We start from the raw sequence: 144,179 nt of genomic DNA, 5'->3' as shown, positions 1-144,179 counted from the left end.
AGCAGACTCCTCCCTCTTCTTGGTTAAGTCTACAGGCCAAGTACCTGTGTCACCTAGGTAACCGACACACTTGGAAGCAGCCATCTCCCCTCCCCGGAGATCACACTGCATCCGGTATGCCCATACCTTCTTCCGCCCCTGGCCTTGATAAGTCAGGCCTGGCTGTGGTTCGACCCTTTCCTTTTTGTTCCTGCTGTGTGGGCTTCCAGCTTGACCAGAGACAGCTTGCAAATAAACCTTACGGTTGCTTGAATACCACATGATGCTCTCTTTCTTCAGCTACCAATTTAATTAACCCAACAATGGGAGATGACATTTCTTAAGGATATGACTCTCTTTTCAACTGATCACACACACACACACACACACACACACACACACACACACACACACACACACACACACACACACAGAATCTATTTGAGTCCAGTGTCCTGCATCTTTTATTTTTATTTTATTTTTTATTGTGAAAATACCGTACAGAGGGGTTATAATTACATGGGCAAGATAATGAGTACATTTCTTATCAAGCATTGTTGCCTCCTCCTTTGTTTCCCCTTCCCATCCCTTCCCATTCTCCCCTCCACCCAATCCTCCCCCCCCCCCCCCACCAAAGTTATAAAGTTCGTTTTTAGACAGAACGATTTGTACATCTCATTGTTGCAATGGGTCCACCTGTATCCCTAGTTAAACTATTTGTTTTTTTCCCTTCCCTTCCACAAATTATTCCAGTACAACTATATATATTGCAGCATTATTTACCATACCTAAGATATGGAACCAACCCAGATGCCCCTCACTAGATGAATGGATCAAGAAAATGTGGTATATATACACAATGGAATTCTATGCCTCCATCAGAAAGAATGACATTGCCCCATTTGTTAGGAAATGGAAAGACTTGGAAAAAATTATATTAAGTGAAGTAAGCCAGGACCAAAGAAACATAGGTCCCATGGTTTCCCTTATTTGCAATAACTAGTATATGTCTGAATCTAGCAGAAAAGGACAGATAAGTTGATGTTAGAGAAATGAATCCTAAGGTAAGTATTCAAATGTTTTTTCTTTCATGAGATTGTTTCTAACATATTTATAAGATTTTTTCTTTGTTGCTTTGTATGTCCCTCCCCCACGGTATAACCCCTGCATCTTGTATATACATTTTTCTAATTTGGGGAGGGGAAGGGAATTAACAAAAAGCTGAAATAAGGATACAGGTTGACCCATTGTAACAATGAGATGTGTAAGACACTATGTTGAAAATGAACTTTATAGTTAGGAGTGGGAGGAGGGAGGAGTTGGGGAGGTGGGGAGAGAAGGGATGGTAAGGGAAAAAACAAAGGAAAGGGTAACAATGCTCTATAGGAAATATACTCATTACCTTACTCATGTAACTGTAACCCCTCTGTACAGTATCTTTACAATAAAAATATATATTAAAATAATGTAGTTGATCTGTCTTTAGTCTTTATAGTAAGGCTTACTGGTTTTGATTTATGCCATGGAAGAAAAGGCTAGTTTCAAGCAGTAGACAGGGATATACACTTTTCTACTTACTCTCAGTGATCCAAAATCTGGATGAAAATGGATGATACTGTAAATTTGTTAAGACCGAGAGCAATACTGTGATTGGGAGCAAAACAATTGCATACATCTTTACTCTTGTTTTGCATATACAGAGATTAGTATACTTGTATAGTGTAGGCCTCAAAAAACAGATTCATTAAATTATTAGTGCCAAGTACTCAGGTAGACAATTTGTTTGAATTATTCCTTCAGTTGTAAGGTATCTGGTAAATTATTACAATGTTATAGATTGAATCATTACAGGATTGTTGTGTGGGTTAGGAAGAGAAATAGTATCTGGCACATTGAATTCTTACAATGAACTTGTAAGTTTGGGCAAGGTTAAAGCAACCCAGCCACTGTCACACAGTAAGTAGACAGAAGTGCCTCAAAGCCCTTCATCTCACTGTCACTGAGGGACTGTGATAGGTAATTACTCACTACAGAGGTGACAGGAGAGACCAGACATTCTAAGTAAAAGTGTATAATTGTTAAAATGTATTCTGAGAACAATTTAGTTACTGAGAGGAGCTGCAGTTTTGCATTACTTCTATTCTTGAGGTACAATACTGTACACACTGCTTAATTTCCTCTTTCCAAGCCAAATGCTGCAGCCAGCTATTTCCCTCCTCTGACAAGATATTCGCCAAAGTCATATATAAAGGCTACATTCAAGGAAAACTGATGTCATACACTTTGGAGTAAGGCAATGGACACTTTTATGATCCTTTGGTGATAGTTTAATTCCTCTAAGGCTTCACAGGTGGAGTCCTTATCTAATCTGTTGATGAGACTCAATGGCATGTTACCCATGTGGAAATGTGATAGAATAGTATTAATAAATATGTCAGGTTTGTATTTTTTTATTTAAAAAAATTTGTGCCATTACTGGCACTGAAACTCAGGGCTGGAGTGCTGTTTCCATATTTTTTTTTGCTCGATGCTGGCTCGCTTGCATTTCAGCCATATCTCTGCTTTTTGCTGGTTTACTGTAGATAAGAATCTCATAGGCTTTTCTGCCCAGGCTGGCTTTGAACCTCAATCCTCAAATTTCAGCTTTTTGTGTAGCTAGGATTAGAGGTGTGAGCCATCAGCATCCATCAAGGCTATGAGTTTTTGCCCCAATCTGTATTAATTGTACTTTTAATTACAGGGATGTGCACAAATATGAGGAGAAATTATAAAGAGTTTAAGAATGAATGTATAGGCTAAATGGCAGAATGTGAAGGGGTCAAACTCTTGTGAAGTTGTGATAGGAAGCATTTTTATCAGAGGAACAGAATATTAAAGGGCCAACAAATACACATCAGAATAGAAACAATCCTATTTTCTTAAATCTTCTCAATGAAAAAAAATATTATTGGTGTTTATACTACCCAGAGGAAAGAAATTCTAAAACTGAGCAAAGATAATCTTCATAATTCTTCCAGTGATTCAGAAGGAAACAATGCTTAGGGTGTTTAACTCTTATGTTAGTATCATGCTAAACTTTAAAGACAAATTTTTAAAAATGTGTATGTGTGTGTGTGAAAGAGAAGGAGAGAGAGAATGTGTATGTGTGTGACAGGTGAGGAGAAAATGGATTAACATCCTGTTTTTGAGAGTGAGCCATCAGACAGTTTCTCTTCATCAGCCTTCTGGTTTAGGCGGTGCCAGTATTAATATAATGCTGCCATCACTTCTTTGCTTACCACTTACCTGTGCCCATGCTTAAGACCTTCTGCCAAAGTTGCTTCTTTGTATAGGACCTTAAATTCTTTATACTACATTTTTCCTTAAAATATAATATCAGATATAGTTAATAAAAACACGTAGGAAAAGGACATAAAAGGGTAAAGAAAGGAAGAGTAATAAGTCAACTAATCTCCCCAGTTTTCTACTTTCATATTATAAATATACGGCACTGCCTTATATTTGTAAATGAAAACAAAATGAAAAATTGCTAGCATTTATACTTTAATTACTTTTATGTTAATGTATTTTACTTAACTTTTAACTTTTTTATTACCCTAAAGTAGTTGTACAAAAGGATTTCAATTCATCATGTCAGTTTATGAGTACAATTTATTGTACCCATTCTATCATTCTCTATCATCTTTCTCAAACCCACTCATTCCCTCAAGTTACCTGGTTCTGTTTTCATATATGTACACGGACTATTATGACTATATTTACCCTCATTTCCTCTTTTATGGCATAAGGATGAGAAATAAAGAGGAGCCTTAAATGAATTCAAGAGGGAAAAATAATCTCTTGTTTCTAGGAAAAGGATTTAAAAGATTATTAATGTACTTTGTGATAGTTTATAAAATGCCTCTATGGCCATCAAGTGTCTCATAAAAACAAAAATTTTAATTATTTGTGTATAAAAATCAGAAACACATGAACAAAATTTCATATAAATATAAATGCATGATTTGAAAAATCATTAAATTAAAATAGTACGTGGTAAAACTTTGGATAAAACACAAAACGTGTTTTGGATTTGGTAGAACCACCACAGATACTTGAAAAATATTTTGCAATAGTCACCACAGCCAATGTGTTCCTAAGTTAGCTCTTTCCAAAGAAGCTTTTTTTTTTTTTTTGATGATGGCTGATGATTGATCACTTGTTTTCTTTTACTAAAGAAAATACAACTTATGGCAATTTCAAGGAAGGTCAAATTTTCTTTTTCTAGTGAATTACTATAATTTGGAAACCCAATAATTTAACAGGCATGTTGTTTACTTGTTTTTAAATGTCCACAGCAGGACTACAATTACAGTTGAGTTCTGATGTTCAGAAATTGGCCTCTCTCCATTCTTCACTCACAGTTCAACCTCTTCAACCTCTGAAAGGTTGAAGAGAATCGAAGAGTTCATCTCTTCTTCTCTACCTTTTGGTCTTTCTCATCTTTCGCTTGCTCTTCTTTCCTTATCATCTTCTGTGTTTCATTCTTTTCTTTGATCATACCTCAATAATGGAATTTTGGTTGCCTGTTGGACTTGATGATCAGGCAAATGTCAGCATTTCCTCACCATTTCCTCCTTCTTCCTCCTCGGATCATCCTTAGCTTCTCTTTTGGTAGCTAGTGTGCTGTAGCTACCCTTGTTCTTTGCAGCCTTTCCACATGATCTCTTTAAATCTGCCTGTGAAACCCTCAAAACATCTCATCAAAGTTTACCTGTGGCTATCCAGTATGATGTTGGGGGAGAGGAGTATTGAAAATGTCTTGAATTGTTTAAATATAGTTGCATGTATTGCCTTTTTGTTGGAGAAAAATGGAATTAGATTTTAGAGAGTTGTTAGAAAAAAATCCTAAGACTTTTTTGGTTCAGGTGATAGAATTCAATTGAATTAAGTGAAGGCAGAAAGAGATTGCAGGGACATCTCAGCATATCCAAGGACATGATATTTCTGCAGTTAGATTTAGAACCAGGTCTACAGTACCATCAGGCTCTTTCTATATTTCAGTTACTCTGGAGGAGAACATGTCATTTGTCTTTCTTGATGTTAGCTTTTGGAAGAACATAGCTAAATACACTTTCTGAATTTTCTTGTAACAAGTTCAGCTGCCAGAAAAGAGATTAAATTCTTGTTTTGTTCTAACTTCATACCAAGTTTACGAAGGCATTCGCTTTTAGACTAGTTGGTTGTGGATACTCTAATGACTAATAATGACTACTCAGTTTATATCTGCATGTAAAACAGGGCTGTTTGGGGGAGAGAAGTCAGTGAGAAGAGGAAAAGTGAAAAAAGAAGGTGGTGGGTCATGAATGTTGAAGTATTTTATATGTATATGAAAATGGAATAATGAAACCCATTAAAATTGGTTTACAAAGTAGGGGGCAAGAAAGAGCAAGAAAGGAGGTGAATTCAGTATAAGCATGTATAGCAAGGAATCTTCTTTATGCAGTTAATATATGCTCTTAAAAATAACATGAAAAGATAGAGGAGTTTAAGGTTGAAATAATTATTGTAAGCAGTTCATTAATTCAGATAACTGAAAAATGTGTTAGTAAATAGAAGCCAACTAAGGTACCATTTGGTTAAAGAATGATTAGTTTGTATTATTTGTATGGGAATTAAATAGATCCGTGGTGTTTTTAAATATTTATATAGTGATTGCCTATTATTTCTCTCTCTGTCTCCCTTGCCAATTGTAAGCCTTTTGTAGATTAGGATTATGTCAACTTTGTCCTCCCAATGTATGCTCAGTGATGGCTCAAGCTGAGTATAATCTTAGTGTACTCAGTAAATACTTGAAAAATAAAAGTGTGAATTCTCCATAAAGTGAGTAATAACAGGATATACTTACCTAAACAGGTAATGCCAGGTGCTGAGTGCTTTAAATGGATTAATTGATGTGATATAGAGTCCACTACTGATCTTGTTTTAATTTATAACCAGTGAAAACAGACACCAAGAAGTTTAGTAGCCCATCCAAGTCATACATCAAAATAGATAGTGGAATCTGCCCTATCTAGTACTTCTGCATCTAGAGAAACTCTATCAGTTTCCATGCTATTTTTTTTGTTTGTGTTTTGGTCGGTTGTGGGGCCTGGACTCTGGGCCTGAGCACTATCCCTCACTCTTCAGCTCAAGGCTAGCGCTCTACCACTTGAGACATAAAGCCACGTCCAGCCTTTTCTGTTTATGTGGTGCTGAGGAATCGAACCCAGGGCCTCATGCATGCAAGGCAAGCGCTCTACCACTGAGTCACCTTCCCAGCCCCTATTTCACCCTGATTTATGAGTTGTATTATCATTCTTTGATAAAGAATCTTTAGAAAATCTTTGTTCAGAATTTTTTTCTCAGGTGGTGAAGTATTGAACTTGTTCTGCAATGAGCAATATTCTTGTGTACTCTGCATTGTTTTCTTAAGGATAAACGGATTTGCTTAACTCTGACATGGCTGAACTTCAGTGTTACTCAACTGTTTTTAAAATTGAGCTTCATTTTTTTGTTACTAGTTTTTCTAAATCTTCCTGTCTTCATTAGTATCAATGTATTATCATTGTAAAGTTTCCTTTTATATTTGGGTTTATTTTTTGTAGGTTCCTCTTGAATTGATGAAGTACTGTAAAAGAAAAATTTCTATGTACAGTCTTTTGACTTTCCAAAGTCGTTAAACAAGTTTACACTCCCCCCAACAATGCAGGAAGGTTCCCTTCTGTCCACATCCCTTCCAGCATCTGTTGTTACTGGAGTTCTTGATTATAGCTATTCTAACTGGGATGAGGTGGTATCTCAATGTTTTTTTTTTAATTTATTTATTTTTTAAAATTTTTTATTGTAAAGATACTATACAGAGGGTTACAGTTACATGAGTAAGGTAATGAGTACACTTCCTATTGAGCATTGTTACCCCCTCCATTGTTTTCCCCCTACTATCCCTTCCCTCCCTACCTTCCCTGAGGTTCTCTTTTTTTTTTATTTGTGATTAAGTGATTACATAATTTCCCAATTTTCACAGTATTGTGGAATAATGATGCTCATTTAAAGTCACAAGTTCATTCTAACTTTCCTGGAGCAAATTGTCTATCACGGTCTACAACATATAACAGTGTGCACATATACACCATACATGTGATCAGCAGCATGGGGATATTTAGTAGTGGTTCGACCAGATGAGTGGAAGTTCTTTGTTTCTTAAGTCCTGTTAATTTTGTTGTATCACCTAACATTTTGAATTTAACTTCCACTTATCAGGGAGACCATGTACTGTTTGTCTCTTTGCTCTTGGCTTACCTTGCTCAACACGATTCCTTCTAGCTCCATCGATTTCCTTGCAAATGCCATTATTTTGTCATTTCTAATGGCTGCATAATATTCCATTGTGTATAGATACCACAATTTTTGGATCCATTCATCTGTGGTGGGACATCTGTGTTGTTTCCATATCCTAGCTATTGTGAACAGTGCTGCAATAAACATGGAGGTGCACGTGTCCTTGTATATTGGTTCCTGTTGTTCAGGGTAGATGCCTAGAAGTGGTATGACTGGGTCGTAAGGGAGGTCAATCTTTAGCTTTCTCAGGAGCCTCCAGACTGCTTTCCAAAGTGGTTGTATAAGTGTACATTCCCACCAGCAGTGTAATAGGGTTCCTCTTTCTCCACATCCCCTCCAGCATTTGTCGTTGGCTGATTTGTGGATGTGGGACATTCTGACCGGGGTAAGGTGGTATCTCAGGGTTGTCTTTATTTGCATTTCCTTCACCACCAGGGATGATGAACATTTCCTCATGTGTTTCTTTGTTATTTTTTATTTCTTCATCTGAAAAGTCCCTCTTTAGTTCCCTTGCCCATTTAGTAATTGGTTTGTTAGGTTTGGAAGGGATTAGTTTCTTGAGTTCCCTGTATATACTGGATGTTAACCCCTTGTCTGATATATTGCTGGTAAATATTTTTTCCCAATTAATTAGTTGTCTTTCTAGCTTGGTTGCGATAGATTTAGCTGTGCAGGAGCTTTTTTATTTTAAGGTAGTCCCATTTGTCGAGTCTCTCTCCAATTTGTTGTGACCCTGGGACTCTGTTCAGGAAGTTGAACTGTGCCTATTTGTTCAAGTGTCTCTCCTGCTCTGTCCTGAAATAGTTTCAGAGATTCAGGTTTAATGTTAAGGTCTTTAATCCATTTTGAGTTGATGTTAGTACATGGTGATAGGCTGGGGTCCACTTTTAGTTTTCTGCATGTGGCCGCCCAGTTTTCCCAGCACCAGTGGTTGAAGAGGCTGTGTTTCTTCCATTGTATGTCTTTGGCTCCTTTGTCGAATATCAGCTGGCTGTAGGCCTGTAGATTTATTTCTGGATCTTCTATTCTATTCCATTGGTCTTCGGGTCTGTTTTTGTGCCAGTACCAGGCTGTCTTTGTCAATGTTGTTTTGATTTGTATTTCTTTTATGGCTAGAGAGATTGAGCATTTCTTCATGTGTCTATTGGCCATCTTTCTTTCCTCTTCAGAGAAGTTTCTCTTTAAATCTTTAGCCCACTTATTTATTGGGCAGTTGGTTTTTGAGGATTTGTTGTTGGGGGATTTAATTTTTTGAGTTCCAGGAATATTTTAGATATGAGACCCTTGTCTGTTGTATGGGTAGTGAAGCTCTTTTTCCAATCCGTGGGCTTTCTATTGCTCTTGCTAGCTATGTCCTTTGCCATGCAGAAGCTCTGCAGCTCCATGCAATCCCATTTGTCCAACCTTTCTTTGATTTGTTGTGATTCTGGGTCTCTTTTAAGAAAATTTTTGCCTGTGCCAAGGAAATCTAGGGTTTCTCCTATTCCATCCTGTAATGTTTTCAGAGTGTCTGCTTTGACTCTGAGATTTTGGATCCATGGAGTTGATGTTGGTGCAGGGTGATATATAAGGATCTAGCTTTAGTTTTCTACGAATGATTAACCAATTTTGCCAGCACCATTTACTGAAGAGGCTGTCTTTCTTCAATTCTATTTTTTAGCTCCCATATCGAAGATTAGATGGCTATAGGTCTGTAGGTGCATTTCTGGGTTTTCAATTCTGTACCCTTATGACCCAGCAATCCCACTTTTGAGCATTTATCCAAATGATCACAAACAAGACCATACTAAAGCTACCAGCATAACTGTGTTTATTGCCGCTTATTTACCATAGCTAAGATATGGAACCAACCCAGATGCCCTTCAGTAGATGAATGGATCAAGAAAATGTGGTATATATACTCAATGGAATTCTATGCCTCCATCAGAAGAGTGACATTGCCCCATTTGTTAGGAAATGAAAAGACTTGGAAAAATTATATTAAGTGGAGTAAGCCAGGCCCAAAGAAACATAGGTCCCATGGTTTCCCTTATTTGCAATAACTAGTATATGTCTGAGACAAGCAGAAATGGTCAGATAAGTTGATGTTAGGTTAAATGAACCCCAAGATAAGGATTCAAATGTTTTATTCTTTCTTGCAATTGTTTCTAACATAGTTATAAGATGATTTCTTTGTTGCTTTGTATGTTCCTCCCCGGTGGTATAATCCCTGTTTTCACTGTATTTGATGTTGATATACTTTGTGGAGGGGAAGGGAAAAAACAAATGGTTTAAATAGGGATACAGGTGGACCTATTGCCACAATGAGATGTACAAGACGTTATGTCAAAAAACAAACTTTACAACTTTGGTGGAGGGTGGGGAGGTGGGGGAACGCAAGAACGGTGGGAGATGGGAAAGCATGGGAAGGGGAAACGAAGGAGGAGGCTACAATGCTTGATAAGAAATGTACTCATTACCTTGCTCATGTAATTGTAACCCCTCTGTATGGTATTTTCACAACAAAAAATTGAAAAAAAGAGAAAAATTTCTGAAGCACATACACAGTCCATTAATGTACATGAAATAGTCACTGTTCTTAGATGTCTCTACTAGTCTATGAAGGCTTTGAAACAACGGATGTGTGTTTTACAGACCTGTCTCTCCACTGCAGGTGTCTAAAATACAATGTTTGATAATTAAATAGATGAACCATTGTTTCTTTTGTAAGTGCAACTCCTTTAAAGCATTACTTAGATCCTATCTTCCCTATCAAATATTGTTCTATATCTAGTATGCTAACGAACTGCTGAAATGGATATGATGTTTTTATTCTGTCAATATTCACAGGTGATTACATAAATTTTCTCACACACAACTTAATGTTATTAAAAACAAGTTTATTTCCCTTACACTCCAGATATATGGCATTGGACAGATACTTTCTTGGACACATTATTGGATCAAGTATTATTATACTGGCTCAGTCTCAGAATGAATTTAGGTAATTGAGTTGTTACACAACTCAGAGACATGGATCCTAAGCAACATGTAACATCACATTATATTCTTGAGAAAGGTTGCTCATGATGATAAGCAATCTACTTATAGTAATCACATTCTTTAAAGACTGAAATTAATTTTACAGAAATCTATGGTTATTTCATTTATTTTGCCTATTGGTCAGTCCACGTGGTCTATAGGTCAGTAATGTGATTTCACCAGTTCATGTGGCTTGCTTCCTGGAGCTCTAGCAGCAGGATTAACATTCAGAAAAAAACTTCAGCAGCTCACATACCATCTCTATGTTTAACCTGACGTATGACTCAAGAGATGAGCTTTTCTTCTAAGATAATGCAAGGACAATGGTCAAATCATTACTCTGATTCTGACAAAGAAGTGCTAATGGGGTGAAGTCTGTTTGTGAAAGCTGATTAGAGAAAAAACAGGTCCATTGCATTGCACATATTGCTCCAAGCCGGATGGATGTAGCTAAGCTCAGTGTGGAAGCCTTTACAGGCTTCCGCTGTGAGCAAGAATACTACACTGTAATTGATAATCTACCTGTTGTTTTTATTATTGTATTTCTTTCAGTTTGAAACTAGTCTGTGGTTAGAACTGTGTCTACCACTTTCTACAAATGAGAGGGTTTTCTGCATACTCAGGGAACCAGTACAAATCTATACCACACAAAGAAATTATGTACAGGCCAGAGAGAAAATGAAGGGAAAAATGCAGAGAACCAGACTGGATATCTTGAAGACTTCTGAAGAATTATTATTTATTTTGGAATGAACTTATCTTTTATGTTGACTTAATGAAAGTAGTAAGGATATTAGATTATAGCCAAGTGTGAGGACAAAATTTCAAACAACCGGAACTCTTCCTGGTGGTCTTAACACCATTTCACAGAAACGTCTCAGTACAGAATGGAAGAGCATACTAGGAAACTCACTATTCAATGTGATTGATAAAACTAGGATTTGTAACTGGGTGAGGTAAGTTACAGTTCCATTTATTTAATCTTGTCTCCAATGTTGTAGATTTACAAAGAAAAAAAAGATTAAGAAAAAAAGTACAAATCACCCATCATCTTTCTAAGCAGGGAGAAACACTGATAATATTTTGATATACATGATCAAGCTGCAGTTTGCTCAAAAGTAACCAACAAAGGGAATATATACATACATATATGTACATCATATATATGTATGCATATATGTTAAAATTTGGATTTTGAATGCCTTCCAAACACCCATAATTTGAAGTCTTGGTGATATTAGGAGATGGTGAGATCGTTAGGAGGTAGGGCATAGTGTTAGACAGATAGGTCATGGAGGCATGGATGTTAGAATGTCAGTCTCTTTCTCTCTCTTGCTTTTTGTTTCCTGGCTGTGAAGAGCTGAGCGTTGTGCTCAGGATTGTCATGTGCTTCCACTATGTCTGCACTTCTTAGCATGGATCCAAGGCAATGGCGCCAAGAAAACGTTGACTACATCTTAAATAACCTTTACTTTTCTCATGTTGATTTATCCTAAGTATTTGTTTAGTGACAAAGAGCTAATAATTGTTTGTGCAAAGCAGAGATCACACAGCACACACTGTTTTGTAAACTATATTTCTTTTATCACCTTGCAAATACTTTCTTGTATGGTCTCATAATTTTTAAGACCACCATAAATAGGTGGATGCATGATAATTTACTAATGTTTTCTGACCTTGTTAATGTTAATCTGAAAGTGTGAAATGAACATGATTGTGTGTATATTTTTTGACAGTTCGTACAGTTTATTAAGAAAAGAAAATACCAAAGGAATTTTGTAATAGCAATAATCAGAAGTTATATTCAAGTGGGACAATCAAATTTAGTTTTCTGAAATGGATATGAGTAATTGTGGTATAATTATAAAGCTCTTTGAGCCATATTAGGTGACAATATTTTTCTTGTAATCCTGAGTCAAATACATCTTGTAGGAGGATATGCAGCTAATTATGAGACAAGTTATTTCTTCATGTATTACTCAGTGGCATTAGATTCATACAATTCTTTATAATAATAGGGAATTCAGTAACAAAGGAAATGTACATTTCCTGAAATCATGAAATCATGATATGAGATGAGAGGAAATATTAAATATTTTTTTTTTTGGGTCCTGTGCCACTTCCGGTTTTCTAGTGGTTAATTGGAGTCTCATGTACTCCTTCCCGGGCTGGCTTTGAACCACAATCTTCAGATCTCAGCCTCCTGAGTAGCTAAAATTACAGCTGTGAGCCACCAACACCCAGCCAGAGTTCAGATCTTTTAAGTAAACAACTCAGGTTTCTGCTTGGAATGTGGAACTTTTGCTTGAGTGACTCCATTTTGGGTCTGCTATAGCTTCTTTGCCTTTTTTTTTGCCAGTCGTGGGGCCTGAACTCTGGGCCTGGGCGCTGTCCCTCAGCTCTTCAGCTCAAGGCTAGCTCTCTACCACTTGAGCCACAGCGCCACTTCCGGCTTTTTTCTTTTTGTTCATGTGGAACTGAGGAATCGAACCCAGGGCCTCATGCATGCAAGGCAAGTGCTCTCTACCACTGAGCCACCTTCCCAGCCCAAAATATTAAATAATTTATATATTTTTGTTGATTTCATTCCTCTCATCTTTATTCACTCTGAATAAATCTGTCTGAAGAAACCATGAGCTCATTGAGGGTAGATGCCAATTTATATAGTCTCTTCTATATCTCACAATCTACCTAAGCTACTGTGATTTTTAATTTTTAGTTGATTATTTTAAGTTCAGGTTTTCCATGTAGACAAGGATAACATTTATAAAGTGTTATATTGTTTAGCAATATACTTATTTTGTTTATAGGGTTATAAACATTATTATTTCTTCTTTTTCAATATTTATATTAACTTTTATTGCATTGACTATAAATACAATACAATGCTGAATTGTAGTTGTTTAGTGGGAACCCTCATTTGTTAGTAACTGTAGTGCAGATGCCTTTTGTACTATGGTGTGAGCTTATCCAGACTTAACTGTGAACACTTGTTCCCAGAGAGGACAAAGGATTCAGTAGACAGAAAGGCTATAACTTTTTTCCAGGATAGTCAGAGAACAGACATCTTAGTATACTAAAGACTCAGAGAAATCCCCTAGCACAAATGAACTCTGATTAATTTATTTAGGTATTCAATTTATTTGCTCTTGGGGAAAATTCACATTTTTGAAACATACCTGAGGACAGCTCTTTCCTTAATACGAGAGAAAAAAACCCTACTCACGTGTTCACTATTCAGCAAGATGTTTGCTGTTGGCGTTTGAGAAGCACTTAAATCAGTCAAGTAAAGCAAGCTGAGTACTTTTTTAAATTTAGACATAGATACTAAAATTTGTCAGATGTCAGTTCCAATTTAGTGGAGTAAACATAAAACTTTTTTTCATTTCCTCTTGAAAATAATGTTTTGTCAATAATAGATCATTCCTGCCTATAACATAAAGGTTAAGAAATGAGTTTTATGGTTACTTTATAGACTATTCCAATACTGGCTTGCCGTTTACTAGCTGGGTGAAAGTTGACAAAGTAACTTTGCCTGTCTCGGTTTCCTTGTTCATAAAATGGAGTGAGGTAGTCATTACTGAGGAAGTAAATACCTGGCAGAGTTTTAGAAAGAATTCAGTGCAGTGCTTGGTGAGTAGCAGGCGCCCAATAAAGGAAAACTGAATATTCTTTAAGAGAACATTCTTTAATCCGAATCATTCATTTGATATTTTCTTTTTATTTTTCCTCTTCTTCAGAGTTAAATTTGTGTGTATTATTGATCCTAGAATATATTTATAGTCTAGTTTATTGTTTTTCTGCTGTTATTTCTATACTTAGTGAATCTTATTAACTCCTTTGGAAAAATACTAAGCAAATCAAAGTGTGGCATTTCTTATTTTTCAGTTAAGCATTTAAATTGCATATCTCTTGACTTTATCTTGCCTTTCATAATATCATCGCCTTTCATTTTAAAATTATACAACTTTAGGCATTGATTTCCCAAATTATTTAGAAGAGGGTTATTAAGGATGGAAGTGGGTAGATAGACGGTGGGATGTCTAGGATGAATATTATTATGATCTGGTTTTATTTTTGTATGCTCAGTGAAGATTGTTTACAATATTTACTCTTGTGAATCTACTATTATTTCTTTTGTAGTTTATTACATCATTTACTTTTTTGTTTTTTAAAAAGTTAATTTTATTGTAAGGGTGATGTCAGAGGGGTTACAGTTACATAAGTATGGTAATGAGTACATTTCTTGTCAAACATTATTGTTACCTCTCCCTTTCCCTTGTTTTCTCCCACTTTCCCTCTTCACCCCACAACTCTCCTCTCCCCCAAGTTGTAAAGTTCATTTCCAACATAGTGCCTTGTGAGTATTACCATTGCATTGGTTCACTCTTTGTCCTTTGTCTCACCATTTTGTTATTCCCCTTCCCTTCCCCAAAGCAGATAAACATATATACAAAATACAGGGTACCAAAATAAAAAACAGTGACAACAGAGGATAAACAAAACAAAAAAAAAAGAAAAAAAATGAAGGAAAAAAGAAATAACTTCACACAGTACATTAAAAATAAACAAAAACAAAAACACCTCTTGTTTCCATATGTTGGAGCTCATTTTGATTAACATCATTTTATATGGTTATATGTACATAGCTATTGAACTATTGTGATCCTCTGCTAGGACATATATCATTTACTTTTAAAAAACAATCCTATGGTTTTTTTTTAAAGAATGGACATTTGTTAGGTATAAAATATTACACGTTAATAAATCAAACTTATTAAGATATTTAAATTGATTAGCTTGTCTCAACTTGATGAGACAAATATTCTTGGGTTATCATTCTTTTTCTCAGAACTATTTTTTCCTGGTACCTAGGTGGTTTATTCCTTTCTCAATCTTTTAATATTATAGTCTACATCATGCAGAAGTATGATCACCATAAAGAGGGGCTGGATTTCTTTGAAGAGTGTTGGACATCATTGATGCATATTAAGTAGGACAGTAACATTAATAAGATTTGTATTTAAATAAATCATTCTGCTTGTTACAAGGAACATTGAAGATAGACAAAAGTAGAAGCTAGGAAACTTGCACTGGAACTATTATAATCCTTCTAGGTGAGATTTATACTGTGACTTAGATTATGAGGGGTTGAAAAATCAAAGGGATAGCTTAAAATTTATACTCTAAATGACTTATAAATCATACTCTAAATTTGTACTTAAATATACCATTTATACTTTCAACAGGGCCAACTGTGTTCACAAATAGGCTACATGTAAGAGATTGAGAAGTAAAAGAATTAAAGAAAAGAAAGATTAAGTTGTTAGGATGGTGGAAGAGTAATACATAACTGTGCAGAATGGATTAAAACGTTCCTAGCACTGTCATTGTTATTATTGTCACAATGCTATAACCTTGTGTGTGACAGGTTGTATGCTAGGAACTGATGACGTAAAGATGACTGAGATGCTTTACCAGCCCCTGATGGGGTTGTAGGATTATCCTTTGTTTGCTGAACAAGGTGTTTGTATGCCAAAGGAGCCATGCCAGAGGCCTTTGGCATTCATGAATCGCATATCCAACCATAGCAAAGCTAAGTTGCTGATCAACCAGTTGAAGAAGTTTGGCAGCATCTCCCTATCATGGAAGACACCAAAGTCTGGCTGCATGCTCAGACAACATTCTGGCTGGATGTAATGGGTCCTATAATCTAGAGCTCAGAAGGCTAAGATAGGAGGATCAAAAATTTAAGACCAAACAGAGGTATGTAGTTTGATATCATGTCAGAGAAAACAAACACAAACAACAAAATGAACAAGCTTTGACAAAATAACAAAAACAAATAAATGTAATAAACCAAGATTAAGCCAAACCACTCAAACCCCCTAAATAAAAGGAAAAAAGGCAATGTCGTATTTAATGTAGGAGAACCAGGTTCTCTGCTTTGTAAATGATATTTAGCCCATGAAAACGCTAAATCTCTTATTTGTATATGATAAGTATTTTTAGAAAATAAAAAGCAGTCAACTGTTAGTAGAATATATTCTAATACAATAGTCTATAATGTATACTAAATACACTAACCTAAATATGTGTATATATTTCTATTTATTAGTAGAGCATATACATACATACATGTATCAGTAAATTTAGCAATTACCAATAAAACAAAGTTAATAATTATTGGCAAAGCTAAGTGGGTATATATGTATATATATACACATATTTACATACTCACACATACCATATATAAACATACATACATGCATGCATACATACATACATACATACATACATACATACATACATACATACATATTCCATATTAACTCTCTTATGTGCAAGATTTATTTGTGCATATAAATCCTCAGAAGAGGGGCTGGGAAGGTGGCTCAGTGGTAGAGCGCTTGCCTTGCATGCATGAGGCCCTGGGTTCGATTCCTCAGCACCACATGAGCAAAAAGAAAAAAGCCGGAAGTGGCACTGTGGCTCTAGTGGTAGAGTGCTAGCCTTGAGCTGAAGAGCTGAGGGACAGCGCCCAGGCCCAGAGTTCAGGCCCCACGACCGGACCCAAAAAAAAATAAAAAAAAAAAAAAAAAAAAAAAAAAATAAATCCTCAGAAGATATTTGTGCTTTTCAGCCCAAGAGTAAATCACTCTTGTAGACTTTGGGAAGCAATACAGTACAAACACTAAACACAAATCTTAGGAATTTAGTTGGGATAGATTCATGGAAAACTTCTGTGATAAAATTAAAAAGCCTGGAAAAACATTAGAACAATTCAAGGAAGAATGCTAAACTGTTCAGATTTTTTTAATGATGTTGATTGATGTAGAAAGAGGACATTGTAGTGTCAATATCCCTGGAACAGCCAGAAGCTGAAGGCCGCTCTTCTGAAGAACGTAGGAATGGAAATAGACACTCATTTGGATACCTCTGGAAATTCAAATTGAAATGTCAAGACATATGAATCATTGTGCTTTAAAAATACAGTAGTACAAAAATATTTTATACCCACGTCTCATAAGGTGTTTGTACATAATTGTGATATGTTAAGTAATTGAATAAATGAAGAAAAATAAACATTGTCATATTCACATTTCACTCCATTTAAGGCAGTCTGAAAAATAAAGTAGATTTGAGTACTGAAAGTAGGTTTTTGTGTGTGTGAGTACTGGTCCTGGGTTGAAACTCAGGGCCAGGGCACATTCCTGAGAGCTTTTGCTCAAGGGTAGTACTCTACAACATAAGCCACAGCTCCAATTCCAGTTTTTTGGTGGATAATTGGAGAGAAGGGTCTCACAAACTTTTCTGCCTGAGCTGGCTTCAAATCACTATCCTTAGATCTCAGTTTCCTGAGTAGGTTAAGATTACAGGTGTGAGCCACCAGTGCCTGGCTTTATAATAGGTTTATAATAATCATACAGTTATTTTTTTTCCTACTGTCCCACATGGAAATATTAACTGGCACTGCCTAGATGGTTCTAAGGGTCCATGATTAAGCTGATTATTTTGGTCAATGTAATGGCCAGGTGGACTGTTGAGAATGGAAAGAATTTCCATACTTGATACTATCTTAACACTGTGCTAAATAAATAGAAAACTATCAGAGCATTTTTCATGGCATTTTTCAGAGCATTAACATTATGGAACTCTATTTTGAACATCATATTAAGTTTTTAGGCAATTAAACTTTTTTATTTTAGATAGACAGCTCTGAGTTTTTCATCTATATGTTGAGCAAAGTAGATAGTGAATGGCAAAAATGGTTTTTATCATGTGCTACATAGGTTGTCTTATCAAAGTCAGCAAAAAGAGTGTTTTTTAAATAAGTTTTTTATTATGAAAATACTGTACAGAGGGGTTAAAGTTACATGAGCAAGGTAATGAGTACATTTCTTATCAAGCATTGTTGCCTCCTCCTTTGTTTTTCCCCTACCATCCCTGTCCCACCACCTCCACAACTACCCCCACCCCTGCCCCACCAAAGTTGTAAAGTTCATTTTCGACATACTGTCTTGTACATCTCATTGTTACAATGGGTCAACCTGTATCCCTATTTAAACATTTTGTTTTTTCCCTTCCTCTCCCTGAATTAAAAAGGTGTATATACAAGATGCAAGGCATCGACATCAAATACAGTGAAAACAGGGGTTATATCATGGGAGAGGAACATATAAAGAAACAAAAAAAAATCACATGGTACATTATAAATATGTTAGAAACAATAGCAAGCAAGAAAAAATATATGTGTCCCTATCCTGGGGTTTATTTCACTTAACATCATCTTATATGGTTATATGTACATAGCTTTTGCCTTTTCTGCTTGTCCTACACATGTACTAGTTATTGCAAATAAGGGAAACCATGGGGCCTATGTTTCTTTGGGCCTGGCTTACTTCACTTAATATAATTTTTTTCCAAGTCTTTCCATTTCCTAACAAATGGAGTGATGTCATTCTTTCTGATGGAGGCATAGAATTCCATTGTACATATGTGTACCACATTTTCTTGATCCATTCATCTACTGAGGGGCATCTGGGTTGATTCCGTATCTTAGCTATGGTAAATAATGCTGTGATAAACATAGGTGTGCTGGTAGCCTTAGTATGGTCTTGTTTGTGATCGTTTGGGTAAATGCCCCAAAGTGGGATTGCTGGGTTATAGGGGAGCTCTATGTGGAGTCTTTTGAGGAACCTCCATACTGCTTTCCAAAGTGGTTGAACAAGTTTACCCACCAAAAATGCAGTAGGGTTCTATTGGGACTTTTTGGTGGTTCCATTCAAATTAGGATTATTTTTTAGTTTTGTAAAAAATAATATTACGTATTAAATCTGTAGGTCACTTTGAGTAGGCATGGGAATTACAAAAATCTTTTGGTTAGTGGTGGTACTGAGGCTTGAATTCAGGGCCTCTATGTTCTTGCTTGACCTTTTGCTCAAGGCTGGTATTCTACCATTTGGGCCACCACTGCACTTCTAGCCTTTTGCTGGTTAATTTGAAACGAGAATCCCATGTAATTTTCTGCTTGGGCTTTCTTTGAATCTCAATCCTGAGTAATTAGAATTATAGGCACAAGCCACCAGCACTTGATTAGTAAAATAATCTTAATTATATTAATTCTTCAGATCCATGAACATCTTTCCATTTTTTATTGTCCTCTTCAATTTTTATATCAATAGTTTTTTCATAGAGTGCATTCATATTTTTAATTAAATTTATTCCTATGTATTTGTGTAGCTATTGAAAGTAGAATTAGAATGGGAACACACATTTGAGTTGGCCACATTATGATGCAGAGATGATTTACCACACTGCCGGACAGTCCAAGCCACCACTCAAAACCACAAGTATTAACATCACAGTTTCTCACCATGACTGAACTCTAATCCTACATTTAACAGTCTTAACATATGACCCTCGATAAGCAAATTTAACAGAATATCAGATCATCAACTGCTAATCAACCAAGAACACAAGAGAGCAACAGAGTCACTCACAAAACATTACATTGGAAATAAATTTTACAACTTGGTGGGGAGAGGAGTGGGGGAGGGGGTGAGGGGTATAGGGTGAAGGGAGGGGAGTATGCAGGGAGGGAAAGTGGGAGAAAATGAGGGAGGGGGTAACAATGGTTGACTCATTATCCTATTTATATAACTGTAATCCTTCTGTGCATCACCTTTACAATAAAATAAAATTTAAAAAATAATATATCTTAGTGTTGGAGTTGTATGAATTAAATTTGACTGATAACCTTTGACTTTCCTATATCTTCTGTAGGCTTGGGAAATTATATTATATTAATAAATTAAGTATATATACAAGTTTATTATATTTTTCTATTTTATGGATTAAATCCATACTTAATGAATGAATGAACAAACAAATCAATAAATGAAGGAAGGAAGAAGGCCTTGCCTGTGCTAGTAGAATGATTTACACCTGACCTATAACCCCTGTCCTTTCATTGAAAAAGCTTTCTAAGTCTTTGGTGTCTCTGATCCTACTCAAACTCCTATAACTGGGTTATTTCATTTTTTAATGCTGTCTCAAATTTTTCACATGGTCTTTTTCAAAACCATTTGTCATTCTTTTAGTTTTCTTCCAACATATTTCCTTCCTTCCTTCCTTCCTTCCTTTTTCTTCTTTCTTTTTTTCTTTCCTTTCCTTCCTTCCTTCCTTCCCTTCCTTCCTTCCTTCCTTCCCTTCCTTCCTTCCTTCCTTCCTTCCTTCCTTCCTTCCTTCCTTCCTTCCTTCCTTCCTTTTTCTTCTTTCTTTCCTTCTTTCCTTTCCTTCCTTCCTTCCTTCCCTTCCTTCCTTCCTTTCCTTCCTTCCTTCCTTCCTTCCTTCCTTCCTTCCTTCCTTCCTTCCTTCCTTCCTTCCTTCCTTCCTTCCTTCCTTCCTTCCTTCTTTCTTTCTTTCTTTCTTTCTGTCTGTCCTTTTTTTCTTTCTGTTGGCAGTAGAGGGGTTTGAACTCAGAGCCTTTTGCATGCTTGACTTGCTTGGCTGAGGCTCAATCACTGGATCTGTGCCTCTAGCCTTGTTTTCAGATGATTATCTTGGAGATGGAGTCTATTCAGCTTTTCTGTCTGAAGGGGCTTTGAACTAAAAATCTTCATGTCTTAATTTTTTGACTACGCAGGATTGCAGGAATGGTCTTCCAGTGTCAGGCACTTCTGACTGTATTTTCAAGAAGCTCATCTTTGAGTCCAGTTAGCCTTATTCTGTTTGATCTATTCTACTATTAGTGCCTTGAATCTTATTTTTAATTTCGTTTAGTGTACTTTTCAGCTCAAGGATTTCTTTTTGATCTAAAAGAACTATTTTAATCTTTCTTTTAGTTTTTTTTTCTGTACAGTCCTGAATTATTTCTCTGTGTTTCCTTAAAGTTTTTTGAGTTTTCCTTAGATCTTTTTGTTTGTTTATTTTTAAATTTGTTTTGAGAAAAGGTCTTTTTGTGTAGCAAAGGATAGCCTTGGCTTTGTGATCTTCTTGCCTGCTCTTTTCAAGTGCTAGGATTACAGGAATGTCCTACCATGCCCAATTAAAATAGCTCTTTTGAATTCTCTGAGAGTTACATGTCTGTTGTTATTGACTCAGTTTCTGGTTCCTTATTTTATCTGTTTCATGAGGTCATGGTTCCTTCATCCTAACCCTAACTTGTTGGTATGAGAAGTTGTTTACACATTGAAGAATTAGGCATGTGTTCTTGCCTTCCTGATTTGGCTTTTTTTTTTAATTCTAGAAATTGTGAGCAGATTATTTTCTCCAAGTCTATGGCTATGTTTGTCGTTTTAGTTATAGACAGTGCCTTAAGAAAGTTTGCCACGTGTTTGTAGATGTTGTTAGTGTTTCAACACGGGAGGAAGTATTAAACAGATTGTCTCAAATCTGCAGTTGGGCAAAATAAACTCAGGGAGTGCCTAACGGGATAGCCTATACCTGCTTCTAATCGCCCCCTAAGGACAGTGTAGCCTAGATGCGTCATCTACATTGGTGTTGAGATACCACTGCAGACTCTGGGCCTTATTGGAAAGACCAGCCTAAGGTTCTTATGGTATGACTTGGCAAGTAACTCCCGTTCCTTCCCTCTGCTGTTACTCCTTGGTGTGGGAGAAGGATGGTGGGAGGAGTCTCATGGTTGCAGAGACATGCGCAGTCTTGGGTGTGTGTCCTAGATCCATTCTACTACTGGAAAGAACATGTGACCTTACCACTGGGGCACAAGCCTGGTAGCCGGGAAGGTCCAAAGGCCTTGTCCAGGAGCAGTATGCATATGTTCCAGTCCAACATATTTGATTATAGATTTATAGTTACATCCTATCAATCACAAATAAAGGAAATTATGCAACCTTTGTTTCTCTGGGTCTGACTTACTTTACTTAATATATTTTTCCAAATCTTTTCATTCCCTTATGAATGATGCAATATCATTCTTATTAATAGATGAGCAAAATACAACATTTTCTTCATCAATTTGTCCATTGGGGGCATCTGGGTTGTTCCATATCTTGACTATGGTGAATAATGCTGCAATGAACATGACTGTGCTGATAATTTGTTGTAAGCTTGCTTGTGTCCTATTGGATAAGTGCCCAGGAGTGGGATTGCTGTATCATAGGTTATTCTACATTTTGTTTTTGGAGGACCATCCATACTGTTTTCCAGAGTAGTTGAACAAAACAATACTCCCACCAACAGTGTGCTACAGTTTAGTTCCCCTTTGGCTACATCCTTGCATGCATTTGTCATTGTTTGCTTCTTGATGATGGCCATTCTAACGGGGGTGAGGTGGAATCTCAGTGTTGTTTTGATTTGCATTTTGTTTATGAGCAGTTCTATTATGATGTTAACATCAGGTACTGACAGCTCTCAAGTGGTTTCCTTAGCCCTCTTGAAGATAATCTAGTGCATTAATAACTGTTTAAATTGATAATGGTAGAATCTTCCTTAGCTGCTTACTGGCTTTGCCCTTGTAATTAGTGTGAACTTTCACTTTTTCTCTTTTGCCATTGATAAACTGTGTTTTACTTAAAAGTGAAAAGAACATTTAATTGCTTTCAGTTCAAATGAACCCCCATTACACAGACTATTTTTCAAAGGGAGACTTTTAATTTCTTCCCTTTTTAAATAGGGAGAGTGATAGTGAGGTTCTAATATTTACTTGGAATCTCATACTGAGTCAATGTTGAATAGTTTAACATTCATTTCTTCCCTATAGGACCATATATGGTGAGATTTCTGTCCACACATATGTCTACTTGTAACTGATGTATGGTTCCTCTTAAAGCTTTGGATTTTAGCTTCCTTTCCTGCTTTACATTATGTCTTTTGCCTTTCCTGGACCTTAGAATTATGCTGTCAGGTAGCTAGCATTAAAATTTCATATTAAAATTTTTCTGGAAGATAGTTATAGAATCTAGGTTCCAGTTTACTTAAAGTTACCTCAAGCCACATAAAAAATGCTAAGAATTAATTTTTAGAATGTCAAATCATGAAATCTGTCTTTTAAGGCTTGCAGAAAATGAGTATTGTTAGGACCAAGCAATAGCACATTTACAGTAAACAGTAGTTAAAATCTTTTTCTCAGTCATTACTTGGTTTTACAAAAAGAATGAATTTGAGCCAGGCTGATTAACAAAGGGCCAGTTTCAGCTTACTCTGCACATGATGCATACATGTATACTCACATGAGTGTAACGTCTGGGTTTAGACATAGGACTATTAAGAGAAACAAAAAGGCTATAGTCTATAGTTTTCCCCATGGTTTTAGAATGAAATGTTTTTAATGACTGATATATAGAATTCAGATTTTTCTTTAAACAAATATGCAATATAATAATTTCAAAACTTATCCAGACTACTATTTTGAAACTTTGCTTTTCCTTTTCCAATACAACTAAATAGAGTTTTCTGTTTAATCACATTCTTATTGAACACTAAAGGAAAGACTTCTTAAAAGAAACATTAGTTATGTTTAAAAGCTCGTATTTTGCTGAGGGAGAAAGACTCTAACTGTGTCTATATATAGCAGCATTATTTACTTTTAGATAAATTCTCATCCTCTTCAGTTCAATAATTCTACAAGCACTATTTGTTTCACATTATTAATAAGTATATTTAGGAATAGAGGTTTCTCATATATTTTACTGATTAACCTTCACTACTCTGAAAAGCACTGCTTTTTCATGCAAATAGCTTTAGAAAACCATGTTGCATGATGACTACTTTAGGAACAGTATATTTAAGTAGTGTGTGTTTTAGTTGATAAATATAAGTGATTATTGCTGTTGACCAAAGTTGCAAAACGTATCTGCTGTACATTTACTTTCTATGGGAAATGTATTTTCTCCTTCTAAGAACCCTTTGTGGCAGGCAGAAATGAAATTCAAGGCATTTCAAATCCCCAATGTATGTATTCTGGCCCATAAGAATAGATTCTTGGATTCTGGCCACAGAGCCAGAGTAGGGTTCTGAGGTCCCTGTTCTTCAAAGCCTCAGTATTTTAACTATAGCCCAAGGGAATACAGGCCACTGAGAGGGAGAGGCTGTATGGCTTCTACGTGTGTGAGGGGACAGAGTACTTGAGTAGGCAACTATTAATCCATTGGCACAAAGACCTTTCAGTATGTTAAAAACCCGATCTTCCATATTGACTTCTGTTGAACTATACAGCACTAGAGGTAGTACTTCATTATACTCCAAATTATAATTAGCAAAATCTAGGCACAGAGAAATCATACAATTTGCCAATGTACAATGCAGTTTTATAGAGAGATATATTCTACTTGAATGGTGCAAAGATTGAGTGGAAAGGAGATTCTAGCCAGATGGCTGTTCTTTTGTCTATTCCAGATGACATTGTAAGTAGTCTACTTGTTGAAGTGGCTTTTCATGAACTATGAGTTGCAATGGGACCTCTCTGGAGACTATGTACATATATATAATGTGTCTATATATTATAATGTATATATCAATTATATGACATATTATATGATATATTATATATGCATATGTACATTATAATGTATATAGACACATTATATATATATACTTGTGTATATATACATATGTGTATATACATATGTAAGTATATATGCACATTATATACATATATATATTATATATGTATGGATATATATTTACCAAAGTATAAAAGGTTAGATATTTATGTATTTAGTATGACTTAAAAGGAATCAAAAAAAGATTGTAAAAGTAGTTAATAAAATTTTAATGTAAGAAGTGTTAATAAATGTTGATAGAATAAATGAGACATGTCTTGTGTCAGTTTCAAAATCACAAATGATCTTTGAAATAAATGAAACATATTTCACAAGAATAAATAATCCCAATATTGATTCTATCTATCTGTGAACATGAAAGATCTTTCTATTTTCTCATGTCTTCTTTGATTTCTTTCTTCAGATTTTTATAGTTTTCACTTTTAGGTCTTTGGTTAGGTTTATTCCTAGGTGAGGCTATTGCAATTGCAGTTGTTTTCCTGATTTCCCTTTCAACTTGTACATTGTTGGCATACAGAAAGGCTACTGATTTTTGTGGGATAATTTTGTATCCTGATACTTTGTCCAAATGGTTGATCACTTCTAGAAGCTTGGGGATGAAGTCTTTTGGGTCCTTTAGTTATAAGATCATGTCATCTGAAAATAGGGATAGTTTGACTCTTTTTTCCCTATGGAAATCCCTTTTATGTTTTTTTCTTGCCTTATTGCTTTGACTAGGAATTCAAGAACCATGTTGAAGTGGAGGATTGAGAGTGAACATCCTTGTCTTGTTCCTGATTTTTAGGGAAATGGTTTTAGTTTTTCACCTTTCAGTATGATGTTGGCTGTTGGTCTGTCATATACAGCCTTTATTATTCTAAGGAAAGTTCCTAGCTTCTCCAAAGCTTTTAACATGAATGGATGTAGTCTTTTGCTAAAGGCTTTTTTTTGCATCTATTCAGATAATCATGTGGTTCTTATCTTTGGCTCTGTGGTGAATTACATTTTTTGATTTATATATGTTAAGGTAGCCTTGCAGCTGTGGGATGAAACCTACTTGATCATAATGTATGATTTTAAAAAATTAGTTTCTGGATTCTGCTGACTAGTATTTTATTGAAGACTTTTGCATTGTGTTCATCAGAGAAATTGGTCTATAATTTTCTCTTTTTTTGTTGGATAGTTACCTGGTTCTGGGATGAGTGTATCTTCATAGAATGGGTTTGGAATTGCTCTTTCTTTTTCTGTTTCATGGACAATTGTGAGAAGTATTTGAGAAGTATTGGTATTAGTTCATATTTAATAGTCTTACAGAATTCAGTCATGAATCCATAGGGATCTGGGCTTTTTCTTGTTGGAAGACTTCTGATTACTTCCTTAATCTTTTTTCATGTTATGTGCCTGTGGTAATTGGTTTATATCTTCTTAGTTCAGCTTATGCAGTTTGTCTCTAGAAATTTGTCCGTTTCTACTAAGTTTTCCATTTTATTCGAGTATAGGTTTTGAAAGTAATCATTTATGTTTGTGTGGATTTCATGGATGTTTGTTGTAATATTTCCTTTGACATCTCTGGTTTTATTGTTTTGAATCTCTTCTCTTCTTCATCAATCTGTCAATGGTCATACTGACAAAAATTATGTACAAATTCAATGCAATGCCCATCAAAATCCCAATGATGTTCTTTACTGAGCTAGAGAAAGCAATACAAAAGTTCATATGGAATAACAAAAGACCTAGAATAGCCAAAGCAATTCTAGGCACAAAAAATAATGTGAGTGGTTTTACAAAACCAGACCTCAAACTCTACTACAGAGCTGTAATAGCAAAAGAACTTGGTATTGGCACAAAAATAGATGCAAAGATCAACAGAACAGATTAGAAGAACCAGAAATAAAACCATACAATTACAGTTATCTGATATTTGATAAGGGAGCCAAAGATATATAGAGGGAAAAAATAGTCTCTACAACAAAAACTGAGAATCCATATGCAGAAAACTAAAAAGTGGATCCCTGTTTGCCATCATGCATTCATATCAATTCAAAGTGGATCAAAAACATCAACATCAGACAAAATTTTGAAACTATTGCAAGAAAGAGTAAGAGAAACATTAGAAATTATATATATAGGCAGAAACTTTTTGAAAAAAGTCCCAGGGGTACACTAGATAGGAGAGAGGCTTGACAAATGGTACATCAAAATTAAAATGTTTTTGAGACCTAAGGACATAGTTACTAAGACAATGGACTGCCGAAGATATTCATGGGCAATATATCAGGCAAAGGCCTAATATCCAACATATACAAGGAGCTCAAGGAACTACACACCCCTTCCCCCCACCAAACCAAATAAACTAATCACTAAATGGGCAAGGGAACTAAGAGATATCTCAGATAAAGAGGTACGAATGACAAAGAAACACATGAGGAAATGCTCATCATCCCTGGTCATAAAGGAATTGCAAATGAAAACAACTCTGAGATTCCATAACACCAGGAGAATTAGAGTAACAACAAACATTGGTGGATGTGGCTAAATGCCTAAGGCACTCCAAGATAAGGAAACAAGAGATTTCTTTAAAAATATTTTTTGGTGATTCTGTCTATTCTATGTATGATGTATTCACATGTATATCTTTGGGATAGAGAGGGAGGGTAAGAACTTGAGGGAAAAAGTGTAAAAAAGGCAGCAGCAATGGACCTCACTGGACACTAATGAAAGTGAACTATGTGAACTTGTGGGTGGAGATTAAGAAGGGACTGGGAGTTAATGAAGGAAGGGAAGACATTGTACAAAAAGAAATGTACTTATAATATATATATAATATAATAATGTAATTGTAATACCTCTATATCACCTTTATAATAACAATTAAGTAAAAAATAATTAAAAGGAATAAAATAATGAAGATAGCTGTATGTGTGAATGAGATTTCCATATCCTTTCAAAAATACTTTTTTGTCATTTGTATTTGGCACATAATGGTTGTATAATATGTAGCAGTGTAGATTTATAGTTTCTAAAAGTTTTTATTTGACACATAATAGTGGTATACTTCATATAATACATTTCAACATATGTATACAATGTGTACTGATCAAAAAAGGATTTAGTACCACAAAAACTTACCATTTCTTTGTGTTGAAAGCATTTAAAATTTGCTCTTCCATTTTGAAATGTACAGTAAATGGCTGTTACTATAGTTATTTTACAGCTACATGCTGCACTAGAAATTATTCTGCCTGTCATTTAGAGAGAAGAAGACTAATAGTCTTCCACAGCTGTGTAATAACTACATTAAAAAGGTCTTTAGAAGTGGAATGGGGTTTCATCTGATTTCACCTTGTCCTTCTGCTTCATGAAGTTTGCTTGTTTGTTTTCAGTTGTAGGGGTTGAACCCTGGGCCTGGCACTGTCCCTGAGCTCTTTAGTTCAAAGCTGGAGCTCTACCACTTGAGCCACAGCACCACTTCCAGCTTTTTCTGTATATGTGGTACTGAGGAATCAAACCCAGGGCTTCATGCATGTGAGGCAAGCACTCTACCATTAAGCCACATTCTGAGCCCTTTCATAACATTTTAATTCATTGCTTTTAAGTCAAACTTTCACAACTTTGATGAAATAATTTTCTATTTCTTTCTTTCGTTAACATGTAATTTTGGGGTTACAGAATCCATATTTAGTATTATCAATATATGGATCTGATGATTTGAAACTATAGCAGAGTATTGGACACCACAAAATAGTAAGTGATAATCTCAGCTTTTTGGGAGACAGAAACAGGAAGATCAAGGATTGAGACCAACCCAATCAAAAGTTCTGCTTCAAAAACAAGGGAATAATGCCTATAATCTCAGCTATTTGGGAGATGGAGGTAGAGGACTAGGATTCAATGCCAGCCATTATCTGAAAAAAGGAAACTAAAAGCAAAAGAACGGGGGGAATGGCAGGTCCTGAGTTCAATTCCCAAGTGTCTAATGTCTGAGGAGGAAAAAGTAGCTTCATTTTAGTTGTCTGTGTTAGCTGCAGGCCTGCACCGCAGGGCAGCCTGGCATGGTGACCTGGAGTAGGTATCCTGGAAAGTGGAGGTAACAGCCACACAAGGACTGCCAAGGTAATTTTGGCCTAGGGCTTCACTTTGTATTCCAAGTACCTTCAGCCTTTTAACAGCAGCAAGGTTTAACCCAATGTGTTTTCCATTCCACACCCTGGATGTGGTTAAACTCTAAAATCACCTGCAGATGTGGTGCAATTAGAAGTTCAGCTTCGCTTTCTTCTTCCCGTGTTCTGTTTGGTTATGTTTACCATGCCAGTTCTATCAAAGATCCTTCCTTCATTCAGTTTTGGCTATAAAATGGGCAGGGCAGCACACTCTAGAATTATTGCATCCAGAAATTTGTTCATGCTGAAGAAATACTTATTTGTTGGCTACACAATCTAATCTTAGAATGAGTGGGGGATATGTATCCTTGCCTTCTCCTATACTCTTACTCTTGGTTGTTGCAGCTTCATGAGTCCATTCTGATATAAGATGAGAAGCACTGGTGTCCTAGACCAGCCAAGGCTGGAACAAATTGTGTGTTTGGAGGGGTGGGAGAGTAGAGAAGGAGAGAGAGAAAGAGGAGAGAGAGAGAGAGAGAGAGAGAGAGAGAGAGAGAGAGAGAGAGAGAGAGAGAGAGAGAGAGAGAGAGATAAAGAGAGAGAGAGAGAGAGAGAGAGAGAGATTTATTCCTGGGATGAGACCTAGGCACCTGCAGGTCTGGTGAACTGAGTTCTCCTTTAGTCTTACTACATTAGTAAGCTTTGTACAAATGAGCTTCTCCTGTGGCTTCTTATTCTATGCTAAAGTTCCTGTGTGATTGATGCTCTGTATGGAATACTGTTCCATTTCACTGGTGCCCTGATCTCCTGAATTGTATACAGGAGAACCAATTTTAGTTAGCAGAGTTAGTGGCAGGATTGGAATTGTAAGGAGTTCACCAGTACATATGCAGTTTTCCTGTAGTTACTGTCTTCTATTTCAGGGAGCGAGAGACAGAAAGAGAGAAGAGATGGGGAAAAGAAGAAAGAGGCAGAGAGATTTATTTTGAAGTTTCTGCTTACTGAGAATCAGTATTTATAGTGTTTTAGGATATGCTGTAGCCCCCTTTTTTTTCCCTCCTCCTCCTCCTCCTCCTCCTATTCCTTCTTCTTGCTTGCTGGTGCCAGGGCTTGAACTCAGGACCTTTAGTTTTCTCTCCAATTATTGAGATAAGGAAAAACACAAATGTATTTAACATGTATTAATAAATATCAACAAAAGAATTGTGCTAAGTTAGGTGAAAACCTAAACATAGACACATCCTTTTTGTCTGTTAGTAAGAAGGAAGATTTTAGAGCCATAGTGAAGGAAAAATTTTGTAGAAGTTGATACATTCATTATAATCTGTATCTCAGACACGATGATAAGAGATATATAAGTATCTAAGACCTGCTTGTTGCATTTAATGTGGGGAGGGGGAGAGAGAAATAGTGCAAAGTGTGGGGGAGGGGAAGTTCATGCTATTATAGGTATTAAAATAAATAGAAGTTTTAAAAATAAAATACCAGGAAGGAGGTACATGAGCGTTGTGGTATAAGGTCAAAGGGAAAGTGATAGACAAATGAAGAGGAGAAGAGAGAGAGAATGCAGTCAAGGATGCAATGTATATCCTACAAAATTAGAAAGAATGAAGTAAGGGGTGAGTAGGGGAGGGATGGGTAGGGGAGGGATGGGTGGGAATGTTGAAGGGGGTGACTTTGATCAAGATATATTGCATTCATAAACTGCTTTGTTAAATGGCAACTGCTTTGTACACTAAAGATAATAAAAAGAAATAAATGGATGTTTTTTGTGGGTGTCTAGACTAGTCATGCTATGTTTTATTCTTTTATTTAATCCTTATTTCTGTCCCAAGTAAATGAAATTAAAATGTTAAATTGTTGGCATGAATTTTATTGGGCCTCTTTTTTTTTATTATGCAATGCAAATAGAACATTTCATTTGATTTAGAAATCACCCAAATTATGCAACTTGTGTTTTGTGACTTGTTTTCCAAGAGTGCCTCTAACTGGTCAGAAGGAAAAGAAGGTTGCGAGGAAGAATGGGGATCTCTGAAGCACAGAGCAGATGGATCCAGTGCTTGGCCCATAGGGATGGATACTCATGGGGCCAGTGAGGATCTTCACCAACAGCCGAGGTCTCACTGTGATTTGAGGTGAACATGGTTGGGCCTGATGGCTTCTGAATTTCTTCTCTTATCATCAGGCAAAGAACTTAGGGGCTACATTTGGTGAGGAGCTGGAGTACAGGATAGATAAGGCAGATGGTTCCCAATTCCTTGGGTTGAATACTCCAACTGATGGTAGATAAATGACTCCTAAAAATCTTTGTGCCAATGCCCTAAAAAGGATAAGTGAGAGGTTTTCCTCTAACACCTATGTGTTACTTGGGATGGGAATGAAAGCTGCCACTCCGTTCTTCAAGGTGTCACAGGCACGTATGCTAATTGTATCCATGTTCCATACTAATGAAATATGGCAACAGCTGCTGGACAAGAGCTGGAAAGGAGAACTTGATGGTATTGGTGAGGGGATGGGTGGATGAGAACCTGTTCCAGGTTGGCCTTTCCTCGGGAGACTGCATGAGATGGAGTCTAAGGCCCCAGTGGAACAGTTTCTTCTTCCCCTGAGCTTCAGTTGCAAAATACAAGCTCTAAGATATAGTTACAGAGTTTAAACATTGTCGTGTGGAGCACTGATTAACTGTGGAGTCCATCTGAATGAACGTCAGACCCTATGAGAAGTCAGCCCCCCTGTCAGGTTCTTTTGACATTATTGTTCACGTGGCAAGGATGCCTCTGTCTTTCAGGGAAAGTTATTTTTTTCTCTTTGCTGTACCTGTCATTTTCCCCCTATTTGAGTTTTCTTTACTTGAATTACAGTTCTAGATTAATTTTTAATGGTTTTCAGACAAGTGCTTTTCTTCACTTTTCTAAGGATGGTCTCACCCTCTTTGTTAGTGGTTTTGGGTTTGTATTAGATTTAGATGTTGGCACTTTGATGCTTCCCTAAAGCGAAATTTATGTGAAAATTGCAGCCAGATATTGATGTCAGGTAGCAAGGAAATCACAATGACTCAGATAACGTAGCTACAAGAGGTCATGCCATTGATAACAGTCAATATTTGGACAACCCTCTGTGTCCAGATCTGGTGCAGGAGTTCTTGACTGCTAATCATCTTCAAAAAAGGCAGCACATGCCATGGAGGCTTGAGAGCTGAACAGTCTCAGACATAGTTCCTTCTCTGTGTTTATGTGATTTGACCCCTTTCTTATATTGTGTCCCAGTTGTCTTTGGTGCAAATGGATTATGGTTCTGCTTTTTCTCATGGAGTCTTTATGAACGTTAATTAAATAATAAATGCAAAGTGTTGAGTATGGATCTTGAGACACAGACAATAGACAAAATATGTAAATGTTTACTTTTTATATATAAGGGCAAAAGAAAAGAGTGAGCCAGGCACAGGTGGCTCACGCCTGTAATCGTAGCTAGTCAGAAGGCTGAGATCTGAGGATCGCAGTTCAAAGCCAGCCCGGGCAGGAAAGTCTGTGAAACTCTTATCTCCAATAAACCACCAGAAAACAGGAAGTGGCACTGTAGCTCAAGTGGTAGAGCACTAGCCTGGAGCTGAAGAGCTGAGGGCTGAAGCCCAGAGTTCAAGCCCTGTGACAGACAAAAAAAAAAAAAAAGAGTGAAAGAAGCCAAATTTGTTTCAATAGCATTGTTCTATTTTTGACACCATACATTGAAGAGCCCAGAGTCTTTAGTCACATTTGTGATAAATCACCTGGTTCATTCTTTTTCCTAGTACCATCTACTTTTGTGGAACATTGTATGTCCTATGCCCACCTGTTTAAAGCCATTAAAATGAAAGCTACTGGGATAAACTAAAGTTATTTCAGAGTTGGATGTGCTTATGCCCAATAGTAAGGTCAGGTAGGTCAAGAAGGTAAAGTTCCAAATTGAAAAAAAAAAGAAAAGGAAAAAGAAAAAAAAGAAGGTAAAGTTCCAAAATAGAAAATAAGTGTCAGAAAAAGGATGAAGGTCAAATAGAAAAAAGTAAAATAGAATAGGTTATCTTAACAAGAACTACCATGTCATTCCATATTTTGAGTTTCTGTAGGTGAAAACCTGGGACACTTCAACTCTGCATCTTCAATGTCATTTGCATAATTCTCCACTTACCTTAAGAAGAGGTTAAATTTGTAGACTAAGTGGTGGTTGGCACTAAGCACTCTTGGCTCTGGAGAAGTGGCCAGGATCAGGGCCCCAGAGAAAGGAGAAGGAGAGTAGGTCAAAGGTTAAAGAGGGATTTCACTGCCTTCTTGTCCCCCAAATAAAGCAGAAATTGTTAAACTCTTTTCAGTTTGGACTGAATCTCACTTTCCTTATGGTTGTGAAATCTTGGGAAATCAATTATGTGTCCGAGCTTCTATTTCTTCATTGCTGTTTGTATGGTAAGAAAAAAGATAAACATCTGCTGTTACTCCTGTGTGCATTTAAAGAGTCTGCCACAGTTCTAGTAACAGGATAGAACAGTAAACATATTTTTTTCTGTTTAGCTTCTTTCCAATTTTTATTTCTTCTGCCTCCCAGACTCTCTTTGTTCCTCTTATGAAGAGTTAACCAAAAAGTGCTACAGATATGTAGTATGGTGGCAGAACGTTTTTCTGCACTAGCACCAAAACATTTTGGACATTCATCCTTCTGGTGGTGGTAAGCAGCAACAATATTGTATGTAAAAGACAATATTTTATTGTTTATTAAATTAGAGGCAGTGTGAAGAATTGGTAAGAGTATCAGTTTGTGGTCGGACAAATTTATTTCTGTTACATGCAATTGCCACTGCTATTTAGTTTCTTTGTGTGTGAGGTTCCTCATATGTGTTATCATTCATTCATTCCTGAGCACCTCCTCTAGTACATGGAAGTTCTGGGAACACAGTGATAATTACAGACTGGCAGTTAGTCTGTGGCATGGAAAGCACTAACTTGTGTGGTACTAAACCGTGGAGATGGGGCAGGAATCAATCGATGCTTGGAGGAAGATGACAAAAACAACACCCAGAGTTCTGGAGCTGAGGTTATCAGCTGAGGTCAGAGTTCTGCAGGAGATGAATGAGACTGTGCTCTGGGAAACAAGTAGCTGAATAGATCAGAAGAGGCCCTGAAAGCCGTGTTGCATAGTTGAAAGTTTTTCCATACAGCATCCCAAATAGTACTTGCTTGCAGGACTAGAGTTCAGTGGGACCTAGTTAACACTCTCCCTTTTCTAGAAGACACAGAGTACTTATTAGTGTCTTTTGACTTTTTAACAGTACAGAATTCTGGTTAATATTGGTTTAATAGCTTCCCCAAACCATATATGCATCAATCAGAGAAACTGCTCAGGAGGAATAGTGAGAAATGGGAAGCCATTTCAAAGTTGTAAACTGGAGACTAATATAACCACATACATATTTTGTAAAAAAAACAAATCAGTATCTATCACAATATGGAGATTTAGCAACTCAATTGATCACTGAGCACTGGTGGCTCATGCCTGTAATCCTAGCCACTCAGAAGACTGAGATCTGAGGACCATGGTTCAAAGCCAGACTGGGCAGAAAAGTCTGTGAGACTCTTGTCTCTAATTAGCCACCAGAAAACTGGAATTGGAGCTATGGGTCAAAGTGGAAAGGGCAAAAGAGCTCAGGGAGAGTGCCCAGGTTTAGTCCAAACCCCATGTGTATAATGATGAATATGACCACCACCACCACCACCACCATCAACAGCAAAGAACTCAAAGGATTTAATGCTCATAAGTCTAGGAGGTAGATGCTATTATTTTTGATGAAATGAGAAAACCAGAGCATAAATAATTTTGGTACTGGGTATTGAGTACAAAAGCTTGAATGTGAATTTGGTTGATCTGCTTTTCGTGGAAACAGTGGATTGAACCCAAATAATACTGGAGACAATTAGGGAGGCATTATCACTATGATTCAGATATCCACTTAAACCACATACATTTGTTCAGAGAATTAGATAGTACAGTTAAAGGTCCAAGTATAGTTTCTACTATAGAGTAGATTGTTTGCAGGTGGTTGTTTTTCCCATTCATATAATAGAAATTTGATGTGTGAGAAGTATGTGCTTCAAAGCTGCAGGTTAGGTGGCGATGGCAGAGATTGAAGTTTTCTATGACTGCCATAATGACCTATCACAGACGAATGAATGAAACAATACAAGTTGATGGTCTCACAGTTTAGAGGCTGGAAGTCTGAAAGTTAAGGTGTTGGCAGATGGCTTCCTTTGGAGATATGTACAAGAAAATTGTCTTGAGGCCTCTCTTCTTGTTTGGAAATGGTCACATTTATATTCCCATTTCCATGTATGCATAGCTATCTCAATGTTTCTTTTGTAGGGGTACAAGTCATATTTGATTATAATTCACATAATGGCCTTATTTTAACTTTATTTTTCTATAAAGATCATAACTTCAAGTAGGGTTGTGTTGAACATGAGGATTTTGATATATGAAACTTGGGGAATAAGGACTGGGAATGTGCTTGTTGGTAGAGGGCTTGCCTAGCATGCCTGAAGCCCTGGGTTCAATTCCACAGTATCACATAAACAGAAAAAGTTGGGAGTGGTGCTTCTGCTCAAGTGTTAGCCTTGAGCAGAAGAAGCTCAGGAAGAGCGTCCAGGCCCTGAGTTAAAACCCCAGCACTATAAAAAACATTTTGAGGGATAAAATTAAATCCATTATAGAGGGATTATTTAATAATGGCACACAAAAATTCGTCATTTGTGTGGAGAAAAATAAGCCTGGATTCTTTGTCATATTAAAATCTTTGACAAGAAATGTACTCACTACCTTATTTATGTAACTGTAACCTGTATGTACATCACCTTGACAATAAAATTAAAATTTAAATAAAAAATCTCTATCAGAAGAATGAAAGACTTAAATATGAATGTTAGTAAATGCATTTAGAAAATATGAAATGTATTATCTATGTGAAACATCTCAATAATTTAAGCTTTAGAAAGAATTTCCAAATACAACATTAAAAATTTAAAATGCAACAGGTGAGATTTAAAATATTTAAATCTGATTGCATTAAAATTAAGAACTAGCAAAAAGACAGTGTAAGATGAGAAGACAAATTGGTTTGGAAAGATATTTACAAAGCATATAACTTATAGATAATTAGTATCCAGAATACATAACAAATCAATAAGATGGTAACATTAAACCAATAAAAAAGAGAGATGAATGGATTTTTTTTTGTCAGTTATGGGGCTTGAACTCTTGGCTTGTGCACTGTTCCTGAGCTCTTCAGCTCAAGGCTAGCGCTCTACTACTTGAGCCACAATGCCACTTCCAGTTTTCTGGTGGTTTGTTGGTGATAAGAGTCTCAAGGACATTCTTGCCTTGGCTGGCTTTGAACGGCAATCCTCATATCTCAGCCTCCTTAGTAGCTAGGATTACAGATGTGAGCCCCCTGTGTCCAGCTATGAACAGACATCTGTGTGCAGAAGAAACATCCATAACCAGGGAGAGATAATTTAATCTCACAATAGGAAATAATTTTAAAGTTTAAATTTAGACAATTGTCAGCACTACCATAAAGTAAATGAAGAGAACTCAGAATACACAATTGGGAGAATAGAAATTGGTAGCTACCGTTCAGCATTGTCTTATAAAGTCAAGCATTTACATGCCCTGTGACTCAGTAATTTCAGGCTAGGTATATCCTAGAGAAACTCCTATACAACATGAGTTCAAGATATTTACAGAATATTTCATACAGAAAATAACTGCAATGGACAGTGACAGAATAAATTTCAAAAGTTTGGATATCTTAATATGGGGATACTGTAGAAATTTATGAATGAGTAAGTTACTGAAGCATACACCAATATGATGACTTCTAAAAGGCAAGTTATAGAAGACTGAGTTATAGAAGACTGACAAAACAAAGAAAATTAAACAATATATTATTCATCTGCTTTTCATGTAATCAAATAATAGAAAACCAAAAGAAAATGATGACATACAATTTCAGAAGCTTTCTATATGAGGAATGCACAGAATGAAAAGAGAAGCATTGTACCAACATTGTACAAGCATTGTACCATGCATAGATATATTAGTGATATTCTGACATAGTCCTTTTTCTTGGTTGAATTGTGTCTTGCTCCCAAAAGATACAATGAAATTCTAACCCCTAGTATCACAGAGAAGAATATTTCCTTATTTGGAAACAAAGCCATTGCAGATGTAATTAATTATTACCTGGCCTACTGAAGAAAGGTGAGACTGATCCAAGATGACTGAGGTGTTTATGGAAAGATGACTATGTCAGGATGTAGCAGAGAGAATGGTATGTGAAAATGAAGACCGGTGTTATGCCCCTACAAGCTAAATATTACCATGTTCACCAGCAAATCACCAGACAGGCAAATGTCATGGAACAGATTCTCTCCCACAACTCTCAGATGGAACCAACTGTGTTGACGTTTTTATTTGGACTTTCAACTTATAAGACAATAAATTTCACTTGATTATGCCCCTCAATTTGTGGTACTTTGTTTCAGCAACTCTAGAAAACGATTATTTTCATAATTCAGTACTTAGAAATATGTTACATATGCTACTTTTTGTGTATTGAGTTACTTGCATAATAAAATAAAAAAAGTTGTCATGCTTATCATTACCACACTGAAACATGTTATCACTATTAATCTTGACAAATTTCAATAAAGCTTTTTCTAGACAGTGTTATTGAAACAACAAAAGTCAGTTTTCTGGACAAAGGGAGAGGGTGAAAGAGATGAGTCTGATCCAGGTGCATGGCATGCATATATGGACATATTAAAATGAAATCACCTTATGTAAGTACTTAATGACAATGAGAATGTGAAAAAATCAGTTTCCAAATCCTCCTTGATTTTTATACAGTTTTACTTTAGCCTCAATATTACTGAGTCCTTGCTTCTCTGACTTCAACCATAGTGTGCACAATTTCTGAGTGAAATGTTCTGTATTGAATCCTAGTAAGTCTTCCCCTGTAGCCATCTGGCATCAGCTTTACTTCCATTTTAACACAAGAGAATTAGAGGTGCCTAAAAATCTCATCAAGATTAGGGTCCTGCATGCCAGAAAAGTAAGTGCATCCTCTAAGCCTAGAAGCCAACAGGGGTCCCTATTCTCCATTCACAAAATAGTATCTTTGCCTCTGATGAACAGTACTGGCACAAGGTTAAGTTCTTAGTGAATTTATTGAATGGATGTACAACTGAATAGTTTTGTTTGATGTGAACTTCTCTGAAGGAATTTTATCAGCCTCTCACCTTCTTCCCCCTACTTTATGGTCTAGTAGTTTCCTTTATTTGGTGATTCATCAACTTTTCTTTTAATATGTTTTTCTTTTCTTTAGGTAGTTGTACAAAGGAGTTGCAATTCAACGGAGTAGTTTATGAATCCAGTACCTCTGATTAATGTCATCCCTTTTAAAATTCTCACCCATTCCTCTCACCCTACCCCTTTCCCTCACTTTTCTCAATTTTCAGGTTATGTATTGAATTTTGTTTGCCATTAAATAAAACAATTTATGTATACAATGCATCTTGATCTGTGCCATCCCTTTAACATCTTCATCCCTTACACCTACTCCTTCCCTTATTTTTCTTAGTTCTGTGGCATATATAATGCATTCTTATCTGCATTCTACTCATTTCTCCCATTCATTCTTCTACCCATCTCCTCTTGAACCCATCCCCCATTCTTCTTGCAGATACCCATTTCCTAGTACTAATTTTGATAGCCTTTGACTTAGTCTTTCTAAAGAATTGTACTATTTACATTCTCATAGATCCAATTATATTTCAGTTAATTCATTTATAACCACTTGGGTGCTACCCAGTTTTCTTAATTCCAGATTTATAGGCACATGCTAGATCCCACTAATGAGGGAAACCATGCAACCCGTGTTTCTCTGGGTCTGGCCTTTTTCCCTTAACATAATCCTCCCCAAGTTTTCCCATTTCCTTAGGAATAGTTCAATGTAATTCTTTCTGATGGTTGAGTAGAATTCCATTGTGTATATATACCACATTCTTGATCCATTCATCCGTTGAGAGGCATCTGGCTGATTCCATAGCTTGACTATGGTAAATAATGCTGCAATGAACATAGTTGTGGTGGTGGCTTTAGTGTATCAGCATAGTAATGAAAACAGTTTGATTCTGGCATAAAAATAGACCCAAGGACTAATGCAACACAATAGAAGGCCAAGAAACAAATCTACAGACATTTAGCTATCTAATATTTGATAAAGAAGCCAAAAATATAGGCTGAAAGAAAGATAGCTCCTTCAAACAAATGGTGCTGGCAAAATTGGATTCCATGTGCAGAAATGGATACTAGATATCTACGTAACACCTTGCACCAACATCAATTTAAAATGAATCAAAGATTTCAATGTAAGGCCAGAAACCATGAAACTTTTATAGGAATGAGTAGGGGAAACAGTAGGGTTCCTGGGCACAGGTCAAAACTGTCTAAGTAAACACAGAAACACAATCAATCAAAGAAAGATTTGATAAATAGGACTACAACAAACTAAAAGTTTCTGCACAGCAAAGCTATCAAGTTAAATGAAAGATCACAGGTTAGGAGGTTTGTATCAGCCATCCGTCAGACAAAAGCCTAATATCCAAAATATACTTGGAACTCAAAGAATTGAGCCCTGAAGAAATAAACCTGAGAAGAAACAACAACCCAATTAATAAATTGACTAATGAGTTAAAGAGGGCTTTCTCAGAAGTAAATACAACCAATAGACACATGAAAAAAATGTTCATTATCTATTATCTCTGGCCATAAAGGAAATGTAAATCAAACACCACTGCAATTCCACCTCACCCCAGTTAGAATGGCTGTAATCAATGGCTATAATCAAGAAAACTAACAATTACAGATGATGGCAGGATGTGGCCAAAAGGAAACACTGTTACACTGTTGGCAGGAATGTAAATTTGTTCAACCATCTGGAAAGCAGTATGGAGGGGCCTCAAAAAACAAATATAAAACAACCCTATGACCCAGCAATTCCACTTCTGGGCATTTATCCAGTAGAGCACAAACAATGACTCATCAAATTTTAAGGACTAACATGAAACAATGAATGACCAGATACAAGACAATTTGGAAATGGTTGTTTACTCTTCCTCTCTAATAGTAATGTATTCTTTTTTTCTTGAGGAAAAGGCATGAAGGTGTATTAGGAATTCTGACAATATGTGTAAAGTAAGTTTGCAAAAACAGTGCAATTCATGTAGTACTTTGAAAAAGAAATTAATATTGTTTGAAATTTATTACACAACAGATGCTATGAGAGAGAATTTCTTTACTTTCTTAACCCAGTAGCTACAGCAGTTGGTGTTATTGAGATGCTCCAGTGAATGCTTGAGAGTTTTTTGTTGTTGTTGTTTTTAGTCCGTGGAGAGGGCTTGAACTCTGGGCCTGGGCACTGTCCCTGTGCTCTTCAGCTCAAGCCAAGTGCTCTACCACTTGAGCCACAGCGCTACTTCTGATTTCCTGGTGGTTTATTGGAGATAAGAGTCTCACAAACTTTCCTGTCTGGGCTGGCTTTGAACCATGATCCTCAGAGTTCAGCCTCCTGAGTAGCTAGAGTTACAGGCATAAGCCACTGGCGCCTGGCTAAAGCTTGAGAGGTTTAAGTTGTAGAACTATGGTGGTATAGCCATTTCTTCATCCAAATGTTTGATGAGTGGTTAGTGGTTATCCTAGGTGAAGGTGAGTGATGAACAGATGAACAGGACCTGCGCAGAAATTTATTTCAGGGGAACAGGTATAAGTAAATCAATAAATGAAATAAAATGCGATTAATTCGTTAAAGGACAGAGCAGTGCTTAGTGTTATGTTTTCCATGTAGCTTATTTTATGGTTGCCTTTTGGATACTTGTCATCCAGGTGTGATGTTTCTGTACTCACCAAACAATTTAATTAACCAAAACACTCAATTCTCTGACCACACGCGAGTAATAGGTTTACAAGTTATAGTCATAACAATTTAAAGTATCTCAATCTCTGCCACAGAGGTGAGCTGAGCAATCATTCTTTTCTATGGTTAATGGTTAATTTTTACTTTATCTCACTTCTCCATCTTATGGTCCTTACTCATTTCCAGGAATTTAGAGGTGCCCTTAGCTTCTAAAATGGAGTAATGCAGCTTATATCCATGTGACATTGTTTTTTTTCCCCACCTAGCAACATTTTACTAAAATATGACTGAAAGTCGGTGATAGATTCACACAAATATTTGTTTGAAAAATGAGGTATAGTTAATAGGTAGGTATCGCCAGGCTAGGAGCAAAAAAAAAAAAAAGATACTAGTGGCTCAAATCACAGTATAAATAGATTCGAAACTACACAATTGTAGTATAAGTTAAAGTCATAATTCTTGATACAGAAGTATTTTATCACAAGTTGATCTCTACAAAATTGATGCAAATGCCAGTCGTACATATCACCAGATACGTCCTCGCTCGTTGAGCTTTATGATCGCTAAAGGGTTGTGTACCCCTAGCGTTTCAATTACCTTTGTGCAACAGTGGGCCCTAAAACCCTGAGGGTTTTCAGCCAGGATACCTGATTAGGGTACCTGTTTTCACCCCTCGGGACAGCTGAGCTCTCCCTCAAATGCCTAGTCTCTTTCTACCTGGTCCTTCTGTCCCTTTCAGGCTGTGCTTGGCATAAGTTCCATCTGCCCAACATCGAGTCCCTGGACTGTTCTCTCTTCAGAAGCCACAGACAGGATTGCTGGCACTCCCCCATCTCCGGACTCCTGTCTTAAATGCTCAGACATGGCCTCTTTCTCTTCAAAATGTGTTTGGAGCAAAACGTGTGAGTGGCCGGTCTGGCGACCCAAAGGGGCAACTTAGTCGCTGTTGGGGACGCTCTCATGTCTCCATCTGGGCGGAAAAGGGGGCGGAGAAGAGAGCGCAGAGGCAGGGGCGGCGATCACAGAGCCCTTTGTCCCTCTCCGGCTGCTTCGCGCGGCGGCGAGAGGGCAGCGGCGGAGGCGGAGCACAGTCTCCGCACGAGGGCTCTAGCGCGCAGAGGGCACCAGCCCGGGACGCGAGCGCTACCCCAGCCGGAGCGCCACGCTGCGCTCGCCGAACCTGCGCGGGACTGGGCGCGCCATGGATCACCAGGCGGCGCGCTCCGCTGCTCCGCTGACAGCCAGCCGGCTGCCAGGGATATTAAGGTAACCATCTCTGCAGGAGCTGGGTTTCCACGCCGTGAGCCTCTGGATACTCAACCTGACTCAGGTTTCTCTTCCTCTGGCCCCTGGTTTGTGCGGAGATGCCGGGCGAAGGCTGCAGTGGGCATTTTAGGCTGTGCTTGGCGACAGCTTTTGGACCAGAGTTGCGCTGTGCTGTGGCAATCGGTGAGAGAGGACTGACCCGTGCCGACTGTGAGCCGGGTGGATAAGGATCTGGGAAAACAAAACAAAACAGGTCTCAGAGAAAAAAAAGAGACAAAGGGAGAGAAATCTTTTCCCTCAGGCGTGTTTCCTGGTGGGTGACACTCGAGTCCCTTACTGGGGTGGGTGTGGGCCTTTCAAAACAGCCCTCTGGCATTGGAGCAATTGCACAAAAGTTTCATCCAGTTAGGCTCAAGGAAGATGTTGTAAGCAGGGCTGGGGGTTTAGAGGTTGTACCAGGCGAAAGTCGAACTGTGTGAGTAAGAGGTGGAGGAGGCAGCGGCCCCCAGGGCAGCCCAAGCGGCTCCATAGGGCCGGCTGGTCCTAGGAAAGAAAGGCTGCCTCTGGGGTTCCCAGCCTCCCGGAAAGCTGCGTGGGCAACATCAGTCCAATTAGTTTCTGGAGAGGTGGCCGTTGTTCTTTGTATCTAGTGTTAGTGACTCAGACCTCAATCCCCTAGGGAAAGGACAATTAACACTGCTGCTTTTGGATCCTGTTACCCAAAAGCTTTAGTTTAACAACTCCTAGGCAGATGGGCTTAAAGGGTGGACAGAAACCTCAGTGCTGCTTGGAGGATTTCTACCCAGGTGGGAGCTAGAACAGAAAACCGGATCCATTCTCTCTCATCCTGGGTCAGTGAAGGTGTGGTGTGCCGTCCTGCAATTTGGGTTGTAGAAAGACTGACTGAACATCACCCAGCCTGTTTGCCCCGCTCTCAAGTCTAGAGAAGACTCAGGTCTGATCACACAAAGGTGGTTCACCTAGGGGACAGTCTGCAATTTGAGGACAAAGCCCATCCTTAAGAGAAAAAACATTTTTTTTTTAAAAAAAGATCATTTAGTTATTTAGATAGATTGTTCTTCTTTAACAAGTTTTAAATGAAATCTTGGAACCTTGCTCACAATTTTGTAATCCTTAAAAGTTTTCAGATGTCTTTCAAGTGTCAGGAGGACATTTGGGAGGCTTTGCGCTCTCTCTCTCTTTCTCTCTCTCTCTCTCTCTCTTTTTCTTTTTCTTGCAGAGGAAAGTCAACCAACTGAAGTGTCTTGTGGGCAATTCCTCTGCCCTCCCCCCTTCAAATGGAGTAAGAACCCAAGGCTGATGGGTACTGCTCTCAGGATGATGCAACCTTGCTTATGATAGGCCAATCAAATCCCAGCCCATGACAAGGTGCGTTGGCACTTTATTCTTCAAGTCAGATAACCAGTAATTTGATGTTTATAATTCCTCTCTCTTTATGCCACAGACGCCTGGACTTCGAGCCTGTCTAGTTGTGACACAGAGATGAGCTGAGGGGCCAGCATCTATCTCCACAACAATGTCCATGAACAATTCCAAACAGCCAGTGTCTCCTGCAGCTGGGCTCTTTTCAAACACAACCTGCCAGATGGAAAACCGGCTTTCAGTATTTTTTTCAATCATCTTCATGACAGTGGGGATTTTGTCCAACAGTCTTGCCATTGCCATTCTTATGAAGGCTTATCAGAGATTTAGACAGAAGTCCAAAGCGTCATTTCTGCTTTTGGCTAGTGGCTTGGTAATCATAGACTTCTTTGGTCATCTCATCAATGGAGCAATAGCAGTTTTCGTATATTCATCGGATAAAGACTGGATTCGATTCAACCAATCAAATATCCTTTGCAGTATTTTTGGTATGTGCATGGTATTCTCTGGCTTGTGCCCACTTTTTCTAGGCAGTGTAATGGCCATTGAGCGATGCATTGGAGTCACAAAACCAATTTTTCATTCCACGAAAATTACATCCAAACATGTGAAAATGATGTTGAGTGCGGTGTGTTTGTTTGCCGTGTTAGTGGCTTTGCTGCCAATCCTTGGACATCGAGACTATAAAATTCAAGCATCAAGGACTTGGTGTTTCTACAAAACTGAACACATTGAAGACTGGGAAGACAGATTTTATCTCCTACTTTTTTCTTTTCTGGGCCTTTTGGCTCTTGGTGTTTCATTCTTGTGCAACGCTATCACAGGAATTACACTTTTAAGAGTCAAATTTAAAAGCCAGCAGCATAGACAAGGAAGATCTCATCATTTTGAAATGGTTATCCAACTCCTGGCCATAATGTGTGTCTCCTGCATATGCTGGAGTCCATTTCTGGTAAGAATCTGAAGTTTTGGCAGTTTCTTTTCTCCTGTGCTTATTTACACTTAGTATAAGGTTTATTGTGCCTGTCAAAGTTGTCTGGAATATCAATTTGTAAAATTCTAGTGTTTGCTCTTATACAAAACTTATTTCAACATTCGGTTCAGTTCTGGCTTAGAATTAAGCTGTTAATGACATATGTAGTTATTTTCCACCCCCTTACAGGCCTCAAATGGAAAGAAATGTGTTGCTGAAAACCCTAACCACAGTTACCTGTTTGCATGCAGTACAGTGTAGCTTTAACAGAAATAACACATTAATATGCTAAGTATGATTAGTTTCTAAAATGAGAAAAAAAGGACCAGATATAATAAATTGGATCAGAATCTAGAAAGTTCTTGTAGAAAGTGATACAGACATTATTATTGTTGTTATTATTATTGACAAGGCAAAGTAACTTCTGTGTTCTTCTAAACATGAATGACAAGAACTCAACTTCAAAGTGTAGGGAGAAGGTGGGATAACTGGAGAGTTTAGGTGAACTAGATGGGTAATTGAAGTGAACACATCACTAGTTTATTAGCTCCAAACAATGCTGATGATAAAGGGGAAATATGACTGTCAGGAGGGCCAAGATTCTTCTCATTTGCTTTCATCCCTTTGAAAAAGATTTAGTCAGCAGTCAGATGTGATCGCTTGGCCTTTTAATTCAGAGATAGAGGCTACAGATAAAGAATTAGCAGCAAATACACATCGTTCGCTTTATCTTCCAGATGGAAGACCAAAAACTTTAAGATAATATGACCTCTTCCCAATATTTTACCAAGCCATGAAGAAGAAAAAAACATCATTCTGTAGGAGGAGGTCAGCACAAATCCTGTGTTCATCACTTCTTGCATTATATCAGCAACAGAGAAGCAGGCTGGCATCCAAAGATGATGAGTACAAGTTTCACAAAGTAGAAGTGAATGAGGCAAAAGAGGAGGTGAAATAAGACAACACTGAGTCAAGACAGAGGTGTTCAAGGCTAAGGTGATGCATGAAAGTGCTAGTTAGTAACACAGTTTTCCCAGATCACAAACAGCCCTTTTATCCAAGAACTGTTGCCAGTTCTGCTTTATTAAACCATCAGATGATTTTGACATACTTATAAGTTTAATGAAGACTCCTACTGTCCAGTAGCCTGGTGTAGAGTTTGTTATATTTTGTTTTATAATGGAATCTCTTTGCTAATATTTTTTCATTACTACTTGTTTGATTGCCTTGCAATTTCAATTTAGATTTTTTTAAATTGTGAAAATACCATACAGAGGGGTTACTATTACATGGGCAAGATAATGAGTACATTTCTTATTAAGCATTGTTGCCTCCTCCTTTATTTCCCCTTACTCAATTTAGATTTTAAACTTGTTTTTATCCATGTTATTTCTAATCTGGCCAGACTGAAGGCTGTACCCAACAGAAACCAAATCTATTAACTACTGGCAACCTTCAAAGACCTACTTAGCTTAGATAAATTAAAATGAGGGTAGTTTTGTGCTTGTGACATAGTTGTTTGACTGATGAACAGAAATCTGTTTACAAACATTTGGAATAGTGTGTAGTTATTGGAGTTAGTGAAGGGAAAGTGAAAAATATGAGAAAAATGAGGCTGAGAATCTTAAAGCCATGAAGTAGTAGTTAACAAGGAAAAAAGCAATCTTAGGAGTTGAAGTAATCACTTTGTTCTATGTTTTTTTTCTGAGGGCTCTGCAAAAGAAAACTTTTAGTTCTAGCTTTCATGTTTGAAGATGTAGGAGTAATGGACTAATTCATAGGCTAAGACTATGTAGGAAGCAACATTTCAGACTCTTGCTGTGGATATTTAAAATTTATGTTTTTCTCTGATTTCCTTTCCCATATTTTTTTGATTTCTTTCCTTGTGAAAATCAGTAGTACATGTTGATTCATATTTCCAACACATTGTCTAGTAGAAAGTTTCTGTGCTTTAATTTCCTCTTTAATCATGGCAACGGATACTTCTGAAATGCTCTGAAGTGTGAAAATGAATTTGTGAGTTAGACACTGATACTCCTTGGATTGACACTTTGAGTTGTTTCAGACATTCTTTGCATTCTGAGTTTCTTTTAGCGGAGAGTTGGGTCTTTGTAGTTATTTCTGACCAAAAGATTTATAACTCTTGTGGCCTGGGCACAGGTATTTATAGGGATTCAGACGGATACAAATGTAATCCAAGTACAGAATCCAGACTTGAAAACACTAAAATAACATTCCCTCCTAATCCCTCAGTTGAGACTTGTTCCTTTTCTTAATTCAATGTTTAGGAGGATCACATGGATTTTCTGAGTCCTTATTTTCCTGCCCACCTTGTATTTTAGGCCAGCTTTGAATTTATGATCCACCTGTGTCAACCTCTGAAGTAACTGTACACCATCTGACTTAGATGTTTTTTCCCTTTTTATTTTATTTTATTTTACTTTATTTTTTTATTGTGACAATACTGTACAGAGGGGTTACAATTACATGGGCATGATAATTAATACATTTCTTATCAAGCTACATTTCTTTTTTTTTTTTTTAAATTTAATTTAATTTTATTTGTGAACATACTGTACAGAGGAGTTACAGTTACATGGGCAGGATAATGCGTACATTTCTTACCAAGCATTGCAGCCTCCTCCTTTGATCAAGCTACATTTCTTATCAAGCATTGTTGCCTCCTCCTTTGTTTCCCCTTCCCATCCCTTCCCATCCCTTCCCATCCCCCCCCCACTCTTCCCCCAGCCAAAGTTGTAAAGTTCGTTTATCTACATAACGTCTTGTATATCTCCTTGCTGCAATAGGTCCACCTGTATCCCTATTTAAACAATTGGTTTTTTCCTATCCCCTCCACAAATTATACCAACATACAAAGCAACAAAGAAATATCTTATAAATATGTTAAAAACAATAGGAAGAAAAAACCATTTGAGTACTATCTTGGAGTTCATTTCGCCTAAAATCAACTTATCTGACCGTTTCTGCTTGTCTCAGATCTATACTAGTTATTGCAAAAAAGAGAAACCATGGGACCTATGTTTCTTTGGGCCTGGCTTACTCCACTTAATATAATTTTTTTTCCAAGTCTTTCCATTTCCTAACAAATGGGGAAATGTCATTCTTTCTGATGGAGGCATAGCATTCCATTGTGTATGTATACCACATTTTCTTGATCCATTCATCTACCTAGGGGCGTCTGGGTTGGTTCCATATCTTAGCTATGATAAATAATGTTGCCATAAACATAGTTGTGCTGGTAGCTTTAGTATGGTATTCTTTGTGATCATTTGGGTAAATGCCTAGAAGTGGGATTGCTGGGTCATAGGGGAGCTGTATGTGGAGTCTTTTGAGGAACTTCCATACTACTTTCCAAAGTGGTTGAACAAGTTTATACTCCCACCAACAATGTGGTCAGATTCCTTCTGTCCACATCCCCTCCAGCATCTGTTGTTATTAGAATTCTTGATTATAGCCATTCTAACTGGGGTGAGGTAGTATCTCAATGTTGTTTTGATTTGCATTTCTTTTATGGCTAGAGAGGTTGAGCATTTCTTCATGTGTCTATTTGCCATCCTTCTTTCCTCTTTCTTTAGCCCACTTATTTATTGGGCAGTTGTTTCTTTGAGGATTTGTTTGTTTTTTCACTTTTAAAGTGTGACTGAAACAAAACGTTTAAATTCCTGTAGATGTACAGTAATGATGACAGCTTCCAGATCAATGTATTACTTTACATCCTGTGCCTTTTCTGTGTATTTGGTGAGATGGCAGGATTTGTCATGTGGATGAACATTTACACACAGTTTGACCTGCTGTCTTTTCCTGGCTTCAAACTGAATCAAAGGTAGAGGTGTATGCCTGCAAGGAGAAGTGACTAAAGTGTAGATGGTGTTGTCTGTGTTTGAGGAACAAGGAACATGTGTGTCAAAGTTTGTCAAGAGTAGTAGAATTTTAAATCTACTTAATTGATATGTAACTGCATACTTTATTAATTTTCATGTGGTTCTTTATTATGTAGGTAGAATTATTATCATTTTTCATTTGCATGCTCTCTGTAGTAAACCTTAAATTTTTTTGAATAGTTTTGCAGAAAAATGAGTTTATATATTACTGTTCTAAGTGCTTTTCTTTTTTTCTTTTTTGGTGCTGGTCCTGAGGCTTGAACTCAGGGCCTGAATGCTGGCCCTGAGCTTTTTTGTTCAAGGCTAGCATCCTACCATTTGAGCCATGGTGCTACTGTCAGCTCTTTGATAGTTAATTCAAGATGAGAGTCTCATGGATTTTCTTGCCTGGGCTGACTTCAAACCATGACCCCCCAGATCTCTGGCTCTGTAGTTTACCAGTTAAACAAAGCAATAAATACTTCTTGACTGTTTGACTGTAACTTAAGTTGTATGAATGTCAAAAGGTTGGAAATGATTGACCAGAATATGTATTCTGAGTTTTGTAAGTAAGAGGCAAATGCTGAAACTGAATGATAGTTTTAATATGTTTTCTAGGTCATGAATTGTAAATTTATGAGCTATGAACTTTTAGCTGTCTTTTAGATTGTCATATGTTCATTTTACCATTGCTTCAGGACTACGGGATCATTTTTAATTAAAAAATATAAAGAAAATAAAGAGTGCAGTAATTTCTTATGTAATTCAATTTATTCAAAAATGTGTTCTTACAGGGCACTGGTGGCTCAGGCCTGTAATGCTAGCTACTTAGGAGCCTGACGGTCTACTTAGGAGGCTACTTAGATCCCAGGATCACGGTTCAAAGCCAGCGTAGAAGGAAAGTCTGTGAAACTCTTATCTCCAGTAAAAACAAAAAACAAAGTACAAACAAACACCATTTATAATATTATTTCTTTGTTGCTTTGTATGTCCCTCCCCCACAGTGTAACCCCCGCTTTCACTATATTTGATGTCAGTATAACATGTGGAGGAGACGGGGACAAACAAGTCGTTTAAGGATTCAGGTGGACCTGTTGCAACAATGAGAAGTACAAAATGTCATGTCAAAACCAGCTTTACAATGTCGGTGGGGGGGAGGGAGGGGGGGTATGATTGGGTGGGGGGGAGGGGGGAGGCTGGGAAGGGAGGTGAAGGGTAAACAAAGGAGGAGGCTGCAATGCTTGGTAAGAAATGTATGCATTTTCCTGCCCATGTAATTGTAACCCCTCTGTACAGTATGTTTTCAAATAAAATAAAAAAAAAAAAAAAAGAAAACCAGAAGTGGCGCTGTAGCTCAAGCAGTAGAGCGCTTGCGTTTAGCTGAAGAGCACAGGGACAGCACCCAAGCCCAGAGTTCAAGCTCCACCACTTGTGTTCTCTTGAAAATGTTAAGTTAGAATTTGTTTTTTTCTAAGGTTGTCATATGTATGTTAATATTTCTAGTCTAGGTAGTTAAATATCATTTTGTCACTGGGTGATTTTCAGATACTTATTGCAAAATTGGAAGATTAATTGAACTTTGACTGAAGTTTCTAAAGGTATTGACTCATAATGACCAAGTCTCAAAGACCTATTGGTGTCTAATGAGCGGCAGAACAATTTAGAGTGCTTTGAGTATTAAGTGAAGATCATTCTCTTATTACCATATTTAAAAACAATGTAACAGGAACCTGTGCATTTCTGTGTTCCTCCCTCAACACTATAGGATATTGAATGGATGTTCATTGGTATGTTTTAATGAGAAGAAAAAATGGAAATTGCACATACATGTTCATGTATGTTACATGAGTATTTGTGTGTAGTCTTGTACATACATAAGTAGTATGCATATATGTATTTACAGTACAAATAGAAAGTATTATATGTATGTATATATACATACAATAGTTAAAATTTCTCCAAATTAAAAAAATAACTAATTAGCCATTGGTTTTGTTTACAGCAAATAAGATGGCATCTATTAAACTTAAAACAATGGTCCTTGTAGTTTTAGTTCAGATTTTGGAAAAGAGGTCTCTCGGGTTTATAGTTGAATTGCTGCTGTTTTTAAAAGCAACATTATACAACTTGTTTTGGCTGGGTTCTCTTTTTTTTTTTAATTTAATTTTATTTTATTTGAGAACATACTGTACAGAGGGGTTACAATTACATGGGCAGGATAATGCATACATTTCTTACCAAGCATTGCAGCCTCCTCCTTTGTTTACCCTTCACCTCCCTTCCCAGCCTCCCCCCTCCCCCCACCCAATCATACCCCCCCCCCCCCACACCGACATTGTAAAGCTGGTTTTGACATGACATTTTGTACTTCTCATTGTTGCAACAGGTCCACCTGAATCCTTAAACGACTTGTTTGTCCCCGTCTCCTCCACATGTTATACTGACATCAAATATAGTAAAAGCGGGGGTTACACTGTGGGGGAGGGACATACAAAGCAACAAAGAAATAATCTTATAAATGCGTTAGAAACACATGCATGAAAGAAACAAAAACATTAAAATACATATTTGAGGGTTCGTTTTCCTAACATCACATTATCTGACTTTTTCTGCTTGACTCATACCTATACTAGATATTGCAAATAGGGGAAACCATGGGACCTATGTTTCTTTGGGCCTGGCTTACTTCACTTAATATAATTTTTTTCAAGCCTTTCCATTTCCTAACAAATGGGGAAATGTCATTCTTTCTGATGGAGGCATAGAATTCCATTGTGTATATATACCACATTTTCTTGATCCATTCATCTACTGAGGGGCATCTGGGTTGGTTCCATATCTTAGCTATAGTAAATAATGCTGCAATAAACATAGTTGTGCTGGTAGCTTTAGTGTGGTCTTTTTTGTAAACATTAGGGTAAATGCCCAAAAGTGGGATTGCTGGGTCATAGGGGAGTTCTATGTGAAGTCTTTTGAGGAACCTCCATACTGCTTTCCAAAGTGGTTGAACAAGTTTACATTCCCACCAACAATGAAGTAAGGTTCCTTTCTGTCCACATCCCCTCCAGCATCTGTTGTTGTTAGAGTTCTTGATTTTTGCTGTTCTAACTGGAGTGAGGTGATATCTCAATGTTGTTTTGATTTGCATTTCTTTTATGGCTAGGGATGTTGAACATTTCTTCATGTGTCTATTGGCCATCCTTCTTTCTTCTTCAGAGAAGCTTCTCTTTAAGTCTTTCACCCACTTACTTATTGGGCAGTTGTTTCTTTGAGGATTTGTTGTTGGGTGGTTTAATTTTTTGAGTTCCAAGTATATTTTAGATATGAGACCCTTGTCTGTTGTATGGCTAGTAAAGATCTTCTCCCAATCCGTGGGCTTTCTATTGATCTTGCTAGCTATGTCATTTGCCCTGCAGAAGCTCTGCAACTTTATGCAATCCCATTTGTCCAACCTTTCTTTGATTTGTTGTGTTTCCGGATCTCTATTCAGAAAATTTCGGCCTGAGCCGAGGAGACCCAGGGTTTCTCCTATTCCATCCTGTAATGTTTTCAGAGTGTCTGCTTTGAGTTCAAGGTCTTTGATCCATTTGGAGTTGATTCTGGTGCAGGGTGATATATAAGGATCTAGCTTTAGTTTTCTACATGTAGTTAACCAGTTTTGCCAGCACCATTTACTGAAGAGGCTGTCTGTCTTCCATTCTATTGTTTTAGCTCCCTTATCGAAGATTAGATGGCTATAGGTCTGTAGGTTCATTTCTGGGTTTTCAATTCTATTCCATTGGTCCTGAGGTCTGTTCTTATGCCAATACCAAGCTGTTTTGATTACTATGGCTTTATAGTAGAGTTTGAAATTTGGTATTGATATTCCTCCAGCAGTGTTCTTTCCGTTGAGGAGAGTTTTTGCTATTCGGGGTCTTTTATTGTTCCATATGAATTTTTGGATTGCCTTTCCTTGAAGAATGAGGGTGGAATTTTGATAGGTATTGCGTTGAATTTGTAGATAACCTTGGGAAGTATTGCCATTTTCACGATGTTAATCTTTCCAATCCAGGAGCATGGGAGGTTTTGCCATTTTTTAAGTTCTGTGTTGATTTCTTTTTTCAAGATTTTAAAGTTTTCATCATAGAGGTCCTTCACTTCTTTAGTTAAGTTAATTCCTAGGTATTTTATTTTTTGTGAGGCTATTACGTTGCTTTCCTAATTTCAAGAAATATTCTTTTTTTTTTTTTTGTCGGTCGTGGGGCTTGAACTCTGGGCCTGGGCGCTGTCCCTCAGCTCTTCAGCTCAAGGCGAGTGCTCTACCACTTGAGCTACAGCGCCACTTCCTTCCCTGGGTTCTCTTGTGAAGAGGGAGCATCTTTTTGTTGGGATTATGAAGCCATAGTGAAGTTGTCTGCATACAGGTTCTATTGACATCTGGGTTTTGCTTCTATGAAGCAACTCAGATACAGAACACAAAGTTCACATCAGACATAAAGCCAATGCATAGTCAAATGATAACAGAGTTTTATTTGTGGGAGTTCAGGCTGCTTTCTCACATTTGGGTGGGCATGGAGTAGGTCACCTGGCGTCAGTGAGAGTATCAGGTGAGAAATGGTTCTGGGAGAATTGACAGCACATCCCGACTCTGTCCTGTCATTGTCCTGACCGGAACACACTCCTCTGACATTCCTGTGGCTTTCTTACTTCCTATTTTCTGGTGGCTTAGATATCATCACCTGATTTAGGCCATCTTAAATAATGCCCTTTCCTTTCTTCTCTGTTCCTCTGTTTTCTTTTCCTTCTAATATTTAGTAGTATCTTAGTAGAAAATGGGTATATAATTTTGGCTTATGTGGTTATTGTTTGGTTTTTGCCCCTTGCATGAAAGCTTCTTCAAGAGGAGCCCTTGTGGATTGCTTTATCCCCAGTTCTTAGAACAATGTTGGGCACATGCACATGTCATAAGTAGTTGTTAACTGAATCTCAGGTAATGGACAGCTTGTTCCATGACTGCACTTGTCTCTACTTTGGGTTCACTCTGAAGGGAGATCAACACTTGTTTGGTAGGGTTAGGAACATCCTCCTTGCCCTCAATGTGATCTTTATTTCTCAGTAGACCCCCCATTGAGAGGCAGTATATGAATATTTTTAATAATTTCGATTTTTTTTTATTGGAATTAGAGAGCTCTGATTAGGAGAAAGTCTCTGTTCAGAGGATTTCTAAGGAGACTCAGGGAAAACCCTGGAATTCTGAAGTTTGAGTTTGGGCTAGAATTTGTGTAATAAATTCCATAGATAAACTAGGCTTGATATTTTATTTTTATGATCTTACCGTAATTTGATTGTGTGGCATTTCCTTTGTTAGTCTCAATAGTCCTCAGTGGTGAAGTTTAATGTTGTTTGTATTTTAGTTTCTAAAGATAGTGGGCCATTAGTCAATGTGTGTTGAATGAATAAACTAATAAACCAATTGCTGGGTAGGAAGTATTGAGGCAAAGGAAAATATTGGGCAATAGAAATTCAGATTAATTTTTCCCAATAGTCTTAGTCTTGCCTTTTTACTATGAACACATATTTTTTCATAATGTATTTACTTTTTATTGGCCAAAAGGAGGACATTAAGATTTTGAAGATGTTGCATATTCATTGTCAGAAAACAAAATTTTGACACAACATGTTGAAATTTGCCTGAGAGTTGAGCTTGGTAATATTATGAGTTCACGAGCAGATTGAATGAATAGATGGATATATCCATGGATCTATGGATGTACGCATATATATCTGTCTCAATGGTATTGTCAATGAAATGAAAAAGTTAGCTACCTTTTATATTTGTGAATGTTAATTCCGAAAAGCCTAATGCATCTTTATAGTGGGCCTGGTAGCAACCCATAGAGATCTCCCTTTGGGTGAGTTTTCCTTGGTGAAATTTTCTTCAGCTGGGAGTAGCTGCTTGCACATACTCTTATCATTCATTCTATGTGCAGGGAGTATGCAAAGCATGTGTGCCTTACGTTACTTGGGACATTTCAGAAGGGCACTTCATGCTGAGCTATCTGCTGAGGGCTCTCATTGCATCTACTCATGGTTCTGCTGCTGTTCAATCCTGATGCTTCTCACTGTATCCCAGGCTCTGGAAAGCATCCTGAGTGCAGTTCTCTGTCTGAAGGTCAGTTTCCTGAATAGCATGGTTTAGAAAGATGGCTTAGAACTCTGTTGATAACTTGTCTACAGAGCATTTATAGCTAGGCTTAGAACATGATTAGAAAAACATATGTTTGAACCTTGTATCTGCATTTCCCTCCATGAGAGTAGATAGTATAAAAAAAGAAGGGCAACTATGAATTAGAATTGACTCTGTTAGGTTGAAAAATTATACCAAAATCTATTGCTTAAAAAGAGCATGGTGGTCAGGAATATTTTGTTATTTTAAGCTATTTACTCTTGGCAAAATATGACTTCCTGTTTTTAGCGAAAAAGACATAAAAATGCTCAAAGATGTCATAGATGTGGAGACAACATTTACAAAACATTATTTGGTTGGTGTACGTATAAACAAATCAGAAACATGTGGCATATATTTATACCCTCATGGGTATAAAAATTTGATTTATTGTGTTTGGGGCTTTTTTTATGACGCCCTAACACATTTGAGGAACAATTCAAGATGATGGTGTGATGGTGTGCCTGAAATCTCCCTGGGTTACCAGTTTTACTATGATTTGCCTACACTTATTTTTATAGGAGGTATAGTCAATGCATTCCTTCTCTGTTTGGTTTGGATTGCTTTTAGAGCCGCATGAATTGGACCTTAGTATAGGAATGTTGTGTATTTATATTCAGAGAAAGCTTCAGGAGAATTTTTTTTTGGTCAAAGTAAACATACCTTTCAAAGGTTATCTAAACTTGTCACTCTGTTCTCTGTCTTGGGTGTAATACCGTAGAGGAGTGAATAAGGTTGTGGTTTATACACACAGGGGGGTGGCTGTCTTTACTCCCCTTCAGCTACTGGAACCCCAAATAAAATTCAGACTATGGAATGTTGAGATGGAGTGTGGTTGTGGTTGTGATGGTGAAGGAGACAGGGACAATTAGGTTAAATGAAAGGGATTATTTTAGCTTTATGTGCACTGTCTCGTCAATTCCCTTGATAACAGTGTAAGCCATTCAGACACAGGCTGGGAAGATGAACCTCAGATTCTTTACTACTCAACTATGATTTTGGAGTTACTCTAAGCTTGCACATCTGTGAACTGATTATAGTAGTAGTACTTAATCAGAGATACTATTACATTAGATGACTTGGCTTTCTTAAAATCTCATAACAGCATGATTACCACATAGTAAATTCACAGCAAAATCTAAAAACACTATAAACATTATTGCTATTGCCTACCATCTTGACCAAAAATAATCCTCGGTATTTCACTCAGATGTTTTTAATTATCTTCTCCATTAACAGGAATTGGTTGTGGGGGAAAAGGATGAGGCACTGAGCTTCAGAAAGTTTTCCTGGCCATTTTCAATTGAATTTTCTGGTTATTGCTCCTTATTTCATCTGATCAGTTGTAAAGATGGGCCCTTCCAACTTGTTCTAGTCATTTTTTCTAGTAATTTTTACATATAGTCATTATAAACTTATAAATTATTAATTTGTAGATGATTGTTAAAATTAGCAAGTGTAGTTAAAATTAGAAAAAATTGTTAAGATCACTGGGCATTATGCTTAGGACTGAGTGGTACCAGGGAGTAAAAGCTAAAACTCTTTTCCGAAGGAGTTTATAACTTAGGGAAGTAAATAATGTAAGATACTAGCTCTTAGAGAGATGCTATAGTATATTAGTTGAGTCTGAGTTCAAGTCCTATTTCTTGCACTTGCAAGCATATGACTCAAAGCACTTTGTTCTTGTATTTTTTATGTGTAAAATAATTTAGTAATAGTACTCTATATAGATTTGATGTGTATTAATATATGTGAAACATTTAAAAGTGTCAGATACATAGTAAGAACCATTGGTTTCACTTATTATGCTATTACTGTGACTGTGGCTATTACTATTAAATAGCAATGATACAATGATACGATGAAATAACCAGACACTTTGAAAGTATTTAATAATGAATAATGGATGTTGCAGAGAGAAGCTGTCACTTCTAATTCAGAGATTCACAAGTAATTACTTGTTAATTGATTTGGCATACTTATTGAGCACCTCTCATGCATCTGGCAGTGTGCTACATGCTAAAATAATCATTATGACTTAACTGTTCATAATATTTAAGACTTTAATCAACAGTACTTGTAGAAAATAAGATGTGTGTTGGAAGCTGAAACATGAAGATTCTATTGTAACTTGTCTATTCTGTTATGAATGTTTGTGAATGAAATTTTTTGACTGTTTATAAAAGGTAAATGTCCTAAAGGATACCTTATAGTAAAATAACTATTTGAAATGTAATACAAAGTCAAGTAATAAAGTTGTACAAACCAAGGAAAGAATAGATATAATGTACATAAGTCCTAGTGGTAGAAACTTTGCAGATATTTCTAACCTCTACTTGTGTCCTCCTTTTCCTTCTCCTTCCACTTTTCATATGAGGTGAATATAATCATTTGCATTTCCTTAGTCTTGATTGGAAAGAGGGTAGGGTATTAATTGCTGACTAAGAATAAACACAAAGGTGGAGCTTAGGACGAGCCCAAAGGTATAGGATGAAGTATTAAATAACACTGTTGAAGCAGCAACAGAAACAGTAGGTATTATTTTATATTCTTTTATTTTGGTATGTTTTCCATTTATATTCATAGCAGAGGAGCAGAAAAGAGAAGAGAAAACAAAAATCACAGGAATGACTGAGAGATAGAATGCAGAGATGAGAAATTGTGCTTTTGTGTTTTAGGAATCTCCTTCACAACTTGGCTGCTTTTTGTTGTTCTTCAATGTTTTCAGTTGCTTTTTGGTTTCTTTCCTGGAATTTATAGCTATTATTTGAGTGAGGGCTGGTTCTAAAGAGGTTTTTGCTTTCCCATATTGGAATGGAACACCATACTTGGATTTAGATTCAGATCTTTAATTTTTCTTGGAAATACTGGAGGTTTGAACTCAGGGTTTCTCACTCACTAGCCTGTCCTGATACTGCTGAACCATGCCTCCAGCCCTGATTTTAAAGGGACTTCATTTAATCATACAGTCTTACTTCCAAATAGGACACATATCTGAGATGTGATCCAATTACTTTAGCTTATTTTTAGGTTTATCATTATTGCTGAGATTACAATGGTGCACCACTGCATCCAGCTTCCCTCCTATGGATTCAGAGTCTTTTCATAATCTTCCCAATCTTAGCTTAGAAGTGCCACTGCACTCAGTTATGGTTTGAGAAGTGTTCAATGGCCTTGAACTCTGATCTCATTTGTATGCAGCTAGCATTAGAGTTGTGAGTCACCAGTGTCTGTCTCCTTTTTCTTTCACATCTCTTCGTTTAAAATGATTTCTGATATTTTCAGAAGCTCCATGATAGAATGACCTGTGTCTGTTCTGCTGGTCATTGTATTTACAGGGCATAGTACCTGTAACTGATTAATATCAATTACAATTTGTTAACTGTTGAAGAGAATGAGTTTCATAAACACACTACAAACAGCAATTTTCACAGACTTCGATCTTTTGCTTAATTTGATTAATTAGTTTTGGAACTTCCATCTGATTCTGTTGTCTATTGTCCTCTAATTCTAATGTTTATTATTTTGATTATTTCTAGATTTCCTGAAATATGAAGTTAGTCTTATAATGTGAAGAATATAAACAAATTCTATGTTTGAATACATCCTTTGTTTGTTCAATAGTTTGTTGGCTATTTAATTTCCTTTTTCTCTTTCCTTTTTCCTTTGCTCCCTCCCTCCCATTCTTCCTTCTTTCCTTGGTTATATAGGGGTTGAACTCAGGGCCTTGTGTTTGCCAGCCACAAGCTTTACTATTTAACTTGTGCTCTCAACTCTAGATTATTGAATTCTTGCATTAGATTTGTTTCCCTTAAGTAACTTGTTAACCTTATTTTCTTCATCTAGTTCAATAACATAAATATAATTATTTTTCTTCCTAGATGGTTGGTTGTAGGATTAGCCTTAAAAATATTTTGATGTGAAAAAAAAATTTTTTTTGGGTCCGGTCGTGGGGCCTGAACTCTGGGCCTGGGAGCTGTCTCTCAGCTCTTCAGCTCAAGGCTAGCGCTCTACCACTTGAGCCACAGTGCCACTTCCAGCTTATTTCTTTTTTTGCTTATGTGATGCTGAGGAATTGAACCCAGGGCCTCAGTCATGCAAGGCAAGCGCTCTACCACTGAGCCACCTTCCCAGCCCTGATGTGAAAATTTTGTTACTTTTTTTTTTGATGGGTCGTGGGGCTTGAACTCTGGGCCTGGGCACCATACCTAGCTCTTTAGCTCAAGGCTAGCTCTCTACCACTTGAACCACGGTGCCACTTCAGGTTTTCTGGTTGTTTATTGGAGATCCTCAGATCTCAGCCTCCTGAGTAGCTAGGATTACAGGCATGTGCCTGGCTTTTTGTTACTTTTTTTACTTGCACTCAGCATCTCTCTCTTAATCTGTCTTAATGGTATTTTAACTTCAGACAAGTTTTTTTTTTTCTGTTTGAATTTCTATCTACTTATTCTTCCTTTATGAAATACTATGAAAAAGATTTGTGCTTAACATAGTTTTTGTTCTTTTCTACAAAAATTTCAGCAGTAGGTATATAAAGAAGTTTAATGTCCTTTTTAGTTACTTTCTGTATTTTGAAATTTGTTAATATCAATTTTCTCCTGGTATGTGACTGGAAACTTCATGGCTTTGTAACCTCTTACTGTACATGTTACTACAGTCCAGTTACCTGGTGTACTGCCATCCCAATTCATCCTAATCCTGGTAAGAAGTGTGTAGCAGCTGTGAATACTTCACCACACCAAAGATAGCCTGGGGATGAGTCATAGTCCCTTTCAGAGTATGCCAGCTCTATTCCACTGGGCATGCTAAGGAGTTCAAATATTCCTGTTTCCTATGTCTGAGTTGCCTCAATTCTGTCTTCTCTTTGCCAGAGTTGGCAGGCATATATGGCTCTTAAAATTTGGGCAGGACAAAAGCAAAATGTGAAGTTTGATTATTTCTTAACTGAAGAGGTCATTGTCATTATTACTTTAAGGCATATTACTGGGTTGTGGGTGTGGCTCAAGGGGTAGAGCACCTATTGGAATGTAGACAATCTTGAGTTAAACTTCAGTATTGGGGGAAAAAAATCCAACCAACCAGATAAACAACCCTCCTAATAATATTCAAAGTAAATTATAAAATTGGCCTTAAAGGAAAATTAATCTAGTATGCTTGCATTATAGTTTTGTCTATGAAATAGGGAAATGAATGATAGAGGCAATTCTTTTGATTCAATTTGACTTTTAATTTGTACTGTTGAGGTGTTTTAGTCATTTGATATAACCTAAGATGTGTTCAGTGCTGGGTTAATGGATTACAGCATTATTCAAGCTGAAGAAGTAGAGATTTTATTTCCTTTTCCCTTATGACCTCAGTCCTTCTTTAACTGGCTCCAAAACTTTCGACATTTAAAAGTTAATACATAGAGCAATTTTTTAAAATTTCGAATTTGCTGCCAGCATCCTGACAGCTGCTTTAATTTTGATAATTAATAAAGTATGAGGTTAAATGAAAAGAGGGCAGATAGAAAAGTATGACAAGATCAGTTATGCACAGTCTCAGGATTTTGACCACAGTGGTATTCACTGCCTATAACTGGCTTCTCCAAGGTCTGCCACAATTTAAGTTTGTCATTGCTCATGACCTATGCATTGGGATGAAACTTCTGAGATTATTTCCCCTACAATATTCTCAGGGTCTACTTAAATCAGAAATGTACCTTTGGGGAAAAACTAGATTAAAATTGCATAGCTAATGGAAGACCTATCTGTATGTCTTCTTATTCATCATTTACTTGTATAAAATTTAGTCCAAAATTATAATGGATACAGCACCTGATAATCTCTGTCATTATGCTTGTATTCATTGTAGTGAGTACAGACTTCATTTCTGATAGTTTAATCTTCATATGCTTCTATAAGAATATACTTTTGTGACTGATAATTCCACATCTTTCCTATGTGCTATCCTTGAATAAGAAATAGTATTAGTATTTGACATACTAAATAATAAAAGCACACACAATCTTTATAAATGCTGGTACGTTTTGAAGCTGTTACAGGTTAAATGGTGATTCTCTTCTCTGCTGCAAGTCCCAAGATGGCTAAGGTAGAATTTTATTTCTAAAGAATATAAAGAATTGTTGGTGGACTCCCTAGCCTTGGATTTTTCACCGGAACACTAAAAAAAAAAAAAAAAGAATTGCTGCTGCAAATCAAGGAATTTAGCAAATTGTTTTAAGTGCATGGCATTTAGAAGATAGCTCTGCCTTATCATGAGTCCCTCTAACCTTATAGCAGGATGAGCTGTGAGTGTGTCAAGGCCATTTTGCTGGGTGGTAATGAAGGTAGCTATCTGTCTAAGAGTAATTTCCATGGAGTTTTTTCTTCTAATTAACCACTTCAGGTTTATCTCGGCAAGTTAAATAGACAAAATATAAGTGCCAATCTGCTGTTAGATAGTTACAGACTAATATGGATTTCCATGTTAGGAAACCCCTTTATGTATGGCTATGAAGAGGAAAGAGTACCATGTTTTACCTCTATCAACACCTTATCTCCAATTCCTCCTTTGATAGGCTTGTGTCTTGATGTCAGAAAAGATAAACCACAATTCTTGTGAATTTGTTGATTTGTTTTACTTGATTGTCAAAACCTCAAGCTCAACTCAGTCCAGCTCTTTTTTTTTTTGGTCAGTCGTGGGGCTTGAACTCTGGGCTTGGGTGCTGTCCCTGTGCTCTTCAGCTCAAGGTGAGCACTCTACCGCTTGAGCCACAGCTCCACTTATAGTTTTCTAGTGGTTTTATTGGAGATAAAAGTCTCACAGACTTGGGCTGGGAAGGTGGCTCAGTGGTAGAGCGCAATGCCTTGCATGCCAGAGGCCCTGGGTTCGATTCCTCAGCACCACATAAGCAAAAAGAAAAAAGCTGGAAGTGGCGCTGTGACTCAAGTGGTAGAGCGCTAGCCTTGAGTTGAAGAGCTGAAGGACAGCGCCCAGGCCCAGAGTTCAGGCCCCATGACTGGACCCAAAAAAAAAAAAAAAAAAAAAAAGTCTTACAGACTTTCCTGCCTGGGCTAGCTTTGAACTGTGATCTTCAGATCTCAGCCTCCTGAGTAGCTAGGATTACAGGCGTGAGCCACCAGTGCCTGGCTTCCTTGGGGCTTCTTGACCTGATGAATAGCAATCTTGATCTAAAGAATAGCAATTAGTTAGAAGGAATATGTCACAGTGGTTTCTGAATAATACCCTGTGTTTTTAAATACTGACTAAAGCTATAGATCCTAAGAAGGCCTGAAAAAATTACCTGGTACTATCCATCCCCTAGGAGGGTCAAAGCACTCTCAGCAAATTTCAGCTTGAAGGATGAAGATCTTTATTTTGGAATTAACTTCAATTTTCCTGTCTTCTGAAGTTAGTCTATGTAGGAAACAGTTGGCCACCTTCTTTTGTGAATAGATGGAGAAATATTTGCCTTCTGGCCTCTTCACTCAAAGGCAGACCTATCCTACCTGCCTGAAGAGAAGGTTACTGCACGGTTGATGGGGACATTCTATTCTTATTTTAATTTTTTTATTTTTTGACATTCTGTTCTTACAGCTATTCTTACAAATGTATTTGTGATCTGTATCTAAACAATCATAGCATGTTACATTGATTCAAATCTGTTGTCTTATTAGAGGATGAAGGAATGCCTTCCCTCCCTCTCTCCTTCCTTCCTTCCTTCCTTCCTTTTTTCCCTCCCTCCTTCCCTCCCTCCCTCTTTCTTTCTTTCCTTCCTTCCTTCTTTCTTTTTTTTTCTTGTAGTATTCTTCAAAAAAAGTATTCTTTTGATATCTTTGAATCTCTCTCTTTTCAGGATAAACTATAATACTCCATTCTATCTACTCATAGTTTTGTACTGTTTGTTTTGTGTGTCTCATCTGTCTAGTAAATAGAGGCCTCCTTAGTGACAGAGCCAATGGCATATGTTTCTACTCTGTTTCCTTCAGTGCCTAGTACACTGCTTGGAAAGGTTCAAGGAAAATGCAGCTCATTCTTTAGAGTCCTTTAATCACAAATGAAATTAGGTAATCAAACAACATCCTTATGGTTATGGTAATTAAACGCACATGAATGTCATGTAAGGATTTTATCTTTTGAAAAAAATTCATATATAAATGAAGTATAATAATAGAACTGTAAATGTAGTGATCATTTTAAATTTAAAGGTCTTGCTTACAAGTGTTATTTTCTGGTTTAATAATTAATTAGTTTAAATTAGTTAAAAAAACCTACATACATATCTCTTGCATATAGCCCTGTACACTAGACAGGATAAAGTGCTCTACAGAAGTTAACCCATTGAATACTCATGACATTTTCTCTTGTATATCTTCGCACATGCAAAACATTTATGACTATGTTCAGAAGGTTTACTTAAAGGTTATAGTCCTATAACATCAGACATTATATGCATTTTGTATCATGAACAGTTACAAAACATTTTCAGCAGTGAATTTTATCTGAAATTTTAGTTGAAAGTTGAAATGTCTTCAGATGGAAGCCAAGATTCTTTTGACATGAGGAAAACACAAATGTATTAAGTTGGCTATGATTTGAAAAGAACAATAAATATAATTAAAAGGAAGATTGTTTTATACTCTGATATTGTACTGACAGAGACCTGATTCAAAGGGTTACCTTCAAACGCATTTAATTAAAAGGTTGTCTTCAAGAAGGTTTTTTTCCAAAAATTAATTTTGACTTCTTTTTTCTCTCTGGAGCATTAATAATTCCTATTCTTCTGTTCCCTATCTAATTTATTGAGGTAAATTTGAAACGTAAACAAATAGATCTATTAGCTGGTGCTGAGTACTAAAATTAAAATAAAATTTGGTATCATTTTATATTTCTTTATATATATGTGTGTGTATATATATATATGTATGTATAGGTATATACATAGCGAAAATACAGTACAGAGGGGTTACAATTACATGGGCAAGGTTAGTACATTTTTTTTTATTTTAACACTTTTTTATTGTGAAAATACTGTACAGAGGAGTTACAATTACATGGGCAAGATAACAAGTACATTTCTTATCAAGCATTGTTGCCTCCTCCTTTGTTTCTCCTTCCCATCCCTTCCCATCTCCTCCCCTCCCCCGCCTCATTTTATATTTCTTTGAGAAGTTTTTCCCTCCTCTGTCATTGAAAGGTTAAAGTTCCATCCAGAGGAGATCAGCCACTGCCTGCTGAGTGTTCTGAGAGGATCAGTCAGACTTTGATTAAAAGCAGAAGAGGTCAGGAAGAGTTAGTTTCAGAACTATGATTTCAACAAAGCAATTTTTTTGTGTGTGTGTTCATCTGTCACTGAACATTCTGTTTACTATCCCAAATGTCTTGCAAAATCTGATGGTTTTGCTGTCAGGACACTACTGTTTGCAATCATACCCAGCCATATTTGTGTCTAGAGTCCTAGATTTTTTTGAGACAGCCAAAGATATGGCATTGGTGAGAATGCACCATAAAAATGATCAAAACACATAAATAAATGCAATATACTCAGAGATATTGTTTCACTTATTTAGCACTTTTCTTGGGTATTCAGCATTTTTCTTGTCAGATGGTGTTCAAGGTATTCAAGGTGTTCAAGGTTGGCAGTATCTTTTTTTCCTGGAGATTCAATTTCTCTGCAGGTGGTGGTAGCAGAGGGCTAGGGCAAGGATAGATAAGAGGCAAACAAAAAATTAGCAGGATGATTTCAAACAGTGAAAGTGTTATGACTGAGGTTTTGGTTGATCAAATACAGCTTGATGGGGAGCTTAGCTTTGTATATCCAAAAGAAATCAGACTGGTGTTTAGACTGAGGTAAGACTAGAATCAAAGCTCAAAGATAGGGATGAGTTTCTTGTAATGAGAGACAAAGGAATATCATTAACAGAAGGAAGTTGGGCCCTGGGAAAGGTGAGTAGGATTTGAACATACAGAAGATTGGGGTTAGATTTTCTAGGACTTTAAAAGCCATGAGGAGTTTGCATTAAACTTTGTTTGGAAGCTAATAAAAAGATAGATATAAGTGGATAAGTGATTAAAGGTCATTTTGGCTGCTGGATAGAAAATTGATTCTGATGAAATAGGTTATAACAGAAATTCTTTGCTGAAAATTTCATTTGGTACATGAATAATAAACAAATTATACCTCTAGAACTTACGTTGGAAAGTAAAACACCATTAAATTCTCCTTAATGCTTAGAAAATTGCTGAAAAATGTTAAATAATAGTTACTTTATTCGGATGGACTTTTATTTGGTGGAGAATATGTAGTTTTCCCTCTGTATGTTGTTTTATTTGTGATGAAGTATTTGTCTTTATTACTCTTTATTTTTGTAATTATTTTGAATAACCTGGTATGCACAAAAAATAAGTAATATAATGATTTAGTTACAAATGGTTCTCTGTTTCTGGATTTAAAGTACCCTAATAATTTATTTGAGTTCCTCTTGTAGTTTTGCATTTGCCTACTAAAAACTGTTACTAGGCAACTATTGTATGATTTATGCTGCTTATATAACACTTGATTTATGCGGCATCACCTTGTATCAATGAGGTGACTCCAGAGCATGACTATGATCACACAAAACCAATCTCCTTAGTCCTTAGTCTATTGTATTATGAAAAAGTCATTTAAAATCTATATGAGTTTCAATTTTAACTTCTGTAAAATATGCATAGTACGATTTATTCAGATACCATGCATTTTCACGTGATGTATGCAGTAAAAGGTATTGTGTGTTTGTTATTACTATTATGGCTGTGATTCCATTTACCACTCTAGTAAAACTCAGTGGTCACTTGAAAAACATTTACTGAATATGTACCATGGCCATGGGCAGTTGTACATGTGTCACATGGTTATATATGAATGTGACTAAAATGGAATCCTAGTCTCAAAGAACTTTGTAGTTTATTTGGAAAGACATGAATAGAATCTTCCCAATGGACCTGTGAGTAAGTGCCTGCACCTTTCCAAAGAGTGTTATTTTCTGAGAAATTTCATCGTTAGTGAGTCTACACAAAAATTTTGAGCAAAGCCCTAAATTTGAGTCCCTTGTGGTTTCTGGAAGTCTTTGGGTTTAGTGGATTAAGGTCTTTAACTCTTATGGGACAGGCTTCTCTTTCAGAAATGCAAGGTTTTAAATTTCACTATTGATTTATAAACTTCCCTTTTATTTTCTTGGTAAATGATCTTCTCTTTGTCTCACACTTACTTAATTTCTGCAAACCTGTACAAATACCATTATAGATTCATACCACTCTTTGCTTCCCAAGATTTGCTTTTTAATAACAATGTGCTTAGCAAGGCCAGTTCTTCTCCAAGATGCCAATCACATACTATGCTTTTTAGAGATTTTGGACTTTTGTAGTTCAGGATTAGAGGAGTTTGGGATCTTGTATCTATTACTTGATAGTCCAACTAGGAAAATCTGAAAATTAATCCAGCCTATCTTCATTATTAAATCATTTACCTGAATACAAATCTTCATTTCTATTTATGTCCTCTTGGTTATTTCTGGAAAAAACCATGTTGTTTCAAGTGAAGCCATTTTTGTGGTATTCTTTGCGAAAACCTCTTAAGAGAAAAAGTCTCCCACATAACTGCTGGGGAAGGGCCTGGCTTTCTGCTATTGCAAATAATACCACAAAACGTAGTAGCTTGATGGAAAAAATAACAGAATTAATACCCTGGAAAGATGACTGTGGAATTGGAGTTGCTGTGTTACAGTCATGCAAGACAGTTATTTCCTGAGCACTTGCTGGCCATCTTCTAAGGGCTGGAAAACAGACTTTGGTACACGTCAGACTGATTCCTAGGCTCACAGAGATCTTTCTAAATGATATGAATGAAGGGTAAGTCTAATTTGTGTATACAGAGGTGTTCTCTTTACCTATCTTGAGTGTGTTCATATAATGAAGATAATTTGACATTTTAAGCTTCTTTTCTTATATATGGACATCACTCTGGTGGATGTTGTCAAAGTACTTATTAAATATGTCCATGTGCTTTAACCACTATTTTCTGAAGTTCTTAAAGATTGAGAAATGTCTGTCTAGCCCTGTAATTTTACAATCCCAAGGCAGATATTGGCAAGGCTCCTGGTATTTACATTTGTGGAATGACTGAGTTCATGCAAGGAGAAGCAATCTGAGCTACACATTTTACCTGTTCTCTTGGGCAAGAGAGGACAGTCACTGTGCTGGTGAGGTGTGACCATGTTGGCTAGTAGCCCTGTCTTTATTTTCTATTCTCCAGCTCCTTCTCCCTTGTATATGAGCTGTGTTATTTTCTTCTCTGCAATCACATAACTAAATTAGATAAATTCTTTGTGGAGAAAGTAGGCTAACGTTTGACATCTCCAACTATTTCTATGAGAGAAATGTAATACTCAGCAAACAATTGTGAGGTGCCAGGCTCTTGTTCAGCTTAGTGCATTCTTATATATCTGAATAAATTATTTACTGCTGCTATTATTTTGCTTTATCCATGTCACTGTTCTAAATATTTTATATGACCATTGATTTGGCATATGTTACTAACAAAGGAAGATAAGAGTTGAAAAAATACAGAAGTTTAACTTTTAAGTTCTTCTAAAAATATTATTTATTGATCAAGTTAATTTGCAGATCATTTGTACCATGTACACTAGTTTGAGTGATATTTTTCATTATATTATATTATTGGAATTGTTAATATAGAGAAACATTTCTATTATTTTTTAATTAGAAAATTTTTTTTGTTAGTCATGGGTCTTGAACTCTGAGCCTGGGTGCTGTCTCTGATCTTTTTGACTGAAGACTAGTGCTCTACCAATTTGAGCCACAACATCACTTTCAGTTTTCTGGTGATTAATTAGATAGGAGTTTCATGGGCTTTCCTTCAAGGGCAGGCTTTGAACTGAAATACTTAGATCTCAGCCTTGTGAGTAGCTAGGATTACAGACCTGGATTTTTTTTTTAAGTTTGCTATTGTTTTGATTTGAATGTAGACTTTCCCCAAAAGGTCCCCAAACAAAGGCTTTGTACTCAGCGTGGCCCCGCGGAGAGAAGATGGACACGTTGGCAGGTGGAGCTTCCTAGGTTATTGAAGTTGTATTCTCAAGAGGTAAATCTTGTGGCCCTCTTTGTTACATGTTGTAATAAGATTGCTATGAAAGCCTGATGTTGGTGGCTTTCCTCTCCATGCTCCTGGTTTGAGATGGAATCACTAGCTTGTTCTACCTGGGCATCTGCTGTGACCATTCCCCATGTGTCCTGAGGTAATGCAGCCAAAGGGTGGGCGCTGAGTCTGTGCTATGCTGTTCCATGCTCACCTCTCAAATGAAACCTAGTAAACATTTTCTCTGTAAACTTGCCGACTCAGGTACTTTATTGTCCTAATGCAAACGGGACTAATATAGTCATAGATTTGCTGAAGTCTTATGATTTCAAAGGTGTGTTGACTCTAATCATTTATTTATTTTTTGCTGCAAGGGACTTGTTTTTTTAATTTATTTTATTACAAAGATGCTGTACAGAGGGGTTACAGTTACATGAGTAAGGCAATGAGTACATGACTTGTCGATCATTGTTACCCCTTCCCTTGCTGTTGTCCCACTATCCCTCCCCTCCCACACTCCTCACCCTACCCCCTCTTCCCTATCCCCCCACCCCCGCAATCCCACCCTAAGCTGTAAAGTTTGTTTCCAATATATTGTCCCGTGGGTATCATTGTTGCAATGGGTCATCCTGTGTCCTTGTTTCACCATTTGGTTATTCCCTTTCCCCTCCCCAGATTAGACAAATGTATATACAAGAAGCAGGGTACCAAAATCAAGTACAGTGACAACAGGAGATATACCATAGGGGGAAGAACATACAAAGGAAACAAAAAAAAATCACATAGTACATTAAAGACAACAACAACAAAGACAGACCTCTTGTGTCAGTATCTTGGGGATCATTTCTCTTAGCATCATCTTATATGGTCATATGTACATAGCTTTTGAGCTATGATCTTCGTCCAGTCCGTGGGCTTTCTATTGATCTCATTAGCTATGTTCTTTGCCATTCAGAAGCTCTGCAGTTTCATGCAATTCCATTTGTCCAACCTTTCTTTGATTTGTTGTGTTTCTGGGTCTTTATTAAGAAAATTTCGGCCTGTGACAAGGAGCCCTATAGTTTCTCCCATTCCTTCCTGTAATGTTTTCAGGGTATCTGCTTTTACTTTGAGGTCTTTGATCCATTTGGAGTTGATTCTGGTGCAAGGTGATATATAAGGATCTAATTTTAGTTTTCTACAGGTGTTTAACCACTTTTGCCAGCACCATTTACTGAAGAGGCTGTCTTCCATTCTATTTTTTTTTGGCTCCCTTATCGAAGATTAGGTGGCTGTAGATCTGTGAGCTCATTTCTGGGCCTTCTGTTCTATTCCATTGGTCCTCAGGCCTGTTCTTGTGCCAGTACCAAGCTGTTTTGATTACTGTGGCTTAGTAGTAGAGTGTGAAGTCTGGAATTGTTATTCCTCCAGCACTCTTCTTTCTGCTAAGATTATTTTTTTATTGTGAAAATACTGAAGATTATTTTTGCTATTCAGGGTCTTTTATTGTTCCATATGAATTTTTTGATTGCTTCTTCTATTTCCTTAAAGAAAGGGGTTGGGATATTGATGGATTTTGCATTTGATTTGTAGATAGCCTTTGGCAGTATTGCCATTTTCATGATGTTAATCCTCCCAATCCAGGAGCATTGGAGGATTTTCCACTTCCTTAGTTATGCTTTAATTTCCTTTTTCAGGTTTTTAAAGTTTTCATCACAGAGGTCCTTCATTTCTTTTTAAAAATTTTATTGTTAATATGTTGTACAGAGGGGTAACAGTTACATGAGTAATGTGTATATTACTTGTCGATCATTGTTACCCTTTCCTTCCTTGTTGTCCCTCCCCCACTTCCCACTTCTTTAGTTAATTCCTAGGCATTTTATTTTTTGTGGGATTATTATAAAAGGAGTTGCGTTCCTGATTTCAGCTGTACTCTTCTTCTTATTGGCATACAAGAAAGCCATTGATTTTTGAGGGTTAATTTTATACCTGTTACTTTGCCAACGTTTTGAATCAGCTTGAGTAACTTGGAGTGGAGTCCTTGGGGTTCTTTAAATACAAGATCATGTCATCTACAAAGAGGGAGAGTTTTACTTCATCTTTCCCTATTTGGATCCTCTTTATGTTTGCACTTGTCTTATTGCTGTAGCTAGGCATTCTAATACTAAATTGAAAAGGAGTGGAGGGAATGGACATCCTTGTCTTGTTTCTGAGGTTAGAGGAAGTAGCTTTAGATTTCTCCATTAAGTATAAGGCTGGCTGTAGGTTTGTCATACACAGCTTTTATTGTTTTGAGAAATGTTCACTGGATTCCTAGCTTCTCCAGAGCTTTCATCATAAAGGGATGTTGGATCTTGTCAAATGCTTTTTCTGCATCTGTTGAGACAATCATGTGGTTCTTATCCTTGCTCTTGTTGATGCATTACATTAATTATTTTTTGTATATTGAACAAGCTTTGCATCCCTGGAATGAATCCTGTTTGATCATGGTATATGATTTTTTTCATACTTGTTAAAGTCGATTGGCCAGAATTTTGTTGAGAAGTTTTGCATTGGTGTTCATCAAAGAAATGGGTCTAAAGTTCTCTTTCTTTGATGAGTCCCTGTCTGGTTTGGGATGAAGGTTATGATGGCTTCATAGAAGGAGTGTGGTAGTGAACTTTCATTTTCAATTTCATTGAAGAGTTGGAGGAGTATTGCTGTGAGTTCTGCTTTGAAGGCCTTGTAGAATTCAGCAGTGAACCCATCTGGTCCTGGGCTTTTCTTGGATGGGAGGTCTCTTATTGCTGTTTCTATTTCAATGCTTCATATGGGTCTGATAAGTTGGTTTAACTCATCTTGGTTTAGTTTGGGCATATCAATATTTGCTGACTCATCGTTTATTACAGGTAACAAGTTAATTTTTTTTCTCTTCTAATTCTTAAATCTTATTTTCTTCTAATTCTTTTCTTTCCCCAGAGCTGAAGACCAAACTCAGGACCTTGCATTTGCCAGGCAGGTGCTCTTCCACTGAGCTAAATCTCCAGCCCCTTTTCTTCTAATTCTTCTACCTCATTTTTTTTTTTTTTTTTTTTTTTTTTTGCTTTTTGAACTAACACTACTAAGCAATTACAATACTGTATTTCGTAGTGATGGCTATAATGGTTACTCCTGTCATTTTCCAGCTTTGAAAATGCATTTACCTTTTTTTGATCAAGTAGATATTTAGTACAGAAGTTTCAATAAGGTCCCTAAGTTTAAGTTCTTCATAAGTAGCATAGTTTCTTATTCATGTGCACTAATTTCTTTTGAGCTTAGCAGCATGAAACAATGTTCATTGCATTTTTTTAGTTTGGTTCTGTATATCAGAACATATCTGGATGACTTTAACCTGGTACCCTGCTCAGATATCACCAGGTTGAAGTAAAGAGAAGAGTTGGGCTTTTACATTGCATATTGGTGCTTTTCAGAGCTCATTCACATACTTATCAGAGCCAGTTGGTCAGAATCCTAAGGTTTCCTTTTCCTGGATTTTTGGATCTGGTATGTATTTCTCAATAGTCAAAGTACAGAAAGAACATTTGTACTTGTATGGCTCTATCAGCTGATGGCTTCATCTCCTCCTAAGATAGCCTATATTCTTTTTCTAATGTGATTCCTTCCTAAACAAACTATAATGTATGTACTGAATCTTGTCTTGCTGGGAATCTCTCTGGTTCTTTGTGTTACCAGATAGAGTGGGTCTACTTTTAAAGGTATTATATGATATTATCTTAAGGCCATGTAATGTAGCATAGTCATGTGAATCTCATTGTACTTAGAAGCTTAAGGAGATTAGGTCAAGATGTCTCTTCAGGGTCATTTTAGAAGTTCTGTCTATGACAAGTACATGTTCAATCTTTGTTAAGAACTGTTGTATTTTTGGTTGTATTCCTTCATGCTTATCTCAACCCTTATTGCTATCATATGGATCATGCCTATATCCCAAAGGCCTATGTATTGAAGGCTCAGTAGACAGTCTGTGACACCTTTAGGGTATTAAGCCACTAAGGCCCTTGAAGGGGATTTTTGGGACCTTAGTTCCAATTCCCTATTTCTTTGCTTTGTGGCGACCATTAGGTGAAGACCTTTCCCTACCATATCATTTTGCCATGATATCTTATGCAAGAGCAGGCCCAAAACAATAGGGCCAATTGGTTATAGACTAGAGCCCCTGAAACGGTGAGCCCAAATGAATCTTCCTTATGTGTTAATTGTCTCAGATATTTTGTTACATAGATGGAAAAGGTACATACACTCATATGGATTAGAAAGGATCTATTAAGAATTTGATATTTAGGAACTCGGCACTGATATCTTATACCTACAGTCCTATTTACTCAAGAAGCTGAGATCTGAGGATCAAGCTTCAAAGCCAGCCAGGGCAGGAAACTCCATGAGACTCTTATTGCCAATTAACCCCCCAAAAGCCAGAAGTGGAGTCGTGGATGAAGTTGTAGAATGCTTATCTTGAGCACAAGGACAGTGCCCAGGCCCTGAGTTCAAGGCCTAGGACTAGAAAAAAATGACATTTGGCGCTAGATTTTCATTAACAACTATTTGGCCTTAGACAAGTAAGTAAGCTCCTTTTGTGTGTTTTCCCTTATCATCAAAAGGAGAATGTTATTGGTGCTAGCTAGAATTTTTTTCTTCTAGAAAGAGCATCAACATAATAATCACATATTTTCACTGTGAAGGTTCTGATTTTAGTTAAAAATCAGAATCTTTATTTAAAAATTTAAATGGCATAGCAAGCTTAAATAGCAAGTTTCATATTGTAGTAAAACTTATATTTAAGCCTTAGTTGATGGCTTCTCAGTCTTCAATGTTCTTAAACTGACAGAAGAATTTACTGTAATTTGTTGATTATCACTATCATGCAAATACATTAGTAAATGACAGCTTTTCTGAGTTCTTTCTGAAGTGGCAGTTAGTGGGATGTAGAAACATCATTGTAATTGCATCTCTAAAATCATGCCAAAGAGACATAGTAGAGATGTGCTTAGGCTAATTTTTAAGGACTAAGCTTATAACTTCAATAACCTAGTCTTTTTACCAAAAAGAGAAATGAAGACCTCCTGGAAAAAAAGTATTCTCACAATCCACCATATCTTTCTTTAATTACATTTTGTATGTAAGAGCATAAGGAATTTTGTAGATAAATGTTGGCTGTTTATTTATTTATGATGAGGATGAAGTCCCCGAAGCATGTTGGGATAGTTCTGCGTATTTCAGATTTTTCATACCAGTTGAAAACTATACTCCTACTATATGCTCAGCCTAGGGCCAAAGAAGAGGGATAATTTGTAATTTCTATGAATCCTAAAATTCCTTCTCATTCTTTTACTCCTTCTTTCTTTGAGTATTTATTTCAGTGCCAGTTATGTAGCAGACATAGACTTTGCACATTTTCTTCGGAGGTATCTAGACGATAGTCTTTTTCTTGCTGATTTCATTAAGCTATGGCATGTGCTTCAGATGCAGTTGAGAAATAAATACATGACAACATGACAAGTGAAAGAACCATGTGGGGTACTGATGTTTCACAGAGCAAATGGATTATGGATGGAACTTCGTGGTTGATATTTTAGGCCATAACATAGGATGTGTATTTAAAGGGCTAAGAATTACAGGGGTGAGAATGAATTGGAATAAATGTTTAAGCCAATAAGTTATCTAGAGAACTCTAGTAATGTTTATATTGTACCTAAGGAAGAAGTTTTTTAGCTTGCTAGTTAGGTACCACAAAAAAATCAAGAGTCTATATAATTTCAGAGGAAATAATTCAGGATTTTTAAAAAAGTCAACAAAACCTTAAGTTGTCTTGTCAGTGTAACCAAATGACCAGATTGATTCAAGTACAATGATGAAATATGACTGGATATTAGAAATGGCCATTTCTTTCCTGACCAGAAGTGTATATGGATTGCATCTTAAAATATATTTTCATTATGCTTCAGTGTTATGCAGTCATTGCTTGTTATTCTGGCCTAGCTCCTTACTAGCTATGTTCTAGTCTCATTTGTTTGGTATGGTATGGTATGGTAATATCTATAAAGTTACTGAAGAGCTTTGAATTAAGTTTGGATTGGCTTTTCTGAATACTTATCTTCTCTAAAATTTATGGTTGCTATTTGTTTTTAAAGGGACACCATTACATTAAAAATTCCCATTAAATGGCAAGTTAGAAAATGTTTTGGGAAATCATTCCAATATTCCAATATAATAAACCAACTGAGCTGGTTGGAAATTCCTCTCTGGAAAAACAATAAATTTCAAGATAGATGGTTTACTGAAACACCTTGCTTTTGCAAAGTGTCTGCTTTTTCTATAAAAGGAATGTTGCAAGCAGTCAGTCTTTTGCTCATGGAACAAAGCAGGTCCAATACTGCAACTAACTGCCAACTAGCTGTTTTCTTTTAAATTTATAGACCTGATGTTAATGATTGTTCTGGCAATGGTATTTAGACATTTTTTTGTTAAGATGAAAGTGTCTTATGTTTATATTTGGAGCATAAGCAATATTTTATTAGCTTAACTGTAAGTTCAATGGACATCATCATAGTTGGAAAGAGTCCGAATTTCCAATGCTTTTAAGCATAAAGTGCTTTAAATTCCTGTTACAACAAGACAGGGTATATATACAAACATTTTTTGATATCCAAGACTCTCATAATTTTGTCTATTGATTTTTAAGTTTTCCAAATTGAGAAATATAGAAATGATGGACTACGGATAGGAACTGGAATAATAGATAAATTTGGATTAAAAACAGTTAAAAAATGAAGTTGGAAAGTATATCTGAATTCCAACCTAAAGGATGAGAGGGAGGAGGCTACAAAAATGAAAGTCATCCCATTTGTTTTGGGGTATATATGAAAGAGGGAGAAAAGGATACTGGACATTGTCTTATATCACTTTGCATTTGTCAGATAATATTTTCTAAAATTACTTCTTAAATTTTGGGACAGACAGCTCTTCTTTGTTAGGGTATAATCACGATTGACAAATGATTTCTGGTGGACAGCTAAGTTATATGTGCTCAAATCTTCTGGTTTGTCAGTTATAGCTTTTTCTGTGAGCACAAGAGATTTGGAGCAAATACTTATTGACATTGGGTTTTTAAAATTATCCTTGAATACAAAGGAGTTGTCATTTAACAAGGTGGTTTATGAATATACTATATCTTGATCAATGTCATTCCTTTCAGCGTTGGTTTTTGTTTTAAAAATGTTGCTAGTGAAATAAAAGATTAGAACATGCTAGAATCAGCTAGAAAGACAACTAGACATCGAAAAACAGAAATAGAATTATAGAGAGTATGAAGTGTGATCTACTAATGCCCAAGAGGCCAATGTATGAATTCCTACTTAGCTCCTGCCCCTCAAATCTTGCCTCTAACATACTCTTGTTGGGTGGCCTTGGACAAGTTAATCTCCTTATGCCTTGACAACAATATCTTACAGTAAGTGATTGGCAACAGGATTACTGATATCAGAAAAATAACAGTATGAAAGTATAGTAAGTATTACAACATATGGTTAGTACACAGTTATTGTGGTATAATATTTCATCATCTTGTTCATAAATCTAGTATGTCAACACAGGCCTCATTCTTAGGAAAGAGACAGTAAAAGATCAGAGGCTTTGAAGCCTGATAGAATTGGGTTGGAATATTGCTTTTATCATTTTCTAGCAATGTGAATACAGGAAGGCAAGTTAACATCTTTGACTTTTTTTAAGGATCCTGTCAGGAAAATAGCAACTACCTTTGTAAATTTTATGAGGATTTATAGATGTGTAAATATATGCATATATTAATATACCTACAATAAAAATTTAATTATATTATATGTAATATACAAATTCTATATTATATATTTATTATATATCTATGGTATACAGTTTATATATATACATATAATTACAAATTAAATATGTATATATACATATATAGACTGCAAACGTAACTTTCTATTTCCTTCTTTTCTTTCTGTTTGTGTCAGTACTAGGGCTTGAACTTGGTCTAGGTGCTATCCCTTTGTTTCTTCAACTAAAGGCAAGTGCTCTACCATTTGAGCCATGGCTCCATTTCCAGCTTTTTTTTTAATTGTGGAAATGCCGTACAGAGGGGTTACAATTACATAGGCAAGATAATGAGTGCATTTCTTATCAAGCATTATTGCCTCCTCCTTTGTTTCCCCTTACCGTCCCTTCCCATCACCCACCCCCCCACGCCAAAGTTGTAAAGTTTCCAGCTTTTTAAGTGGTTAGTTAGAGATAAGAGTATCACTGTCTGGCTTAAAACCATGATCTTCATATCTCAGCTTCTGGAGTAACCAGGATGATAGTTGTAAACCATTGGCACCCAGCTCATTTATTATTTTCTCGAAGATATATTTGAATCACATTTCTCCTGTTTATTTTGCAGATCATTTCCTCTCTGCTATGCAAGAGTACAGACGTTTGTGAAGTGTTAGGGTTTAGGATTGTTTCATTCCACAGGAAGCAGCACCTCTATAGTGTGTCCTATTTTTTCATTTCTTTGCATCTCTGAAGATCCTTTTAGGTAGAAATGGTATGTGCTGTCAATTAGGCCATCAGTTAATCCTCTATGAACAAATCAAAGCAGAAAAGCACGAATCTTTGTAAATGTGTATGTTTTGCACTCCTGATGTCTACTTTGAGTGTGAGCATCATTTAAAGTGATTCCAGAGCTGGGGCACAAGAAATGCCACACACTTCTTCATCTTTACCCCCTGTTGGAAAATTTTTGTCTTCCCTCCAAATCATTCACGATATGCAAAATAATGTCTCCGTTTGAATAATTGTTAAAGGCTGGGAATGTAGCTTAGTGGTAGAGTGGTTGCATGCATGAAGCCCTAGATTCAATTCCTCAGTATCATGTACACAAAAAGGCCAGAAGTGGTGTGGCTCAAGTGGTAGAGCACTAGCCTTGCACAAAATAACCTCAAGGACAGTGCCCAGTTTCTGAATTCAAGCCCTAGGACTGGCCAAAAGAGATTGAATAATTGTTAATAAATTAGAAACAATTGAAATATTCTTAGCTTCTATAATCAATAGTGTAGAAATTTATATAAATTAGGTATGGAAAATGCTATTTTAAAATTTATTGTCAAAGTGATGTACAGAGGGGTTACAGTTACATACCAAGGAAATGAGTTCATTTCTTGCCAAACTTGTTACCCCCTTCACCATTTCTCCCACTTTTCCTCCTCCCCAGTTCCTTGTGAGTATTGTTGTTTCATTGGTTCCCCCTTTCTCCCTTGTCTCAGCAATTTATCGTTCCCCTTCCCTTCCCTAATTCAGATAAACACATATGCAATACTCAAGGTACCAAAATCAAATACAGTGACAACAGGGGATGAACCAAAAAGAGAAAACATAAAAGAAAAAAGAAATCACATAGTACATTAAAAACAACAATAACCAAGAAAAACTTCTGTGTCCATGCTTTGGAGTTCATTTTGCTTAGCATCATCTTATATGATCATATTGAGATATTCTGCTCATCTGCTAGGACTGTCCTGGACATATACTAATTATTACAAATGAAGGAAACTATGGGTACTCTGTTTCTTTGGGTCTGGCTTACTTCACTTAATATGATTTTTCCAAGTCTTTCCGTTTTCTTATGAATGGGACAATGTCATTCTTTCTGATGGAAGTATATAATTCCACTATATATATGTATGTATGTATGTATATATATATATATATATATATATATATCACATTTTCTTGATCCATTCATCTACTGAGGGGCATCTGGGTTGGTTCCATATCTTAGCCATGGTAAATATGCTGTGATGAACATGGTTGTGCTAGTGGCTTTAGTGTGGCATTGTTTGTGGTCCTTTGGGTAAATTCCCAGAAGTGGGATTGCTGGGTCATTGGGGAGCTCTATGTATAGTCTTTTGAGGAACCTCCATACATTTTGCAAAGAAGTCTTCAGCTTTAAATTTTTTTCCTGATTCCAAGATTTGAACTAGCTTGAATTCACTTAACTTGTACTCTATACTTGATTTATTTATTGGCTTGTTTATTTTTTATGGTTTGTTGGAGATGGCGTCTCATGGACTATTTTACCCAAATTGGCTTTGAATTATGATTCCCTGGATTTTAGCCTTCTGAGTAGCTTATAGGTATTTTTTTAAGTATATTATTCTAGAATTGCACAAAAGTTGTTTCCCCCCATGGAGGTTCTTGTAGTCACTGTTTCCATGATAAAATATTCTGTTGTTACGACTATTATCCAAGGTACTCAAGAAGTAGAGGTTGAAGGATTAAGCAAAAATCAGCAAATTAGCAAGACCCTATCTTGAAAATAGAATTAAAAAGTGCAAAAATGCCGGGTGTAGCTCAGCAGTGGAATGCTTACCTAGCAATTGCACAGAGCTGGCGTCAATTCCAAATAATAGAGACTACAAGTCACTACAAATATTTAATTCTAAAAATAGCCTGTTGAGATAAGGTCAATGATTTATGTAATATTTCTACCCAAACCTACCATTGAAGTTAATTTAAAATTAAATTTCTCACTTGCAAATACTTGGAGGTGCTCTGAGCTTTCAAACTCTAGCTTTCTTCAGACATGAGAAACTAACACGTAGAAGCAAACTAATGCAGATAAAACTTCTCTGAACATGGAGATTTCATGGAATTGAAGCAAGTTTTTCCAGGTGAATCTTCCCTTACATGGTGAGGATGGATTGTAGTTAGACTATAATAATTGACCTTCCATAGTTTAAGCACAAAATTAAAAAATTAGTCTTTGGACAATTAATAATATACCAGTGGATTCTACTTTTTGTACACATTCATTTCTTAAAGAAATTATCTCGGGACTAGTCTTCATTGTTTTTTTTTTTGGTCCAGTCGTGGGGCCTGAACCTCTGGGCTTGGGCGCTGTCCCTCATCTCTTCAGCTCAAGGCTAGCGCTCTAACCACTTGAGCCACAGAGCCACTTCCGCCTTTTTTTTTCTTTTTGTTTATGTGGTGCTGAGGAATCGAACCCAGGGCCTCAGGCATGCAAGGCAAGCGCTCTACCGCTGAGCCACCTTCCCAGCCACTAGTCTTCATTGTTGACATAAAGGAGGAATAAAAGTGATCTGCATCTTGGACTATGAGGATCTAGTGGGAAGTATGTGCTCCAATGACCAGTCAAGAATTATGTGTAATTTTTAATAGACATTGCTCATATTAAAATATGTGTTTCATCGACTAGTAAACATGACACCATGAGTTCAAGTCTCAGTATTACCTCCCCTCCAAATGTAGATGTTGATAAAATTCTAAAAAAGGGTTTTATCACCTAAGAAGTGGGACATTTCACCAGAAAGGATTTGGATTATGTATTATGTTTACTTAAAAAAGTAGTTTTGTTAAGGAAAAATTCAGACAAACTGTAGCAGAATCATCATAAACTCAAAATTAGTCAAATCTGAATAACTGAAATGTTAAAGTACTAGAAAAATGTGGGAAAACTTAGACTTTTAAATGATTGCATATATGATGATATGTAATAGTTTTGCACCTTTTATGTCATTGCTGTGCTAACTACCGCATAACTGTTTTCTTGTTGCTTTCCCTTCATAAAGTCTTCATTCATTCAATTTATTGAACAAATATTGGCCTTGCTATATGCCAGGTGCTAGGACAGAGCAGATAATTAATCAGACCAAAATAAGTACTTTCAAGAAGGTTATAGTATAGTACCAGAGACAAATAAAATCCACATGGCTTAAAAAAGCCAAGCAAAGCACAGCATTTGTTAGATATAATTTCTCTGTGTCATTGTCATCTAGTACAATACTTATATAGAGTACACAGTTAAGAACTATTTGCTGTTAGACTGACATACTTTTATAAAGGTTCAATAAATTCTTCAATTTGCCACAGCTGTTTTTTCTTTTTCTGTTTGTTTATTTACTTATTGATTTTATTTTTTTAGATTTTTTAAATTGTGAAAATACCATACAAAGGGGTTACAATTACATGGGCAAGATAGTGAGGACATTTCTTATCAAGCATTGTTGCCTCCTCCTATTTATTTATTTTTGAAACAGTGTCTTACTGTACTAGCCAGGCTGGACTCAACCTTGTGATCCTGCTGAGCTGATCTCCCAAGGGTTATAATTACAACAGTGTACCTTATGATTGGTTTACCACTGTTTTTTCTTGTAAATGATGGTTAGTATCATGATCTTAGTTAACAAATGTGCACAAAGTAGAATATGCTGGAATAATGACTGTACCTAACATTGGAGGGGCTCTGTTGTCAATGAATAAAGTAGCCCAGGTAGTCTGTTAATTTGGGTGATATGATTGTATTCTATGGTTCAAGTTTATGAATATTTTCTAGTATCATCCATATTTTGCTCTTTGAAAACTAAGAATGCACAAAATCCATTTTTATACATTTAGTTGACATTACTGTTTCTTATCTTTGTGTTTAGTTTTGTAAAGACTATCAGGTTACTGGATTGATTTTTTTTTAAAAAACATAGACTGTCCAACCATTTGGTCCTAGTCCTGTTAATTTCTTGGTTAAAATTGTAATCACTACTAAAGATGAACAAACTGTAATATAACAAGGAAATTAACATATCTTCTTTAGTTACACGTGCTGGATAGCTCTTGGAAACTACGTGAAAGCAAAATGTGTATTTATCAGGAATCTTTATACAGCTGTCTGGAAAGTCAGCCTGGGTGGGCCCGCCAGAGAAGAATGCTCTCAAGGCCTGGGGAGGACCTGTCATCAGTGTCCAGGGAGAAGGACTACAAATTGTGTTTGTCTGCCCAGCTTTCAGACATTCCTTATCCTGACCTCAACTTCCACATACCTCCTGCCAGTTTTATTAAAGCAAGTTTTTCAGGCAATTCTGGGTACCTTCCGTTCCTGTTTACTCACATACACAGATGTGAATAAACAATCCACATGACTTCTAATTCTTTTAGTCATGTGGTATATTTCCATCAACTCCTTAGTGGGGGATAGGGGGAAGAAGAACTTCCAAAAGTAATTTGCAAACTATTTAAAAATTAGTAAATTGGAGACAAACAAACAAAAGAATCAAACTTCTTTGTTCTTTGACTATCTAGTTAACCAATGAAAACATTGATATCCACATCAGTTTTTTATTCTATGCAACATAACATTGTAAAAATAGAAAATGTATTTAATAAAAATTTGTGAATTTTTAATGTTAACACCGAATCACCAACATTAATGCCTGCATTTCATTCTATTATGTGAAATTACCATAATTTATCTCTTCTACATTGATAATCCTGAATCGTGAAAAATGTATTATCATTAACAATAACATAATAGCTAAATAACCAATGCTTCCCCCAAACTAGGTTCTAAATCAACTTCTCTATGCTGTTGACACAGAAAGAAAGAAGAGAGAAGAGAGGGGAGAGAGGAGAATGGAGAGAGGAGATAGAGAGAAACACAGAGAGAGAGACAGAGAGAATAAGAGTGCACTTTGGAGAGAATGCTAGGTCCCTTCAGCACAGGACTCATCTTCTTTTCATCATTTGTGACCACACTACGATTTGCAGCTACCCACTAACTAAAGCTCTTCAAATGTGTGTGCCTCTAAAGCAACGCTAAACTGTTCCTTAAAATGATAAAGAGCTCATTTATTCCCCAAATCAGTGTCTTGTCTGGGCTATGACATACCTGAACATATCCAATAGTTAATCAAAAATGCATGTATTTTATACTTGTGAAGAAATAATTATTTTTCATCATTGAACCAAACGAAAACTTTCAAGCTAAGGGCTGGAAATGTGGCTTTTGTGGTAGAGTGCTTGCCTAGCATGCATGAAGCCCTAGGTTTGATCCCTTAGTACCACATAAACAGAAAAAAAAAAACAACAACACAGAAGTGGTGCTGTAGTTCAAGTGGTAGAATGCTAGCCTTGAGCAAAAGCTCAGGGATATTGCTCAGGCTCTGAGTTCAAGCCTCAGGTCTGGCCAAAAAAAAAATGTTTTTTTTCAAGCTAACATTGTCTTCTGTGGCCATCATTGTGTCCTTGGTGACTAGCATATTGCCGAGTATACAGAAGATAATTGATCAATAAAGAAAAATATAAAGTGAGGGGCTGGGAAGTTGGCTCAGTGGTAGAGCGCTTGCCTTGCATGCCTGAGGCCCTGGGTTCGATTCCTCAGCATCACATAAGCAAAAAGAAAAAAAGCTGGAAGTGGCGCTGTGGCTCAAGCCTTGAGCTGAAGAGCTGAGGGACAGCGCCCAGGCCCAGAGTTCAGGCCCCACTACCGGACCCCGCCCCCCCCCCCCCAAAAAAAGAAAAATGTAAAGTGAAAATATCTGACCCAGTTGAGAATTAAGTCTTGGTTCTGCTTTCTTCTAGGAGGAACTGGGCCTCTAAAGATAATCCTATTGATTAATTTTGGAAAACAAATGAGTCTGTGTTTGATCTAGATAATATTGTGCAGAAAATACTATTTTTATCTTAGTCCAATTTACTTACAAATATTTAGGCCTACAGTTTGGTGTCTTTCCTGGGAAAGACACCATTTCCCAAGTGATTTCAGCTCTTTTTGTGCCAACAAATCACACTGAAATTCTTCACTAGTGGGTGCTGCTATATTAAAACTTTCAGAAGCACAATACTAAACCCTTGTGATAGATGGTCATAGGTTTCTCTAATGATTAGTTGTGGTTTTAGAAATAACCTTAAGAAATAAAGACATAATTGAATTTATTGTAACACTTAGTACATTTTATGTAGCAGCTTTTATTGAATGTTAGATATTAAGAGTTGGTGCTGGTGGCTCATGCCTGTAATTTAGCTACTCAGGAGGCTGAGATCTGAGGACCATGGTTCAAAGTCAACCCAGGCAGGAAAGTCTGTGAGATTCTTATCTCTTACAAATCACCAAAAACAGAAAAGTGGAGCTGTTGCTCAAGTGATAGTGTTAGTTTTGAGCAAAAAAGCTCAAAGACAGATCCAGGCCCTGAGAACAGGTTAAAAAAATAAAATAACCTTTTAAAAGATGCTCATAGATATACAGATAAATGTACAATTATGCATTGTTGTGATGTAACTGGGCAGAGGCAGAGGCAAGTTGCTGTGGGAACACAACTTGGATTGATGATTCATTTTTCTGAGAAAAGTTATATGGAAATAGCTTATTTTTGTGTGGGGCTTGGATGGATAAAAGTTGGTCAGATGATAAGGGTTCAAAACAAATAAGAGTTGCAAAATCTCAGAAGGAGCAGTCGACCTGGACAAGTGAGGTTTTCTCTAAGATTTGGAACATAGGGTATTTTTAGGAGACATGCAATATGGAGGTATGTTTTACATGTACATCATCAAGAAACTAGATGAAGATGTTTTTCATGTTGTGGACAGAGGAAGTTTGGATAAGATACCTTTGCCCTTCAACCTTTGATGCCATCAGTGCAAGTAAACATAACTATAGAAGGCCTTTCTGTAAATGGTTTTCATTTTGTTTTTTTTTTTCAAAAAATTATTTATTTACATATTGCATATTTCAAAATGTCAATGAAATTTCAACATAAAGTTAGCAAATGCTTATAGACCTGCTTATCTCTTGCATTTAAGAAAGTTCCTTACAGGCTGAAATCTTGATGGCAAAACTTCAAAACCTCCATTCATTTGCCAAACTTGCTCTTCAACATTACTGTCTTTATTCACTGAAGATGTTGTTACCGACTCAACTAATGATCTTGCTTCCTCTTGGGTGCAATGGAAAGGGCTATCACACACCTGTACATTTGTGCATTTTATAGCTCCTCCATCGCACTTCTTCATAAGTAATGCTTTCCAACATTCATGAGCAGATTTAATAACTTCAAGAGCAAAAGCCTTGTTTTTGAATTCTCCATTAAAAGCAAACTTGTTTTCTGCTTTTCCTTCTGGTACTTTATAAAATCTGAGCCAATTCAGAGTAGCTTCTAAATAACCTGGTTTGAACTTCTCTACATCATCAATATCATGAAACTTTTCAGCTTCAGGATCATTTACATTGATAGCAATTAATTTCCAATCTGTTTCTCCCTCATCAATGAGAGCCAAAATCCCAAGGATCTTCACCTGAACCACTTCTCCTCGAGAAAGAACCTTGGAGCCTATTTCACAAACATCAATAGGGTCATTATCTCCACAGCAGTCTGTGTTCTTATCTTTCTGATTGGGATCTTCCCAAGTCTGAGGGAGGGCCCCATAGTTCCATATATAACCCTTGTGAGGGAAGATGTTTGCCACAAAGCGCAGCTTGCCATGCTTCGCGTCTTGTTTAATGGGATTCAATGGTTCCTTGGTGGCAATCTCCATTTTAGCATTTGTCCACCGAGGCACTTCCACGACCATATTAAACAAATTCTCATATTCATCATTCCGTGCTTTCTTCGTGGGAATGCCATTTTCCTCTTTAATATCCACCTTCAGAGGAATATCATGAAATGGGGAAATGTAGTGACCTGCCATATTCTTGACGAGGAGGCGGTAGTCCAGAGTGTGGGGCCGGCCGCGCTCCTCCGTGCCGAACCCCGCCGTGGTGCGGTGTGCCCCACTGCCTGACCTAGCTCCCCGCGGCGGGCCTGCGGCCGCGGGCCCCTGCGCACCACCCCGGCCCGAGCGCAGCAGCGCAGAGCGCGCATGGCTTAGACTCTTCATTTTGGTTTTTAAGTTCTAAAAGAACTTATCATTTCTATTTGAGTCCTTATCTTGGGGCTCATTTCGCCTAACATCAACTTGTCTGACCATTTCTGCTTGTCTCAGACATATACTAGTTATTGCAAATAAGGGAAACCATGGGATCTATGTTTCTTTGGGCCTGGTTACTTCACTTAATATAATGTTTTCCAAATTGTTTTTATTTCTTGCTATTGTTTCTAACATAGTTATAAGATGATTTCTTTGTTGCTTTGTATGTCCTTCCTCCATGGTATAATCCCTGTTTTCACTGTATTTGATGTTGGTATAATTTGTGGAGGGGAAGTGAAAAAACAATTGTTTAAATAAGGATACAGGTGGACCCATTGCAACAATGAGATGTACAGGACGTTATGTCGAAAAACGAACTTTACAACTTTGGTGTGTGTGGGGCGGGGCGGGGGGGGGGGGTGGGAGGAGATGAGAGGGCAGGGATGGTAAGGGGAAAAATGGAGGAGGCAACAATGCTTGATAAGAAATATACTCATTGGGCTGGGAAGGTGGCTCAGTGGTAGAGCGCTTGCCTTGCATGCAGGAGGCTCTGGGTTCGATTCCTCAGCACCATATAAGCAAAAAGAAAAAAGCCAGAAGTGGTGCTGTGGCTCAAGTGGTAGAGCGCTAGCCTTCAGCTAAAGAGCTGAGGGACAGCGCCCAGGCCCAGAGTTCAGGCCCCACAACCGGACCAAAAAAAAAAAAAAAAAAAAAAAAGAAATATACTCATTTCCTTGCTCATGTAATTGTAACCCCTCTGTATGGTATTTTCACAATAAAAACACTTATTAATAAAAAATAGCTAATCATTTCTTAATCTGATGGATACAATGATCCAAGCACTATTTAAAATTTCAATGTAATCTTTTATTCATTTATTGGTTATTTGTTCTTTGATATAAGGATTTGGAAGCCAAGGACTCATTGACTTCGGGCACATAGCTGGGGCCATTTATGGAATAGACTCCATGGAATGAGCTCTTTACAGTTGCACTTAGTCAGGAAATGGAAGTCACAAGGGAAATGTGGAGGTGGACTCATTTTCATGAGGCCCCAGAAAGTTCCATTGTATGCTTACAAGAATATCTGAGCCAAATTAAAATTTGGATGACATGTACATCTTAAGACACTGGTGTTAGCAACATCTCTTACTAATTTTAAGGAACTTTCCAGAAAATCTCATATGCCTTAGAAAATTAAGGTCAAATGCTCTAAATTCATTGTATATAATGACTTGTTAATTGATGAATTGATTTTTTTATGCAGTCTTGAAGCTTGAACTCAGGGTTTGGGAACTATCCCTGAACTTTTGTGCTCAATGCTATCTCTCTACCACTTGAGCCACAGCTCTACTTCTGGCATTTGGATTGTTAATTGGAAATACGTCTCATAGTCTTTCCTCCCCAGGCTGGCTTAGAATCATGATCTTCGGATCTCAGCCACCTAAGTAGCTAGGATTACAGGTGTGAGCCACTGTTGCTCAGCTTTGTTAACTTATTAGTAGTTGATTTTGTTTATATTTGAACAAAGTATTTCCTTTGGTGGTTTTCACTGAAATATTTAGAAGCATGTTGGCTTTGAGATGACTATCCCAGAAGCATAAGAAGGCTTGTCATTGCTTTCAACCATGTTCTCCCTTGAGTCATTCTGTGAGTGCACAGATGACAGACAGCAGCTATCATTTTTTGTATCTTTGATGTCAACTTAAATCTAAAAGATTCAAATGTTTGTGAATGGTTATACCATCACTTATGACTGTACAAAGTGACATCACTTTGTGGATAATAGAAGGAATGTCATTCTACTAAAAAATCTGTTAGACTGAAAATGTCTGTCCTCAACCAAGTTTTTTATTTTCTTTGTTTTTTAGGCAACCATGGCCAACATTGGAATAAATGGAAACCATTCTCTAGAGACGTGTGAAACAATACTTTTCGCTCTTCGAATGGCAACATGGAACCAAATCTTAGATCCTTGGGTGTATATTCTCCTGCGAAAGGCTGTCCTGAAGAATCTCTACAAGCTCGCCAGGCGCTGTTGTGGAGTGCAGATCATCAGCTTACACATTTGGGAGCTTAGCTCCATTAAAAATTCTTTAAAGGTTGCTGCTATTTCTGAGTCACCAGTTACAGAGAAAATAAATTCACAAGCACCTAATTTAATTGGATAGTAAGTCAGTGTAGGGCTAGAACAAATTTAATAGTTTTGGTCAAATTTCAGTTAACAAGATAAAGATATATATATATATATGTATGTATATGTGTATATATATATATATATGTGCAGCCTAACTGGAAAATTCAGACCTCAGCATATAATTTGGGGCGGGGGGGGAGTAGGGTGGTTAGTTTGGTCAGATCTGGCTTTTAAAATTTAAGTTAGCTGCCCGGATGCACATTTTCATTTGTTTTTGTCAACTGGAGGTAGAATGAAATAATGCTATAGGAGTCAGGTAGAAAATAACTGAGTTTCCCTGTGTGATTCATGCTTTTGGAATAAATGAATCTGTTGAGGCCTCGTGCATTTACTTGACATATTACTGGAGAACAAACACCTTAAAAATTCCTGCACAGAGATGTTAATTTGGGGATTACTGCTGTGCAGCTATTCCGAATAGGTAGGTTCTATGAAATACAGAGTCAAGTCTTTACATAGCCTCAATCCGTGCATGCATTATCATGATTACTGGGACTCACTGTGGCTTATAAACACCACTACTCTGCCAGATTGGCCTGATAGGAGATTGGCCTGCCTTTGCCAGATTCCTTAGAATGGGCCCATTCTTGTCATCTTGACAAATATGACTTCTCAATTTTATTATTTTGGAGATCAGTTGTTATTCTAAGATATTTTGACAACTTATAGATGTTCAATGTTTAAATAATCTCTCTTTATTCTGAAATAAGTAGTGTACTGGTACTCAATAAATTTTGGAGGGATGAAAGATCTATCTTAACACTGATATAGACAACTTATATAGATAACAATTCCTCAAGAGCTCTCCCGTGAAAAGTACAAGTGAAAACACAAATTCACAATGTTATGTATAAGGAGCATTAATTGGTAGAAGGTCTTAATTCTGAGTCATCATTTCTGTGTCAGAGAATAAAAGAAAGAGAAGACATCATGTTGAAAGGCTGTTTGTAGCTAGTGTATTATTGTTACATACATACACAACACACTCTCACACACACACATACACATACACAGGAAATTCTGCTGATGGCAGCTTCACCAATTCTGTATGGTCATATCTTCTAAAAATCTGTGTTACTAGTGTTGAGGAGGAGATTGGAAATTAGCCAGATATTTGAAGTTGTTTGAAATGGTTAACCAGAGACCACTAATAATGCAGACTTTTTTCTTGCTTGCTTGAATAATTTAATCCCCTAACTTTAGCATGCATTCAAAATGTTTTAGGCCAATCAGAAACCATGGTAGGTAGTTCTACTTTATAATAAGGAAATACATTTCTACTTATTTTTTTGTCAGTTGTGGGGCTTGAACTCTGGGCCTGGGCGCTGTCCCTCAGCTCTTCAGCTCAAGGCGAGCGCTCTACCACTTGAGCTACAGTGCCACTTCCGGTTTTCTGGTGGTTTATTGGAGATAGGAGTCTCACGGTCTTTCTTGCCCGGGCTGGCTTTGAACCGCGATCCTCAGATCTCAGCCTCCTGAGTAGCTAGGATTACAGGCGTGAGCCACCAGCGCCTGGCTGTGAATTCTTTTAGACTTAAATTATGTTCATAAATTTCTGCTCTTGATCTGGTAACTTACTGTGAAAGTTGTCAACTTGTAAATTTTGGTAAGTTCTCATGAGCAAACAAAGGAATTGAATAGCGTCACTGAAGGTTTATATGTGATCATTTTGTATTGAGCTAAAAAAATCATTCACACAAATACACACAGAGGCACACACAGGCACATGATATTCTTAATTTAAGACTCTTCAGTGATAAATAACATAAAATGGCTTGTTTTGGTAGTGTTGAGAGTTGAATCCAAGGCCTTGTGAATGCTAAGCAAGTATCTACTACTGAGCTACATATTCCAGCCAGAGTTCATTCTTACAAAAGTACATTAGATAGATGTGGGAGAAATATTTACCATGTTGAATTAGAAGAATTTCTTGGTACAAGTTAAATATGGGGTTGAAAAGTTTTTGCACATAAATTGAAGCTGACAGTAATCTATTGGTTATTGTAGTGCATATGTGTCTGCATGCATGTATATTATACGTCTAAAAGAAAGCTACTGCAATTTGCGATAACTCTTGCATTGCATAAATGTTCTCATGTGTTCATGAGCACTTCAAGCACAGAATTTTCAGATGGGTTGGCTACTTTCAGAGCAGATATTTATTTCCCATACTTACTTAAGAGTGTGAACCCAAGTCAAAGAACTCAATCTCTACCCTTCCTCATGGTGTTGGGAATAAACATCTCTAATTTCAATTGAGAAGCCTGGAGGCTCTGAGGCCTTCTAATACAATGGCAGAATTGTAATTTATTGCCACTATGTTATTCTGTACATGTCTCTCTGCATGGGTACTATCTGAACCTGTGTGAGATACTAGACTTTGGGGAGCAAAGGGATGACGATATACATTCTGGAGTAAGTATTATCTGCTTTCAGAAAAACTAATTGGTCTTAAGATAATGTTAAGCCCATAATTTAAACACCAAAAATTTTAAAAAGTTAGTAAAAGAGTGGCTGTTTTCTTGATGTTAGGCTTTTTAAAGAAAGCAGTTAAAGCAAGGACTACAGTGTGAATTCTGACTTTGTAATTTTGTTTCTGTTCAGTAAATGCAGCACAGAGATTTGATAACTCACTGGACAATGCACCCTAGCTGGGAGTACTGTTCTAAATATTGCACGTGGCAATATATTTGTGCTGATATCTTCAAACAAATATTAGTAATAGTTTCCACAGTTTCATCCATTTGAATGCTTTAAGCTCTGTGTTAAAATTTATTACCAGGCCTTCAGAATAAGTGGATTTTTTGCATTAATTAGTATCATATTAATTAATACATACTACTACTCACACAAATGATTTCTAGAGAATTCTGTTTTTCAAGGCAAGTGGTGCATAGGCCTAAAACAGGACTTTTAAATGTGATTTATTTTTGAAGGAAATGAAAATGTATATGGTATTCGTGGTTGTGAATGCAAAATGAATGATGACTGGTAATTGGCCATAAGCACTTCTAAGAGCGTGAGACTTTTTACTGATGGTTTAAAGTAGGTAATAGAAAACTTTTCTTTAAATATTTTTCTAGAGACAGAAGAATTGCTTCTAATTGTCTGTAAAGCTAACTGTTAAGACACACATATATGGATGCTTCTGTTTTGTGACAAATGGTCTCAATTTTCTCACTTGCAGACTTAAAAATAAAGTCTGATTTATTGTTCTGCATAATTTGAATTTAGAACCTAAATAAGAGCACTTGTTAAACATATAGAGAGAGCTTTTGTAAAAATTCTTTCTAGCTTCAGTTGTTTACCAACATTGCTCCAAATTGACTGTCTATAATTAAATAAACAAGGGGTAGTAATGTGTATTTTCTTGGTTCTTTACCCTGTTTTCAGAATAATTCACCACCTGGAAAATAATGTTGAATTTCAACTTGTTATTGAGACATTATAATCAGAGGTCAAATATGTTTTTCCTTGTTATGTGAAGAAATGTATTTTGTGCTTTCATACTCAGATTGTATAAGGGATTAAATAGTGATGTGTATATGTTGCTGTTTGTAGCTGTGTGCAACTCATGTAATTTCAGTGCTCACTGGCTTCAAGTTTAAAATGATTTTATAATAAACTTGGAATAATGTTTATCAAGAGTGGTTATTTTCAGGAAGATCATATAAACTTGGCAATTCTAGCTGGACACAGACGTCTCAGGTTTGTAAGACTCTTATCTCCAACTAACACCAGAAAACTGCAAGTGGCACTGTGGTACAAGTGGTAGTGTATTCTCCTTAAGCTGAAGAGCTCAGGGACAGTGCCTAAGCCCAGAGTTCAAGCCCCAGGACCACCACCACCACCACTAACAACAACAACAAATGTCAGTGATATGGTTTTTGTTTTTCCAATTGCTCCTGTCCACTCTGAAGGGGAACTAGCCCTTGTAATCACTTTTCTGGCATGTAAGTGATAAAATAGCTACCATTATGTTTTTGGTCATGCTAGAAAGAAGAAAACAGTGCATGCTGAGCCAAATACAGGCTATTAAAACTTCTTGATAGCAGGCATACATATTTACTTATGTATCTCTGGCCCAAACAACACACCCTGTTCACTTCAATGTGGGCAGGCAAGTGTTTCTTAGAGCTATACCAGGAAAATGGAAAATAACTGTTAGGCCCCACTAATTATTTCAATATCAGATTAAAAATCATCTTGTCTTCTTAATAGCATTTGAATACTATCCATTTTTTTCTTTAAAATTCTTCTTTCTTTATATTATTTTAAGTAGTTGTGCAGAGGATTTGCCATTTAGCAAACCAGTTTATGAATGCGAAGCATATTTATCAGTGTCACCTTTGTAACATTCTCACCCACCTCTCCTAACCCACCGCTTCTCTCACTTCTCTTAATTTTGTAGTCTGTGCGTTGAATTTTTGACTGTATTCTTCCCTCATTCTTTTTTTTTTTTTTTTGGCGGGGGTTGGGGAGTCGGTTGTGGGACTTGAACTCTGGGCCTGGACGCTGTCCCTCAGCTCTTCAGCTCAAGGCGAGCACCCTACCACTTGAGCACAGCGCCACTTCTGGCTTTTTTCTGCTTATGTAGTGCTGAGGAATCGAACCCAGGGCCTCATGCATGTAAGGCAAGCACTCTACCATTTCCCAGTCCCTTAAATGATTTTTTAAGGAACATAATGGCATGAAAACATTGGGGGTTTATTCTCCATAAGTATTCAGGAGTATACTCTTGTAATTCATAAAGATAAGGCAGAATGAACTCCATTTGCGTTGTGCTTAATTCAAAGAACTTCTAAAATCCAAAACAAAAACAAAAACAAAAACAAACCCTCTATAGACTATACAGGGAAAATATAGGTTCTTAAAAATATAGAAAACATATGTTTCTGTACAATACAGTTGCAGCTACATTTGAAATGATTGTTTCTCTAAGGGAGAAACACATGTATTTTTGCTTTTGCATTTTAAATTTTCTTATGATAGCCTGTATTTACCCTGCTATGTGTCATGTCACTGAATGCTATGAAACTGTCCAATATCAAATTACATTTCTTTTACTTTCTCCAAGTGAGAACAGTCTCTTCACATAAATCCAAACATGAAGGCTCATAAAGTAAATCAGGAACTTGGCTAGACTTAAATCTTAGCAATCTTGAATTGTAAACCACCTGCTCTATTCTAAGTTGCCATAAAAGTCACTGTTCAAATCAGGCTCTGGTGTTTCTTGCCTGTAATACTAGCTACTCAGGAGGCTGAGATCTGAGGATTGCAGTTCAAAGCCAGACTGGTCAAGAAAGTCCAAGACTCTTATCTCCAATAAACCACTCAGAAAATGGGAAGTGGCGCTGTGGCTCAAGTGGTAGAGTGATAGCCTTGAGCTGAAGAGCCGAGTGACAGCGCCCAGGCCCAGAGTTCAATCCCATGGACCAAAAAAAAAAAAAAAAGGAGTCACTGCTCAGAATGGCTGCTTTGTCTTCATAAACATCAACTAAAAATGATGAAGATACAATTTTCATGGGGCTGAGAAGGTGGCTCAGTGGTAGAGCGCTTGCCTTGCATGCATGAGGTCCTGCGTTCGATTCCTCAGCACCACATAAGCAAAAAGAAAAAAGCCGGAAGTGGCGCTATGGCTCAAGTGGTAGAGCGCTAACCTTGAGCTGAAGAGCTGAGGGACAGCGCCTAGGCCGAGAGTTCAGGCCCCACGACTGGACCCCCCCCCCCCAAAAAAAAGAAGATACAATTTTCAAATATCAGAAAAGATTTAAAAAGTGTTATGCTATGAAGTGAGGGTGTAGGGGAGGGAAGGGATAGTGGGAGAACAACAAGGGAAGGGGTAACAATGCTCGACCAGAGATGAATTCATTGCCTTACTCATGTAACTATAATCCCTCTCTACAGTATCTTTTCAATAAAATAAAAATTTAAAAAGGCAACATCATAATAGACATATTAGATCTGCAATTTTTATTTAGTGATCACATGCAAAAATATTTTTAGTATCTCATAGTTTTACATAAGATAAATGTGTCATAATTTATTTATTTTTTACTGATGAATAGTTGATTTTGTTTCTAGTTTCTTCCTTCTTTCACATGATGCTTTTTTAGGGTATTCGTTCTCATGCTTTTATAATTGAGCTATGTGGAATTGCTGGGTTAAGGTACACTCATTTGAAGTGTTGATATGTGGTACTAAAATGGGCAGTGTGACCTATTCTAAAAGAAAATGCCCAGCTCCTGACATCACTACTCTGTGTTTGATCAATCTTCAACTTTGACCAATCTACTTGGTAAAAATAAATAATATTTAAACTATAAACCGTGCCACTTGTACGAATGAGGCTGAGCACTTTTTTCATTCATTCTTCAATCATTTGTACTTCCATGAATTTCCATTCCCCTACTTTATCAATATTAATATGTTAATATTTTTCTCATTGACTTGTAGGAGGACTGTGTACCTAAAATATATTAACCATTTATTTTGTATACATGTTGTAAATAATTTTTACTCAGGCTGCCATTTTATTTTGCAATGAGTTTTGTATTTTTGCTTAAGCAGAACAATATTCAAGGATTATCTGATTTGATTTTTGTTTAGAAAATATTTTTCCTCTTCAGATTATGAACATTTCCTTCTTTGCATTTTCTGCAGTGAAAGCTTTTTTCATCTTCAAGTGTTTTTTGATTTTCATGTAATTTATATTTAATCATTTGTAAATTAGTAAAGTTAGATATATAAGTTGGAATTTATAAGCTAGTGTTCTAACTTAGCCAATCATAATCTTGTCTTTTCTTTTTGAAGTACTAGGGTTTGAACTCAGTCCTTTGTGCTTTCTAGGCAGGAGCTTTACCAGTTGAGCAACTCTCTCAGCTATTTTAAAAATAAAACTAAATCAAATTGTTTTTTTTTTTTTTTTCAGTCTTGTGCTTTTTCCCAGACTCAGCCTCAAACAGCGATCCTCCCCTTGCCCTGTCTTGACTAGCTGCCATTCCAGGGGTGGCCACCATGCCTAGATGGTTGTTTGCTGCTTCCTCTTCCTCCTCCTCCTTCTCTTCTTCTTCTTCTTCTTCTTCTTCTTCTTCTTCTTCTTCTTCTTCTTCTTCTTCTTCTTCTTCTTCTTCTTCTTCTTCTTCTTCTTCTTCTTCTTCTTCTTCTTCTTCTTTCTTTTTCTTCTTCTTCTTCTTCTTCTTCTTCTTCTTCTTCTTCTTCTTCTTCTTCTTCTTCTTCTTCTTCTTCTTCTTCTTCTTCTTCTTCTTCTTCTTCTTCTTCTTCTTCTTCTTCTTCTTCTTCTTCTTCTTCCTTCTTCTTCTTCTTCTTCTTCTTCTTCTTCTTCTTCTTCCTCCTCCTCCTCCTCCTCCTCCTCCTCCTCCTCCTCCTCCTCCTCCTCCTCCTCCTCCTCCTCCTCCTCCTCCTCCTCCTCCTCCTCCTCCTCCTCCTCCTCCTCCTCCTCCTCCTCCTCCTCCTCCTCCTCCTCCTCCTTCTTCTTCTTCTTCTTCTCCTTCTCCTTCTCCTTCTTCTCCTTCTTCTTCTCCTCTTCCTCTTCCTCCTCCTCCTCCTCCTCCTCCTCCTCCTTGTCCTCCTCCTCCTCCTCCTCCTTGTCCTCCTCCTTCTCCTCTCCTCCTCCTCCTCCTCCTCCTCCTCCTCCTCCTCCTCCTCCTCCTCCTCCTCCTCCTCCTCCTCCTTCTCTTCCTCTTCTGTAGAATATTATGTTGGGTATATTCCATTAGGCTTTTTAGCTTTTGGCCTTTACTTGGCCTGTGTCATAAACTCAGTCTAGGGAATGATAGTTTAGGCCATAAGATGATTTTAGAAAAATCATTACTTTAGTATTTAATGATGACATTAAGAACTATCGTTCGATTTTCTAGTAAAGAAGATAATTTTATTTAGTAACATTTCTCCTCTTTTTTCTTCACAACAAGGATACCCACAGGACAGTATATGGGAAATGAACTTTCAACTTTGGAAGGAAGGAATGGGGGATAGGGAGGAGTGTGGGACCACAACAAGGAAGGGAAGGGGTAACAATGATCGACAAGTAATGTACTCATTGCCTTACTCATGTAACTGTAACCCCTCTGTACAGCATCTTTACAATAAAATTTAAAAATAAAAAAAAGAAAAATATCATTAAGTATTTGTACATTGTCATTTAACAAAGCAGTTTATGTGTTTGCTGCATTTTGATCAGCATCACCTGTTATAACATTATCTCCCATCCCCCTTTGCCAGATGTCTGTTGTGGCCAAGTGCATAGACTTTCCAAATGGTCCAACTGAGTTAAGAAGAAGCTTTGTTTGCTAGGGATGCTAGACTGGATGATTTCGAGCAACAGAACAAGGCAGGCCTGTCTGCGATCTGTGTATGGTTAAGGTTGCTTCTTTAGAGAAGTGTCTCCTTATTTTGCAGATAGCATCTATTTACTTTGTCTTTACATGGTCTTTGCTCTAGGTGTATGAAAGCTTCAATCTTCTCTTACAAAGACAGCAGTCATAAACACAGATTAGGGACTCATTCTAGTGACTATATGTAACTTTAATTTCTCTGTATAGATCCTACTGATAAAAAAATTAAATTCTAAGTAAGTTGGAGGTTTGAACTTCAACATAGGAAATTTGGAAGGAAACAATTCAGTCGGATAAGAAGCACAAAGAAGTTACGTTGTGTTAAATTGATAGGAATGGACCCATTCAGGGATGGAATTTTTAACTCAGTTTACAAATACTAACATGCATTCATTTTATATGAGATTATGAAATTAGATTGCTGAGCCCGTCCACTGACTAATTCAGTCAGTCTGGGTGGGTGTAGGGAATTTTATTCATAGTAGGATCCCAGATACTGTGAATCTGAAGAACATGCTTTGGGAATGGTTGGCCCACTCAACCAGGCCAGGCAGCCATTGGCATGACTGGAAACATACAAAGAAGCAAGGCAATCTTTGAGCATGTGAAAGTTCACAATTTTGATACAATTGTACTCATATACTAATTTCCTACTTTAATAATAACTTTAAATAATTTAGAGTTGGAAAATGTGTTCAGAAAGTGGGTAGAATATGCACTGTCCTGCATCAGCAATAAAATACTGTATTCAAAAATAAAGATTTAGTTTGTCTTAAATCTCTTACCGGTTTCAGGAGTTTTCTCACAATGTAAACAAGCAGAATTCCCATATTAATCTCTGGGAATGTTGTTTATTTTTATCACTCTAGCCAAAGCTTTTCTTTCTTTTATTGGTTCCTTTTTTAAAGGGAGAGTTTGAGGCCATCTGGATTAGTTTTACATTTTCCTTCCAACACTTCCAATTTTTACACTCTTCTTTAATACCATATTTTCCACTCTTGTTGGATTCCAGTTGGTGTTAAAATAATTCCCCACTGTAGCTAAATAAATCTTTAATCAGTTTTTGGCTTTCTAGGGAGATATTTATTTTCCAAATAAAATGTGATATTAATACTTTTCTCCTGAGACAAGTGTAGTAATATGAGTTTTACTCAAAGTAATTAGAATGACAGCTAAGAATAATAAGTAGATGGAACCTAAATAGTAGGCATAGACACAAAATCTTATTCTAAAGTCATTTCTTAATACAATATTTCCAGTTCCAGTGCAAATAAATGGCATATCTGAGGTCAGGAAGGGGAAAAAAAACAGGAGAAACTATAAAAATAAAGCCAACATGGCATTTTGCAAGGCATTGTTCTACTAGCTAGAGAAGACTGTACCACTGGTCTCGGTGACTTATATGAACTCAGTTTATGATTAGAAATCTGGAAGACATCAAGGAGAGATAATTTTCTTAAGATTGTGACATTTGTCACCACTTTATGAGTTTACTTTTATAAAATTGGTGATTTCCTCACAGATACTCGAAAGACAATGTAAAACAGAGAGCTCAAAAATGCCCTGAGAATTAACAAATTAGAATTAGAAGTTATTCATAGACATTTGCTTTCTAAATTGTGGTTAGACAGCTATTGAAATTGTGAAGTATGATACTTTAATAAAAGCTTATGAAATAATGACATTTCCCAGAAGGTAAAATTTGCCAGAATATCAAGTTATGCCTCCTGAGTTGTTCTGACTTGCGGTACATACTTCCCCACCCTTAATCCACTAATCAGAAGCTTATGGTGATCAGGAAGAGTTTTCCAAGTCTCAGAAGTGAAAAGGGATGGGTTTGTTTGGTGTCTGAGCCTTTGTGTATGGATGAAGTTCAACTTTAGAATCAGCTGGTTTTGGATTCCATGTTTCCCAAACATGCTGTTGGATCCTCTTCTCTTCCTATGGATATAGGCTGTTTGGTTGTTGATTTAAGCCCAGTACAACTCACATTTTACTACAATATAAACCCATTGTGGATTGGTTGGCCTGCACCAAAAAAACCAGAATCCAGGCAGAAGTTCATTCTGACAACTTTGCCTATGGGACCTTAACATGTATTTAACAACCTTCCACATTCCTTATTTGTGGAATAAGGAACCTTAAGAGAACAGAAAAAAGATTTTAATATCTATAGTCTTAGAAGAAAAATCCTTGTAGATGTTTAAGAAGATTATTTATCATATTAAAACATTGCTTTTGAAAGCTGCTGACTTCTCAAACACAACCAGTAATTCTTTAGAAGATAATAATGACCCTGGAAATTCAACATTTTACTATGATTTCGAGTGAACATCCAAGTATGCAAGAATATCATTATGACTTAAAATATCAGTACCACCTGAAGTATAGCCTGTGATTGGAACTCAACTTGCCTAATGATATTTTGTTCATATTGACACAAGTCATTCCTTGTTCTGATGTTGAGGACATAGCAGGTGGTTGCTGAGTCCCAACATTTTAAATTTTGCTCTCCTGAAGATTAGTGCCTTCATGTTTGATGTGATATTTTACTATATATCTGGGTTTGTTCTGCAGTTTTGTTTTCCAAAGGGCTGATACTTTAACCCCTCACATTGAATTCAGATGTGGATCTTCTCAGGAGGGTGTAAATAGCCTGTACACAATTTGATATTCCTTAAGATTTCTGAGTCTCTTTTTAACATTACCATGGGTATTAACAAACAACTGTGCTCATATTCTAAGGCTAATTAGATTTAGCACATAGGTTTCTTCATCAAATTTCAAAAGTCATAATTTTTTGTTTGGATTTTTAGATGCATAAACGTATCAATTGCTTAATTTGGTTTTGACTGTGGCATGATTATACCATGGCAGTATCATGTCATTTATTTTTATGTTTATTGTTATTATAAAGATGATGTAATAGCTACATAAGTTAGGTTAAAAGTACATTTTTTGGACAATGTCACCCCTTCCCTTGCTGTCTTACAGTTTTTTCCTTCTACCCTTCCCACCCTCACAAGTTTATTGTATCATTTTAAATAAGCAAAAAAAAACCCCATACTTCAAGAAACTGTTCACTAGAAAGTAAAAGTTCAGGACGAACATATTGAACTCCTAGAAACCAAGCTGCAGAGCAGTTATAAAAAAAAGTATTGTACAATAATTATAATGAGCCTTCTAACTGTCTAATTTATAGGACTGTATACTGAAGCATTAATAAGAGTTCCATTTGGCTAGTATTAAAATGACTGAAAGATTCTATGACACACATGTATATATATATATATATATATATGAATATATGTATGGTTGAATATACAAATACTACTCAACATTTTCACTTCTCCAGAAACATGTTCAGCTGCTTTTAATCTATGTTGTAAATATATTTAAGAAATGATTAATAAGAATGAATGCATATTTTAAAAAAATGGACAATTGGATTTAAGACATGAACAGTAAAGCCATCTGGCATTAAGTTGATACTCATATACTTTCATACCCATTGGGAGAGGGAGATTTGTGTGTCAAGGGATTTTTAAAGTAATCTCCATCCTGAGCATTATAGTTGGTAGACATTTCTAATCCTCAACCATGCACCCTCATGAAACAGATATTATTACCACTACTTTGCAATGGAGTGAGGCAGAGAAAAATTGCCTCACAGAATTCTGAGTTGCATTGTGCATCTATCACATCATAATTATACCATTAAATATTTATGTCACAGGAAATCATGTTAGGGAACAACAATGGCAGGGAAAGCAAAACCAGACAAAACAAATTAAAAAAAGAAACCCAAACCACACAAACTGAAAAATAAGATAACCCAAGACAAAGAAGCAAACTAAGAATGGTGAGAATTGCACTGATACATTGTTCAGGCAAAAGGAGACAGAATCTAGTATAATTGAGCCTCTTCAGTGAATCAGTTTTTGTCAAAGGAATGTTAAATAGTTTTACTCTGAATTACTGAACTGTAGCATAAAAATGAGATAGTAAACATTTTTATATCTGGTTTAAAAGATAATCTGTACTTTTTTAACCTAAAAAATATCAACAAGAAGTCTGTACCATGTGGTAACCCTATCTACTCAGGAGGCCGAGATCTGAGGATCATGGTTCAAAGCAAGCCAGGGCAGCAAAGTCCATGAGACTCTTATCTCCAATTTACCACTGAACTGCCAGAAATGGAGCTGTGCCTCAAGTGGTAGAATGCTAGCTGTGAGCAAAAAAGCTCAGAGACAGGGCCCAGGTCTCCAGTTCAAGAATCAAAACTGGCAAAAAAAAAAGGAAGAACGAAAGAAAAGAAAGAAAGGAAGAAAAGAAAGAAAGAAAGAAAAAGGAAGGAAGAAAGGAAGGAAGGAAAGCCGGAAGGAAGGAAGGAAAGAAAATATCAAAAGAAATAGGGGAAACAAGAAATCATATAGTACATTAAAAACAGCAATAACAAAGAAAAACTTCTTATATCCATGTCTTGGAATTCATTTCATTTAGCATCATTTTATATGGTTATATGTACATAACTATTGAGCTATTCTGTTCATCTGCTAGGACTATCCTAGACATACTAATTATTACAAATAAGGGAAACCATGGGACCTATGTTTCTTTAAGTTTGGCTTTTCCACTTAATATGAGTTTTTTTCCAAGTTTTTCCATTTCTTTACAAATGGAGCAGTATCATTCTTTCTGATGGAAACAGAATTCCATTAAATACATATATATATATGACATTTCCTTGATCCAGTCATCTACGGAGTGGCATCTGGGTTGTATCACTTTATTTTCTAAGTTTACTTGTTTGTTCCATAAGAACTATATGTTTTGTTCTCATGTTCCAAAGGTTTCATCTTTGAGTGTCTGAGATTATCATTAAGTGAGAGGTGATAAATGGAAAACAGCTAGGGAGGAAAATGTTGCTACTCTCTGAAATGGAAGTGAGAAATCTGCAGCCAACTTTTGTCTACTACAAAGTAGGCCCTGTCTGTAGTTCTCTTTAGCTATATATAATTCTTTGAGTTGCTTTTCCTACAGCAAATCAAGTCAAAAAATTGATCAGTACTCAAAGTACATACAGTTAGCCCAGAAATTCAAGGAAACAGGTTCCCAGGATTAGTAACATAAGGTAGCCAGTGGAAAGCATGCTGTATAAAATGGGCCTTTTATAAGTAAGGTAGAAATAGAGCATGGAAAACAAAAAAAAATTAATAAGGATTTAATATTTATTCCAGGCTGAAAAACAGGTTTCTTTTATGCCTCTTTAAGTTCCTTCTATGTTTTTTAGAGTTCCTTTAGGACATGAATTCCTAAAAATATGAAAGATTAAATTTTAGTCACTGTCAGATACGTGAGGATAATGTATGTCAGGCAAAATAAAATCTCCATCACAATTATAATATCATAGTTATCACAACTTGTGATCATGGTTAATTAACTGAAAACTAAATGACTAATTCAAGCCTGGTCTACAATTTGAGGTGTTCAAAGGAGCATATTATTCACCATTTACCAAAAACGACTACTAATTTTAGTGGTTTCTGTTGACTCTTTAAGAGCCTGAGACAAAGAAAAAAAAAAGGATTGAAAACAATGTCATCAACCTATGAATAAGTGAAACAGGACTAGAAACTGTCAACTACAAATGGATTGTTTTACTAGTCATTCTTGAAGAGGAAGGAAAGATTTTTCTACCTTCCAGGGAATGTCAGCTGCCTATGAGTGTAGGTTTCCTTGTGGCTTAGCTACAATGGCATTTCTCACTCCAAGAATCTCATAGCTTACTTCACATTGTAAATACCCAATGTAAAATTTAAAGAATTAGGGGACTTAACATATAGCTTTACCACAGAAAAATCAAAATGTAGTTTTTATTTTTATTTTTGTCAATCATGGAGCTTGAACTCAGGGCCTGGGAGCTGTCCCTGAGCTTTTTCCCTCAAGGTTAGCACTCTATCACTTTTAGCCACAGTACCACTTCCAGTTTTCTGGTGGTTAATTGGAGATAAGAATCTCACAGACTTTCCTGCCCTGGCTTGCTTTGACCTGCCCTGGCTGGCTTTGACTGAAATCCTCAGATCTCAGCCTCCCAAGTAGCTAGGATTACTGGTGTGAGTCATAGGCACCTGGCCTTAAAACATAATCTCAACCCAAATTTTATTTTATATAGCTTACCTATTTTTCTTTTTTTATTCTAATTTAACTATCTGTATTTCAATTTACCATACTGGTTTATGAGTACAATGCGTTTTGATCAATGTCGTCCTTTTGTCTTTCTCCCCCAATTCTCCCAGCACTATCCATTTCCTTAATTTTCCTAGTCACATATATGCATTGAATAAAGTTACTGCATTCTTTCATCCTTCTTCTCTTTATTCATTTACCCACTTCTGCTGGACCTCATACCCTTCAAGTACTAACTTTCTGGTGTTCATTTTGTTAGACTGTAAGATAGTTGTTCAAAGATTTGAATTTTTCCTTATTATACCATACTTTAGTTAATATATTGGTGTACATATGCATATGATCCTATATAAACCAGATTTAGTTTCTGCATATGATAGAAAGCATGTATTCTTTTTTTTTTTTTAATTTAATTTTATTTTATTTGAGAACATACTGTACAGAGGGGTTACAATTACATGGGCAGGATAATGCATACATTTCTTACCAAGCATTGCAGCCTCCTCCTTTGTTTACCCTTCACCTCCCTTCCCAGCCTCCCCCCTCCCCCCCACCCAATCATACCCCCCCCCCCCCCACACCGACATTGTAAAGCTGGTTTTGACATGACATTTTGTACTTCTCATTGTTGCAACAGGTCCACCTGAATCCTTAAACAACTTGTTTGTCCCCGTCTCCTTCACATGTTATACTGACATCAAATATAGTGAAAGCGGGGGTTACACTGTGGGGGAGGGACATACAAAGCAACAAAGAAATAATCTTATAAATGCGTTAGAAACACATGCGTGAAAGAAACAAAAACATTAAAATACATATTTGAGGGTTCGTTTTCCTAACATCACATTATCTGACTTTTTCCGCTTGACTCATACCTATACTAGATATTGCAAATAAGGGAAACCATGGGACCTATGTTTCTTTGGGCCTGGCTTACTTCACTTAATATAATTTTTTCCAAGCCTTTCCATTTCCTAACAAATGGGGAAATGTCATTCTTTCTGATGGAGGCATAGAATTCCATTGTGTATATATACCACATCTTCTTGATCCATTCATCTACTGAGGGGCATCTGGGTTGGTTCCATGTCTTAGCTATGGTAAATAATGCTGCAATAAACATAGTTGTGCTGGTAGCTTTAGTGTGGCCTTGTTTGTGATCATTTGGGTAAATGCCCAAAAGTGGGATTGCTGGGTCATAGGGGAGTTCTATGTGGAGTCTTTTGAGGAACCTCCATACTGCTTTCCAAAGTGGTTGAACAAGTTTACATTCCCACCAACAATGAAGTAAGGTTCCTTTCTGTAGAAAGCATGTATTCTTTGTCTCTCTAGGTCTGACGTCCTTCACTTACAATTTTTTCCAGGTCCATCCAAGAGTGGTATCACTCTATCATAGGGTAGTTCTAGGCTTTATTTATTCTTTTCTTTTTTTGAAAAATATACAAACTACTTTCCACAGTAGTTGTACCAGTGTATTAGGGTGCATTTTCCCCAACATCTGAGCCAGCATCTGTTCTTAACCCAGTTTTTAAACAATAATTTTAAATAGATGCTTGTCAAGCAAGGAGAATTCAGTGAACCAGCAGAAATAATTTTATGTTTTGATACTAAACTTGAAAAAAAAAGAACTTTAGCAAATATCGCCTTTGCTAAGAGATGGGTACATCTCCATGAAATAAAAGATGTGGGTCAAAAATGTCAAATTCTGCATTGTTTTGCCTTAATACAACCATGACTCCCGTAAAGGGTGTATCTAACTCAGTGTCTGCTCAGTTACCAATACACAAAGTATGTATGCAAAGGTATCTGCATAGAATTGACATAAAATTAAATAGTACCAAGTAAGTTAATAGGCTCTTTCTAAAAAGAAGTGTATTTTTCCAAAGGAATGATTATTTTTGGAAATAACATTGAGAAGATTTAGTTGTATGGTGATTAGAACACATAGCTGCAATCCATGTAAAACAATGTAAACAGCTTTAAAATAAGATATTCATACTTTTAGTAAAGAAAACCCCAATATTGGATGGATACTGATGAATTAGTACATGAAATAAATACAAAAGACTAGAAGAGTTCCAGGTTTGAGCTACTTCTAAACTGGAAATAGATTATAGGGATTACTGATTACTAATTCTACATCCTCAATCTGGCAACTTTTCTCTCTTCTCCCTCCTGATATGGAAGTAAACCAAAATGCTTCCTTATTCTTTCTTTACATTTTCCATTCCTCTGCTCCCAAAAATCTATCTTGGATCTAAGTTCAGTAATTCAGAAAATGAATGCATTTCTGGAAGAAAAAAGAAGTAAACTATGGGCTAAATATGTTATTTCTTCCACACTCATCTGCACATAATATTCCAAGATTTGCTTTGTTTTCACAACTTTACTGTTATTTTGTTAACTTATTTTCAGCAACTGGAGGATTTTTATTCTGTGTCTAGAAATAATTCAATTAAAATCCACTACTGAAAGATCTTTACTAAGGATTTTCTAATCATCATTATCCAATTATCTTTTGAACTCTTTAGTAGTACATTCCTGGAATCAAAATATTTGATGTTTTGGAAATATTGACTTCTCTTATGCTTATGTTCTTTGACAAAAATGTGAGAATCCCAAAAGGCCTACCCTTTATAGAGCAAACAAATATATTAGTCACTAATAAAATTAATCTGATCTTTTTGGTGTGTATTTGTTCAATACATATTAATCGTCAAAATGCATTTGAACTCAGAAGGCAAAGATTACTATAATAGATACTTTGGAAATCAGTTTGAAAGCTTTAAAGTGGAAATGAAGCTAGTGATGAGCAAACAGACTCAGAGAAAAATCCATCAGATGTGCTTTTTACTTTTAAATCAGAAGTGTTGTACATGGACAGAACAAGCACTAAGTAATAAAACATGTGAAGTTATTTAGGCAAGGGAAGCTCTTGACTTGTAATTGAGATGACTTGATTTGTTGATCAGGAATATTTATTAACTTAATTTATGGCTTAAAATTCCAAGCGAGAAAAGAAGCTATTTCTTTTTAAATTAAAAAAACAACAACAACTAATCTTTAGGTAGTTGTACAAAGGCGGGGGCCCAATTCAATGCATCAGTTTATGAGTGCAATGAAACTATTTCTAGTATGAATGGAAATTTGTCAAAATGAAGTACATAGAAGTCTCCGGAAACCAGTCAGATAGAACCTTGTCATGTCAGTTCCTCAAAGAACAGTCTGGCCTCTGACAGAAGTGATCACTTTTGTCAGTACCATTTATAGAAACTGGGAGAAATGGGGCAAGGAGTATGGAAGGAAAGCACATTGCTTCCCAATGGTGCTGCAGATCGTGTTGCTCTAAGAGTTTCTATCAGATAATGGAGCTTAAGACTATAATGAGAGGTAGGGATGAGGAAAGCATAAACTGAAGTCATGAGAGCTCATTTCTTGAGTTTTATGCTTTTCTAAATGAAGGCAGGAGAGAGCTGGCAAACAATGGTGTAGAGCTGGTATGATGATTACACTATGGAGATGCTTCCCAAGGGCCACTGGGTTTCTGAAGCAAGCACATGTAGTAATGAGGGAGAACTATTGTTGCAGCATGTATAAAACAATAGTTAGTGTTTTTTTCCTGTGCAACAGTATAGAGTAATGTGTATATATAATGAGTATTGAAATTTGTAGAATAGAATAATGAATGACTATGGCTTGAGTTGTGTCACCATCAAAATTCACGTGGAAAAGCAATCCCTGTTATGGTGGATGTAGAGATGGAAGAGATTACACCAGTCTGACAGCCAAAGAGGTCACTTGTCCCCCTCACAAAGATCATGACAAAGAAAACAACAGTATTTCAACAAAAGTGATAAGGATGTTTATGTATAATGAAAGTCCAAGATGGCAGTGTAGAAGAGAGAGAGAGGCAAGAGTCCCAAGGAAGATGGCAGAGGAGAAGCTGGAGGCTAAACAAGCTCTCTCATAGAAAGCAGTTTTAGTATTCCAGCAAATACTCCTAGGCTAGAGAATCACACCAACTGTGTCATCACAGTACAGAGGGTTTAGCCAGAGAGGAAAAATTCAGGCAGCTTGGTTAAGGAGACAGATCTGAGCACTTGCCAGTGTCTACCACAGCAGCAGTGGCGGTGGCTGCCATGGCCATATCAACAGAGAGAGCGTGGGACAAAGGCAAGAGACGCAGTGTGTGAGTGGATTCTACTCACTGCCAGCAAGAACTGACAAGGAGCAGAAATCTTCATCATGCTGATCACAGACCATGGAAGACCTGGAAACCAAGAGACTGGCAGGAGTAACCCCAAAACATCGTCACTCCTTCTCACAAACAGTAGTGGGAAGGTAGCCCCTCCCCCACCACCAGAGAAGAACTCCATCTTTGATACTGACAAAACCCTGGTCCAAGCAGCTAGCGCCAACTCAGGCCTTGGAAGAAAACAATAAGAGCCATTCACCAGATCACAGGAACCTGCCCTGTCCTGCTCACTTGTACTCAGGGGAAAGTTGCCCATCCCAGGCAGAGACGGCTCTGCCCCCAGAGGAGTGACTTTCTTCACTGCCTCTCCCCACTGCAGCCTAGGGGCAGACTCAGCAGCAGGAGGGGTAAAAGTAAAACAATTGAAACTCAGTAAATGTAAACCCTGAGAATGGCTCCAGGCTGGGTTCTGTGGGTGTCTTAGGAGCTAGCCCCTCAGGGAAAAGCTACTGACTGCTGATAGGCTTCAAACCTACCCACAGCCCAGCCTCATCGAGGAAACAACCATCTCCCTCTTTTGTGATACTCAAAGCAGATCTCCCTCTCACTGAACTAGCCTGGGAGGAGGATCACAAATCCAAGGTAAGGCAGAGCTTTCTGCCTGCTCAAACTGATTTAAGAAACCAATCAAGCCACAGGAAAACCAAACACTACAAGCAAACCAGAGACTCCACCAAGAGACTGGTTATGGACACAGGGGAGATACAAGAATCTCCCCCCACCCCCCAAAAAAAGAACTCTTTTTTCTACCTAACTTTTTAAATTTTTAAAAAAATTGTTTCCTATTTTTTTCTTTTCTTTCACAATTTTTACTTTAGGTATTTGTGTGTTGTTGTTTTTGTTTGTTTTAACCCTCTTTTAACCTTTGGTCCTTATTTTTTGCCTGACTTAATTGTTGTTCTGCTTATCTCCAGGTATATACCTGTCATTGATAATTAAACCTTATCCTTCATTGTGTGCATACTTAATTCAGAAATTGATTATTCAATTCACAATCTCTTAGGCTTAACTCCTTTAATAGTAGTATCATTTCTTTATACTTATATAATTTTTAAGTATTCCATTTAAAATTTTTTATTCTTATTTTTTCATTTTCCCTTTTTATCTCTCCTCTCATTCTATCCTATTCTCCCATCAGTATTATTTCTTTATACTTACATAATTCTTTAGTATTTCATTAAATTTTTGTTTTTTTCATTTTTTTCTTGTTTCTTTATTTCTCTCCTCCTTTCATTGTGTTATATCCATTTCCTCTCTGAAATTAGGGCTTGGTTAAATTCACTCTTTCCTTTTACCTCTCCACAATTCTCTAGTCCTATTTTTCTCTTCAATTCTACCTAAACCTATTAATTTCTGGTCTTCTGAATCCCTCTTTGACGTTCTTAGCCCATGAATCCATAGTTGTTTGATGTTGAATTAGATTGTATCTGCTGAAATAGATTGTATCTGTAGACATTTTGACTACATCAATCAATCTGTGCAACTACAGGAGTCTGGTTGATGCTTGCCTTAAAATAGTGTTCTAGCACAAAATTGGTGTTACTTTCATACCAATGGGTAGAACAAGCCGGAGAAACACACGAAAAATGGCAAGTCCAAGTATCTCAACTCCCACTCATGATAATCAGGTGACAGAACAGTTAATGAACAATCCAGAAAAGCTCTATAAACACTAGTGGTAAAAATGGTGAATGAAAAGACTGTGCATGATAGGGAGACAGACAAGGGTAACCAAAAATTAATACAGGAATTTCATGAACATGATGAGGCTAACCAAAAATTAATACAGAAATCTCATGAATGTGAGGAAGCTACTCAAAGATTCATACAGGAATTGCCTGAGCAGGCTGAGAACAGTGCAAGAGAAATACAGGAATTACATGAGCATGAGGAAGCTAATCAAAGAGTAATACAGGAATTGCTTGAGCGGGATGAGAATAGACAAAGATCAATAGAGGCATTCATGGAATCCATAAGCAGACAGCTGAAGGAATCGAGGGAGACCACGAAGGAAATTCTGAATGGAGCCCCTCAGAAGGAAAGGGATTCCAAGAAAACCATAACCAATCAACTAAGTGATTTGAGAATAAACACTGAAGACCAAATTAAGGAAGTAAAGAAGTTCATACAAGATTAAAACAAAGTTTCAACAAAGAATTTGAAACCATCAAAGCTGACCAATTAGAAGAAAAGGAAATAAAAAACAAAGTAAAAAGTCTTGACAGTAGGTTAGGCCATGCAGAGGATCCATTCTCTGGGATTGAAAACTGCCTATATATTATAGAGAAAGAAGACACAACAATCCAAGACAAATCCAAGACACCATCAGAAGGCTTAATCTGAGGATAATGGGTGTAGAGGAGCACCTAGAGACAGAAGTTAATGGTTTAAGAAATTTATTTAACAGGATCCTAGCAGAGAACTTCCAAAATAAGCAAAAATATAGGTCTACTCAAATACAAAAAGCTTTCAGAACCCCAAATAGACCAGACCAGAACAGGACATCCCACTGTCACATTATAATCCGCACAGGATCAATTCAGACCAAGGAAAGGATCCTTAAAGCTGTCAAGGAGAAAATCACCTATAAAGGGAAATCAATTAGAATCACCTCAGATTTCTCAGCAGAGACATTAAAGCAAGAAGAGCCTGGAATGATGTATGCCATGCCCTAAAGACAAACAACTATCAACCAAGAATACTGTACCCAGCTAAACTCTCCTTCATAACGGAAGGTCAAATAAAAACCTTCCATAGCAAAGAAAAACTGAAAAAAATATATCTCCACCAAACCAGCCCTACAAAAGATACTTAAAGATGTTCTACACATAAAAAACCAACAAATACCACCTCACCCCAGTTAGAATGGCAAAAATCAAGAACTCTAATAACAACAGATGCTGGAGGGGATGTGGACAGAAGGGAACGTTACTTCATTGTTGGTGGGAATGTAAACTTGTTCAACCACTTTGGAAAGCAGTATGGAAGTTCCTCAAAAGATTTCATATAGAGCTCCCCTATGACCCAGCAATCCCAGTTTGGGGCATTTACCCAAATGTTTACAAACAAGACCACACTAAAGCTACCAGCACAACTATGTTTATTGCAGTATTATTTACCATAGCTAAGATATGGAACCAACCCAGATGCCCCTCAGTAGATGAATGGATCAAGAAAATGTGGTATATATACACAATGGAATTCTATGCCTCCATCAGAAAGAATGACATTGTCCCATTTGTTAGGAAATGGAAAAACTTGGAAAAAATTATATTAAGTGAAGTAAGCCAAGCCCAAAGAAACATAGGTCCCATGGTTTCCCTTTTTTGCAATATCTAGTACATGTATGAGTCAAGCAGAAAAGGTCAGATAATGTGATGTTAGGAAAATGAACCCGTAGATATGTATTTAAATTTTTTCTTTCATGCATTTGTTTCTAATGCATTTATAAGATTATTTTTTTGTTGCTTTGTATGTCCCTCCCCCACAGTATAACCCCTGCTTTCACTGTATTTGATGTCGGTATAATTTGTGGAGGAGAAGGGGAAAAACAAATCGTTTAAGGATACAGGTGGCCACCTTGTAACAATGAGAAGTACAAGTTGTCATGTCAAAAACGAACTTTACAACTTTGGTGGGGGGGAAGGAGGATTGGGTGAGGGGGGCGGTGGGAGGCTGGGAAGGGATGTGAAGGGTAAACAAAGGAGGAGGCTACAATGCTTGATAAGAAATGTACTCATTATCTTGCCCATGTAATTGTAACCCCTCTGTACAGTATGTTCACAATAAAAAAAATTAAAAAAAACAACAACAAGAGCACAATAAAGGCCAAGAAACCACATCCTAACTGAGAATCCAAGAACCATAGGAAGAACCCAGTTGTCACAGAAACCCCAAGAAGGTTGTTAACATGGCAGGAACTACCAAACACCTCTCAGTCCTAACGCTCAACATTAATGGACTTAACTCTCCAATTAAGCAACATAGGCTGTCTAGTTGGATTAAAAAGCAAGATCCTTCTATCTGCTGCCTTCAAGAGACACACCTTGCCCACAAACCAAACATATTTTGAAATAGAAAGAATGGAATAAAATCTACCAAGCAGATGGCCCCTATAAACAGGTGGGAGTTGCAATCCTAATAGATAAAACAGACCTCAAATTAAAATTCATGAGGAGATAAAGAAGGTCGCTACATACTAATTAAGGGCTCTTTCTTTCAGGAGAATATTACAATTCTAAATATCTACTCACCAAACAATGGAGCACCCAAATTTAATCCAAGAAACACTACTTTCCCTCAAATCTCACATAGATCCAAAGACATTAATTGTTGGGGACTTTTACACACCACTATCCCCACTAGATAGATCAACTTGGCAAAAACTCAACAGAGAAACCACAGATCTAAACAACTGCAAAGATGAAGTAGATGTAACAGACATCTACCGAATATTTCACCCAGCAGCATCAGAATACACATTCTTCTCAGCAGCACACAGAACATTTTCCAAAATAGACCACTTTTTAGGTCACAAAGCAAACTTGTCCAAATTCAGAAACATTGAAATTATGACCTGCATTCTCTCAGACCACAAGGGAATTCTTGTGCCTTCCTCAGTTCACAGGCTCATATTACTGTGCCCGGCTTACCTGTTGAGATGGAAGATTTGGCTAAGCTTGTTTCAAACTGTGACTCTATCAATCCCCCTTGCTGAGTACCTGGGATTTACAGACATGACCTACTAAGCACAACTAAAATATAGGAGTATTTTCCCCCATATATAAAGAAGGATGAAATTATTTTATTTGTTAGAAAATGATTGGAAATGTAGATTATTATGTTAAATGAAATAAGCTAGACTTATACAAATAATCACATGCCCTCTATTTTTTTTGGGGGGGGGGGTCTGGTCGTGGGACCTAAACACTGGGCCTGGGTGCTGTCCCTCAGCTCTTCAGCTCAAGGCTAGCACTCTACCACTTGAGCCACAGCACCACTTCTGGCTTTTTTCTTTTTTCTTTTGTGGTGCTGAGGAATCGAACCCAGGGCCTCAAGCATGCAAGGCAAGTGCTCTACCACTGAGCCACCTTCCCAGCCCTCACATGCCCTCTATTACATGTAGAAGTTAGAACTAAAAAAGAGGGATTGCTTGGCAGGGGGAAGAAATTTGAAGAGGAAAGGGAAAGAAAGCATGGTGAGTGGTGAATATGATGAAAATACATTATACCCATGTATGAGATAGGATAATGAAACTCAATAAAATTGTCAACAATGGGAAAAGGGAAGAAGAGTTACAGTGAAGATGGATAGGATTAAAGTACAACTATGTGTTTGAAAATATCATAATCAAATCCCTTTGTACAATTAATCTGTGCCGATAAAAACAAACCAACAAATCAACAACAAAGATACTATTTGCTGTGGCATGTTTTTTTTAAAAAAATAATGAACAATGAGGGAGGGAGTAACACTGATAATTTACTCATTTTCTTTCTTATGTAACTGTAACCCCTCTGTATATCACCTTTGTAATAAAAAAGAAAATAAAGGGGCTGGGAAGGTGGCTCAGTGGTAGAGCTCTTGCCTTGCATGCTCGAGGCCCTGGGTTCGATTCCTCAGCACCACAAAAGCAAAAAGAAAAAAGCCGGAAGTGGTGCTGTGGCTCAAGTGGTAGAGCGCTAGCCTTGAGCTGAAGAGCTGAGGGACAGCGCCCAGGCCCAGAGTTCAGGACCCATGACCAGACACACACACACACACACAAAGAAAAAGAAAAAGAAAATAAAAATAAAAAATGAAATAATGAAAAAACTGAAATAATTAGAAGAGAAAATAGATGAATAAAATATCTGTTCATGTTTAGAAATTTGTGTGAAAAAATGAACGACTTTTATAGACAAAATAGCAACATCTTAAAAATGCAATTTTTTTTGAGGGTAAACTGATGCATGATATTGGATGCCTATAGAAGGCTACATAGGTAGATGAGCAAGACTTAAGGGTGATAAATGACCAAAAGGACTTGGACTCACATGTGTGCTGTGAAAGGAGTGTGTCATGATATCAAGCTCTTTATGTTTACCTAAGTTTCATACAATAAATGAAGCAGAGTAGCAATAATTAACCTATATTTTTATTTACTGAAATATCTATGCAGAGTACTGGCTGAAATAATTTGAGACGTCTCTCTGCTGTGGCTTTTTCCTTTCTAGTTGGTTTATCTGGACATGACAGAGTCTAATAACAATGTTCACAGGGGCCCTCCTGCAGGGTACCCATCTGGACTCTGTAAACATATAGCAAAGCTTTGCCACTGTCAACTTCTGGTCAGCATCAATGACCAATAACTTTCCTTTGATTTTTCCACCAGTTTCTACTAAGGCTGTTTGTGTGTATGAAAATTTCAAGGCATCAGGAAGCACTCCATCGTATCCTAGATACAAGGAAAATAAATTACATTCCCAGGAAGACTCTGAAAAGGATCTAATTAGGTTTCAGATTACAGGAAGATGGGACACATGCCCTAGCTCTCTTCAATGAAGAAATATCTTCACAATTTCTCTCTTTTTTAAAATTAATTTTTATTTTTTATTGTGAAAATACTGTACAGAGGGGTTACAATTACATGGGCAAGATAATGAGTACATTTCTTATCAAGCATTGTAGCCTCCTCCTTTGTTTCCCCTTCCCATCCCTTCCCATCCTCCCCCCTCCCGCCCCCCCCAATCCTCCCCCCTCCCCCCCCCACCCCTTGTAAAGTTCATTTTTCCACATAACGTCTTGTACATCTCATTGTTGCAATGGGTCCACCTGTATCCTTATTTAAACGATTTATTTTTCCCCTTCCCCTCCACAAATTAAACCTATATCAAATACAGTGAAAGCAGGGGTTATACTGTGGGGGAGGGACATACAAAGCAACAAAGAAATAATCTTATAAATGTGTTAGAAACAATCTATGAAAGAAAAAAAAACATTTGAATACATATCTTAGGGTTCATTTCCCTAACATCACCTTATCTGACCTTTTCTGCTTGACTCAGACAATTACTAGATATTGCAAATAAGGGAAACCATGGGACCTATGTTTCTTTGGGCCTGGCTTACTTGACTTAATATAATTTTTAACAAGCCTTTCCATTTCCTAACAAATGGGGCAATGTCATTCTTTCTGATGGAGGCATAGAATTCCATTGTGTATATATACCACATTTTCTTGATCCATTCATCTACTGAGGGGCATCTGGGTTGGTTCCATATGTTAGCTGTAGTCAATAGTGCTGCAATAAACATAATCGTGCTGGTAGCTTTAGTGTGGTCTTGTTTGTGAACATTTGGGTAAATGCCCAAAAGTGGGATTGCTGGGTCATAGGGGAGCTCTATGTGGAGACTTTTGAGGAACCTCCATACTGCTTTCCAAAGTGGTTGAACAAGTTTACATTCCCACCAACAATGAAGTAAGGTTCCCTTCTGTCCACATCCCCTCCAGCATCTGTTGTTGTTAGAGTTCTTGATTTTAGCCATTCTAACTGGAGTGGGGTGGTATCTCAATGTCGTTTTGATTTGCATTTCTTTTATGGCTAGGGAGGTTGAGCATTTCTTCATGTGTTTATTGACCATCCTTCTTTCCTCTTCAGAGAAGTTTCTCTTTAAGTCTTTAGCCCACTTATTTATTGGGCAGTTGTTTCTTTGAAGATTTGTTGTTGGGGGAGTAAATTTTTTGAGTTGCAGGTATATTTTAGATATGAAACCCTTGCCCGTTGTATGGCTAGTGAAGATCTTCTCCCAATCTGTGGGATTGCTATTCATCTTGCTAGCTATGTCCTTTGCCATGCAGAAGCTCTGCAACTTCATGTAATCCCATTTGTCCAACCTTTCTTTGATTTGTTGTGTTTCTGGGTCTCTATTAAGAAAATTTCGGCTTGTGCCAAGGAGACCTAGGGTTTCTCCTAATCCATCCTCTAATGTTTTCAGAGTGTCTGCTTTGACTCCGAGGTCTTTGATCCATCTGGAGTTGATTCTGGTGCAGGATGATATATAAGGATCTAGTTTTAGTTTTCTACAAGTACTTAACCAATTTTGCCAGCACCATTTACTGAAGAGGCTCTCTTTCTTCCATTCTATTTTTTTAGCTCCCTTATTGAAGATTAGATGGCTATAGGTCTGTGGGTTCATTTTTGGAATCCTTAGCTTTAATCACTCATCAGGATTAAAGAATTAGTGGCTTTTTTCCCTTTTAGGACACTCATTCTTTTACCTATTTTTTTTTTTTTGACAAGTGAAGAGCAATAACTTCTTTGCAGAATTCTTTTTTTGTTTTTGTGCCCATCCTAAGGATTGAACTCTGGGCCTGGGTCCTGTCTTTGAGCATTTTTTTTCAAGGCCAGTGCTCTACTACCTCTACTACTTGAGCCACAGCTCTACTTTTGGCTTTGTTTTTTCCTTTTGTGGTAATTACTTGGAGACATGGGTATCACTGACTTTCTAGCAGGACTGGCTTCATACTGTGATCCTCAGATCTCCGTCTCCTGAGTCACTAGGTATCTGGCTTAAAATGAGAAAATATATTAAAAGCGCTCAGTATTGTGCTTGTTACATAATACAATGTTATTGACGGACACCAATATTTCCTTTTTATTGTATGAAATATTTTATTTATAATTAACTATACGTATAATGTTTCTTCTATGACCTCTTTTAATAATCAATGATTCTGTAGTAATATTATTATTGCTGTATTTTTACAAATAAAGCACAATGAAAAGTACTTCGCTGTAAATTAAGTGGAATGATGAAAATGGTAAAAATGATGCCAAGTTTATTTACTTATACAGTATTAGTACAGAAATGCACTATGGGTTTTAAATAAATTATTTGTCCTTTCCTCCTTTTTGAACAAAGTGTAGACAAGCAGTAGCTTGTGATCAACAATGATTTGCAATATGGTTTTTGAATAAATGCTGTCTTTAAAATGGGAAAAATTGGAAGGGGTGACATGACAATGTTCAAAAAGAATTGTACTCATTACCTAACTTATATAATTGCATCTCCTCTGTTCATCACCTTTACAATAACAATAAAAATATTTTTTAAAAATGGGAAGAATTAATGGAAAGAACAAAATCAGTTGAAACTATCTGTAATCTTTTTTTGTTTTTGTTTTTATTGTCGGTTGTGGGGCTTGAACTCTGGGCCTGGGCGCTGTCCCTCAGCTCTTCAGCTCAAGGCGAGCGCTCTACCACTTGAGCTACAGCGCCACTTCCGGTTTTCTGGTGGTTTATTGGAGATAGGAGTCTCACGGTCTCTCCTGCCTGGGCTGGCTTTGAACCGCGATCCTCAGATCTCAGCCTCCTGAGTAGCTAGGATTATAAGCGTGAGCCACCAGCACCTGGCACTATCTGTAATCTTAATGCAGCTTATCGCAAACTTAAGATGTGAAAAATAACAATTATTGTAAATTTTAGGTCCTGTTTTTCTCATAGAGTGCACACATTCTACTTTGAAAATCTTATCAAAATTTTGGAATTATGTGATTAACTTTCTTATATAGAGGGTAATGATAATGGGGGGATCTGTAGAGTGGAATGCTTGTGAAGATTTTAAAACATTCATTTCACAAGTATTGTTCAAGTATGAATTATAGTTACATCTTTATTATAATTGAATTGGCTAAATAAAACACATTTTAATTCACTAGATTCTTGTGGATTTAAGATAAGTTTCAAATTTATACTTTCACTCAAAAACCGTTTTGTGTTTGTTTTACTTTGGCACTGATTTCCCAATTAAAATCAACAAAACATCAGAAACAGAACACAGAGAATAACTCAGTAGTCCAAGGAAACAATGTTGTTGGACTGATTGTTAATGGAAAATGTCATCTTAAGTACTGGATTTTAACTCAGAGCCTTGTGTCTGTTCAGTGGGTACTATACTACTTGAGCCATGCCTCCAGCCTGACTTTTTGATGGTAATTATGAAGATAGAGTCTTGCACACTTCTGCATGAATAGCTTCAAGCCCATCTTTCAACACACACACACACACACACACACACACACACACACACACACACACACACACACACAGAATGTTTCTGTAAAATTGATCTCTACCATAAAATAGGACAAAGCAGTACATTGTAGAAATGAGGAAACAAAGGCATTTAGGGGGTCTCATATACCTTTCAGCTGTTGTTAATGAGGCAGTGTAGCTACAGAGATCATGCTTCACTCCCCCATATTGTGCAGGATGAGGTGGGTGAAATCTTGTGGCTGAAATCTTGTCAGTGGGTGAAATCTTGTAGCTATTAAAACTCTCAGGCATCCTTGGCAAGTAGGGAAAATGATAGTATCTCAAATCTTGTGATTAATTATTTTGTGTAAAGCATCCTAGTTTCCACTAGCTTTCCAATGATTCATTTTGTATGAAGAAATGAGGTACACAGTTTGAGTTTCAATGAATAAACTGAGTTTCCTCTAGATTCCTCTGAAGAAACTGGGTCTTTCCCTAAAAACTGATTCACTGCTGCTTGTTAAGTATGACTTTCTATCATTGTGCACATTCAAAACAAGCTGACATTTAGAACTGTCCATATGAAGACTGATTAGCCAAACTTACTAATTCCATTGCAATGTGAACTTCCAGAAGCACATCAATAATAAGCATAAAGTTCACATTAAACTCTTGAAGGAGGAGTTCTCTTCAACTAATTTGGATGAAATTACTAACCTAATAAAGCTTAAATGCAAATAACCCCAAGTAGCAAAATACAGAGCCAACTTTCATTCAGCTTTCGTATAGTTTTTGTATAATGAAACTGTGGTAGGCACTATTTTAAGTACTTAGGTTAGGATCTTGAAGACAAAATCAAAGATTCCAAACTTTAAGGAGAAAACCAATTTTTCCTCAGTGAATTATAATGATACCTTAATGCCATTGAAGCAGTTTGAGCACACTGCTCTATATTTCTTTCACAATACTAAGCATATGCTGTATACAAGTACTGGGATAAGGAATATTATAAGGATGTTCCAATTAGGCTCCATTCAGCAACAGTTGCCTTATTGACCTTAGGAGATAAATCACTCTGGAGCCACAAAGATTTTTCTCCCTAGGGAGGGGACATACCAAAGTTCTTTGTCTCAGAGATAATCTATGTTTTCTCTCAGAAAGTTGAAGCAGTGGAGGGGATGGGTGGACCAACCTTTCATTTGTGGAGAAAAATGAGACAACCAGGATGTTCCTTCACCAAGAAAATCTAGAAGCAGATTCTTTGGTTTCAAAGATCTGGATTATGTCGATGTCAATCTTTTATCCAGGAAGAAGCATGGAATAAGTTTGCGTGTTGTCTTTCAAATGGAAAAATCGAGTAATACTGGCTTTCCTAGGACTCAAAACACAGCATGGAGTTGTTGACCCAAAGATCATGCCAAATGATTTCTGTGGCTCTGGGACATGAAGGACCTAAAGGACAGTGGGCATATGGCTGAAGATATTGGACACCAAGATTCTATTCTAGGTCTAACACAAGCTCATTCAGGATATAAGATTGTGTATAGTCACCCTGCTTCCAAGGACCATGCCTGAGTCAGAGGAATGCTATGGACTTGCCACAGACAAACAGGGGTGGAGAATCAACATTCAGCAGTGCTGTTGCAGCATGTATGAGCAATGAGAATAAATAGCAGCTGAACAATAATAGATACCAGGAGAAGGGATTTTGTATTCAGATTCTTTTGGGTTCTCTGAAAATTCAGAGTAAGGCATGGTGGTGGGTGTGAAGCATAGATCAATAAGGTATTGCTGAGCTACCTATTTCTAAAGGCAAATTAAGCTACTTTTAGCTTATTTGGACAATAACTTAAACACATTTAACATCTAAGATCCCAAGAACTTTTTAGTGCAAAAATCAACTCATCTTTTTCAAAGCAGAGAAAAAGCTTAGTTTCTGTTGATTCATTTTCATATTCCAGGTACTGTGATCAATAATGCTATATATACATTATATATATATATATATATTAATCAAACATTATTCTCCAATGCCATTGCTTACTCTCTTCTGTCTTTGGTCTAAGTTATTTTGACTCTGGTCCAGGATTATTTGTCAGTTTTATTGTCACTGTGGCCAAAAATAGATGAGGGAACTAACTTAAGAAATGAGAAATTAATTTTGGGTAATAGCTTCAGAGATTTCATCCCTGGTTCCACTGATTCATTGCCCATGGTGAGACAGAACATCATGGCTGCAGGGGCATGCAGAGGAGGTTATGCACCTTTTGACAGAGAGGAAGCAGAAAGAGGAAATACAGAAAGGGGTAAGGGCAAGATAACAAAAGAACACATCTTCAATAATCTACCTAAGGTGGGTAGGTACCTCCTATAATGTCCAGAAACTCCCCCAATATTGCCACCATCGGGGGATTAAACTTTCCATATTCCAACTTTTCATATTTAAGCATAAAATCCATATACTCGTCTATCTCTCTGTCTATTGACCTCTGGACATAAAGTTAAAAATATGTAAACATTTCCTTCAATGAGTTAATACATAGCAAAGATTTTACCTCTGTAATATTGCTTCAATTCTACAAGAGTCCTAAGAATTGGAACTTCCTAATGAACGGAGATGTAATTTAGGTGAGTTTAGGTTTTAACCTGTATAGTTACTACATAATTACAGCCAGATAAGGACTTATGAAAGAGGTGGCATTGAGTATTAATTTTGCTTGTAGGATAATTTGGTTCTCTAATAAAGTCCCTTGTATCCTTTGATTTCAGCTCACTTAATAGAGCTGCCTCATTCTCTCTATCTCTCAAATTAGCCAGGCTTGTTACCTGTATCAATCTCTTTCCATGGTGGTTGGCCTTGTTTTTAAAAGTTGGGGCTCCTATTACATGTCCCCTTTTCAGGTAGTCTTACTATATCCAACAGGTGAATTTTAGGGATGGCATAAAAACTTCATCCCCCAGCAATCACTCTCATGTCTCAAACTGCATACAACACAGTAGTTGTTTCCTAAATGCTCATTCATTCATTAGCTTCTTCCAAATGATTGTTATAATTCAAAAGTAAACAGTAGCTTCGGAAATCTGTTTTTATTTTAGCAATCAACAGCTTAACAGATTCGGATTTGTAAATTACTCTGGGGTGGGTAGCTTCTCCAAAATTCTCTCTCTCTCTCTCTCTCTCTCTCTCTCTCTCCCCGCCCCCTTCCTGGTATGCTGATGAATGTGTTTGCATGGTACCTATGAGTCATACTATGATAAATGAGGAAGGTGACAAGAAGTAGAAGAACATAAAGAAAATAAAGGGCCATGATAGATTAAGATATAAGGGAACTGACAACTGAAGGTGAGAAATACTAGCTACATATATGGGACTATTGTTGTCTAGAAGTCACCCAGTGGCTTACTGTATAACTGATATGTGAGGCTTGTATGATTTAGGGCACTTAGCTGTTGGAAACCTATAGTAAATATTTGGAGATGTGTTTAACTTATGTGTGTTTCATGACTAACATTCCAATGAATTCCATTCAATTTTTGTATTGCAGTGGGCCGAAACACAGTACCTAACAGATTCTTATCCTAAAAGGTTTTTTTTTTTTTTTTTTTTTTTAACAAATAATGCTCATCTCAGTGTCAAAGTGATATATGTAAGTAGGTTCATTAAACTGGCCTAGATGTCATTTATAAATGTGTGTTAAAGACTGTTACCATGAAACATTAGAGCTAAATCTACATACTTTAAAGATGCCCATTTTCCCCACATTGTAGGAAAAGATAAACTGAAGAATCTACCTTTGGAGAAGCATTTGTTTTACTGAAAGTTAAAAGGTATTGTAGTAGCTTTAGATTATAATAACTAGTCTGTTATTAATTGCCATACACTTTTACCTGGTACTCTAGTAATTTCCACCTATTATTTTGGCTTTTTAAATTGTCGAGATGATATACAGAGGGGTTACAGTTACATAAGTAAGGTAATAAGTACATTTCTTCTCAAATTTGTTACCCATTCCCTCATTTTTCTCCTAATTTCCCTTCCCACTCCCAAGTTGTACAGATCATTTTCAACATATTGTTTTATGAATATCGCTGTTGCATTGATTCCCCCCTTGTCCTTTGTCTCACCATTCTGTTTTTTCCCCTTCCCTTCCCTAATTCAGATAAATGTATATACAATACCAGGATACCAAAATCAAATACAGTGACAGCAGGGGATATACCATAAGGGGAAGAATATGCAAAAGAAACAAAAATCACATAATACATTGAAAATAACAAAAACAAAGAAAAACCTCTTGGGTGAATGTCTTGGAGTTTATTTTGCTCAGCAAAACCTTACATGGTCATATGTATATAGCAATTGAGCTATTCTGCTCATCTGCTAATATTATCCTAGATGTTTACTAATTATTGCAAATAAAGGAAACCATGGGACCTATGTTTCTTTGGGTTTGGTTTACTTCACTTAATATGATTTTTTCCAAGTCTTAACATTTCCTTACAAGTAGGATGGTATCATCTTTCTGATTATATATATATATATATATATATATATATATATATATATATATATATATATATATAATTTTCTTGATCCATTCATCTACTGATGGACATCTGGGTTTGTTCCATATCTCTAGCTATGATTAATAATGTCGTAATAAATATAGTTGTGCTGGTAGCTTTAGTATAACCTTGTTTGTGATCATTTGGGTAAATGTCCAGAAGTGGGATTGCTGGGTCATAGGGGAGCTCTATGTGGAGTCTTTTGAGCAACCTCCATACTGATTTCCAGAGTGGTTGAACAAGTTAACACTCCCACCAATGGTGCAGTAGCATTCTTTTTTAACCATATCCCCTCCAGCATCCCAATGTTATTAGGTTTTTTGATTATAGCCATTCTAATTGGAGTGAGGTGGAATCTCAAAGTTATTTTGATTTGCATGTCTTTTATGGCCTGAGAAGTTGAGCATTTCTTCACATGTCTATTGGCCATTCTTATTTCCTCTTCAGAGCAGTCTCTCTTTAAGTCTTTAGCCCACTTATTAATGGGTGGTTGTTTCTTTGAAGATTTGTTTTTGGGGAATTTAATTTTTGAGTTCTAAGTATATTTCAGACATGAGGCCTTTGTTGTATGGCTAGTGAAGATCTTCTCTCAATCCGTGGGCTTTCTTGCTATGTCCTTTGCCATGCAGAAGCTCTGCAGTTTTATACAATCCCATTTGTCCAACCTTTCTTTGATTTGTTGTGTTTATGAGTCTTTATTAAGAAAATTTTGGCCTGTGCCAAGGAATCCTAGAGTTTCTCCTATTCCTTCCTGTAATGTTTTCAGGGTGTCTACTTAGACTTTGAGGTTTTGGATCCATTTGGAGTTGATTCTGGTGAAGGATGATATATAAGGATCTAACTTTAGTTTTCTGCAGGTATTTAACCAATTTTGCCAGCACTCTTTACTGAAGAGACAGTCTTTCTTCCATCCTATTTTTTTGGCTCCCTTATTAAAGATTAGGTGGCTATAGGTCTGTGAGTTCATTTCTGGTTCTTCTCCAGCTCTATTCCATTGGTCCTCAGGCCTGTTCTTGTGCCAGTACCAAGCTGTTTTGATTACTATGGTTTTGTAGTCGAGTTTGAAGTTTGGTATTGATATTCCTTCAGCACTGCTCTTTCTTCCAAGGATTGTTTTTGCTACTTGGGGTCTTTTATTGTTCCATATGACTTTTTGGATTGCTTCCTCAGTTCCTTTGAAGAATGAGGTTGGGATTTTGATAAGTATCACATTGAATTTGTAGATAGCCTTTGGCAGTATTGCCATTTTCATAATGTTAATACTCCCTATTCGGGAGCATGGGAGGTTTTTTTCCCCCCAATTCCTTAGTTCTGATTTAATTTCCTCTTTCAGGTTTTTAAAGTTTTCATCATAGAGGTCCTTCACTTCTTTGGTTACATTCATTCCTAGATATTTTTTTTGGAGGGGGGAGGGGGGATCTCTTACAAAAGGAGTTGCTTTGGTGATTTCAGGCACACTCTTCTCATTATGGATACAGAAAAGCCATTGATTTTTTTTGTTTCTTCTATTTTTTATCTTTTAATGATTTTTAATATATATTTTTTATTGTAAAGATACTGTACAGAGGGGTTAGAGTTACATGAATAAGGTAATGTGTACATTTCCTATCGAGCATTGCTACCCCTTCTTTGTTTTTCTCCTACCGTCCCTTCCCTCCCCACCTCTCCGACATCGTCTCCCCCCCAACACTCCCCCCGCACCGCAGCTTGACGTTGTAAAGTTCATTTTTCAACGTAGCGTCTTGTACATCTCATTGTTACAATGGGTCAACCTGTATCCCTATTTAAGCATTTTGTTTTTTCCCTTCCCCTCCCCAAATTAGAAAAATGTATATACAAGATGCAGGGCACCAGAATCAAAGAAAATGAAAACAAGTGTTATACCTTAGGGGAAGAACATACAAAAGAAACCAAAAAAAATCACATAGTACATTATAAATATGTTAAAAACAATCGCAAGAAAGAAAAAAACCACTTGTGTCCCTATCTTGGGGTTCATTTTAGTTAACATCATCTTATATGGTCATATGTACATAGTTTTGTTTTGTTTTGTTTTGTTTTCCGGTCGTGGGGCCTGAACTCTGGGCCTGGGCGCTGTCCCTCAGCTGTTCACCGCAAGGCTAGCGCTCTACCACTTGAGCCACAGCTCCACTTCCGGCTTTTTTCTGCTTATGTGGTGCTGAGGAATCGAACTCAGGGTCTCACACATGCCAGCCAAGCACTCTACCACTGAGCCAACTTCCCAGCCCCTCTACATAGCTTTTGACCTTTTCTGCTTGTTCTAGACATATACTAGTTATTGCAAATAAGGGAAACCATAGGACCTATGTTTCTTTGGGCCTGGCTTACTTCACTTAATATAATTTTTCCAAGTCTTTTCATTTCTAACAAATGGGGTGATATCATTCTTTCTGATAGAGGCATAGAATTCCATTGTATGTATGTACGTATGTATGTATGTATGTATGTAACACATTTTATTGATCCATCCACCTACTGAGGGGCATTTAGGGTTGGTTTCATATCTTAGCTATGGTAAATAATGCTGCATTAAACATAGTCGTGCTGGTAGTGTTAGTATGGTCTTGTTTATGATCATTCAGGTAAATTCCCAAAAGTGGGATTGCTGGGTCATAGGGGAGCTCAATGTGTAGTCTTTTGAGGAACCTCCATACTGCTTTCCAAAGTGGTTGAACAAGTTTACATTCCCACCAACAATGCAGTGGGGTTCCCTTCTGGCCACATCCCCTCCAGCATCTGTTGTTATTAGAGTTCTTGATTATAGCCATTCTAACTGGGATGAAGTAGAATCTCAATGTGGATTTGATTTGCATTTCATTTATCGTTAGAGAAGTTGAGCATTTTTTTCATGTGTCTATTAAGTCATTGATTTTTGAGGGTTAATTTTTTTTATTATGAAAATACCGTATAGAGGAGTTACAATTACTTGGGCAAGATGAGGGTTTATTTTATACCCTGCCACTTTGCCAAAGTTTCCAATCAGCTAGAGTAACTGGGAGTGGAGTCCTTGGGGCTCTTTAAATACAAGATCATGTCATCTTCAAAGAGGGAGTTTTACTTCATCGTTACCTATTTGGATCCCCTTTCTGTTTGCATCTTGCCTTATTGCTCTAGCTAGGCATTCCAATACTATATTGATGATGGCCCACCTGTTATTTTGAATCTTTTTATATTATTAAGTCTTGATGGGAAGTAGAATTCCATTCAAATATTTGATTTGAATTTTCTATTAAAAAATTTAACAGGGCATACTGTGTGATTTCTTTTGTTTCTTTTGTATTTTCTTCTCCCCTGTTTTCACTGTATTTGATTCCAGTCTCTGCATCTTGTATATACATTTTTTTTCTAATGGGGGGGAAGGGAAATAATAAAACGTTGAAATAAGGACACAGGTTGACCCATTGTAACAATGAGATATATAAGATACTATGTTGAAAACGAACTTTACAACTTGTGGGGGGGAGGGAGGAGTTGGGGAGATGGGAAGGGATGGTAGGGGAAAAACAAAGGAGGAGGTAACAATGCTGATAGGAAATGTACTCATTACCTTACTCATGTAACTGTAACCCCTTTGTACAGTATGTTTACAATAAAATATACATTAAAAATTTAACAGAGATTGGAGGCATAGGTAGAGCACTGGCTAATGAGTGAAAGCATTCAGCTAATGTGTTCAAGTCCCAGTTTTAGATCAAAGTTTAAAAAAAAAAGAAAAAAAAACAAGTTTAACAAAGGTAAAGAAAGGGTAAAGGGATGAACAAGTGGTAATGTTGAGACACAAGGAGCCCAGTCACAGTGGCACACCATTCCGATTTAAATCTGAAGGTATAAGGGGAATTTTATTAATGCCTGACGAAAGGAAGGTGGGCAGAATGACAGCTGAAGTCTTAGACATATCTGGCCACTGTTTAAACTTCATAGTGTGGAAGTACGGGTAAGACAGAATGAAGGAGAGAAATAGCACTGCCGCTCTCTTTTCTTGCTCTTAGCTTTGAACCATCTCCTTCAGATCTCAGCCTTCTGAGTAGTTAGGATCACAGTCATGCACCATCAACAACTCTCTGCAAATAATTACTAAAGTTTTAAAACACTGGGAATATTAAGCAAATATTTCTTTAAAACAAGTGCAATATTATAAACAATAACTTGATCTGAACACTATATATTGCCTTTTCATCATTATATTTAGAGATGTGGGAGAGTAGGAAGAAAAAAATAAGCAAAGTCATATTCCACATGAAGTAAAGTATCTTTGGTTTTGATAAGCAAAGATATTTTGGTGTTTTCATAAAATCACCAGAGTAGAAAATAACTAAGAATATGTAGTATACACTAAAACAAAATTAATAAAACTTTTTTTTAAAAAAGAAAGTATGAGAGAAGTGGCACATATAGACACATATAGATTAATTTTACCCATTGCTTAGTAATATTGTCATATTGATTGATATGTTGATAATGTCAGGATAGTTCAACAATAGTCTTCTGTAAGGCAAATGACAAAGTTGCTTAAAAAATGAAGGAATGATGAAGAAACAGAACACAAGAGGAACAAAATGGAAATCAATGAAAGGATTAAAAAATAATCAGGATAGTTTTATGTCAGTATTGATTACAGTAACAAATTTAGTCATGAGTTAGTTTCAGCATAATATATAATTCAGAAATAGCTCACAAAATAACCCCTGTTTTCACTATATTTGATGTTGGTATAATTTGGGGGAGAGGAAGGGAAAAAACAAATTGTTTAAATAGGGATACAGGTGGACCCATTGCAACAATGAGATGTGCAAGGTGCTATGTTGAATAATGAACTTTACAGCTTTTGTTGGGATGAGGGAGTGTAATCATGGAGATGGGAGGGCAGGGATGGTAAGGGAAATCAAAGGAGGAGGCAACAATGTTTGATAAGAAATGTACTTATTACCTTGCTCATGTAATTGTAACCCTCTGTATGGTATTTTCACAATAAAAACTTATTTTAAAAATGTGCTAGCAATGTACAGATAACTAGATAGAAATAATCATTGTATAGCCTTGTTTGTGATCATTTGGGTAAATGCCCAAAAGTGGGATTGCTGGGTCATAGGGGAGTTCTATGTGGAGTCTTTTGAGGAACCTCCATACTGCTTTCCAAAGTGGTTGAACAAGTTTACACTCTCACCAGCAATGCAGTAGGGTTCCCTTTTGGCCTCATCCCCTCCAGCATCTGTTATTATTAGATTTCTTGATTATAGCCATTCTACCAGCACAACTATGTTTATCACAGCCTTATTTACCATAGCTAAGATATGGAACCAACCTAGATGTCCCTCAGTAGGTGAATGGATCAAGAAAATGTGATGTGGTGTGTGTGTGTGTGTGTGTGTGTGTGTGTGTGTGTGTGTGTGTGTGTGTGTGTGTGTGGTGTGTAATGGAATTCTATGCATCCATCAGAAAGAATGACACCACCCCATTTGTTAGGAAATGGAAAGATTTGGAAAAATTGTACTAAGTGAAGTAAGCCAGGCCCAAAGAAACATGGTTTCTCTTATTTGCAATAAGTAGTATATGTCTAGCACAAGCATAAAAGGTCAAAAGTTATGTAATATGACCATAAAAGATATTAAATGAAATGAACCCCAATATAAGGACACAGAGGTTTTTTTCTTTCTTGCTATTGTTTTTAATGCATTTATAATGTACTAAGTGGTATTTTGTTTCTTTTGTATGTTCTTCCCCCAAAGTATAACTCCTGTTTTCATTGTATTTGATTCCAATGCCCTGTATCTTGTATATACATTTTTTCTAATTTGGGGAGGGGAAGGAAATAACAAAATACTGAAACAAGGATACAGGTTGATCCATTGTAACAATGATATGTAAAAGACACTGTATTGCAAACTAACTTTACAACTGGGAGGGGGAGAGAGGAGTCAGGGAGGTAGGGAGGGAAGGGATGGTTGGGGAAAATCAAAGGAGGAGGTAACAATGTTCGATAGGAAATGTACTCAGTACCTTACTCATGTAACTGTAACCCCTCTGTATAGTATTTTTACAATAAAAACATATAAAAAGAAATAATCATTGTAGAATTTTATGAAACATTCATATAACAAAACAAAGCATAACCAAAGGGTAGATGTTTTAATAACAAAAATAATAGATGAAAATTTGTATGCATTAAAAACTTAGCATTTAAATACACTACTAGATGTGAAATAAAATGACACACTATTAAAAGAAATTAAAATGAGACTCTGCCACATCATAAAATATATAGTATACCCACCATTTCTTTTAAAATCTAAAACACCATCAATGAATTTTTCCTGACTTCTTAACATGAAAATCTCTAACAAATTATGAATATATCTTTCTTTGATTTATTCAGGCTTAGCTACTTCATTTAAACTCCCTGAACCATTTACTGTCTTTTTTTTTTTTTTTTTTTGGTGCTGATCCTGGGGCTAAAACTCAGGGCCTGTGTGCTCTCCCTAAGCTTTTTGTTTTTGTTTAGGTTGAGTCACAGCTCCAATTCTGACTTTGGAAGTTCATTGGAAGTAATAGACTCATGGATAATCCTCAGGTCTCAGCTTTTCCACAGTGCCAGCTATAATATTGTTCTTCATCTTTCAAGTTTTACACAGTTGTAGGGAAGATGTTTGTAGATGTGGTAGGATCTGGATGTTTCCCTTTAATTTCAACAAATGAATTACTTTGTGACACATTTGTGGACCTATATAAATAGTGTTCAATTCCAGACTCATGAACCCTGTATGTGTTTTTGTCAAACTTGCTTGACTACAATTTACCTGAATGAAGAAAACCCATAAGCAAGCAAACTGTAGTTACCTATCTGATAAAAAATGGTCAAATTTGGTCTATGATTTGGCTTCAAAAGTACTTTCTAAATGATGATATTTTGTTTGTGTAATCTTTGTTTAGGTAATCTGTTTTACCTAATTGTTAGCATTGGTTTTACAGCACAAATCCAGACAAGAAACAATTCCTGACCTCTGACATTTTATTGCTTTCTGGGGAGAGAAATGAAATAAATCCTCTGTGTAAGGCAGAAGGTAAACTGCATTCTATTCTAAGTCATGGCTGTTTGAGAGATGTCACGATGTGGGGTAAAGGAATGGAAGAATGTGATCCCTTATCTCAGTACAACTGAAGGGCCTATACTCTGGAGTTTTCAAAAAGCAACTCACAGATATAGAGAGAGAGGAGGAGAAAACAAATCACCAAAGGAGATAGACACTCTTACAGAGTTCTTTAACTTTCCTATATCCCATGGCTAACAAAGAAGCACCTAACTTTGAATGTCTAATGGACTTCTTAGGCCCCTGAGCCAAATCTCGTGTTCCATATTTCTTTTTAGTTCAGAAAATGGCACCTCCATACAGCAAGTTGTTTTAGATGAGCATTTATGACTCCCTTTTCTTCTTCCTTCTCCCCTTCCTTCTCCTCCCCTCCTCTTTCCTTTCTCTTTCTGTTCCTTTTCTTCTTTTTCTACTTCCTTCTCCTCTTTTCCTTCCACTCCTCCCCCTCCTTCTCTCTTCCCCCTTTCTCCTCCTCCTCCTCCTCTTTCTCCCCTTCCTTCTCCTTTTCTTCTTCATCGTCTTCATCTTCCCTCTTCCTTCTTATTCTCTCCTTTCTTCTAAACCTGCCATGCATAGATCAAACTGCCACAACTTGTGGCTTCATCTCCAGAGTATTTTCCCTAACTTTTTACTTATTTTATTTATATCATCAACACCTTCAACTTAATTCATTGGGATCAGCATCCATTTTTGTTACATCCCCAGTAATGTAAGCCATTTTCTTCCCAGCATTCACATGATATCAACCATGTTGTGTCATTCTCCCACTAAAACCCTTCAGGGGCTTCCCATTGCACATGGAAGTCAATGCAAACTCCACGACATGGCCTCTCAGTCTACGTTTGGTCTAGTTCTGAGCAGTGTTATTTATCACCTCATCCCACTCTGCATCCCTGGTTGCTCTCTGTGTATTGTTTTGGCCTCTATCTTTTCCTCATAATGATGACTGCTACCTCTGAGGTTGGTTATTATTTTCCTGAAACTAGTTCTTTGGTTGTTTTGAAGGTTAGTTCCTCACTATTCATGTCTCAACTCAGATGTTCCTTCTCCAAAGAGGTTGTTCGCTGTAAAACCTATCAATAGAATCATTCCTTCTTGAACTTTCTACTATATAGGCTTGTCTAACAGAACATTGTGCTCTGTGAAATTATGTTTATATCATTTTTATTGTTTATCTTTCTTGTTTCCTATTCACAAAAAATTAATAACTTTTTCATTTTAAGGGTTTCCACTTCTAGCTGATAGAAGGTGTCTGACTCTATATCTTATTCATTTTGTGAATGAATGATTGAGTAAACCTATAGCAGAGAGTAATGATCAGCCTGTCCTAACATAAATTAATCTAAAACAGGTTCCACAAGAATAACTTAATTCTTTTCGTAAGGATTTTTCTAGACCAAATCATGGCCAATGCTATAGACATGGAAAATGTAAAGAAAAAAGAAAAGGTATTATAAAATATGTGTGGATAACAGAGATACATAAATTAAGTTTATTACTACTTGGTTTCCAGTTACTTTGCTCTGAAATATTTTTTTCACCAAACTGAATTGAGTGAAAACTACTAAGATCCCATGTTTGTTCTAGGAACTTTATGAGATATGACACATTCAATATATTTGTGTACAACCCAAAACATGTGATCAAATTTGATAGCAATAAGGTTAAAGAATATTGACAGATTTAAATGATTGTCTAAATCTGACAGAAAGTTAATAAAAATTAATGAAGTTCTGCAATGCAGATTTTATAAATGGTTTCAGCATGACAACAAACAGGGAAAACAAATTACTATCAGTTTAAGAATAATCTAAGAAACCATCAATTTAAGAATAGTTGATGTTATCTACAAATTCTTTGCAATACCCATCAATATATCAATATCCTAACCTCATTCTTCAATTGAATTGAAGAAGCAATCTAAAAATTCACATGGAACAATAAAAGACCCCAAAATAACAAAAACAATCCTTGGCAGAAAGAACAGTGCGGGAGGAATATCAATACCAAACTTCAAACTCCCCATTGATGGGAGTGTAAACTTGTTGGAAAGTTCCTCAAAAGACTCCACATAGAGCTCCTCTATGACCCAGCAATCCCACTTCTGGGCATTTACCCAAATGATCACAAACAAACTAAAGCTACCAGCACAACTATGTTTATTACAGCATTATTAATCATAGCTAGAGATATGGAACCAACCCACATGCCTATCAGTAGATGAATGGATAAAAATGTGATATATATAGATATATATATCTATATATATTCAGAAAGACAATACTGTTCAATTTGTAAGGAAATGGAAAGACTTGGAAAAAATCATATTAATCCAGACCCAAACACACATAGGTCCCATGGTTTCCCTTATCTGCAATAATTAGTAAACATCTAGGATCATCTTAGATGAGCAGAATAGCTCAATAGCTATATACATATGACCATGTAAGATTTTGTTGAGCAAAATAAACTCAAGACATGCACCCAAGAGGTTTTTGTTTTTGTTATTTTTAATGTACTATGTGATTTTTGTTTCCTTTGCATGTTCTTCCCCTTACGGTATATTGCCTGCTGTCACTGTATTTGATTTGGTATCCTGGTATGGTATATACATTTATCTGAATTAGGGAAGGGAAGGGGAACAACAGAATGGTGAGACAAAGGACAAAGGGGAACCAATGCAACAGCGCTATACACAATGTTGGAAATGATCTGTACAACTTGGGAGGGGATGGGGGAAGGGAAGGTAGAAGAAAAATGAGGGAAGGGGTAAGAAGTTTGACAAGAAACTTACTTATGTAACTGTAACCCCTCTGTACATCACCTTGACAATAAAAAAATCTTTGAAGAAAAGATTATAGACTATGTTAGGAAGTATCTGATAAAAGAGCACTTCACTTTCCTAATTGTAGTCTATACACTTAAATACACTTAAATGTCTTAAATAGAGAAATTTGGTTACAAAAGGTAAAGCAAAAAATGTTGAATATTAAGACATACTTCTCAGCAATAACAATGGTTCCTTATTTCAGCATTTTGTTATTCCCCTTCCCCTCCTCAAATTAGAAAAAATGTATATACAAGCTGCAGGGCACAAAATCAAAGTGAAAATGGGTTATACCATGGGGGAAGAACATACAAAAGAAACAAAAAAAATCACACAGTAAATTATAAGTTCCTAGTATACAGAACTTTCTCCTGAATTTTTTCAATCACTGCTCTGCAAGGCCAGATACTATTCTTTTAACATAATAAGTCTTAATTCTGCTTTAACTTTGATAAATGATTCATAATATGCAGTTCCTCATTCTGTCTTCCTTTACTTAACCTTGTGTATATGGACTCACACACACACACACATATATATACATATATACATATATATTCCATGCAGATGTACTTTATTTTCACTGCTATGGCACTTCTTTTTGGAAACAAACCATAATACATATATATATATATATATATATATTTCCTAGTGCTAATGAATATTTGTTTACTTTTCAGTTTGGCACTAGCCCAAATTGTGTTGTCAAGAACATTCTTACACATGACCTGTGTTGAGTGTGTACCTGAGTATGTGTAAGGAGGAATAGAATCATTGGCTTCTTAGGTACACATATGTTCAGCTTTTGTATCTCCTAATATGTTTAGAATGCTACTAATTTAGTCTTTCACAGTTAACTTTCTCATTGTGCTGCATTATCACATGGGGTGGCCTTTCTGAGTTTCCTCACTCTTATAGATAAGTAGTGATATTTCATTATGGTTTCAATGATTGTTTTCTGGATGATTCGCAGAGTTGAGTACCTTTACTAATACCCATTGGCCACATTCCAAATAGCCTCTTTCTACTGTTGGTCTATATTTATTTGTGGCTGTCTGTTAAATACTTCAGATATAAATACTTTGTTGAATACTAAAGGAATTGTAAATAAATTCCCTAAGTTAATGGAATGTATTTTTATTCCTACTGGTATGTATTTTGACAAGAAGTTCTCAAATTCAGTGTTTCTATTATATATTTCTTATAATACATATTATATATTATATATCTATTATATTGTATGGCTGGCATTTTTTTGCATCTTATTTGACAATGGTATTTTTCATGCATTTTACTCCTGAAAATACAAGTATATGTAATTTACCAGGAATTTATTTGAGGTGTACCCTGAACATTAATTTTTTGATATACCAGTTAATGGATGCCCAGAATCATGTATTAAATAAAACATGCTTTCTTCACTGTCCTTATGTGAATCTGTCTTTGTACTCTACTTTGTTCATTTGGTCATTTTTTTCTATCAGTACATCAGTAGCACACTGTCTATTCATGATGCTTAACAAAACAAGATGTAATGAGTTTTTAAATAGTTCTGAAGGCTAGGGAATGCCAGATCAAAATTTAGACAGATCTATTCTCCACCTAGGGCCCATATTTTTGTTCATAGAAACTTCTAGCTGTGTTCTCAAATGGTTTCAGAGAGAGAGGGACATGAGGTACCACTTTTATAAAGGCACTAGTCATATTTAGGATTTTTAGCTCACCTATAAATACATGACATTGTGGGTTAGGTTTTAACACAAGAAATTTGGAGGGCCCGAATTTCAGACCATAGTAAGTATTTATGATGGTTTTGTATGGATCGTACAGTAGAGGGCACTGGAGAGACACTGAAGAGGTTCTGAGGTCCACTCCTGCAGCTGACAGTGCCAACTTGCATGGTGGCCAGCAGCACCCAGCACCCTCCTTTTCTCCAGCGTCCCCCCTAAGGTGGCTTTGTAGCAGTTTGACTCCATGGAGAGACCAGCTTTCCCCTCCCCATTACTGTTGAGGGTGAGTTCACACCAGTGCTCCAAAAAGATGTTTCTTAGTCAGGTAGTGAGTCTTCATCATCCAAGGTCTGTATCTCAATGTGACCAGGACATTTTTCTGTCCTAGATCATTCCTTCTATGTGGGAAAACTAGTCCTTACATGTGAGATCTACTAATCTTTCAATTTTGCTTTTCATCAATTCATTATTACTGTAAACCTCTGCTACTTATATTTTAATCTATGGGTTTTGGTATGGGGGGTTAACATAACATCTTTTAAGAAGTGATAAGAACACTTTACATGGCATCTGCTCTCTCAACAGATTGTAAAGTCTGTGATATAGTTTTATTATTTATAGGCATAATCTTGCACAACTCTGTGAAACACTTGTTTTGCTTGCATCATCTGTATGCCTGATAATGAATTCTTGTTAATATTTAGATATCTCATGGAACAGGAATCTTTCAGAATCTTTTCTCTGTGATGTGTTCATTTCACTTAGGACAATGTCTCAAAGTTCACTTATGCTGTAGAATTAATGAATTTCCTTCATCCTTAAAGCTAAAACTGATCATTTTTCTGTAGCACTTTTATTCCATTTGTCTATGGATAGCTATTTCTTTCCACATGTCTACTATTGTGAAGATTATCATAATCTTCATATCGTGTGAATATGTTTTTGAGATCTTGATTTCAATTCTTTTGGTAAAATACCAAGAATTAGGACTGCTGGGTCAATCAGAGGTTCTCATATTTTTTTTTAGGAGCCTTCCTACTCCACACTGCTTTCCACACTATTTTGGGCATATGATAATTATGTGTAAGGATTTCTGCTTCTCCACATCTTTGCCAGCATTGCTTGCTTTGGGAGAGGCTGTGGAAGTTCATCGCAGTCCTTAATGGATGCCAAATGATTTCTCATAGAGGTAAGAAGCTCTTTTCCTACTAATTTTGATGATTTGTTATTTCTTGATGGGAAAAATATCTATTTAAGTTCTTTGATCAATTTAAAATTCAATATAATAGCCTTTTATCATCCAAACCATGAATGTGTGTGTGTGTGTGTGTGTGTGTGTGTGTGTGTGTGTGTGTGTGTGTGTGTGTGTGCTGGTCTTAGGGATTGAATTCAGAGGCTGGGTGCTGTACCAGTTGTTTTTCTGCTACCATTCAACCATTTGAGTTATAGTTCCACTTCTAGCTTTTGGGTGGTTAATTGGAGTTAAGAGTTTCACGGATTTTCCTGCCTGGGCTGGCTTTGAGATATAATCTTCAGCTCAAAGATCTCACAGCCTCCTGAGTAGAGAGCTAGGATTATGGGCATGAGCTGCTGGAACCTGGCAAATATGGTGTATTTTCCAATTCAAATTCGTTTTACTCTTATATTCTACTGATAGATGTATTCCTAAATTCTGATGTATAGTTACATTATTATAAATAATTTAGCTGTTTCATATAGTAATGTTTGTGACTTTTATTATTTAATTTATTCACATAACTTGCCAAATAGACATAGTTTGTCTATAAATTCTCTTATATTTTCAAGGTAGTTTCAATTTTTTCTGAGACTTTTGCCTTTTATGCTTACACTTTGACTTTTTTGGCTGGTCAGACTAAAATAATGTTAACTAGGACTGACAATAGAAACCATTTTTGTTAGAGAAAATTTTGTTTTCTATATCATACCATTATTGATTTGGCATGCTATTTTTGTTTATTCACTTTGATTTTTTATCAAATAATTTAGATCAGATTTAAAAAGACTATTTCCCTAGTTTGTTAAGGATCTATCTCTTTAATTACCAGTGCATTGTCAAATAGTTTCTAATGTATTGATGTGATCTTATTATTCTTTTAAAATCAGATTTACTTATTAATTTGTCTAAATATATTACTTTTCTAATATTAAAAACACATCACCACAATGCACCTGTCATTGAAATGACTTTTAATTTATTCCAAGATTTAATTTCTAATATTTTTTCTTAATATTTTCTTCACACATGTTCATATTAGTTTGTAGTTTTCCCCTCTTCTCTTATAATGCCTCCTATCAAGTCTCTAATGCATGGTAGCTAGGTAAGCCTAGCATCAGTGTGTCTACCCTGATAAAGTCTGCAGGAGTTATTTGTTGGCTTTTAAATCATGACCTTCTTGTTCTTTTGAAATAAGAAAAATAATCTTTTAGGGGAAACTTCTTTGAGACTAGTTAAATACTTTACTTCTCATCAGGCTCCTAGGAATTAATTGTAGCATACAGTGATTGATCTTACCTGCAGAATGTATTACAATATTGGAACTAGAGGCATTGCTTAAGTGGCAGAGCACCAGCATAAAGTGCAAAACCTGGCAGGAGTGTGAGGGCCTGAGCTTAATTTTTAAAAAGTTAGTACTGTGGAATTTTACTTACACTGATTTGCTGCTTCCTTCATTACATATAATATAAAAACTATAATCATTAATATATAATATGTACACATAGTTATTTACATATATGTGAAAAGGAGATCTTACTTGAAAAAAAAAGCAAAATCACCGGCTGAGGGAATGGCTCACGTGGTAGAATGTATGCCTGGCAAGAGCCAGGCCCTAAGTTCAGAATGAAAACAAATAAAATAAAATACAAAAGAAACTGAAAACACATTGAACTGTGTGCTCACTGACAGAGGAATGCCATTATTTCATTCTTTCTAACTTTCTTAGTACATAGTATAGGAACATGTTAACACACTAATACTCACCCACACATTCATATATATTCTTTTTGTATTTATGTGTTTATTCTAGTTCCTATAATTTTAATACAACACCATAGGGGTCCTACTACTCTTATCCCTTTCTTCATTTGTAATTTCTCTGACATAGAGAAGCTGTCCCACTGTTGGCAACAATGTATTTTCTTTAATTCTAGTGTAAACACTAATTAGTTTCAAATTGCACAGCTGAGCCCTAATTGCTTACACAGTTATTAACTGTAGCTGTGTCTTCTGGTTCCTGCTGCATGGACCACTTTTATTCCTTCTTTTCCTCTCCTTCCTCTTTTGTATTGTTATGTTGCTTATTGATACATAGTTTTGCTCTTTGCTACCTACTTTTGCTACCTTCTGTTTTGGCATCCACACGGTTTGGCTGATATTCATCGTTTATTTATTATTATCTAGCATTACTACAGTTCTAAAGTTAAACCTATCCAAAAGGGATCTTGTCAGCATTCTCTTTTCCTGATGTTTAGATCAGTATGGATGGAGGGGAAATATAGGTGAGAAAGCAGAACACAGTGTGATCAGAATTTAGGAAAAGCCAAATCATTGTCTGTTTGTTCCAGTGAAAGTCCAAGTTCTGACAAAAAGTCAGGTCCATTATTCTGCCAGTCAAGTTGCTATTGCAACATTTGTTTTCATTTTTTAAACTTTTTTTTGTACTTTGAGAAGCAAGAATACTAATTATTCCCATATTATGGGGTTGTTCTTGAGGAAATAGAAAAGATTGTAGTTGTATAGACAAGTGCCTAGTTGAATGGATTCGAAATGTTATCATTTTTCTGAATTTTTAAAATTAGAATAGGCAATTCATATATGCTTCCATGTGGGTTACACAGACAACCACGGATATCTTTCCTGCTCTGAGCAAGAGTTCTCTTACTTCTGTTCTTCTGAGTGAGGAAACAAAGTTAAGGGCAGTTGGCTTGCTGCCAGTTGAGCTTCCTGGAGTTGACTTTCAGTTTCCTTTCTTCTCTTCAGTCTGGAAGCAAAGACCATATAAAGAACCTTCACTCCCTAAACTTCTAGCTGCTCTGTAACTCAGACAAACTGAATCTTCTTTGCCACCCACATCCACCTCAGCAACAGGTAAACAACTTCCTGCCATTCTGTTCCTAGCTGCCTGTTAAGAAAATAGCTTGCTTTCTTTTCTTTAAGAGTTTCAGGGTGAAGTTGCTACAAATAATTTTCTCTTAATTGCTACTAATAATTTTCTGCTTCATTTGCTCCTTTAAAATTTCACATACTGGTAACAATAGTCAGAAATGAACTTTAGTATACTATCTTCACATTTCTCTCAGATTTTAAATATGATGTTTTTTATTTAATTAGGAGTTTTTAATCTAAAAACAAAGTTATTACCTATAAACTTAATCTATGACTCTACAGAAACATTATGTAGACTTGGTATAATTGTTCTGCTCATTTTTATACTTTTGCTGTGTGTGAATAATGTATATAAATATAATCTCTAGTACTGATTTGTGTTTTAACATTTTATATAAGTGATATCACATTGAGTTTCTCAGTTTTTCTTATACAAATAATTCTAGTTCAACCACTTCAACTTCTAGCTAATATTTCACTGTGTCCATGTGAACTGTTTGTACTCCATCTTTACATGTTAGTTATCATAGTAAGAGATGCACCAATATACTTTTCTCTCCTCATGGTGTGATGATTCTGCTTTCAGCATTTTCCTTTTAAGCTCTTCTTTTCCAGCTTCTTTCTTCCTCTTACTTTTGCTTCTTGGTCCTGGGGATTGAACGCAAGGCCTCATACTTCCTAGTTCTGCATTTTGAGACTGGCTTTTGTGTTGGTTGCTTTGGGGGAAGGATCTTGCTTTATGTGTGGGCTAGTCTGGGCTATTTGTGCTTTCCTGCATTGCTGGGGATGACAGTGGTGTGCTACTGTACCCAGCCTTTGTAGCTGGGATAACAGGCTTGCACCACAGCAGTCAGTCACTGGTTGAGACTGAGTCTCACAAACTTTTATTGCCTGGGCTGACATTGAACTTCAGTCACCAAATCTCTGTTTTGAAAGTAGCTGGGATTACAGTCTGTAATTATGACCTCTTTATTTTTAAAGTACAATTAAAGTACCCTTATTTGTTTCTTTCAATAATTTGAATATATCATCTCACTATCTTCTGATTTGCAGTTGTGTAGCGCAGTAAACTGATAGCCACTTTTGTTCCCCCTTTCTGTGAAAGGTTTCTTATCTCTTCTTACTTTCAGAATGATCTGTGTTTGGATTTTTCAAGGGTTTGTGTATGCTCAGAACTCCTTGATGACTCCTCCTTAGGTTGAATTTGATAGAAGAATTCTGTTTCCAGTGCTGGATTTTTTAAATCATCTTTCTCTATATTTGCAGAGTGTTTTGGTATTATTAGTAATTTTTTTTTTAGCAGTCTTGGGGTTTGAACTCTTGAAGTTGGCCAGTTTTCTACTACTTAGATCATACTCTCAGCCTATGGAAGATCATGGTCCAATGTCAGATTGTTCCATAGCTTTAAAACATGCACCTCTTCTTAGTAAGCAATTAAATTTAAGAATAGAACATGTCATTTTTTTAGTTTAATGTAACTTTTTTTTTTTGGGTCAGGTCATGGGGCCTGAACTCTGAGCCTGGGCACTGTCCCTCAGCTCTTCAGCTCAAGGCTAGCACTCTACCACTTGAGCCACAGTGCCACTTCCGGCTTTTTATTTTTTGCTTATGTGGTGCTGAGGAATTGAACCCAGGGCCTCAGGCATGCAAGGCAAGCGCTCTACCACTGAGCCACCTTCCCAGCCCTAATGTAACATTTTTAACAGCTAATATATTATTAAGATACAAATACGTATTAAGTTTCTTGCATCTAATAACTTTGCAAATGTATATTTCACAATTTGGGTACTGGTGGCTAACGTCTATAATTTTAACTACTGGGGAGATACGAGCATTTTAACTACTGGGGAGATCTGAGCTAACTTAAGTAGGAAAGTACATGAGGCTCTTTATCTCCAATTAACTATCAAAACACTGGTTCCTCAGGTGGTAAAGTACTAAACTTGAGAGAAATAAAACAAAACAAGGAACAGCACCCAGACCCTGAATTAAAGTACCTGTATCAGCACATACAAAAACACACAATATATATTTCTTTCTTTTTTAAATATATATTTTTATTGTAAAGATACTGTACAGAGGGGTTACAGTTACATGAGTAAGGTAATATGTATACTTCCTATAGAACATTGTTACCCCCTCCTTTGTTTTCCCCTACCATCCCTTCCCTTCCCACTTTCCCAACTCCCCCCCCCCCCCCCACACTATATTTCTTTCCTTTGTGGTGCTATGAAAAAATACCGAAGCATTTATAATTGTCATCAGCATATTTGGGAACATCTATCTAACCAAGGCCATAAGTTACTTATCTCATATTTTCTTACTCTGTTAGTTGCCTTAATTTATTACAAATATATAAACTTAAAATAAAATGCATTTGTATATAGTCTCCAAGGTAGGGAAATTAGGAATTATATATCTGGGTCCAATACAAGGCTGATGTCAAAGTACTATTTCTACATGAATTCTAGAATTACCTTATGGATGCCCACATAATCTTATTAAGATTATATTATAGAATTTATGCCCACATAAAAATACAATGTATTTCCATTTATTTAAGGTTTATCTAATTTTGTTTACTTTTTTTTCTGTATAGTTTTCTTTATCTTGCATGTTTTGGGTAAGTGGTACTTTAAGATTATTATGTGAAACTTTTTTTTAGGTATATAGAAATAAGGGTGATTTTAATATGCTGACCTTATGACTTAGTCGATGTTAGGTTGCTTCAACATAATATCAAAGACTGGATAATTTGTAAAGAACAGAGATGTATTTCTTAGTATTTCTGGATGTTGGAATATTCAAGGTCGATAGCCTGTTGTGATAAGAGCCTTCATGGCATGTCATTCCACAGTGGAAGATGGAAATAGAAAAGAATATACATGCCCAAGTGCATGAGATCGAATTCACAGTCCTTACTCTCTTCATAAATGGTATTAACACATTCATGATGGTAGAGTCTTCATAATAAACTACCTTCCAGTGGGCTCCATCTCTCAACATGGTTACATTGGAGATTAAGTCTGCAATATGTGGATTTGGAACACATCTTCAAACCACAGCAACTTGTATTTAGCAGTCTTGGGAAATGTAGTGAATTTGCTCTATAGTAGCTGCTAATTATTTTAATTTTCTTTAGACTTCATTAATACTTTTTTTCTTTCCAAAGTAGAAGGTTCCTCATTTTTTGTTTTATATCTATTTATTTATTCATTATTAATTTACTTATATTCAAATTCCCTTTAGTCATATTAAATGGTTTTCATTCAATATGCCAACCTATGAGTTTAACGCATGTTGATTTCATCAATGTGGGAGCAGATGTGTGAGGAAGAGATCACAGAGCTATACAGGTTGTTAGAGAAACTGAGTGGCAACAAATTTAGACTTTTATAATAGACTTTATAAGAGCTAACCAATGAAAGTGAAGATGTGGCTTTAGTGGTAGAAACACCAGTCTTGAGTTGAAAAATCTAAGCAATAGTTTGTGGCCCTGAGCTTAAACCCCACTGCCGACACAAAAACAACAAACAAAGCAAGATCTAACCAATGTCCATGAGAAATAGCATACTCTCTTATGAGATTCTGCTTCAAGTTGACCTAACTAGCTCTCACTAGGACCTACTTCTTAGAGATTCCATCTGCTAACATGAACATATTAAAAATAAAGTCTCCAACACATGAACTTTAGAAGAAATCATATAAAACCCAGATTATCTGTAACTACTGTTTTGACATAGTGGTGAAGCTGAGTAATCATGACAGAGACTATGTGACCCCCTCTAGAGTATTTACTATCTGGTTTATTAAGAATAAAACTTATCAACTCTTGTTTTAATTTATTGGTTATTCTTTATCCATTTTGCAGTTTACTTTGTCACTAATATTGAGATAGTAATAAGATACACCATCTCCACATTATCTCATTCTCATATTTACCTGTTATTATGCCATTTCTACATGCTTTTGCCTTATAATCTCAACATGCTTTAGTTGAGTCAGAGAATTAAAAATTCACTGGACATAGAAAGATAAATCTGTGCTTATACCAGCCATTCAATTTAACAATTGTTTTCACCAGATAAAAGACAATGGCAGAGACAACCATATTGACGTGGGCTGCGGAAAGAATTCTACGAAAGCTACTTGGAAATGCTTCCTTGACTCTTCTTTATAAGTCTGGTGCTAATAAACATGGCCTAGAGGGCATGGTTCAAAGATGCAGTCTTCAGGGATCCACTGTGACAGTGCTGGACATTCCTAATTATATTTTTGGTTTTTTTATGCTGCAGAATTTTCCTAAATCCACTGAAAATTCACAAAGGTCATATACTTCTTCTTGGTTTTTATCTAAAAAAAGTAATGTAACTGAAGAGACAACTTTATTTTTAAACATAATATTCCAAATTACTAATAATTGCCTGAAATTTTATATCTCAGATGAACTGATAGCCTGTATAGACACAAATAAATCTAGAGTGTATTTATATGATTCATTAAAGGAAAAATTTGCAACTATATCTGGAGCACTATACAAAGAACTTGAAATTTTTCGAGTTGAAGGTACGTTAAAAATTTGTACTCTACCTGTTAGCTTTAGCTTTTGTATTTCATATGTACAAGAATAAATTAAAATCAATATTTTGTTTTTTGTCAGTTGATAATTTTGGTAAACTGCCAAGTGAAACCTGGGTGATATAAAAATGAAGTTTATTATTAAGAAAATACAGACTTTGAGCAATGTCTAAGCTAAGATATCCAAAAAAGAAATCAACTATTTACCTGACTTATGTAACTGTAATCCCTCTGTATATCACCTTTATAATAACAACAAAACATTAACAAAAAGAAGCATATGAGGGAGAAAGAGAGGGGGGGCACATGGGTTGAAGATCAGCCTTAACACTTCTAAGAGCATTAATGTGCAGAGAGGGTTGTTTTTGCTTCTCTTTACATGACACGGCTAACCCTCTCTTAATTGCAAAGCTCAGGGTAATTAAAGCAGATTCAATGTTTAGGAGCTAGTAGGCTTGAACACATGTAATCATACATTGTTAAAAACTTTCAAGACCTACTAGTGGCTTGCACCTGTACCCCTAGCTGCAGTTAATACATTTGTATATAATTGCATACTGGGCAGCATATTTATGTTTATAAGCTCAATATAGCTTTTCAAATATGAGAGAAAACATTCGTCCTTTGCTCCTCTGGGCTTGGCTTACTTCACTTAACACATTTTTTCCATTTCTTTACAAATGGAATGGTACAATATCATTCTTTCTAATGAATGAGTAAAATTCCATTATATATATACACTGTTTTTGCACAAATGGACATTTGTGCATTGAGGGGCATATGGGCTGATTCCATTGTACACTTTACACACATATGACCTAACAATCTGTCTAAAGAATAGGAAGATAGGTCAACCATTAACCATATTATTAGTATACTCATATTTTGTAATCTGTCAAGAAGAGGCTCTTTCACACAGCCTTATTTTGGAATTAATTAATACTATAAACATTTATAATGCGCATTACAGCAGTTACCAATGCTGTAGCTCAGGATAATAGTTTCAGGATGCCCTTTTGATATACAACCACTAGTGTCCTGTCTTACTTATAGTTAAACTACATGTCGCTATGTCTTCATGTTGTAGGTGCCAGAAATTTAAGAAGATAATTTAAACATTGGAAAAAATAAGAGCCTAAAAGACTTTATTATATGTGTGCCATAACTTACTTTGTAGTAGATCATAAAATTTTACAGCTGGAAGAGAACTTGGAGTTGATCTCTTCATTACTCTGTTACAATTAAGAAAGAAGTATAGTGATCCATTTTAGCATAAACAATTCATTAATGGAATTAATAAAATAGATAACAAGTTGTCTAACAAGCTTAGTAGCATTCTCTCTTGCTCCACACTATGCATGCATGCCTGCCAGTCATCTGTTTGTTTCCCTCTTCCCTATTGCCAAATCCCCACGGTTGTGAACACTTGCTATCATAACTAAACAGGCCTACAACTACAAAATAAAAAAACTTACTTTATGCTTATTTCCATAGGAATTAAGAAAGATCCACAATACATAAGGAAATTATCAACAGTCACATAGTAAGTTGGCTTCCTGGCCCATCTATTACGCATTTAACTTAGAATAACTGTATAATGCATGCTGATAATGAAATAGTTAAGAATGGTTAAAAAGTCTTATTACTTTGCATGATAAAGAATGAGTTATTAACATAAAATATTCAAGATGGTTTAGAACAACTATAATAAAACCATTACCAATCAGGAAACTCTACAAAATCCACTTGGTGATAAGTGTCCTGCCGACTCTGGATTCTTTGCTTAGGATTTATTCAATAATGCTTATTTAAGATAAGTCTTTATAACCCCTCTATATAATTTCTACTCCTTTCCTTGAAAATACAGATTTTGGGGGATCTGAGTTAATATTAAAGACAAAATTTATATTTCCAAGTTTACAGGTTTACAGCATTGCACATATTTTATTTTGATAGTTTCTTGAAAATAATTGTAGAAGTTTTCATGAGATTCTAAGACTAATGTTTCCTAGTAGTTTGGTTACTGCTTAATGTTTTTAGTCATATATGTATATATATATATATATATTCTCTTAATGCACAAAGTACATAACTTTTTAGGTGCTTAGTATTCTATAGAAGATGCTACTATAAAAGTAGTAAGTAACTAAAACAATTGTTAAAAGGAAAGAGAAAGAGGCCCCAGATTAATTGTACTTTTTTTTAATGGAAGTTTATTGTGTTTGGTGTATTTTAATAGTCACAAAGAAAAGTTGTTAGCAGAGCTTCGCGCCTACAAACCCTATACAGACTCGGTTTCAGAAATTCATATTCTGTTACTGGGTCCAGTAGGCTCTGGGAAGTCCAGCTTTTTCAACTCCGTGAAGTCTGTTTTTCAAGGTCATACAACTCGTCAAGCCATAGTAGGCTCAAGTTATAACAGCATTACTGAGCAAGTAAGTTACTTGGGGATTTTCTAAGGTTACAATTATTATATTTGTTCTAAGGTTACCATTATTATATTTGTTCATTTTTTGCCATTCTATCTCAGAATATAAAACTTTTCTTAATCTGTCAAAAATTAAATGTGGAATCAGTTGTAAAGTAAGTGTAAAATCAGAATTATCTCTATGGAGTAGAGAAGCAGAGATGTGAGTGTGTGTGTGTGTGTGTGTGTGTGTGTGTGTGTGTATTTAAGAAGCAGTTATATGAAAAATACCTTGTTGATATTTGTTGTGAAAAAAACAAAATTTTGAAAACTGTATCAAAATCTTATTGATTATATTTTCCATCAGTTTTTACCAAGTTGGAAATATTTTATGCCAAAAGAATGAGAATATGCAATAGAATAGCTTCTTTACTACACATGACTAGTCAACAGGAAATAATCATGAGAGAAAAACACAAGTTTTGTTTGGTTCATTAGTCTTCCAAAGTAAATCTATCTTCTATAAAATCTACATAATTTAAGAAAACAACAAGGCTTATTTAAGGAAACATCTGTATTCTGTTTTCTTTACTATTGCTCTAAAAATATACCAGTTATGCTACAGCATTTATCTAGAACTTCCCTTTTGTATTACTTCTGACTCTGAAATTATCACTAATCAAACAAAAATAATCAATGAAATGAAGAGAAAATGTCAGAAATCAAGCTTTGTTTTTCTGTGATTACTATACTAACATAGTTACCTGATGGAGAAAATTCTATTGGTTGTCAATACAAATTTAACACAAGGTAATAAAGATTCAGTTTAGAACAAAGGAGGAGGTAACAATGCTGGATAGGAAATGTACTCATGACCTTACTCATGTAACTGTAACACCTCTGTACACTATTTTTACAATAAAAACATATTAAAAAGATTCAGTTTAGGTTTTGTGCCATGTTCAATAACAAGAAGCATTTTCTTGGACTTCTGTAAATCAAATATTGTTTCTTGCTGTTGGAGTTGGTTAGGGCCTATATTCTTGAGTGTATTTTAATAGTTAGACTTACTCCCCCCCCCCTTTTTTTTTGTCAGTCATGGGGCTTGAACTCTGGGGTTGGGCACTATCCCTCAGCTCTTTAGTGCAAGGTGAGCAGTCTACCACTTGAGCCACAGCATCACTTCGGGTTTTCTGAATGGTTTATTGGAGATAAGAGTCTCACAGAGTTTCCTTCCAAGGGCTGGTTTTGAACCGCAGTTCTCAGATCTCAGCCTCCTGAGTAACTAGCATTACAGGCAACTTAGTCCCTTTGATAAGGA

At 36.5% G+C, this 144,179-nt stretch overlaps 3 protein-coding genes and 1 long non-coding RNA gene across 6 annotated transcripts in view; 2 read left to right on the top strand and 2 right to left on the bottom strand.

Moving 5' to 3' along the window:
* The first annotated feature begins 42,144 nt into the window (after positions 1-42,144).
* On the top strand, positions 42,145-86,831 carry Ptgfr (prostaglandin F receptor). Of its 3 annotated transcripts, none has more exons than XM_042679295.1 (3): positions 42,145-42,227; positions 43,693-44,562; positions 86,379-86,831. In XM_042679295.1, the coding sequence occupies exons 2-3, from the start codon at positions 43,765-43,767 to the stop codon at positions 86,676-86,678; spliced, it is 1,098 nt and encodes a 365-aa protein (XP_042535229.1). In that variant the 5' UTR covers positions 42,145-42,227; positions 43,693-43,764; the 3' UTR covers positions 86,679-86,831. The 3 variants fall into 3 exon arrangements, with proteins under 3 accessions (XP_042535229.1, XP_042535248.1, XP_042535239.1); XM_042679314.1 differs by lacking the exon at positions 42,145-42,227 and adding an exon at positions 42,263-42,410; XM_042679305.1 differs by lacking the exon at positions 42,145-42,227 and adding an exon at positions 43,497-43,616.
* On the bottom strand, positions 83,352-84,478 carry LOC122107830 (inorganic pyrophosphatase 2, mitochondrial-like). Its single transcript, XM_042679641.1, has one exon. The coding sequence runs from the start codon at positions 84,476-84,478 to the stop codon at positions 83,387-83,389; it is 1,092 nt and encodes a 363-aa protein (XP_042535575.1). The 3' UTR covers positions 83,352-83,386.
* A 2,086-nt stretch (positions 86,832-88,917) lies between the features above and the next one.
* On the bottom strand, positions 88,918-111,857 carry LOC122107531. Its single transcript, XR_006147365.1, has 3 exons — positions 111,847-111,857; positions 97,472-97,475; positions 88,918-89,364 (listed from the first exon to the last, which is right to left on the bottom strand). It is a non-coding gene; the product is annotated as an uncharacterized LOC122107531 (long non-coding RNA).
* A 23,897-nt stretch (positions 111,858-135,754) lies between these two features.
* Ifi44l (interferon induced protein 44 like) overlaps positions 135,755-144,179 on the top strand; it is a 16,527-nt gene continuing 8,102 nt past the window's right edge. The window contains exons 1-4 of the mRNA XM_042684438.1: positions 135,755-135,855; positions 139,958-140,439; positions 141,946-141,994; positions 142,691-142,886. Of these exons, the coding sequence (XP_042540372.1) occupies positions 139,968-140,439; positions 141,946-141,994; positions 142,691-142,886 (717 nt within the window). The 5' untranslated portion in view covers positions 135,755-135,855; positions 139,958-139,967. The remainder of the gene's footprint in view (positions 135,856-139,957; positions 140,440-141,945; positions 141,995-142,690; positions 142,887-144,179) is intronic.

Source organism: Dipodomys spectabilis, unplaced genomic scaffold, assembly GCF_019054845.1.
Source record: "Dipodomys spectabilis isolate Male_0828 unplaced genomic scaffold, ASM1905484v1 ptg000002l, whole genome shotgun sequence".
Lineage (NCBI taxonomy): Eukaryota > Metazoa > Chordata > Mammalia > Rodentia > Heteromyidae > Dipodomys > Dipodomys spectabilis.
This window is presented reverse-complemented; position numbering and strand designations above follow the sequence as displayed.

Bases quoted from the DNA above. Each gene is read 5' to 3' on its own strand.
- Ptgfr (XM_042679295.1), top strand. From the start codon at position 43,765: ATGTCCATGAACAATTCCAAACAGCCAGTGTCTCCTGCAGCTGGGCTC. The intron at 44,563-86,378 runs GTAAGAATCTGA...TTTGTTTTTTAG, and splicing joins TATGCTGGAGTCCATTTCTG to GCAACCATGGCCAACATTGG.
- LOC122107830 (XM_042679641.1), bottom strand. From the start codon at position 84,478: ATGAAGAGTCTAAGCCATGCGCGCTCTGCGCTGCTGCGCTCGGGCCGG.